The sequence below is a fragment of the Chelonia mydas genome, chromosome 1 (genome assembly GCF_015237465.2).
Source record: "Chelonia mydas isolate rCheMyd1 chromosome 1, rCheMyd1.pri.v2, whole genome shotgun sequence".
NCBI lineage: Eukaryota > Metazoa > Chordata > Testudines > Cheloniidae > Chelonia > Chelonia mydas.
Window position 1 is genome coordinate 6,004 of NC_057849.1, and position 143,403 is coordinate 149,406.

The 143,403-nt window shown below is 49.4% G+C and overlaps 2 protein-coding genes across 7 annotated transcripts in view; one reads left to right on the top strand and one right to left on the bottom strand.

The window, feature by feature from the left end:
- Positions 1-5,838: 5,838 nt before the first annotated feature.
- On the bottom strand, positions 5,839-75,033 carry LCMT2 (leucine carboxyl methyltransferase 2). 6 transcript variants are annotated; one of them, XM_037904412.1, is made up of 15 exons: positions 74,707-74,841; positions 69,951-70,075; positions 68,533-68,586; positions 66,886-66,967; positions 66,345-66,525; positions 65,153-65,309; positions 64,496-64,685; positions 63,810-63,917; positions 63,077-63,167; positions 49,787-50,044; positions 49,368-49,598; positions 35,421-35,518; positions 7,331-7,518; positions 7,106-7,241; positions 5,839-6,384 (listed from the first exon to the last, which is right to left on the bottom strand). In XM_037904412.1, exons 5-15 carry the CDS (start codon positions 66,376-66,378, stop codon positions 6,217-6,219), a joined length of 1,659 nt encoding a protein of 552 aa, XP_037760340.1. In that variant the 5' UTR covers positions 66,379-66,525; positions 66,886-66,967; positions 68,533-68,586; positions 69,951-70,075; positions 74,707-74,841; the 3' UTR covers positions 5,839-6,216. The 6 variants fall into 6 exon arrangements, with proteins under 6 accessions (XP_037760340.1, XP_037760006.1, XP_037760079.1 ...); XM_037904078.2 differs by lacking the exon at positions 68,533-68,586 and having other exon boundaries at positions 74,711-74,939; XM_037904151.2 differs by lacking the exon at positions 68,533-68,586 and having other exon boundaries at positions 66,396-66,525; positions 74,711-74,867.
- Positions 75,034-107,164: 32,131 nt separating this feature from the next.
- The window catches only part of DCHS1 (dachsous cadherin-related 1), a 132,374-nt gene continuing 96,135 nt past the window's right edge, over positions 107,165-143,403 (top strand). The window contains exons 1-2 of the mRNA XM_037904622.2: positions 107,165-107,402; positions 113,710-115,538. Coding sequence (XP_037760550.1) covers positions 113,787-115,538 — 1,752 coding nt within the window. The 5' untranslated portion in view covers positions 107,165-107,402; positions 113,710-113,786. The remainder of the gene's footprint in view (positions 107,403-113,709; positions 115,539-143,403) is intronic.

Genomic DNA, 143,403 nt, shown 5'->3' on the forward strand with positions numbered 1-143,403 from the left:
TAACCCTAACCCTAACCCTAACCCTAACCCTAACCCTAACCCTAACCCTAACCCTAACCCTAACCCTAACCCTAACCCTAACCCTAACCCTAACCCTAACCCTAACCCTACCCTAACCCTAACCCTAACCCTAACCCTAACCCTAACCCTAACCTAACCCTAACCCTAACCCTAACCCTAACCCTAACCCTAACCCTAACCCTAACCCTAACCCTAACCCTAACCCTAACCCTAACCCTAACCCTAACCCTAACCCTAACCCTAACCCTAACCCTAACCCTAAACCCTAACCCTAACCCTAACCCTAACCCTAACCCTAACCCCTAACCCTAACCCTAACCCTAACCCTAACCCTAACCCTAACCCTAACCCTAACCCTAACCCTAACCCTAACCCTAACCCTAACCCTAACCCTAACCCTAACCCTAACCCTAACCCTAACCCTAACCCTAACCCTAACCCTAACCCTAACCCTAACCCTAACCCTAACCCTAACCCTAACCCTAACCCTAACCCTAACCCTAACCCTAACCCTAACCCTAACCCTAACCCTAACCCTAACCCTAACCCTAACCCTAACCCTAACCCTAACCCTAACCCTAACCCTAACCCTAACCCTAACCCTAACCCTAACCCTAACCCTAACCCTAACCCTAACCCTAACCCTAACCCTAACCCTAACCCTAACCCTAACCCTAACCCTAACCCTAACCCTAACCCTAACCCTAACCCTAACCCTAACCCTAACCCTAACCCTAACCCTAACCCTAACCCTAACCCTAACCCTAACCCTAACCCTAACCCTAACCCTAACCCTAACCCTAACCCTAACCCTAACCCTAACCCTAACCCTAACCCTAACCCTAACCCTAACCCTAACCCTAACCCTAACCCTAACCCTAACCCTAACCCTAACCCTAACCCTAACCCTAACCCTAACCCTAACCCTAACCCTAACCCTAACCCTAACCCTAACCCTAACCCTAACCCTAACCCTAACCCTAACCCTAACCCTAACCCTAACCCTAACCCTAACCCTAACCCTAACCCTAACCCTAACCCTAACCCTAACCCTAACCCTAACCCTAACCCTAACCCTAACCCTAACCCTAACCCTAACCCTAACCCTAACCCTAACCCTAACCCTAACCCTAACCCTAACCCTAACCCTAACCCTAACCCTAACCCTAACCCTAACCCTAACCCTAACCCTAACCCTAACCCTAACCCTAACCCTAACCCTAACCCTAACCCTAACCCTAACCCTAACCCTAACCCTAACCCTAACCCTAACCCTAACCCTAACCCTAACCCTAACCCTAACCCTAACCCTAACCCTAACCCTAACCCTAACCCTAACCCTAACCCTAACCCTAACCCTAACCCTAACCCTAACCCTAACCCTAACCCTAACCCTAACCCTAACCCTAACCCTAACCCTAACCCTAACCCTAACCCTAACCCTAACCCTAACCCTAACCCTAACCCTAACCCTAACCCTAACCCTAACCCTAACCCTAACCCTAACCCTAACCCTAACCCTAACCCTAACCCTAACCCCTAACCCTAACCCTAACCCTAACCCTAACCCTAACCCTAACCCTAACCCTAACCCTAACCCTAACCCTAACCCTAACCCTAACCCTAACCCTAACCCTAACCCTAACCCTAACCCTAACCCTAACCCTAACCCTAACCCTAACCCTAACCCTAACCCTAACCCTAACCCTAACCCTAACCCTAACCCTAACCCTAACCCTAACCCTAACCCTAACCCTAACCCTAACCCTAACCCTAACCCTAACCCTAACCCTAACCCTAACCCTAACCCCTAACCGTAACCCTAACCCCTAACCCCAACCCTAACCCCTAAACCCTAACCCTAAGCGTAACCCCTAACCCTCACCCTAACCCCTAACCCTAAACCCTCACCCTAACCCAACCCTAAGCCCTAACCCTAAACCCAACCCTAAATCAAACCCTAACCCTAACCCAACCCTAAAACCCAACCCTAACCCTCACCCCCTAACCCCAACCCCAACTCTAACCCCTAACACGACCCTTACCCTCACCCCTGACCTCTAAACCCTAACCACTAACCCTAAACTCAAACCCTTGACCCTAACCCGAGCCGGACCCTAACCCAAACCCCTTACTCTCACCCTCACCCAAAAACCTAACCCGCACTCTACCCCTAACCCTAACCCCTCAACCTCACCCCTAACCCTAAAGCCTAACCCTCTAACCCTAACCCTAACTCCTAATGCTATACCCTAACCCTAAACCCAAATCCCTAACACAACCCTAAGCCCTTAACCCTTAACCTGACCCGTAACCATAACCTTAACCCCTGACCCTAGCCCTAACCTTAAACCCAAACCCTACCCTAACCTTTAACCCTCACCCTGACCCTACCCCTACTCTCACCCTAAATCCTGACCCTACCCCTAACCCCTAAACCGTAACCTAACCCTAACCCTAACCTAACCATAACCCCAAATGCTAACCCTAACCCTCACCCTAACCCCTAACCCTTAACCATAACCCCTAACCCTAATCCCTGTCCCTGACCCCTACCCCAAACCTAAACCCTAACCCCAAAACCCTCACCCTAACCCTTAAACCTAACCCTAAACCCTAACCGGAAACCCTAAACCCTAACCCCAAAACCCTAACCCCTCACCCTCATCCCTAACCCCAACCCCTCACCCTAACCAACAACCGTAACCCTAACCCCTCACCCTAAACCCTAACCTTTACCCTTATCCCTAAACACTAACCGTAAACTCTCACCCTCACCCTAACCAATAACCCTAAGAACCCTATCCCTCACCCTAATCGAAATCGAACTCAACATGGATGCTGCTGCACAATGGATTAATGACCCTAGCCTCATACTTCCAACATGGCTTCATGAGGATGACTCAGAAGTCCAACTGATAAGGTTTGATAATCACACTCTTCAGTTAGCAATCTGGGATGGACTGAACAAAGAACATGCGAAGAAATTTCTGGCAAAAATTAGACAAGTCATTGTCAAACTATGAACCCCAAGTATTTGAAGTGTTCCTTTAAAAAGCAGAAGTTAAATCCTAGTGAGGAAAATAGAAAGGAGCATAAACTCTGGCAAGTGAAGTATAAAAATATAATAAGCAAGGCCAAAAAAGAATTTGAAGAACAGTTAGCCAAAGACTCAAAAAGTAATAGCGAATTTTTTTTTTTTTGAGAACATCAGAAGCAGGAAGCTTGCTAAACAACCAGTGGGGCCACTTGACAATCAAGATGGTAAACGAGCACTCAAGGGCAATAAGGCCATTGCAGAGGAAGTAAATGAATTCTTTGCATCAGTCTTCATGGCTGAGGATGTGAGGGAGATTGCAAAACCTGAGCTTTTCTTTTTAGGTGACAAATCTGAGGAACTGTCCCAGATTGAGGTGTCATTAGAGGAGGTTTTGGAATAAATTGATAAATTAAACAGTAATAAGTCACCAGGACCAGATGGTATTCACCCAAGAGTTCTGAAGGAACTCAAATGCGAAATCGCAGAACTAACCAGGGGTCAACAAGAATGTGGACAAAGGGGATTCAGTGGTGTAGTAAGAAGAGGGCCTGAAACATAAGCCCATGTATCAGAGACCTGGTATGAGGCCTGAGCTAAAGTAGTCAAACCTTTGCTGATACAATATAAAGCAAAGTTAAGTTGTGAGCAAGAGGCAGGCTCTGCTCACAGAATCTGGCAAGAACAGGGCTGATTCTGCAGAAACACATATTCCTAAGAGATGCAAGGCACAAAGTACTCATGCAAGCACATTCCAGAAGGGTGATACCAGAAGACCTCAATACCAGTACATTTCCCAAAGATAACAGGAACCCACTGACCCATCTTAAGGATAAGATCAGGATGGCAGCATGATGAATAGAGATGTTTTAATCAAACCAACAGGTACAAGGCCATGATACGTCACGGGCAATATGTAATTTGTTTGTATCTGTGTATAAAGATATATCTCAGACGGAGTGTCTTTGGAGAGCCTAAGGAGCAGTGGAAAGTCCCACCACTGACTGAGCTGCATTCATTGTCATGGGCATACATGTCTTAGTATCCTCATAGAGTCTTCCAGGTGCTATTACCGTGCTTCATCGACAATAAACCTGCCGCGCGCCTTCGCACCTTAACGGATTTTGTGGTCATTGGGCGGCTCACTCGAGGTCTCCTGTGCCAGTTATCTGAGCAGAGCTGGAACAGCACACAAGGAGAACACACACGCACAGCCGAACATCTGACAACAAGTGGATATAGTGTACTTAGATTTTCAAAAAGCCTTTGACAAGGTCTCTCACCAAAGGCTCTTAAGCAAAGTAAGATGTCATGGGATAAGAGAGAAGGTCCTCTCATAGATCAGTAATTGGTTAAAAGATAGGAAACAAAGGGTAGGAATAAATGGTCAGTTTTCAGCATGGAGAGAGGTAAATAGGGGTATCCCCTAGAGGTCTGTACCGGGACCAATACTATTTAACGTATTAACAAATGATCTGAAAAAAGGGGTAAACAGGTGGCAAAATTTGCAGACAGAAAACTACTCAAGATAGTTAAGTCCCAGGCAGACTGTAAAGAGCTACAAAAGGATCTCACAAAACTGGGTGACTGGGCAACAAAATGGCAGATGACATTCAATGTTGATAAATGCAAAGTAATGCAAATTGGAAAACATAATCCTAACTATACATATAAAATGATGGGGTCTAAATTAGCTGTTACCTCTCAAGAACGAGGTCTTGGAATCATTGTGGATAATTCTCTGAAAACATCCACTCAATGTGCAGCGGCAGTCAAAAAATCGAACAGAATGTTGGGAATTATTAAGAAAGGGATAGATAATAAGATGGAAAATAGCATATTGCCTCTACATAAATCCATGGTACACCCACACCTTGAATACTGCATGCAGATGTGGTTTCCCCATCTCAAAAAAGATATATTGGAATTGGAAAAGGTTCAGAAAAGGGCAACAAAAATGATTAGAGGTATGGAACTGCTTCTGTATGAGCAGAAATTAATAAGATTTGGATTCTTCAATTTGGAAAAGAAACAACTAAGTGGGGATATGATAGGGATCTATAAAATCATGACTGGTGTGGAGTGAGTAAATAAGGAACTATTATTTACTTGTTCTCAGAACAGAAGAACTAGGGGTCACCAAATGAAATTAATAGGGAGCAGATTTAAAACAAACAAAAGGAAGTATTTCTTCACATAAAGCACCGTCAACCTGTGGAACTCTTTGCTAGAAGATGTTGTGAAGCCCAAGACTATAACAGGGTTCAAAAAAGAACTAGATAAGCTCATGGCTATTAACCAGGATGGACAAGGATGGCGTCCCCTAGCCTCTGTTTTCCAGAAGCTGGGAATGGGCAACGGGATGGATCATTTAATGATTCCCTGTTCTGTTCATTCCCTCTGGAGCACCTGGCATTGGCCACTGTCGGAAGACAGGATACTGGGCTAGTCTGACCCAGTGTGGCTGTTTTTATGTTCTCTTCTAGATCTCCAGGGATTCTGGCATCACCCTACCCAACAGCTGTGGAGGTGACTGATTGCTTTGATGGAACAGGGAAACTGCCTATAATGGGATGGGAGTGCATCAGGATACGTGAGGCATGAGCTGCAGGGCTGAGTCTGCCTAGTGTCTTCCCTACACTAAACAAATGTTTTGCCCCCAGCCCCCCTAAAACCCCCCCCACAATCTTTGGCTAATTGTGGTTCTACTGCATACCCTGGGAAGTAGGTCGGCTCCCTCATTTCATCCAGAGGGGTTGTAGCACCATCACAAAAAGCAGTTTTCAGATCATTATTTATTTTACTATATAAAACAATGAGAGAACAATAGAAAAAAAGTAGGATACATACATGTATGCAATGCCGGCCACTTTTCCCACCGCTCAGACCACCATGCTGTCACATCACCTCTCTGGGTCTTCAGCTACTTTTCATCTTCCCCACTGCCCCAGGGTCATGTTGCTGTTCTGTGTCCTTGGACCTCCCCATTGCCATCAGGCCAGATTACTGCTCTGGGTGGCAATCCCTTGTGGGACCACATCACCAGCTTGGGCCGCAGTACAGCCACTTCTGCCACAGGGCCACCTGGCCTCTGTGGTATGCAAGTGCACCATCTTCCCAAGCTGCAGCTCTGTGGTTCTATCCTGGTTTATCTCCCATCACTGACTGGTCAGGATGTTGCTGAGGCATACGCAGACGGGGCGCAGGTTGAGATGGGTCCCGAAGGAGAAGCAGTTCCCACCACCACCAATGAGCAGCAGCTCTCTTTTGTCTGGCAAGAAGATGCTGCTGTGATTGTGCAGCATTAACGGCCACTTCAGGGACACCTGGAAAAGAACAAGAGTCCTGTGTGGGAAACGTACACTGTCTGTTCCAGGCGAGCTGGCCAGACAGGCACCGGAGAGATGCATGGAGGCCAAGAGGGAGCACAGGAAGTGGTGGTGGTGGGGTGCATGGACAAAGTGCTCAAAGCCTGGGAGCTGGAGGGAGACCGGGTGCTCAGAGACCCAGAGTGTGTGGATCAGCCCAAGAACTCAGAATTCTTTGCTAGGAGAAAGAGTAGTGGGCAGAGCTGGGGCGCGGGCCAGGCTACTGAAAGACGTTTATTTATGGAAGCGAGTGACCTTTCTGAGGAAAGAGGAGCCTCCTCTAGCCCAGCCCAGCTGTAGCCCTCTGTCTCCTCCCTTCATTCAGCTTCCCAAAGGCAGTATCCTTGACCCTGATCTCTCCTCCTCCCACAGACTCTCTGTGACTCCTATGGCCTGGCCCATCTTGGCCTCTCCCTCCTCTAGTCTTGGCTAAGGCAGCTCCCCACCTTTTGGCCTTGCTGAGCCCCAGATTCCCATCTCTGCTGAGATCTCCATCCCCTCTGGCCAGGTTGAGTCTAGCTGGCAGATGCAGGGGCATCCTATTCGGGTCCCAGTTTATCCCCTTCTGTATTCTCTATTCCAGGGGCCTGGTCAGTGGCAATCAACAGAGCCCAGGAGACTTCTCCTCCCTTTGTGGAACACAGATTCCTCCTGGAAAGGGGGTTGTTTCAGTACTTACTGTGTCAATCTGATAATCCAAGCTGAAACCTGTCATCAGGTCAATCACAGTCACACCAGGTACTGATGCAGAGTGAAGCCATACTCCCCCCACAAGCAGGAGTTTCCCATCATGTACATGGGCAGTGTGTGAATATCTGTGGAGAGTTCAGAGAGACACAACTCCAATGATGATGAGAGCGAGACATAGAGCACGTGCTTATTGTCCCATGGGATCGCCACTGACCTGGGGATGAAAGGAGGGTGAGTCTCTACACCCTGCCACTGAAAGCCACTCCCAGTCGGTCTCAGAAAGAGCACTGAGTTCAATGGTTGCTCAGCTGCTCCCAGGCCCCCTGCAATGAGCGCTCCCCCGTTCCAGCTGCAGGCACTGTGAGAGTGACGGCCTTCAGGGACTGGCCCCCCGACAGGAATCTAGACAAGCAGAACACAATGAGCTGTAGGTTCAGGGGATCAGGAGCCCAGAGCTGAACTGGACAAGGAGAATGTTTGCACGATTGATCTTTCCTTTTCTCACCCCCAGGGATCTGACATTCTCCCCTCAAGGAGAGAACTGGAGGTAGATTGGGTTTGGCTGAAGGTGAAGTGAACCTGGGAAAGGACATGTCCAACTCTCCAGTGGAGGGAGGATTCTCTCTAATCTATCTACAGCATTTATAAGGCCCCCGTTACCAGAGTATCTGAGCAACTCGCAATTTTTAGCATATTTCGTCTCATAACCCTGAGAGGTAACGTAGCTCTTTGTAACACCTCTTCATCAGCCTCTCAACTAAGGCTTTTGATATGGTCTTGCATGACCACCTCATAAACAAACTAGGGAAATACAACCTAGAGGAATCTGTTATAAGGTAGGTGCATAACTGGTTGGAAAACCGTTCCCAGATAACAGTTATCAATGGTTCACAGTCATACTTGAAGGGCATAATGAGTGGGCTCCTGCAGGGATCAATTCTGGGTCTGGTTCTGTTCAATATCTTCATCAATGACTTAAATAATGGCATAGAGAGTACACTTATAAAGTTTGCAGATGATACCAAGCTGGGAGGGGTTGCAAGTGCTTTGGAGGATAGCATTAGAATTCAAAATGATCTGGACAAACTGGAGAAATGGTCTGAAGTAAACAGGATGAAATTCAATAAGGACAAATGCAAAGTACTCCACTTAGGAAGGAACAATCAGTTGCATATTTACAAAATGGGAAATCACTGCCTAGGAAGGAGTACTGCAGAAAGGGATCTGGGGATCATAGTGGATAACAAGCTAAATATGAGTCTACAGTGTAACGCTGTTACAAAAAAAGTGAACGTCATCCTGCGATGTATTAGCAGGAGTGTTGTAAGCAAGACACAAGAAGTAATTCTTCTGCTGTACTCCGCTCTGATTTGGCCTCAATTGGACTAGTGTGTCCAGTTCTGGGCACCACGTTTCAGGAAGGATGTGGACAAATTTGAGAGAGTCCAGAGAAGAACAACAAAAATGATGAAAAGTCTAGAAAACATGACCTGTGAGGGAAGATTGAAAAAACTGGGTTTGTTTAGTCTGGAAAAGAGAAGACTGAGAGAGGACATAACGGTTTTCAAGTATGTAAAAAGTTGTTACAAGGAGAAGGAAGAAAAATTGTTCTTGTTAACCTCTTAGGATAGGACAAGAAGCAATGGGCTTACATTGCAGCAAGGGTGGTTTAGGTTGGACATTAGGAAAAACTTCCTGTCAGGGTGGTTAAGTTCTGGAATAAATTGTCTAGGGAGGTTGTGAAATCTCCATTATTGGAGGTTTTTAAGAGCAGGTTAGACAACACCTGTGTGATGCTCTGTACCTTGGGGGAGCACCCTACACCTCTATGTTCATCTTTATAATATGATTGTGTGGTATCCAATGCAAAGTTTGTCATGGGTGTCTTCAGAAGGCTCATGATGCACTAAGCATTGTAGTAATGTTATAGGTTGTATATAGTTATGTGGCTGAAAATGTATCCTCATCGCTTAAAAGAAGCCCAGGCAAAACTCTCCAAGAGCAGAGGGGCAGTTCATACCTCATCAGGGCATGTATTGGACAAACCCTGCCCAGCCCCACAGGAACAAAGGACACTGACCTAGGCAGCAACACAGGATCTGTTGGACTCTCGAGTGAGTCACCCCCCTTTTCCTTGGTCAGTGTGGGGTTGCGATGAGGTAATGCTCACCTGACCCTGAAGGGGAGGGGGGCAAATCCAAGAGGGAAGAAAGAATATGATAAAAGGGAATGATGTTTGCCCGGCTCTTCCTCTCTCTTCCACCTCCATCTGCAGACATCACCAGCAAGCGACTGAAGCACTGATCAAAGTGGAGAGCTGACTAAGGGCAACCAGCCATCCTGTGGTAAGAAGCATCTAAGTTTGTCAGGGCACTGAAGGTGTTAAGATCAGTTTAGAATGCTTTTTGCTTTTATTTCATTTGACCAAATCTGATTTGTTGTGCTTTGACTTATAATCACTTAAAATCTATCTTTGTAGTTAATAAATGTGTTTGTTTATTCTACCTGAAGCAGTGCGTTTGGTTTGAAGGGTGTCGATAACAAGCTTGGTGCATATCAATTTATTTGTTAAACGGACGAACTCATATAAGCTTGCAGCATCCAGCGGGTATAACTGGACACTGCAAGACAGACGTTCCTAGGATCGTGTCTGGGACCGGAGATATTGGCTAGTGTCATTCAGTTGCACAATCCAAGAAACAGCTTACATGCCAGAGGCTGTGTGTGAACAGCCCAGGAGTGGGGGTACTTACAGCAGAGCAGGGTAATGGTCGCTCCGAGTCAAGGATTAGAGTGACCTAGCAGAACATAGGTCCAGATAACACCAGGGGAACATCGCCTCTGCCATTTTCTCATTTTCTGTTATTATTTCCCCCCCAAGCAGTAAAGGGCCTGCTCTGTCCTTGGTCTTCCTCTTGCTTCTAATGCGTTTGTAGAATGTTTTCTTGTTACCCTTTATGTCTCCAGCTAGTTTGATCTCATTTTGTGCCTTGGCCTTTCTAATTTTGTCCCTACGTACTTGTTTTATTTATTTATATTCATCCTTTCTACTTTTTCCTCATTTCCACTTTTTATAGGACTCTTTTGATTTTTAGATCATTGAAGATCTCCTGATTAAGCCAGAGTGGTCTCGTGCCATCCTTCCTATCTTTCCTACACAGTGGGCTAGTTTCCTTTTGTGCCCTTAATAATGTTTCTTTGAAAAACTGCCAACTGTCTCTATTGTTTTTCCCCTTAGACTTGCTTCCCTTGGGATCTTACCTACCAACTCCCTGAGTTTGCTAAAGTCTGCCTTCTTAAAATCCATTGTCTTTATTTTGCTGTTCTCCCTCCAACCATTTGCTAGAATCATGAACTCTATAATTTCATGATCATTTTCACTCAAGCTGCCTTCCACTTTCAAATTCTCAACCAGTTCATCCCTAATTGTCAAAATCAATTCTAGAACAGCCTCTCCCCGAGTACCTGTCTCCACCTTCTGAAATAAAAAATTGTCTCCAATACAGTCCAAGAATTTATTGGATAATCTGTGTCCTGCTATATTATTTTCCCAACAGATGTCTGGATAGTTGAAGTCCCCCATCACCACCAAGTCCTGTGCTTTGGATGATTTTGTTCACTGTTTAAGCCTCATCCACCTCTTCTTTCTGGTTAGATGGTCTGTCGGAGACCCCTACCTTAACATCACCCTTGTTTTAATGTTGGCATTTAAGTTCCTGTGGCACAGACTCCTATTTCTAAAACCATAGACAGAGGTCAGTGAATTCCCTGATCAGCCCATTCCCTGATCAGCCCACTTTTGAAGATCTCCACAGAAATATCATCTGCTTTGCCATTTCCATTTGCTTGACAGCTTTCCACTCTTCAGACATGTTCAGCAGAATTGAGAGGTGGTCTTGAAGTGGAAGTTGTTCAAGATCATCAAGAGCTGATGCTGACATGGTGGATGGGCAGTTAAGCACCTCTTTGAAGTGTTCAGCCAATGTTTTCTGAATTTGTCCACGATCGACCAGCAGCAGTGACTCATCTGCATTCCAGACAGGAGTGGTACCATTAGAGTGTATGTCGTACATGATTTTAGCTCATCAAAAAAACTATTTGGAGTCTTTTGGTCTGCCACTGATTGAAGCTGCTCAGCTTTCATGTTTTCAACAGCTATCTTTTGTGGCAAAACTTAGTTTGCAAATTACACTTTATACATGAATAAGCCATCTTTTTAATAGATGAGTTTTTATTATTTATCCATAACTGATGAAGAGCATGCATGCATGGATGTCAGGAGTTGCTTTATCTCAGTGTCATTTTTGTCAAACCAGTCCTGATGCTCAGTTTACGAAGCTGAGAACTTCTTTAGATACATCAAATACTGTTTCCTTAAAAGATGACCAGGCAAAGCGAGTGTTCATTATGTCTGACTGAGAAAGTGTGAGAACTTCACATTTTTTAACAAGTCTGGAGCACGTGAGCTCAGATTTCATTATGTGCACACTGAGCTTGGGTACTGGAGTGACGACATCTGCGCTGGTTTAATTGGAGGAGCACTGTCATTTTACATCTCACAAGCCAATGATCAGACCACATGCATGCTCCCCACATTGTACAGGTGATTTTTACATACTGATGGTCTTGTTGGTGTACAATGACAGAGTCAATTAAATACCAATGACAAGAGTGGGGATGCATCCATGTTGTTCTGTGCTTCGTTGTTTGCTGAAATATGTTTGTGATAACTAGCTGGTTCTCTGTGCACTTTGTGATGAGTAGTGTGATATTTGAGTTCTCTTTCCCCACACCATGTTTACCAGTCACCATACACAAGAATATAAAAATGGCCATACTGGGTCAGACCAGTGGCCCATCTAGCCCAGTATCCTTCCTTCTGATAGTGGCCAGCGCCAGATGCTTCAGAGGGAATGAACAGAACAGGACAATTATCGAGTGATCCATCCCCTGTATTCCAGTCCCAGCTTCTGGCAGTTAGAGGTTAGGGGGAACCTGGAGCATGGGATTGCACTTCTGGCCCTCTTGGCGAATAGCCACTGATGGTCCTATCCACTATCAATTTATCTAATTCTTTTTTTAAACCCATTTATACTTTTGGCCTTCACAACATCCCCTGGCAACAAGCTCCACAGATTGACTGCGTGTTGTGTGAGAAGTACTTCCTTTTGTTTGTTTTAAACCTGCTGGCTATTATTTTCATTGGGTGACTCCTGGTTCTTCTGTTATGTTAAGGGGTAAATAATACTTCCCTATTCACTTTTTCCACACTAGTCATGATGTTATACACCTTTGTCATATCCTCCCTTAATTGTCTCTTTCCTAAACGGAAAAGTCCCAGTCTTTTTACTCTCTCCTCGTATGAAAGCTATTCCATACCCTTACTCATTTCTGTTGCCCTTCTACGTACCTCTTTCAATTCCAATATATCTTTTTTGAGATGGCGAGACCAGAACTGCACTCAGTATTCAAGATGTGGGTGTAGCATGGATTTGTATAGTGGCAGTATGATATTTTCTGTCTTATCCTCTATCCCTTTCCTAATGGTTCCTAACACAGTTAGCTTTTTTCACTGTTGCTGCACACTAAGCTGATGTTTTCAGAGTACTATTCATGATACCACTAAAGAATGAAATTTTGGCAACAGCTCATTTAGACCCCATCATTTTGTATATTTAGTTGGAATTATGTTTTCCCATGTGCATTACTTTGCACTTATCAATACTGATTTTCATCTGCAATTTTCTTGCCCAGTCACCCAGGTTTTGTGAGATCCCTTTGTAACTCTTTGCAGTCAGCTTTGGACTTAACTATCTTAAGTAATTTAGCATCATTTGACAACTTTGCCGCCTCACTGTTTACCCCCTTTTCCAGATCATTTATGAATATGTTGAGGTCCCACTATTTACCATTTTCCACCACGAAAACTGATCATTTATTCCTTCCCTGTCTTTCAACCCATTACTGATACATGAGAGGACCTTCCCTCTTATCCCATGACAGCTTACTTTGCTGAAGAGCCTTCGATGTGGGATCTTGTCAAAGGCTTTCCGAAAATCAAGATACGATATTCCAACTGAATCACCATCACATGCTGGTTGACACCTTCAAAGAATTCTAATAGATTAGTGAGACGTGATTCGCCTTTAAAAAAGCCATGTTGACTTTTCCCCAACATATCATGTTCATCTATGTGTCTGATAATTCTGTTCTTCACTATAGTTTCAACTAATTTGCCTTGTACTGAAGTAGGGTTTACCAGCTTGTAACTGCCAGGAAAGGCCCTGCCTAGACCCTTTTTTAAAAAAATTGCTGTTAGATTGGCTATCCTCAGGTCATCTGGTAGAGGCTGATTTAAGTTATAGGTTACATATTAAATGCTGTGGAATACAGGAGATCAGCCTATATGATCTAATGTCCCTTCTGGCCTTAACCGATATAAAATGTAGAGAAATACTACTATCCCTATTGTTCAGACGGGAACTCAAATACAGAGAGACTAAAGGAGTTGTCCAAGGTCACACACACAGTCTGTGGCAGAGCAGGGGATTGAATCTTGGTCTTCTGAATCCCAGGTTTGTACCCTAACTGGACAATTCCCCCCAGCCACTAGCAGGACCCATTTCTGTTTCCATGTACAGGATGGCTGCTTCACAGGGTGGAGAGAAGCCTATGGGGGTTTTGTTTTTTTAAATAAAAAATTTGGATTTTTAAAATTTATATTAACTATTTTTCTTTTAAAAAAATACTTATTTAAAATTAAATCTGAAATTATTACAACCTATGTTAAAGTCTAAATTTAAGGTAATCTATTACAACAACTCAAATTAAATAAAAATAATAATCAAGTAGTATGTGTTTGCTGCTGAAGTTTTAAAGAAAGTCAAATGGTGGAAGTCACTGGCTAAGCACCTGGAGCACCAGAGTTTGCTGAAGTGCCAAACCAGCTTTTAACAGCAGTATCCTCTTCTGTAGGTGCACAGAAAATATTTTCTCCATTTCAGTTTATTCAACTAGTTCACTTTAATAAACAGTTCATTCAAAGTTGAGAACAGCTAGGAAGCTGAAAAAGCAGGAAAGCTTGTTTTCTGCTTCCAATCTATGAATAAAAGTAAGGTGAGGATGAAAAACTCCTGGTTCCAAAATCTTGAAGGACCTGGAGACTAGAAGACTTGTTGTTAGTGCTGTGGAATGTTGTTGCTGGTGCAGTCATAGAATCATAGAATATCAGGGTTGGAAGGGACCTCAGGAGGTCATCTAGTCCAACCCCCTGCTCAAAGCAGGACCAATCCCCAATTAAATCATCCCAGCCAGGGCTTTGTCAAGCCTGACCTTAAAAACCTCTAAGGAAGGAGATTCCACCACCTCCCTAGGTAACGCATTCCAGTGTTTCACCACCCTCCTAGTGAAAAAGGTTTTCCTAATATCCAACCTAAACCTCCCCCACTGCAACTTGAGACCATCACTCCTTGTCCTGTCCTCTTCTACCACTCAGAATAGTGTAGAACCATCCTCTCTGGAACCACCTCTCAGATAGTTGAAAGCAGCTATCAAATCCCCCCTCATTCTTCTCTTCTGTAGACTAAACAATCCCAGTTCCCTCAGCCTCTCCTCATAACTCATGTGTTCCAGACCCCTAACCATTTTTGTTGCCCTTCGCTGGACTCTCTCCAATTTATCCACGTCCTTCTTGTAGTGTGGGGCCCAAAACTGGACACAGTACTCCAGATGAGGCCTCACCAATGTTGAATAGAGGGGAATGATCACGTCCCTCGATCTGCTCGCTATGCCCCTACTTATACATCCCAAAATGCCATTGGCCTTCTTGGCAACAAGGGCACACTGTTGACTCATATCCAGCTTCTCATCCATTGTAACCCCTAGGTCCTTTTCCGCAGAACTGCTGCCTAGCCATTCGGTCCCTAGTCTGTAGCTGTGCACTGGGTTCTTCCGTCCTAAGTGCAGGACCCTGCACTTATCCTTGTTGAACCTCATCAGATTCCTTTTGGCCCAATCCTCCAATTTGTCTAGGGCCCTCTGTATCCTATCCATGCCCTCCAGCATATCTACCACTCCTCCTAGTTTAGTATCATCCGCAAATTTGCTGAGAGTGCAATCCACACCATCCTCCAGATCATTTATGAAGATACTGAACAAAATCGGCCCCAGGACCGACCCTTGGGGCACTCCACTTGATACCGGCTGCCAACTAGACATGGAGCCATTGATCACTACCCGTTGAGCCCGACAATCTAGCCAACTTTCTACCCACCTTATAGTGCATTCATCCAGCCCATACTTCTTTAACTTGCTGACAAGAATACTATGGGAGACCGTGTCAAAAGCTTTGCTAAACTCAAGAAATAATACATCCACTGCTTTCCCTTCATCCACAGAATCAGTAATCTCATCAGAGAAGGCGATTAGATTAGTCAGGCATGACCTACCCTTGGTGAATCCATGCTGACTGTTCCTGATCACTTTCCTCTCCTCTAAGTGCTTCAGGATTGATTCCTTGAGGACCTGCTCCACGATTTTTCTGGGGACTGAGGTGAGGCTGACTGGCCTGTAGTTCCCAGGATCCTCCTTCTTCCCTTTTTTAAAGATTGGCACTACATTAGCCTTTTTCCAGTCATCTGGGACTTCCCCCGTTCGCCAACAGTTTTCAAAGATAATGGCCAATGGCTCTGCAATCACAGCCGCCAATTCCTTTAGCACTCTCGGATGCAACTCGTCCGGCCCCATGGACTTGTGCACGTCCAGCTTTTCTAAATAGTCCCTAACCACCTCTTTCTCCACAGAGGGCTGGCCATCTACTCCCCATGTTGTGATGCCCAGTGCAGCAGTCTGGGAGCTGTCCTTGTTAGTGAAGACAGAGGCAAAAAAAGCATTGAGCACATTAGCTTTTTCCACATCCTCTGTCACTAGGTTGCCTCCCTCGTTCAGTAAGGGGCCCACACTTTCCTTGGCTTTCTTCTTGTTGCCAACATACCTGAAGAAACCCTTCTTGTTACTCTTGACATCTCTTGCTAGCTGCAGCTCCAGGTGCGATTTGGCCCTCCTGATTTCATTCCTACATGCCCGAGCAATATTTTTATACTCTTCCCTGGTCATATGTCCAACCTTCCACTTCTTATAAGCTTCTTTTTTATGTTTAAGATCCCCTAGGATTTCACCGTTAAGCCAAGCTGGTCGCATGCCATATTTACTATTCTTTCGACTCATCGGGATGGTTTGTCCCTGTAACCTCAACAGGGATTCCTTGAAATACAGCCAGCTCTCCTGGACTCCTTTCCCCTTCATGTTAGTCCCCAGGGGATCCTACCCATCCGCTCCCTGAGGGAGTCGAAGTCTGCTTTCCTGAAGTCCAGGGTCCGTATCCTGCTGCTTACTTTTCTTCCCTGCGTCAGGAAGTAGTGTTACTGCTGCCAGTATTGCTGTTCTTGAAGCTTCAGCGTCAGCTGCACTAGCAGACAGTGGCATGTTCAATCAGCAGACCTCAATGTTACTCATAAGATCGACCACAGGCTCGGTTCAGTGGCGAAGGTGCTCGGCCAGGTTTATTGTCGATAAAGCACAGTACTAGAGCCCCACAGGAGCTACAGGTACACTAACTAAGGATTACTATGCTGGGATGGGCTCCATCTATCAAATACTGGGAAGGAGAGCTTTAAACTAGGTCCTATGGGAGATAGTGACAAAAACCTGGCCAATGCACACCCAGGCTTAAGTAATGACAACAAGGGGAATGGACTATTTCTGGAGAAGAGACTAGAAATCACAACTGCATTAAAAAGGTAAGGGGAAAAGCAAGAAGGCAGTCTGCAAAATATCTTCAATGGCTGTATACAAATGCAAGGAGAATGGGAACAAGCAGGATGAACTAGAAGTCATGGTATATAAAGAAAATTATGACTTCGCTAGCATTACAGAGACTTGGTGGGACAACTCTCATAAATGGAGTACCAGTATTGATGGATATAGTTGTGCTGTACATCAAAAATATATACATTTGCTCCGACTTCCAAGAGTAAGTAAGCGACAGATCTACTGAGAGTCTCTGGGTGAGGATAAAAAGGGAAAAGAACAGTAGTCATATTATGGTGGTGGTCTATTATAGACCACCAAATCAGGAAGTGGAAGTAGATGAGTAATTCTACAAGCTGGTAACCAGATTAGCTAACACACATGAACTTTTATTAATGGGGGATTTTAACTTCCCTGAGATCTGTTGGAAGACTACTATAGCACACGGAAAATTTACAAGCTAGAACAAAAGACAATCTAACGCATTTCCTTCCTATTTCTTACAGTTTGTAATCTTAGATGTTTAGTTCAGGTATGGCTTTAGGAGATGTATTTTCCCTGCCCTGCTTCCTCGCTGACCCAGAGAGAACACCAAAGAAACACAAAACAAAACCTTCCCCCACTGATTTGAAAGTATCTTCTCCCCTTATTGGTCCTTTTGGTCAGGTGCCAACCAGGTTATCTGAGCTTCTTAACCCTTTACAGGTAAAGGACAGATTTTATGCTACCCTTAGCTGTATGTTTATGACACGCCCCACAAATCATAGACAGTGCTGGACATCCTGCTCCACACTGGCTGTGAATTCTTCCTAGAGCTCTAGGAGAAAACAGAATTAGTAAGACACATGCACCTCTAGAGACACTACTGATTATATAAAAACTAACAATATTTTCCACATTTCAAGGACAATTTTAACCAGTTGATTCTGGGAAACTTTCATGGGAGAGTGCATCAGCCACTTTGTTAGAAGCTCCTAAAATGTGTTGAATTTCAAAATCAAAATCTTGGAGAGCTAAACTCCACCGAATAAGTTTTTTGTTATTTCCCTTGGCGGTATGAAGCCACTGTAGCGCAGCATAGTTGGTTTGCAGGTGGAAATGCCGTCCCCAAACATATGGGCGTAGCTTTTCCAGAGCGTAGACAATGGTGTAACATTCCTTTTCGCTGATTGACCAGTGGCTTTCCCTCTCAGACAGTTTTTTGCTGAGAAACACGACAGGATGGAATTCTTGATCTGGTCCTTCCTGCATTAAAACTGCCCCCACACCACGCTTGGATGCTTCTGTGGTTAGTAGGAAAGGTTTGTCAAAGTCTGGGGCCCTTAGCACAGGGTCAGACATGAGTGTCACTTTAAGTTGGTTAAACGTTCAGTCTACTGTACTGCATTTGGCTTTCTTTTTGGTTAGGTCTGTCAGTGGGGCGGCAATTTGGCTGTAGTGTGGTACAAATCGCATGTAATACCCGGCCAAGCCTAAGAAGAATTGGACATGTTTCTTTGACTTTGGGACAGGCCACTTTTGGATAGCATTCACTTTGGCCTGCTGGGGGTTGATACTTCCTTGACCCACCTGGTGTCCAAGGTAAGTCACTCTGTTTAGGCCTATTTGACACTTTTTAGCCTTAACAGTTGGTCATGCCTCCCTTATGTGCTCGAAGACTTTTTTCAGATGCTCCAGGTGTTCTGCCCAGGAATCAGAAAAGATGGCCACATCATCAAGGTAGGCAAATGCAGATTTTCTCAATCCCGCTAGGAGACCATCTACCAGTGTTTGGAAAGTGGAGGGTATATTTCGCACCGAAAGGAAGCACATTAAATTCATACAGCCCTACATGAGTGATGAAGGCTCGCTTTTCCTTGGTGGATTCATCCAGCTGTACTTGCCAGTACCCCTTGGTTAAGTCTAAGATAGAGATGAACTGAGCACATCCCAGTTTCTCCAATAGCTCATCTGTGCGTGGCATTGGATAGTCGTCTGGGCAAGTTACAGCATTTAGCTTATGGTAGTTCACGCAAGAGTGTATCTCTCCATCTTGTTTGGGAATTAGAACCACTGGAGATGCCCATGCACTGTTAGAGGGGCGGATTACACCCACCTGTAGCATGTCCTGGATCTCACCCGGTAAGGTTGGGCTCTAATTGGGCGAGCATTACCTGTGTCAATGGAGTGGTATGCCCATTCAGTCAGTCCTGGGGTGGGTGAGAACATCGGCGTGAAGCTAGTGCACAGCTTCTTGATCTGCTGTTGCTGCATACGCCCAAGGGTCATGGAGAGGTTCACCTCTTCCACGCCACCGTCACTTTTTCCTTCGTAGCAGACACCTTCAGGCCACTCAGCAGCATCTCCTCCCTGGGCTGTAATCTGACAAACCTTTAATTCTCTGGAACAAAAAGGCTTTAGAAAATTAACATGGTATGCTTTAGATTTGAGGTGGGGGATGCTATGAAATAATTAACAGCTCCCAGGCACTCTTGGACCGTGAATGGCCCTTCCCACGATGCTTCCATCTTATGGGCCTGAAGTGCCTTCCAGACCATGACCGGGTCCCCTACCAACTGTAATGGCTCCTTAACCTCGTGGCCATATACAAGTTCAAATGGTGAAAACCCTAAACAGGCAAGTGGTACAGCTTTGTACGCAAAAAGCAACTGCTGCAAGACTAGGTCCCAATCATTGGAGAGCTCATTTACAAATCATGGCCCCCAAAGTTCCATTAAACTTCTCCTCCAGGCCATTTGTTTGTTGGTGGTAAGGAGTGGCAACCAAGTGGTTCACCCCATAAGCTTCCCACAGGCTTTTCATGGCCCCTGCCAGAAAATTAGCTCCCGAATCTATAAGGATGTCAGAGGGCCAACCTATCCTGACAAAAATGTCTGTTAATGCCTGGCACACACTTTTAGCTCTGGTGTTGCTTAGAGCTACTGCTTTCGGCCATCGGGTGGCAAAATCCATGAAAGTCAGGATGTACTGCTTTCCTCTGGGTGTCTTTTTCGGAAAAGGACCCAGAATATCCACAGCTACTCACTGAAAGGGAACCTCAGTGATGGGGAGTGGCTGGAGAGGGGCTTTGACCTGGTCTTGGGGTTTTCCCCACTCCTTGGCACACCTCACAAGACCGGACATAGGTAGAAATGTCCTTGCCCATTCCCTCCCAGTGGAATACCTCCCCAATTAGTCTTTGGTCCTGTTCACCCCAGCATGGCCATTAGGATGATTCTGGACTAAGCTCAAGAGTTTTACCCTGTACTTAGTTGGAACTACCAACTGTCTTTGAGGATGCCAGTCTTCCTGGTGTCCACCAGCAAGAGTTTCCTGGTATAAAAGTCCTCTTTCTACCACAAACTGGGATGGATTAGAAGAGCTGAGAGGCGGTGGGTTGCTCCGTGTTGCGGTCCAAGCTCCCTGGAGGATTTCATCTGCTTCCTGCTCGGCCTGGAACTGTTCCCTTGATGCTGGAGACCTCAGTTCCTCGCTGGATGGTGGACCTGGGCTTGGTCCCTTGGGAAGGGATGCAGGGGATGGGGCTGGTTCGGGGGATGGTGACCTGCTCTCCACGGGTGCGCTAGGTTGGGGTTCAGGCTCCGGCTGAGCCTCTTAGAATCATAGAATATCAGGGTTGGAAGGGACCTCAGGAGGTCATCTAGTCCAACCCCCTGCTCAAAGCAGGACCAATCCCCAATTAAATCATCCCAGCCAGGGCTTTGTCAAGCCTGACCTTAAAAACTTCTAAGGAAGGAGATTCCACCACCTCCCTAAGTAACGCATTCCAGTGTTTCACCACCCTCCTAGTGAAAAAGTTTTTCCTAATATCCAACCTAAACCTCCCTCATTGCAACTTGAGACCATTACTCCTTTTCATGTCCTCTTCTACCACTGAGAATAGTGTAGAACCATCCTCTTTGGAACCACCTCTCAGGTAGCTGAAAGCAGCTATCAAATCCCCCCTCATTCCTCTCTTCTGCAGACTAAACAATCCCAGTTCCCTCAGCCTCTCCTCATAAGTCATTTGTTCCAGACCCCTAATCATTTTTGTTGCCCTTCGCTGGACTCTCTCCAATTTTTCCACAGCCTTCTTGTAGTGTGGGGCCCAAAACTGGACACAGTACTCCAGATAAGGCCTCACCAATGTTGAATAGAGGGGAACGATCACGTCCCTCAATCTGCTGGCTATGCTCCTACTTATACATCCCAAAATGCCATTGGCCTTCTTGGCAACAAGGGCACACTGTTGACTCATATCCAGCTTCTTGTTCACTGTCACCCCTAGGTCCTTTTCTGCAGAACTGCTGCCTAGCCATTCAGTCGCTAGTCTGTAGCGGTGCATTGGATTCTTCCGTCCTAAGTGCAGGACTCTGCACTTGTCGTTGTTGAACCTCATCAGATTTCTTTTGGCCCAATCCTCCAATTTGTCTAGGGCCCTCTGTATCCTATCCATGCCCTCCAGCATATCTACCACTCCTCCTAGTTTAGTATCATCCGCAAATTTGCTGAGAGTGCAATCCACACCATCCTCCAGATCATTTATGAAGATATTGAACAAAATCGGCCCCAGGACCGACCCTTGGGGCACTCCACTTGATACCGGCTGCCAACTAGACATGGAGCCATTGATCACTACCCGTTGAGCCCGACAATCTAGCCAACTTTCTACCCACCTTATAGTGCATTCATCCAGCCCATACTTCTTTAACTTGCTGACAAGAATACTGTGGGAGACCGTGTCAAAAGCTTTGCTAAAGTCAAGAAATAATACATCCACTGCTTTCCCTTCATCCACAGAACTAGTAATCTCATCATAGAAGGTGATTAGATTAGTCAGGCATGACCTTCCCTTGGTGAATCCATGCTGACTGTTCCTGATCACCTTCCTCTCCTCTAAGTGCTTCAGAATTGATTCCTTGAGGACCTGCTCCATGATTTTTCCAGGGACTGAGGTGAGGCTGACTGGCCTGTAGTTCCCAGGATCCTCCTTCTTCCCTTTTTTAAAGATGGGGACTACATTAGCCTTTTTCCAGTCGTCCAGGACTTCCCCTGATCGTCATGAGTTTTCAAAGATAATGGCTAATGGCTCTGCAATCACAGCCGCCAACTCCTTTAGCACTCTCGGATGCAACTCGTCCGGCCCCATGGACTTGAGCATGTTCAGCTTTTCTAAATAGTCCAGAACCACTTCTTTCTCCACAGAGGGCTGGCCACCTACTCCCCATGTTGTGATGCCCAGCGCAGCAGTCTGGGAGCTGACCTTGTTAGTGAAGACAGAGGCAAAAAAAGCATTGAGTACATTAGCTTTTTCCACATCCTCTGTCACTAGGTTGCCTCCCTCATTCAGTAAGGGGCCCACACTTTCCTTGGCTTTATTCTTGTTGTCAACATACCTGAAGTAACCCTTCTTGTTACTCTTAACATCTCTTGCTAGCTGCAGCTCCAGGTGTGATTTGGCCCTCCTGATTTCATTCCTACATGCCCGAGCAATATTTTTATACTCTTCCCTGGTCATTTGTCCAATCTTCCACTTCTTGTAAGTTTCTTTTTTATGTTTAAGATCCGCAAGGATTTCACTGTTAAGCCAAGCTGGTCGCCTACCATATTTACTATTCTTTCGACACATCGGGATGGTTTGTCCCTGTAACCTCAATAGGGATTCTTTGAAATACAGCCAGCTCTCCTGGACTTCTTTCCCCCTCATGTTATTCCCCCAGGGGATCCTACCCATCAGTTCCCTGAGGGAGTTGAAGTCTGCTTTCCTGAAGTCCAGGGTCCATATTCTGCTTGTGTAGGTTTAGCTGCTGCTGCTGCCTGGGCGCCCTTGGTGGTGCCCTCTGGTGTTGGGGTTGCAGACAGGGTTGCAAGCGCTGGACTCAGTGCTGGCAACGGTTCTGGTGCTGCTTGCTCTGCCAGTTCCGGTTCTGGGCCTGACTCTGGCTGGGTCTCTGCAACTGGATCCACTACTGCTGTTGCAGACATTGGCATGGAGTCTGGTTCCATCACCTCAGTCTGGGTCTCTGGTAACACAGACGGGGCCCTTGTAGAAGGCTCAGGGACAGAGCTAGGTGTGAAGGTTTGCTTCGCCTGGCTGCGGGTGACCATTCCCACCCTCTGGGCTAGCTTCACATGGTTGGCCAGGTCTTCCCCCAGCAGCATGGGAATGGGATAATAATATTTTTATTCCATAAACACTGTTTTATATCATCATTGGTCACAGTCAGGAACTGCTCCTGTATAACTAAATCACACATCCCTTCAAAGCTAGTTACACCACTTCCTTTGACCCATTTATCTAACAGATCCTTCATCTGGTTTACATAAGCCACATTACTTTGTCCAGTCCCTCTGTTAAGGGCTGTAAATTTTACTCTGTAAGTTTCAGGTGTAATTTGAAATTGTTTCAAAATCAAATCCTTAAATTTACCATATGTAGGGGCAAGGTTGCCGAAGATTGGCGAGGAGCTAAGTGGTGGACTAAGGATGTGACTGGATGTAAGTGGAGGATGCAAGCAGTTTCAATGAACTTTGTCCGACAGAACCTGCCAAAAGATATTGTAGCATAGCTTAGCATATTTTTGCCTGTAAACGAGTCAGTTTATGTAATAAGTATAAATTATATATATAAGAATGTAACCAACTGTTGACCCCATGTAACCCCGAGATAAGCGCGGAGAATATAGCTCCGCAGAGGACTCCCCCCAGGTGGAGTCCTGCCTGGTCAGCTGTCCCGAATGGCCAGAGTCCCCTGCAGCCCCTCCGCGCGTCCTAGGGGCTCCCCACGCAGATTGGAGCGTAAGTTCTTCCTTCCTTCAATAAAGCATAGTTTACTATTCTTAGGCCTGAGTGTCCTCCTTTCGCTGGTATCTCCCCCCACAGCCCTTGCAGGCCCAGCATAGTCAGAAGCATCCTCAATAGGCATTTTGTTGAATATGTCCAGAGCTCTGTCAGTCAATTTTGCTACCAATGTGGTCATCTTGTGATCGTCAGGTATTGCACGGAGTTTGCACAGTCTCTCAAAGGTGATGAAATATTCAGCAATATCACTGGATTCATCATACTGTGGACATAGTCGCTCCCATTTGTGGATTTTTGGGGAAGGATTGTTAGGGTTATCCGGTAGATCCATCTTAGCCCTTTCCAGATCTAAGCGCTTCAGCTCTAACTCCGTATCGAAGCGTTTTGCCTCCATTTCCATTTCCAAGCATTTTGCCTCTGCCTCCGCTTCCAAGCGTTTTGCCTTTGCCTCCGCTTCCAAGCGCTTTAAGGCCATCTGCCTTTCATGTTCTTTCTGTCTCTCTTCAGCTTCAAAACTGGCTAATTCTAGTTTTCTCTGGACATCACTTTCTGTAATCCTAGCCTTCCTGCGCTTAGCCCAGCCTTACCCAAGAGCTAGAAAGAAAAAAAAAAAAAACAGCTTGTGAATTCCCTTGCTATAACTTAACTCCTCTGCCTTCAGGCACAGTAAAAAAAAAAAAATTCCAGCTGCTCTCAGCTTTAAAAAAAGAAAGGGCAAAAATAAAAAGTGTCCTTTAAAAAAAACAAACCTCCCTGCTTTCCAAGCAACCAAAAGAAGCAAAAAAAGTCCTTTTATTATCCTGAGGTTTGTGCTTCTGGTTCAAAATGATCCCACCGTGCTGCCACCATGTCAGGGTTCTCTCCCCACTCTGAACCCTGGGGTACAGATGTGGGGACCCGCATGAAAGACCCCCTAAGTTTATTTCTACCAGCTGTGAAAGTAGAATGAATTATATTGAAATTATAATTCATTAAAGAAATAGTGCTTGAAGAGTTTGTTGAAATATAGTTGTCAGGAAGAGAAACATTAAGGAGTGTGAGACAATGGGTCCTCAAACTAATTAACTTAGAGCTCCTACTGAGCTAGGAGATTGGTAAACGTTAGTATGCAAATAAGATATGTATGTATATTTGTCAGTTTATGCTTCCTTTTGCATCGTATGTTAAATTGGTTTTGGCTTATCTGTATAAATAAGTTAGCTTGAGCTTTTGCAAGAGGCTCACAATCACATGGGTGCATTGGCAAAGCGCTTTGCTAATAAACAGAGTGGTCTGACAAATTCAGTGAGTCTTGAATCTGCCTTTGACACAGCTTAGCTTGAAAACTTCCTCAAGGCACAAATCCTTCCCTTGTCCTTGGATGAGTACTGCTGCCACTACCAAGTGAGTTAGACAAAGATTCAGGAAAAGGACCACTTGGAGTTCCTGTTTCCCCAAAATATTCCTCCAAGCCCCTTCACCCCCTTTCCTGGGGAGGTTTAAGAATAATCTACCAACCAGATAGGTAAACAAGGTGAGCACAGACCAGACCCCTGGGTTTTTAGGACACTAAAAACTAATCAGATTCTTAAAAAACAGAACTTTATTATAAAGAAAAAAAAGTAAAAGAAACACCTCTGTAAAATCAAGATGGAAGGTAATTTTACAGGGTAGTAAGATTTAAAACATAGAGGATTCCCCTCTAGGCAAAAAGTTCAAAGCTACAAAAAACAGGAATAAACCTCCCTCTTAGCACAGGGAAAATTGACAAGCTAGAACAAAAGATAATCTAATGCATTTCCTTCCTATTATTTACAATTTGTAATCTTAGATGCTTAGTTCAGGTATGGCTTTAGGAGATGGATTTTCCCTGCCCTGCTTCCTCGCTGACCCAGAGAAAACACAAAGAAAAACAAAACAAAAACCTTCCCCCACAGATTTGAAAGTATCTTTTCCCCTTATTAGTCCTTTTGGTCAGGTGCCAACCAGGTTATCTGAGCTTCTTAACCCTTTACAGGTAAAGGAGGGATTTTATGCTACCCTTAGCTGTATGTTTATGACACATTCCTTAGAAGTTTTTAAGGTCGGGCTTGACAAAGCCCTAGCTGGGATGATTTAGTTGGGGATTGGTCCTGCTTTGAGCAGGAGGTTGAACTAGATGACCTCCTGAGGTCCCTTCCAACCCTGATATTCTATTCTATGATTCTATGATTTCAATTGACTCAAATAGGAAAGACCAATTAGGAATAAATATCAAGCTATTCCAAAGCAGAGCAAAGATAAGAAGAGCCACAGGAGGCCAATGTGGCTGCACAAGGAGCTTTTTAGCTCTCTAAAACCCAAGAGGGACCCATACAGGACATGGAAGGATGGCACGTCACCAAGGAAGTGTACGCGGGAAGAGTGTGAGCGTGTAGGGACAAAATCAGGAAAGCGAAGGCAAAGAATGAGTTACAGCTGGCAAGGAACGTTAGAGACAACAAGAAGGGGTTCTTCAAATATGTCAGACAAAAAAGAAAGATCAGGGATGATGTGGGTCCGCTGCTCAATGGAGAAGGTGAGCTGGTCACGGAAGATGATAGGAAGGCAGAGCTGCTTAATGCCTACTTTGCTTCAGTCTTCTCACAAAAAATAAGATGTGACCGGATGACTAGTGAAGTTACCACAGACAATAAAGGGGAAGGGATGCAGATTGGGGTAATTAAAAAACCAAAACGCCAGAGATCTACTGACCAATCTGAATTAATTCAGATCAGTGGGGAGACACACCGTTCAACATATTTATGAACAATCTGAAAAAAGGGGTAAACAGTGAAGTGGCAAAATTTGCAGATGAAACAAAACTACTCAGGATAGATAAGTCCAAAGCAGACTGCAAAGAGTTAAAAAAGGCTCTCTCAAAACTGGGTGACTGGGCAACAAAATGGTGGATGAAATTCAATGTTGATAAATGCAAAGTAATGCACATTGGAAAACATAATCCCAACTATACATATACAATGATGGGGTCTAAATTAGCTGTTGTCCGTCAAGAAAGAGATCTTAGAGTCATTGTGGATAGTTCTCTGAAAACATCCACTCAATGCTCAGTGACAGTCAAAAAAGCTAACAATGTTGGGAATCATTAGGAAAGGGATAGATAAGACAGAAAATATCATATTGCTTCTATATAAATCCATGATACACCCACATCTTGAATACTGCGTGCAGATGTGGTCACCCCATCTCTAAAAAGATATACTGGAATTGGAAAAGGGCAACAAAAATGATTAGGGGTATGGAATAGCTTCTGTATGAGGAGACATTAATAAGATTGGGATATTTCAGCTTGGAAAAGGAGAATATTAAAGGGGAATATGACAAAGGTCTATAAAATCATGATTGGTGTGAAGACAGTAAATAAGGAAGTGTTATTTTCTCTCTCTCATAACCAAGAACTAGGGGTCACCAAATAAAATTAATAGGCAGCAGGTTTAAAAGAAACAAAAGGATGTATTTCATCACACAACGCACAGTCACCATGTGGAACTCTTTGCCAGAGGAGGTTGTGAAGGCCAAGATTATAACAGGGTTCAAAAAAAAAAACTAGATAAATTCATGGAGGATAGGTCCATCAATGGCTATTAGCCAGGATGGGCAGGTATGGTGTCCCTAGCCTCTGTTTGCCAAAAGCTGGGAATGGGTGACAGAGATTGGATCACTTGATGATGACCTGTTCTGTTCATTCCCATTGGGGCACCTGGCATTGGCCACTGTCAGCAGACAGGATGCTGGGCTAGATGGACCATTAGTATGACCCCGTATGGCCGTTCTTATGTTCTTCTACTATTCACCCGAGGATACTGAATTAGCTGAAGAAATCTCAGAGCCAATGAAAATAATATTTGCAAACTCATGGATGACAGAAGAGGTCCAGGAAGACTGGAGAAGGGCTAAGGTAGTGCCTATATTTACAAAGGGGGGAAAGGAGGAGGCAGGGAACTATAGACCAGTCAGCCTGACCTCCATACCTGGGAATTTACTAGAGCAATGTATAAAACATTCAATTTGTGTATACCTGGAGAATCAAGAGGTAATCACTAGCAGCCAGCATTGATTTACTAAGAACAAATCATGTCAAACCAGCTTGATTTCCTTCTTTGACAGTGTAACTGCTTTGGTGGATAGGTGGAATGCGGTGGATATAATATAACTGGACTTCAGCAAGACTTTTGAGACAGTCCCACATTACATTTTGATAGGTAAACTGGAGAAATGTGGGCTAGGCGGAACTACCATTAAATGGACAAATAATTGGTTAAACGAACGCAAACAACAGGTAACTATTAATGGAATAAAGTCAGAATGGAAGGAGGTCTCAAGTGGGGTTCCACAGGAATCTATTCTGGGTCCAGTGTTATTTTACATCTGTATTAATGAGCTGGATGTAGGAATAGAGAACGTACTGATCAAATATGCAGATGACACAAAGCTGGGCGGTGGCAGGAGGGCCACCGATACTTTGGAGGATAGAACTAAAATTCAGAGAGATCTTGATAAATTGGAGAACTGGGCTATAGACAACAAAATAAAATTCGACAAAGACAAATGTATGGTGTTACACTTAGGAAAGAAAAAACAAATGCACAAATACAGAATGGGGGATAACTGGGCTTGGCAGCAGCAGTGCTGAGAAGGATCTGGGAGCTGTGGTGGATCATAAGAATGGACATACTGGGTAAGACCAAAGACCCATCTAACCCAGCAACCTAATCATTTTTTGCCCTTTTCTGAAAGATTTCCAATTCCCATGTGCCTTTTTTGAGATGGGGCGACCACATGTGCATGCAGTATTCAAGACGTGGGCATACCATGGATTTATATAGAGGCAATATGATATTTTCTGTCTTATTATCTATCTCTTTCTTAAGGATTCCCAACATTCTGTTTGCTTTTTTGACTGCCACTGCACATTGAGTGGATATTATGTTTTCCAATGTGCATTACTTTGCATTTATCAACACTGAATTTCATCTGCCATTTTGTTGCCCAGTCACCCTATTTTGAGAGATCCTTTTGTAGTTCTTCGCAGTCTGCCTGGGACTTAACTATCTTGAGTAGTTTTGTATCATCTGCAAATTTTGCCACCTCACAGTTTACTCCTTTTTCAAGATCATTTATGAATACGGTAAATAGGACTGGGCCCAGTATGGCCCCCTGGGGGACACCACTATTTATCTCTCTCCATTCTGAAAACTGACCATTTATTTCCACCCTTTGTTCCCTCTTTTAACCAATTACCAAGCCATGAGAGCATCTTCGCTCTTATCCCATGACATCTTTGCTTAAGTGCCTTTGGTGAGGGACCTTGTCAAAGGCTTTCTGAAAATCTAAGTACACTATATCCACTGGATCCCCCTTGTCCACATGCTTGTTGACCCCCTCAAAGAATTCTGGTAGATTAGTGAGGCATGTTTCCCATTACTAAAACCATGTTGACTCTTCCCCAACAAATTATGTTCATCTATGTATCTGACAATTTTGTTCTTTCCTATAGTTTCAACTAGTTTGTCCAGTACTGAAGTCAGGCTTACTGGCCTGTAATTGCCGGGATCACCCTTGGAGCCCTTTTTAAAAATTGGTGTCACATTACCGATCCTCCAGTCATTTGGTACAGAAGCTGATTTAAATGATAGGTTATAGTCTACAGTTAGTAGTTCTGCAATTTCATATTTGAGTTCCTTCAGAACTCTTGGGTGAATACCATCTGGTCCTGATGATTTATTACTGTTTAGTTTATCAATTTGTTCCAAAACCTCCTCTAATGACACCTCAATCTGGGATAGTTCCTCAGATTTGTCACCTAAAAAGAATAGCTCAGGTTTGGGAATCTCCCTCACATGCTCAGCCATGAAGATCAATGCAAAGAAAATTCATTTAGTTTCTCCGCAATGGCCTTATTGTTCTTGAATGCTCCTTTACCATTGTCACGGAGTCCCCGGGCGATTCTCTGGAACTGCTCCTTACGAAGCCAGGCAGGACTCTGGGGAAGTCTCCTCTTTGTGAGCAGACTGTCTGCAGGGCAAAAAGCTCACACACAGCTTCCACCTTCCTGGGTCTGACCTTGGAGCATTTAGCTTCCTCTGCCTCTCCATGCACTTCCCACAGCCCTCTGGGCTTTGTCCCTTTCCCGGGTCAGGAGGTCACCTGATTCCTTTGTTCTCCAACCCCTTTAGCTATCACCTTGCAGGGGGGAATAGCCCAGACCATCAATTGCCAGGAGACAGCATGTCGGCCATTTATGTTCACTGGCCCTTTGCTCTGCAACAATGACGCCCCCTTATCCCACCACCTAGAGGCTTAAGAAATGCATAGGAGAAACTGAGGCACCCCTACAGTATTCAGAGGAAACATTAAGAACAGTCCCACTTCGTCACAACCATCTCGATCATCAAGTGGCGCCGTGGGTTGTTTAGCAGGCTTCCTGCTTCTGATGTACTTAAAAAAAATTTTTTCTATTACTTTTTGAGTCTTTGGCTAGCTGTTCTTCAAATTCTTTTTTTGGCCTTCTTAATTATATTTTTACACTTCATTTGCCAGAGTTTATGTTCCTTTTTATTTTCCTCACTAGGATTTAACTTCCACTTTTTAAAGGATGCCTTTTTGCCTCTCTCTGCTTATTTTACTTTGTTGTTTAGCTAGAGTGGCACTTTTTTAGTTCTCTTACTATGTTTTTTAATTTGGGGTAAACATTTAAGTTAAGCCTCTATTATGGTGTCTTTAAAAAGTTTCCATGCAGCTTGCAGGGATTTCACTTTTGGTGCTGTACCTTTTAATTTCTGTTTAACTAACCTCATTTTTGTGTATCATAGAATCATAGACTATCAGGGTTGGAAGGGACCTCAGGAGGTCATCTAGTCCAACCCCCTGCTCAAAGCAGGACCAATCCCCAATTAAATCATCCCAGCCAAGGCTTTGTCAAGCCTGACCTTAAAAACTTCTAAGGAAGGAGATTCCACCACCTCCCTAGGTAACGCATTCCAGTGTTTCACCACCCTCCTAGTGAAAAAGCTTTTCCTAATATCCTACCTAAATCTCCCCCACTGCAACTTGAGATCATTACTCCTTGTACTGTCATCTGCTACCACTGAGAACAGTCTAGAGCCATCCTCTTTGGAACCCCCTTTCAGGTAGTTGAAAGCAGCTATCAAATCCCCCCTCATTCTTCTCTTCCGCAGACTAAACAATCCCAGTTCCCTCAGCCTCTCCTCATAACTCATGTGTTCCAAACCCCTAATCATTTTTGTTGCCCTTCGCTGGACTCTCTCCAATTTATCCACGTCCTTCTTGTAGTGTGGGGCCCAAAACTGGACACAGTACTCCAGATGAGGCCTCACCAATGTCGAATAGAGGGGAATGATCACGTCCCTCGATCTGCTGGCAGTGCCCCTACTTATACATCCCAAAATGCCATTGGCCTTCTTGGCAACAAGGGCACACTGTTGACTCATATCCAGCTTCTTGTCCACTGTAACCCCTAGGACCTTTTCTGCAGAACTGCTGCCAAGCCATTTGATCCCTAGTCAGTAGCGGTGCATGGGATTCTTCCGTCCTAAGTGCACTTGTCCTTGTTGAACCTCATCAGATTTCTTTTGGCCCAATCCTCCAATTTGTCTAGGTCCTTCTGTATCCTATCCCTCCCCTCCAGCGAATCTACCACTCCTCCCAGTTTAGTATCATCCGCAAATTTGCTGAGAGTGCAATCCACACCATCCTCCAGATCATTTATGAAGATACTGAACAAAATCGGCCCCAGGACCGACCCTTGGGGCACTTCCCTTGATACCAGCTGCCAACTAGACATGGAGCCATTGATCACTACCCGTTGAGCCTGACAATCTAGCCAACTTTCTATCCACCTTATAGTCCATTCATCCAGCCCATACTTCTTTAACTTGCTGGCAAGAATATTGAGGGAGACCGTGTCAAAAGCTTTGCTAAAGTCAAGGAACAACACGTCCATTTGTAGTTCCCCTTTCTGAAATTAATGCTACATTGTTGGGCTGCTGTGGTGTTTTCCCCGCCACAGGGATGTTAAATTTAATTATATTATGGCCACTATTGCCAAGCAGTCCAGCTATATTCACCTCTTGGACCAGATCCTGTGCTCCACTTAGGACTAAATCAAGAATTGCCTCTCCTCTTGTTGGTTCCAAGACTAGCTGCTCCAAGAAGCAGTCATTTAAGGTGTCAAGAAACTTCATCTCTGCACCCCATTCCGAGGTGACATGTAGCCAGTCAATATGGGGACAGTTCAAATCCCCCATTATTATTGCGTTTTTTATTTTAGGAGTCTCTCTAATCTCTCTGAGCATTTCACAATCACTATCACCATCCTGGTTGGGTGGTCAGTAATATATCCCTACTGCTATATTCTTATTATTCAAGCATGGAATCACTATCCATAGAGATTCTCTAGTACAGTTTGGTTCATTTAAGATTTTTACTTCATTTGCTTCTATGCTTTCTTTCACATATAGTGCCACTCCCCCACCAGCACGACCTGTTCTGTCCTTCCGATATATTTTGTACCCTGGTATTACTGTGTCCCATTGATTATCCTCATTCCACCAAGTTTCTGTGATGCCTATTGTATCAATATCCTCCTTTAATACAAGGCACTCTAATTCACCCATCTTATTAGTTAGACTTCTAGCATTGGTATATAAACAATTTAAAAACTTGGCAGAGAGCTAAAAAGTGATATTACATGATGTAATTGAATGGGACTTTTTTTCATTTGACTGTTTCTCATCAGATCCTAGCTTTACTTTATTACCTTCCATCCTCTCCTCCTTTCTAGGACATAGAGAATCTCCATTAATAGATCCTCCCCTAACGGATGTCTCTGTGGGAACCACATGCTCCTCTGCACCTGTCAGCTTTTCCCCAACCTCAACACGAGTCAGCAATGCGATGCTGTTGAAAGCAAATGCAATTTTAGGTTGCATTAAAAGAGGCATAGCATGGAAGTCATGGGAGGTGATAGCACCGCTCTACTCAGCGCTGATTAGGCCTCAGCTGGAGTAGTCCATCCAGTTTTGGGCACCAATATATAGAAAGGAGGTAGCAAAACTAGAAAGGATCCAGAGGAGAGAGGCAAAGATGATTAAAGAGATGGAATGCAAGCTATATGAGCAAAGGCTGAAGGAATTGGGTATGTGTGACACTATACCTCGGGGGAGCGCCCTGTAACCCCCATATTCATCATTTGTATATAACTGTGATATTTCACATAAAGAATGCCACATAAAGTATCATGGGAAAGGTTATGAACTGCTGAAACCCATTGTTCTACCTAAATGTGTGTATCATTAACACATATAAAGTTATGAGATTGTGCTGTATAGTTGTCACTAAAATATGCTGTGAGTTGGGGAATCGCCCAGATATTAGCTCCCCAGAGACAACAAGGGAGGTAACCAATGCCTGGACGGGTGTCGAACAACCACCAACAGCCATTGTCCAGTAAGGGAGCTACAATTCAATGACTCACTTGCACAAGACCATACCGGGGGAATTGGTAAACCTTGCCTGGTGACTCAGCAATGCCCACCAGACATGCCTGGACTTGTGTTCTCCAAGCACATGGACTGAGGATATAAAATAGGGGACAGAGGTCATGTGATTTCTCCTTTCTCCAATCCCTCCCATGCTGAAGGCAATGAGAATGCTGGAGCTGAGGAGATTGGTCCTGAGACTAAAAGGGAAAGCCTGCATATGAAAGACTGTAACCAACCTGCAATATCCAGTCGTGTGAGAAAAACTGCTTAGTCCAGACATTGTCTAGTCTAATCAGATTGAGAATTTAGACCACGTTTGTCTTTTACTTTCTTTTGGTAACCACTCTGACTTTTGCTTATCACTTATAATCATTTAAAATCCATCTTTTGTAACCAATAAATTTATTCTAATGTTTATCATTATCAGTGAGTTTGACTGAAGTGCTTGGTAAATTAGTAAACTTGCATTGCTCAAGAAAGTGTCTTGAGCAGTACAAGACAGCATATTCCAGTGGTACAAGGCTCACTAATCACACAGAGAAAGGCACCAGCCAAATCCCCACAGCTCCCAGTGGCTCTGGAAGCATTCATGCAATCTGGCTGGGTGTGGGGCTCCACATGCGGCTGTACTCAGTGGTAACAGCACTTGGAGGGGTTTGCTGCTTACTACCAGTAAGGCATTGTGAGAGACAACGCAGATTAGAGAGTTAAGGGGTCACAGTGGTCCCACAGTCCCAGATTTCACCCTGGGGATCACATCACAATATGTTTAGTTGGAAAAGAGGAGATTAAGGAAAGACATGACAGTGGTCTTCAAATACTTGACAGGCTCCCATAAAAAAGATGGAGAAAGGTTGTTCTCTCTTGCCACAGAGGACAGGACAAGAGGCAATGGGATCAAACTACAGCATCGCAGATTTAGATTAAATCTCAGGAAAAACTTCCTAACTGTAAGAAAAGTAGGACAATGGAACAGACTGCCTGGGGAGGTTATGGAAGCTCCTTCACAAGGTTTGCAAAAGGAGGCTGGATCGGTCTTGGATGGTTTAGGCACAACAAATCCTGCATGTGGGCAGGGGGTTAAACTAGATGACCCTTGCAGTCCCTTCTAACGCTACGATTCTAACACATGTATGCTTGCAACAAGGAATCTGCTCAGTCAGCACATCAGGATGCTGTCCCCTCAGCAAATACAAAGTTGTCCCTCCTATGACTTCTCCTTCTATACTCGGATAAAAACACATTACATATCACACTCCAGATGTCGTTAGTTACCTGCTAGTTTGAACAAAACATCCTTATCCATGATCCTGTCATCCAGTCCTTATCTTATAGGGGGTTGGGTGTGTTCCTGTGCCATCTCTTAAAAATGTGTTTATGAAGTTACTTGAGACATCTGTGTGTTTTTGTACCACCCTCTCTAGTAAGGAATTTGTTTACTTGGTGTTAGCTGTTACCTAGTGTGGTGTTATTTTGCCAAGGCCTGGCTTACTCTGGTTCACAGCCTTTGGTTCATACTGTTATATATGCCTAAGTCTCCAGCAAGGCCTACAAAATGCACTAACTACAGATAATATTTCCCTTATTTAATATATCAGTTAGTTTTAAATGCAAGACGTTTTGATAAACCCACTTTTTTCCCTTATGGATCCAGCATATTCAACTAATAAAAAAAAAAAAAATTACAAAATCTCTTTTTGTGCATTTTTAATTGAATTCCAATTGCAGCTTGACCGAAATCATATAGTAAATAAGAAATGTGTCATTCACTATTTTCTAACATAAAATAATGTCAAAAAGAAGAGCCTGAATACGTGTAAAGTTATATAATTGCTTAAATAAATATGTACAGATGTAGTGTATCCTCCTGGTTAGCAGAGAAGTACTGACTTTTAAGGTAAATGCTACGTTCAGTTGCAAATAACAAGGTTTAATGCTTACCAACAATGAGAATCAACTTTTCTATAGGAAAATAACTAAAAAACACAAATGTAAAATAAGATTAAAATTGATTATTTAAATCAAAGTATCTTCTTTGCCGTTTAAAATCATGATTAAAATCTGTGATTTAAATCAATCTACTCTGCTGCCTCAACTCACAGCAACACTGGAATATTAAATGGGCTCACAGTACTGGAGTGCCCAGTCACAGAACTAGGGCAGACATTATTCCTCAAGGTCTTGTGGGGTACTTACCCTTCTGCAGGAGAACTCTTCCAAATGCAGGAAATACCAGTCTCCTAGGACAGGCTGCACAGCAGAGCGGCCCCCATAGATAAACAAGTACTTCTGGCCTAGAAAGAAGACACAGTCAGCTGAACAGAAAAGCTGGATCATGAAAGGTCACATAGGCAACAGATGCATCTTCTGCCTGGATCACTGCAAGGCAGTTGTCATGGGGGACCTAAATGATATCCACAAGACTGAATGCTTTGTACTCCAGACTTCTAAGGGAGCTTGCAACTGTCTAGCAATTCCACTAGTGTCTGTTCAATCTGTCCCTGCTAGCTGGTGTAGAACTAGACAGCTGGAGAGAGATTCTAGGCATATGCCAGCAATTCCAGGATAGTCAGCCTAACCCACGCCTCTTGTCTGAGCCAATCAGAAGATATTCTTTTCAGGGGTGGCCAACCTGCAGCTCTTCAGAAGACAATATGCAGCTCCTGCTAGGAGCCAACTCTGGGGAAAGAATGGCGAGTGCTCAGCACCCACCTGCAGTCCTATCAGCTCCCCCTCCCTCCCCCAGTGCCTCTCACGTGCCGACGGCCCCCCGATCAGTCCCTCCTCCTCCCTCCCCCATGCCTCCTGCCCACTGCGATCAGCTGTTTCACGGCATTCAGGAGGCTCTGGGTGGGAGGGAAGAGGAGCAAGGATGCAGTGTGCAGCCTCACCCCTCCCTCCCTGTCTCCCCCGCCCACCGCGATCAGCTGTTTTGCAATGCGCAGGAGGCTCAGGGGGGTGGGGGAGCAGCGAGGACACGGCTCACTTGGGGGAGGGTTGGGAAGAGGCGGGGTGGAGGTGGGGATGGGGACTTGGAACAGAGCCAGGGTCCAGCACCCCCTGGCTGGCACCAGTGTCTTCTTGAATAAAGCACAAGGTGACTAGCTGGTCTGGAAATTTTTAAACAAAATTTTTCTTACACCATCTAACACTGGAAAGCAAGTGCAAACAGAAAATAAAATACACAGATGAAAAATCAAGGCTTCCAACAGGAATGGGAGAATAAGTACTTTTTCGTTGAACGTAATGGTAAGGCCATGTGTCTTCTTTGCCAGACATATCTCTCAGTTCAAATCTTCAGACTTGCAGCATCATTTCACTTCTAGCCATGCACATATGGATCAAGAATTCCCACAAGGTTCTGAACTCCGCACTTTAAAACTGAAAACTTTGAAAAAACAAACAGATGTAGGAGACCAGTTGTTAACCAGATTTGCCAACCGATCGCAAACTGTAACGTTAGCCCCCTATTATGTGGCTTGGCACATAGCCCGTGCGAAAAAGCTCTACTCTGAAGGAGAGCTTATAAAAATGTGCCTCACTGATGTGATTTCAATCTTGTCACCAGAGAACAAGAATCAACAGAAGAAAATGTCTAGCCTGCAGCTCTCACGCCACACAACAGAAAGCAGAATCTCCGACCTGAACAGTGACATCACATCGCAACTGCATTCGCAACTTCAGCAGTGTGAGTATTTGAGCATCGCTTTGGATAAGTTGTACCATGCACCAGATTAACCTTATTATTGGTATTTGTCTGCACTGTCTCTGACGTTTGTGTTGTGAGGGAACAACTCCTCAATATTGTGTCACTAAAGGACAGAACTCATGGACGAGATCTAAGCCCTAGTCGACACTAGGAGTTAAGGTCGAATTTAGCAGCGTTAAATCGATTTAACTCTGCACCCATCCACACGACAAAGCCCTTTTTTTTGACTTAATGGGCTCTTAAAATCGATTTCTTTACTCCACCCCTGACAAGGGGATAAGCGCTGAAATCGGCCTTGTCGGGTCGAATTTGGGGTAGCGTGGACGCAATTTGACGGTATTGGCCTCCGGGAGCTATCCCAGAGTCCTCCATTGTGACCGCTCTGGACAGCACTCTCAACTCAGTTGCACTGGCCAGGTAGACAGGAAAAGACCCGTGAACTTTTGAATCTCATTTCCTGTTTGGCCAGTGTGGCAAGCTGCAGTGAGTGGAGAGCTCATCAGCAGAGGTGACCATGATGGAGTCCCAGAATCGCAGAAGAGCTCCAGCATGGACCGAACGGGAGGTACAGGATCTTATCGCTGTATGGGGAGAGGAATCCGTGCTATCAGAACTCCATTCCCGTTTTTGAAATGCCAAAACATTTGTCAAAATCTCCCAGGGCACGAAGGACAGAAGCCATAACAGAGACCCGAAACAGTGACGAGTGAAACTTAAGGAGCTGAAGCAAGCCTACCAGAAAACCAGAGAGGCAAACGGCCGCTCCGGGTCAGAGCCCCAAACATGCCACTTCTATGATGAGCTGCATGCCATTTTAGGGGGTTCAGCCACCACTACCCCAACCGTGTGCTTTGACTCCGTCAATGGAGAGGGAGGCAACATGGAAGCAGGTTCTGGGGACGAGGAAGATGATGATGATGAGGTTGTAGATAGATCACAGCAAGCAAGCGGAGAAACTGGTTTTCCCGACAGCCAGGAACTGTTTCTCACCCTGGACCTGGAGCCAGTACCCCCCAAACCCACGCAAGCCTGCCTCCCGGACCCGCCAGGCTGAGAAGGGACCTCTGGTGAGTGTACCTTTTTAAATAGTATACATGACTTAAAAGCAAACATGTTTAATGATTAATTTGCCCTGGCATTCGCGGCCAGTACAGCTACTGGAAAAGTCTGTTAACGTGTCTGGGGATGGAGCGGAAATCCTCCAGGGACATCTCCATAAAGCTCTCCTGGATGTATTCCCAAAGCCTTTGCAAAAGATTTCTGGGGAGGCCAGCATTATTCCGTCCACCATGGTAGGACACTTTAGCAGGCCAGGCCAGTAGCACGTAGTCGGGAATCATTGCAGAACAAAGCACTCCAGCGTATGTTTGCTGGCGTTCAAACAACATCCATTCTTTACCTCTCTGTGTTATCCTCAGGAGAGTGATATCATTCATGGTCACCTGCTTGAAACAGGGTGCTTTTCTTAAGGGGACATTCAGAGGTGCCAGTTCCTGCTGGGCTATTTGCCTGTGGCTGAACAGAAATGTTCCCCGCTGTTAGCCATGGGGAGGAGGGAGGGGTTAGCCACGCTGTGGGGGGAGGCAAAATGCAACCTTGTAACAAAAGCACATGTAATGTTAACAGCAAAGTTTACCGTGAAAGAGTGTACCCATGGTTCTATAAAATGTGTCTTTTTAAATACCGCTGTCCTTTTTTCTTCTCCACCAGCTGCATGTGTTTCAAGGATCACAGGATCTTCTCCTTCCTCGAGGCTAGCGAAGATTAGAAGGCGAAAAAAAAGCACTCGCAATGAAATGTTCTCTGACCTCATGCTCTCCTCCCACACTGACAGAGTACAGACGAACGTGTGGAGGCAGACAATGTCAGAGTGCAGGAAAGCACAAAATGATCAGGAGGAGAGGTGGCGGGCTGAAGAGAGTAAGTGGCGGGCTGAAGAGAGGACTGAAGCTGATAGGTGGCAGCAGCGTGATGAGAGGAGGCAGGATTCAATGCTGAGGCTGCTGGAGGATCAAACTAACATGCTCCAGTGTATGGCTGAGCTGCAGGAAAGGCAACTGGAGCACAGACCACCGCTACAGACCCTGTGTAACCACCTGCCCTCCTCCCCAGGTTCCATAGCCTCCTCACCCAGATGCCCAAGAACGCGGTGAGGGGGGGCCTCCGGCCACCCAGCCACTCCACCCCAGAGGATTACCCAAGCAACAGAAGGCTGGCATTCAATAAGTTTTAAAGTTTTGAAGTGCTGTGTGGCCTTGTCCTTGCCTCCTCCACCACCCCACCCGGTGCTTCCCTCCTCCACCACCCCTCCCGGGCTACCTTGGCAGTTATCCCCCTATTTGTGTGATGAATTAATAAAGAATGCATGAATGTGAAGCAACAATGACTTTATTGCCCCTGCAAGCAGTGATTGAAGGGGGGAGGGTGGGGGAGGGTGGTTAGCTTACAGGGAAGTAGAGTGAACCAAGGGGAGGTGGGGGTTTCATCAAGGAGAAAAACAGAACTGTCACACCGTAGCCTGGCCAGTCATGAAACTGGTTTTCAAAGCTTCTTTGATGCACACTGCGCCCTCCTGTGCTCTTCTAACCGCCCTGGTGTCTGGCTGCGCGTAACCAGCAGCTAGGCTATTTGCCTCAACCTCCCACGCCGCCATAAACGTCTTCCTCTTACTGAGCGCACCACAAGCGGTAATAACAATGGGAATATTGGTTTTGCTGAGGTCTAAGCGAGTCAGTAAACTGCACCAGCGTGCTTTTAAACGTCCAAATGCACATTCTACCACCATTCTGCACTTGCTCAGCCTGTAGTTGAACAGCTCCTGACTACCGTCCAGGCTACCTGTGTATGGCTTCATGAGACATGGCATTAAGGGGTAGGCTGGGTCCCCAAGAATAAAGCTGTAGCTCACAAAAGCTTATGCGCAAATAAATTTGTTAGTCTCTAAGGTGCCACAAGTACTCCTTTTCTTATAGGCATTTCAACATCCCCAACGGTTATTTTCTGGTCTGGGAAGAAAGTTCCTTCCTGCAGCTTTTGAAACAGACCAGAGTTCCTGAAGATGCGAGCATCATGTACCTTTCCTGGCCATCCCACGCTGATGTTGGTGAAATGTCCCTTGTGATCCACCAGTGCTTGCAGCACTATTGAAAAGTACCCCTTGCGGTTTATGTACTCGCCGGCTTGGTGCTTCGGTGCCAAGATAGGGATATGGGTTCCGTCTATGGCCCCACCACAGTTAAGGAATCCCACTGCAGCTAAGTCATCCACTATGACCTGCTCATTTCCCAGACTCACTACCCTCGATATCAGCAGATGTTTGATTGCGTTGGCTACTTGCATCACAGCAGCCCCCACAGTAGATTTGTCCACTCCAAATTTCAAGGTGCCCCTGACAGACCTCACCAAAACTATTGTGGGCCGTTGATTTCACAGAGGGAGGGAGGGAGACTATAAGGTGGATAGAAAGTTGGCTAGATTGTCGGGCTCAACGGGTTGTGATCAATGGCTCCATGTCTAGTTGGCAGCTGGTATCAAGCGAAGTGCCCCAAGGGTCGGTCCTGGGGCCAATTTTGTTCAATATCTTCATAAATGATCTGGAGAATGGTGTGGATTGCACCCTCAGCAAGTTTGCAGATGACACTAAACTCGGAGGACAGGTAGATACGCTGGAGGGTAGGGATAGGATACAGAGGGACCTACACAAATTAGAGGATTGGGCCAAAAGAAATCTGATGAGGTTCAACAAGGACAAGTGCAGAGTCCTGCACTCAGGACGGAAGAATCCCATGCACCGCTACAAACTAGGGACCGAATGGCTCAGCAGCAGTTCTGCAGAAAAGGACCTAGGGGTTACAGTGGACGAGAAGCTGGATATGAGTCAACAGTGTGCCCTTGTTGCCAAGAAGGCCAATGGCATTTTGGGATGTATAAGTAGGGGCACTGCCAGCAGATCGAGGGACGTGATCGTTCCCCTCTATTCGACATTGGTGAGGCCTCATCTGGAGTACTGTGTCCACTTTTGGGCCGCACACTACAAGAAGGAGGTGGAAAAATTGGAAAATGTCCAGCGGAGGGCAACAAAAATGATTAGGGGACTGGAACACATGACTTATGAGGAGAGGCTGAGGGAACTGGGATTGTTTAGTCTGCGGAAGAGAAGAATGAGGGGGATTTGATAGCTGCTTTCAACTACCTGAAAGGGGGTTCCAAAGAGGATGGCTCTAGACTGTTGTCAGTGGTAGCAGATGACAGAACAAGGAGTAATGGTCTCAAGTTGCAGTGGGGGAGGTTTAGGTTGGATATTAGGAAAAACTTTTTCACTAGGAGGGTGGTGAAACACTGGAATGTGTTACCTAGGGAGGTGGTGGAATCTCCTTCCTTAGAAGTTTTTAAGGTCAGGCTTGACAAAGCCCTGGCTGGAATGATTTAGTTGGGGACTGGTCCTGCTTTGAGCAGGGGGTTGGACTAGATGACCTCCTGAGGTCCCTTCCAACCCTGATATTCTATGATTCTATGAGAGAGGGGGGAGCAAATGAATACAAAACAAATCTGGTCTATTTCTTTGGCTGGCAGCAAACGGTGCAGTAGGACTGCTAGCCATCCTCATCTCCTGGCTGCTCGCCAGAAGATGGTGCAATATGACTGCCGGCAGGACTCAAGAGAATGTCCTGATCGAGTCACTCCTATTTTAGTCCCTGCGCCCATGTCTGCCCAGGCGCTCCTGACCAACCTTACCGAGGTGGCCAAGAGCACCTCGGACATGATGACGATGGTTATCAGGCTTATTGCACTGTCTGCTGCCACAAGGTAATGAGCTGCTGCTTCTTCTAGCAATGCAGTACCACGTCTGCCAGCACCCAGGAGACATATGGTGACAGTGAGCTGAGTGGGCTCCATGCTTGCCGTGATATGGCGTCTGCACAGGTAACTCAGGAAAAAAGGCGCGAAACGATTGTCTGCCGTTGCTTTCACGGAGGGAGGGAGGGAGGGAGGGCCTGACGACATGTACCCAGAACCATCCGCGATAATGTTTTTGCCCCATTAGGCATTGGGATCTCAACCCAGAATTCCAGTGGACGGCGAAGACTGCAGGAACTGTGGGATAGCTACCCACAGTGCAACGCTCTGAAAGTCGACGCTAGCCTCGGTACTGTGGAAGCACTCCGCCGAGTTAATGCACTTAAGAGCATTTTGTGTGGGGACACACACAATCGACTATATAAAAACGATTTCTAAAAATGCGACTTCTATAAAATTGACCTAATTTCATAGCGTGGACATACCCTAAGGGAGGCGCTGATGTTGTTAGTTGCGAACAGCCACTTGTCTTTACAGAAACTCACTGCCATTGCAACGGACAGGGCTCTGTCCATATGGGGATCTGTGAATGGATTAGTAGGGCTTTGTAAGTCAGACAAGAGCTTTCCCGAATTTTGGACATTTCACTGTATTATACATCGGGAGCAACTGGTATCTAAAAATCTCAAATTTGATCACATCATGAAACCTGTCTTGCACATTGTGAAATTCATTCTCTCAAATGCACTCAATCACAGACCATTTCAAAATCTAATTGAAAAACTGGATGAAGACAACTCCCCTGCCCATTTGCCATTTCACTGTGCAGTTCGATGGCTCTCGAGAGGTAAAGTTATTTCCCGTTTTTTCAAGCTCCTGGAACCAGTAAAATTGTTTATGGAGGAGAAGCACAGAATACAACCCGAGTTTACAAATCCAAGGGGGGTTCTAGACTTCGCATTTGGTGCATTTGGATAAACTAAACGTGGACTTACAAGGAAAAATTCCGATTGCTGTCTGATCTAGTGCAAGGCGTATTTGCGTTCATGAACAAACTGCAGTTGTTTCACAGACAAATGCTTGAGGGAGAGCTGACACACTTTCCCTCAATGTCACAACTTCAAGCCAGATCAAAAGATGCAGGAGAATGCCTAAAACTGAGCACAACTAGGTATGCGAGCATGATTAAAGATCTTAAGGACAGTTTTGAGGAAAGATTCCCAGATTTGCAGCGGAAAAGACCGCAAATCAGATTTCTGATTGATCCTTTTAACACTGAAGCCGATTGTCTGAAGCCCCCTTTCGTCACTGATGAAGCAACATCCCAGATTAAAATAATAGAACTTTTGGAAGATGACAGATTGAAATCTGTCCAGAAGACAGAGGGGACCCTTACATTCTGGAAATCTGTTCCAAAGGATAAATACCCCAACATCAGAGGTGCAGCCCTGAAATTAATTTCGATGTTTGCCTCGACCTGTCTTTGTGAGTCTGCTTTCTCGACACTCAAACATGTGAAATCCAAGCACCGACCCATTTTGACAGACAGCCACTTAAGAGAACTGCTGCGTATTAGCACAACTGAACACAAACCAAACTTCAAGGGAATTATCTAAAGCAAAGATTGCCAGAAATCCCACTAAGTAAGAGGTTAAGTTGTTGTTATTATCATTAACTATACATTATAAATGTATAATAAATATACATTATCAACTTATATAATGATTATGTGTGTACATATATACACACACACACACACATATATAATCATTACATATTACTGGTTTCAGAGTAGCAGCCGTGTTAGTCTGTATTTGCAAAAAGAAAAGGAGTACTTGTGTACACAAGTACTCCTTTTCTTTTTACATATTACTGTGGCTCTTTGGAAATGTACATTGATAAATTCTGGCTCCTCGTCAGGCTCAGGTTGGCCACCCCTCCTTTAGATGCATCATGATATGTTAAAATGAATGCATTTTCCTGAACCAATGACAGTTTTTCTAATGCCAGCGCCTTTATGGACTTGGGCCAGGAACCTTTTTTATTCTAAGTCACTGTGAGGCACAGCAATCTTTTGAGAAAGGACTGGTCATAGCTGAAGCAATATGCCCCTGCCTGCAATAACAGAATTAGAACTGGCACTGCATATCCCCCAGACCTCATTCCTTAAACAAAGGAATGAAATGAAGATACTGTAACAAGTTTTTGTAGAAAAACCCCAGCCTTTTAAAAACCTCTTGGTGCTTTTTAAAGTTTTTCCCTGTGTGCAAAAGCAACCCCAAACTGCTCTAAAGACTTTCATTGATTAAAAGGCTAAAAGGGACCATTGTGATCTAGTCTGGTGACCTGGATAGCACAAGCCAGAGAACTTTCCCCCAAATAATTCCTAGAGTAGATCTTTTAGAAAAACAGCCAAGCTTGATTTAAAAATTGTCAGTGATGGAGAATCCACCATGACCCTGGTAAATTGTTCCAACGATTAACAACTTGCACCGTTAAAAATGTATGCCTTCTTAACTGTCTGAATTTGTCAAGTTTCAACTTCCAGCCATTGAATCATATTGCATCTTTCTTTGCTAGATTGAAGAGCCCATTATTAAATATTTGTTTCCCGTGTAGGTACTCATAAACTGTAATCAAGTCACCTCTTAACCTTCTTTTTGGTAGACTCTAGCTCAGGGGTCTCAAATACACGACCCTCGGAGTTATTTGCTGTGGCCCGCCAAGCTCCCTGCGTCTCTGGAGTTATTTCCTGCAGCCGCCAAGCTCCCCTCCCCCACCGCCCCCCTTTCCCTCCCCCAGTGTGCCACATCCCCACTCCTCTGCCTACCTCCAGGCACCTCCTGCCGCCAAACAGCTGTTTGGTGGCACTTAGCGCTTTCCAGGGGGGAGGAGGGAGCCGCGCGCTCAGGTGTTAAGGAAAAGTTAGCACGTGACTCCATTTTGGTTTGGGGCCCACTATTGTCTAAAACCAAGCACACCATGCACCAGGAGGAGTGTTCCTTAGACACTGCATCCCTGTGAAAATCCTCCTCCTTGTCTCCAGCCTGCCTTGACTCCCGGTATCTGTTTTTTTGTCAGTCTCTAACTCCCTATCTCCTGGCCTTTGATGTGAGGCTTCCCATCCTGATAATAAAAGTTACTGATGCATGGCTTTAGGACCATGCTGTGTAATTAACATACTGGTATAGCACGAGGAATGCACCAAGCAGGGATAGGTGGTAGATAAGAAAAGGGTTTGTTTATTGGCTAAGGTTTCCGATGCACGAGGGCAACATGCTTTGCTAAAAAGTATATAACCTTTGTATAATCTGTATTCGGGGTCCCCTCCTGGCTAGTAGGGGGGCACCACGCTTGAGCGTAATAAACTTGGTGTTTTTTGGAAACTCTGCAGTTGTGGACTTTGTTTATGTGCCTCAGCCTAGATTCGAACTGTGCGTGTCCTACCAGGTGTAATTCGTAGCATTTGTGTGCGTGTCCTACCAGGTGTAATTCGTAGCATTTGTGTGCGTGTCCTACCAGGTATAATTCGCAGCAGTTGTGTGCGTGTCCTATCAAGTATAATTCGTAACACAGGGGAGGAGGCAGAAAAGAGGTGGGACAGGGGTGGGGATTTGGGGAAGGGGTTGGAATGGGGGCAGGGAAGAGGTGGGAAGAAGCAGGGCCTCATGGTAGGGGTGGAGTCAGGGCGGTGGGGGGGGGGGGCTTTTGTACCTTTATATGAAAAGGTGTCAGTGATGCGGCTCTAGGGCCAATGTACTAGTCCTCATGTGGCCCTCATAGTTATTTGAGTTTGAGATCCCTGGTCTAGCTCAATCTGTTTAGCTTAACACTGTAAGGAATGCTTTCCAATGTGCACTACTTTGCATTTATGAACATTGAATTACATCTGCCATTTTGTTGCCCAGTCACCTAGTTTCGAGAGATCCTTTTGTAGCTCTTCGCAGTCTTCCTGGGACTTAACTATTGTGGCAGAGCTCCTACCTTGTCCCCATGGGTCCCATGCTTCCAGGCGGTTTATGCTAGCCTCAGAGGCTCACTGCAACCCTCCACGGAGCCCTTCTCTCTCTAGGGCTGGGGTTACAGTCTACTGAGCCCTTTTCATCATAAGCCAGCAAGGAGGTTGGTGAGAGAATTCCCCTAGGCTCTGTTGTCCCTCTCAAAGGCTAGGAGGTATGCCTCTACATTATCCTCCTGCATCATTTTCTACAGCCAATTGATGGCCCATATGATCTGCATCCCATCATGGACGCGGTTCAGCTCTGTAAGGACCTTTACCTGGTTTACCAGTTTCTGCAACATAGCCCGGTCTTGAGCAGCCTGGTCCATCAGCAGGCAATTAGTCTCTTGCTGCAGCCGTACTGCCTCCTGTTGGGTGGCTGCCTAGACACGGGTAGCCTCCTGCTGGGCCACCGTGGCTTGTATCAGTGCCCGCACTAGCTCATCTATTGTGGTGGTGGTGGGGGGGAACCCTCTTTTTTTTTTTTTTTTTTAAAACCACCCTTCTTCCACCATGCTGTGCACCTAATCCCACTCTTGACGCCAGTTGTGGCAAAGCTCCTACCTTGTCTCAGTGGTTCCCGCGCTTCCAGGCGGTTTATGATAGCCTCAGAGGCTCACTGCAACCCTCCACAAAGCCCTTTTCTCTCTAGGGGATTGGGCCAAAAAGAAATCTGATGAAGTTCAATAAGGACAAGTGCAGAGTCCTGCACTTATGATGGAAGAATCCCATGTACCGCTACAGACTAGGGATCGAATGGATAGGCAGCAGTTCTGCAGAAAAGGACCTAGGGGTGACAGTGAACGAAAAGCTGGATATGAGTCAACAGTGTGCCCTTGTTGCCAAGAAGGCCAATGGCATTTTGGGATGTATAAGTAGGGGCATAGCGAGCAGATCGAGGGACGTGATCGTTCCCCTCTATTCAACATTGGTGAGGCCTCATCTGGAGTACTGTGTCCAGTTTTGGGCCCCACACTACAAGAAGGAGATGGAAAAAAACGTCCAGCGGAGGGCAACAAAAATGATTAGGGGACTGGAACACATGACTTATGAGGAGAGGCTGAGGGAACTGGGATTGTTTAATCCGTGGAAGAGAAGAATGAGGGGGGATTTGATAGCTGCTTTCAACTACCTGAAAAGGGGTTCCAAAGAGGATGGATCTAGACTGTTCTCAGTGGTAGCAGATGACAGAACGAGGAGTAATGGTCTCAAGTTGCAGTGGGGGAGGTTTAGGTTTTTCACTAGGAGGGTGGTGAAACACTGGAATGCGTTACCTAGGGAGGTGGTGGAATCTCCTTCCTTAGAAGTTTTTAAGGTCAGGCTTGACAAAGCCCTGGCTGGGATGATTTAGTTGGGGATTGGTCCTGCTTTGAGAAGGGGGTTGGACTAGATGACCTCCTGAGGTCCCTTCCAACCCTGATATTTTATGATTCTAGGGCCAGGGTTACAGTCTACTGAGCCCTTTTCATCATAAGCCAGCAAGGAGGTTAGTTAGAGAACTCCCTCAGTCTCTGTTGTCCCTATGGGCTTATTCAAGAACAGTTTAGCCTCCTGTCCTGACAGGGGCCTGTCTTCCCCTCCCAAGAGGTGTTTCTGTAGTGGCGGGTTGGGGGGAACCCGGGCCCGCCCTCTACTCTGGGTTCCAGCCCAGGGACCCTAGTGGCAGCAACGGTTGGCAGCCGACCTTTCACCGCCAGAGCTGCTACACTTCCCTGGGCCACTTCCCCCCAGCTCTACCACTTCTCTTTCTTAACGCCTTCTTCACCCTTACCTTAGGGCTCCCTTTTCCTTCCAGTGGTTTGAGGGTGTCTTCATTACTCAGCCCTTCAGCCGCACTTCCTTTCCTCTGGCTCCCTTTTCCTTCCCCCGGCCAGACCGGAGTGAGCTCTTTTACAGTATCAGAGGGGCCTTAGAGTCAGGTGTTCACATTAAAGACCTCACCTAACTCTTTGCAGGTTAGAGTCAGGTGTTCACATTAGCCTAACGGCCTCACCTGTTAGAATGTCATAGCAAACATTTATATTGTATACACCAGTGTAATTAAATAACCCATCAAACGAGTAAGAAGCCTTGAGTAATACAAATGAAGAACTTTAATGGGAAAATGCTAATTTTTCTGCATTTGAAGGCAAGTAGTGATTGTGTGGGATGATGAAAGACTCTCAATGCATTGCTCTCTCTCAACCCTCAAAGAAAGAGCCCAGGTGGGTAGTGATCTAGTCAACTTGTTTTCTGAAAGAAGAAGCTATAAGTATGGATACAAAGGAAAAAATTTCACCCTCTGAACAGTTTGGAGTCTAACAGGGCAGAATAACTGAAGGAGAAGACTGAGATTCCCCCTAGTTATTCTGGATACCCCTGAGAGACTGTTGGGAAACTGGCAGATACTACGTTTCTGCTACCATTTGGAGTTATAGACTATGACTCACCTGTACATACTTTTTACCTACTTTAACCTCTCAATAACGCTCATTCCTTTTTCTTAGCTAATAAACCTTTAGTTAGTTTACTATAGAATTGGCTGCCAGCGTTGTCTTTGGTGTGAGATCTAGGATGCAAAATTGACCTGGGTGAGTGACTGGTGTCTTAGGACTGGGTGTAACCTGGAATATTGTGTGATTTTTGGTGTAAGTGACCATTTATCACACAGCCCAGCTTGCCTCTGTGGCAAGACAGACTGTCCCTGCCAGTCTAAGGGGACTTTCTGTGACTCCATTATAAGACTATTATAGTACTTTAGGAGTTCACATTTGGTAACGGGTTGGTGAAATCTAATTATATAACATACCCCTAGTTTGGAGTGTCTGCTCTGCTTTTGATAGTCTGCCCTGAAGAAGCGGCGAAGAGTCCTGTGGCACCTTATAGACTAACAGATGTATTGGAGCATAAGCTTTCGTGGGTGAATACCCACTTCATCAGCTGCATGAAGAAGGCACTCACGGTTGTGAGCTACTCAAGGCAGCATGACACTGGTGTCCACATTTCAAAAAAGATGTTGAAAAACTGGAGCAGGTGCAGAGAAGAATCACAAAAATTATTCATAGGGCTGCACAAGTGCCTTACAATGAGAGACTTAAGATAAACATACTGAGCTCTTTATCAAAAACAAGTTTGAGAGGTTACTTGATTACACTGTATAGATACCTTCATGGGGAGAAAATAATGGGTGTTGAATGGCTTGTCAGTCTAGCAGAGAAAGGCAGAACAAGAACCAATCACTGGAAGTTGAAGCCAGACAGATTTAAATAGAATTAAGACACAAACTTCTAACAGTGAAGGTGATTGGAACAAACTACCAAGGAAAGTGATGGATTCTCCAACACTTGGACTCTCTATATCAAGACTGTCTCTCTCTTTCTGAAATATATGCTCTAGTTCAACTGATAGTTATTGTGGGAGATGGAGGAATCTGCATCTTGGTAACATTCACTAGATAAAATTATATGGCCTGCATTATACAGGTCAGACAAAATTACCATAATTATTCCTTCTGGCCTCAAAATCTATGAACAGGACAAGGCTAGCCCATGTGTCTGGGGATTTCTATATCCTCAGGTACTTGTACAGCCCATCTCCCTGTCATAACTAAGCATTCTTCCCCCACTGACTGAGGAAATTCTCTTTTTGGCCCTTTTACCTTGGCACGTCACTTCGGTTGTAGTATGTCTCCAGCGCGATGAGGCTAGGTCCTCAGCAGACTGTGGGCTCACAAGTTCCACCACTACACAATCTGGGTCTGAGGCAGTCATGGATTCAGGAAACCTTAGCCAAAGGATCCCCAAATCTGCATTCGTTGGGGACATTCGCCCTCCCACTGCCAGGGCCTGGCTTCCAGAAACACACGTCACAGTATGGAACAACCGTCCACCTGCAGAGAGAGAACACCAAGATTCAGATTGATACCTCTCAGGAAGACTGAGGGTTACCAGACCAAAGGCTTCAATCCCCTCTACCCTTCACTGCTGAGCACAGTACAAATCTCCCCCTCCCCCTCTGGGGTTACCCCATTAATATTAGAGATCTCTGCATGTGCTCCACCCTAGGTGGAGAACGCACCCCAGGTGTTACCAGGCTTTTCCATTCTCACGCTTCCAACTCGCCAGTTGTCTTCGTGTCTGATTAGGACATGGAAATCTCTTAGGCGGCAGTGTCGTCCATCCTGCTCCCCGAAGCCTCCAGTAGTGAGGACCACATGTGGTTTGATAAGTACAGAGCGGTGGCCATACCGCCTCAGGCCAGCAATTTCAGAATCTATTGTGCACACAGATGCAGAGATGCTACCAGCAACTCTGAGAGGGTCATCAGCAGAGAAAGCTGCAATCCAAAGAGAATCAGACTGAGGTATAGGGGTTTGTTTGCAGCAGTGCCCCATACATGACACATACAAGAACAGAGATTACCCTCTAACCAGAAAAAAGTGAGAGCTCAAATTCTTCCACTTATCAAAGAGAATGAGAGGTGACTTGATTATAGTATGTAAGTACCTTCACGAGGGGAAAATAGAACAAGAACCAATTACTGCAAGCTGTTATGAAGCAAATTCAAATAGAAATATGACACATCATTTTTAATGGTGAGGGTCATCAGCCATTGGAACAAACTATCAAGGGGGTGGTGGATTCTGCATCTCTTGTGATCTTCAAACTCAGATTAATCCCTTTCTGGATGTTGCTTTAGTCAAACAAAAGATTTTTGTGCTTGATACTGGAGTAACTTGCTGAAATTTTCTGGCCTGTGTTATACAGGAGGTCAGATCAGATGATCTAATGCTCCCTTCTGCCTTCTAAATTTATGAATTATCAAAAGTTTGGGAACAAAACTGATGCTGTACACACAGCAATGCCATACTGTATGTGTCAGGACGACACCCCATCATAGGCAGAGGAGGGTAAATTAGTTCAATTAACCTTATATGCTGCACCTGGAGCCAGGGATCAATTAAATATTAATAGATGATGAAAATCAGCTCGGAAGGAGCAGGTTGGGCCTGTATAAAGGGATGAAACTGAGAAAAGAAAGGGGCCACAGGGGAAATAGCTTGCAGTCACTCCCTGGAAAAAGGGAGATTTGTTTGGGGCTACAGGGTCTGGCAAGAAATCAAAGAGGGGAAGTTTGGGATGATAAACTGGGGGGGGCTAGGGCGGAAATAGAGAAGGGAAGTAGGAAGGAGTCCAAGGAAATAACAGGGTCAGGTAGCCAACAGACCATAGTTATAGGATATAAGGTCTCTGGGCTGGAAGTCAGAGTAATCGGTGGGCCCAGGTTCCCCTCCCAGCCACTGGGAAAAGGCAAAGGACCTGTCACTGGATCAGAAGACTGCCTGGGACAGCATGCGGACAGCTGATCCAGTGGGATCTATAAAGCGGGAGGACTATGAGCTACCTGGCTGGACACCTGAGTCATGAAGAGGGAGTTCCACGAGTCCTGGAGAGCGAGGGGGGATGCAGTGTGAGGAGGGCATCTGACCTAAAAGCCAATAATCCCCAGGGGCAGCCAAAAGGAGGTGCCCCAACAGTGAATGACCCACATAACATTGTGCAAGAACTGTGGTCCATCTAGCCCAGTATCCAGTCTCTTTCTGAATGCTGCTAAGTCCTTGGTCTCAATGAGATCCTACGGCCAGAGCCGTCCCTAGGGTACAGAGAATAGGGGAGACCTCTCCGGGCCGGTGTGATTGGCTGGCACAATCGGTCCCGGAAGTGATGGATTCGTCACTTCCGCCCCGGGCCCCGAACTCCCCTAGGGACGGCCCTGCCTATGGCAATGAGCTTGACTGTTCTAATTGCTTTAGAATCTTTATGGTTAATCAGATTGAAATTTGATATACCTCATGAAAGTGGAGGGTAGAGTCAGTGATTCAAATTTGGGGCCATTTGACCAAGGGGTTTCTGAGATTCAAGCCCTAGTAAAAACCCTGCTTTTCTTAAAGTTGACATGTTCTGGCAATGTTTTTTGTTCACAGATCATCACACCAGGGGTCTCAAATATTCAAGGGCTCCCCAACAAAGTGCATAACATGCACCAGCCCCTTGGGGGAAATCAAATTAAAATTTATTTGAAAGTTTGCTTCTTCCATCAGGCAAGATAAAGCTCATGCACCTATTCACATGCCTAATGGATTACACGGAGCATGCACAGACAGAGAAATTAACAAGATGTTTAGCCTTTAAAGTTTCATACCAGCTGGATAGCTCACGGGTATAAGCAATAGTCCTTTGAACCTGACCCAGCCAGTGTCAGTTTGAGTTCCACCTTGTGCAAAAATTTAGAAAAGGTTGAAAGGTATATTGCTAAAATCTTTTTCGGTCATGGTTGGGGGTTTTTTGTGTTGTATTTTTAATTTTGGGACTAGTAATTAAAGGGTGTCTGTAAAAAAAAATTAGATATGCAAATGCTTGCTGGCAGGAAAGGGCATTTTAGGGGGTGGAAGAGCAGGGGAAATAGAGTGACAGGGGTTTGGGAGCAGCATCGAGGGGAAAGGGATAAACGGAGGTGGATGGTAGTGGGAGTGGGGGAAAACGGGGTGGGGGAGAACAGGGGCAGAGGTGCCTGTCAGCCCTACACTCCTTCTGTGTGTGTGGGTGGGTGTCACGATCAGAGAATCTGTGCCCCTCTCCCTATCCCTTGCCATTAGCTGAGATCTGGGGGTTCCTGCTCCCTGGGGGTGACTGAGCCCTGCCGCTGTGTGCGCGCGCCATGATTTGAGATATCTGGGGGGGATCCTGCCAATCCAGGAGGATCTGACTCCCCTTCATGTCCCCCCTCATGGGAGCTAGGTTCTGGGGTTCTGAGCCCCACTCCCCAACCTCACTTCATGGGAGCTGGAATCTGGGGTACTTTGTCCTTTATAGAAGATACAAAAATTTTGCAGACAATACAAAATTACTCAAAATAGTTAAGTTCAAAGCAGACTGTGGTTAGGGTTTCCTCCCCACTCTGAACTCTAGGGTACAGATGTGGGGACCCGCATGAAAGACCCCCTAAGCTTATTTCTACCAGCTTAGCTTAAAAACTTCCCCAAGGCACAAATCCTTCCTTCTCCTTGGATGAGTACTGCTGCCACCACCAAGTGAGTTAGACAAAGATTCAGGAAAAGGACCACTTGGAGATCCTGTTTCCCTAAAATGTCCCCCCAAGTCCCTTCACCCCCTTTCCTGGGGAGGCTTGAGAATAATATACCAATCAAATAGGTAAACCAGATGAGCACAGACCAGACCCCTGGGTTTTTAGGACACTAAAAACCCCTATCAGATTTTTAAAAACAAAACTTTATTATAAAGAAAAAAAGTAAAAGAAGCACCTCTGTAAAATCAGGTTGTAAGGTAATTTTACAGGGTAATCAGATTCAAAACACAGAGGATTCCCCTCTAGGCAAAACTTCAAAGCTACAAAAAACAGGGATAAACCTCCCTCTTAGCACAGGGAAAATTCACAAGCTAAAACAAAAGATACTCTAATGCACTTCCTTGCTATTACTTACTGTTTCTGTAAGTTTAGATGTATCATTCAGTAGGAGATAGATTACTTGCTTGGTCTCTCTCTTTGTCTCCAGAGAGAACACCCAAGCCCAAAACAAAAACCTTCCCCCACAGATTTGAAAGTATCGTCTCCACTTATTGGTCCTTTTGGTCAGGTACCAACCAGTTTATTTGAGCTTCTTAACCCTTTACAGGTAAAGGAGGGATTTTATGCTACCCTTAGCTGTATGTTTATGACAACTGTGAAGAGTTACAAAAGGATCTCAAAAAGAACATGAGTACTTGTGGCACCTTAGAGACTAACAAATTTATTTGAGCATAAGCTTTCGTGAGCTTCAGCTCACTTCATCGGCTGTATTCAGTGGACTCTCACAAAAGGATCTCACAAAACTGAGTGACTAGGCAAGAAAGTGGCAGATGAAATTCAGTGTTGATAAATGCAAAGTAATGCATATTAGAAAACAGAACGATGGGTCTAAATTAGCTCAAGAAAGATGTTGGAGTCATCGTGGACAGTTATCTGAAAATATCCGCTCAGTGTGCAGCAGCAGGCAAAAAAGCTAACTGTGTGAGGACTCATTCGGAAAGGGATAGATAATAAGACAGGAAATATCATAATGGCACTATACAAATCCATGTTTAAAACAAACAAAAGGAAGTACTACTTAACAAAACACACAGTCAATCTGTGGAACATGTTGCCAGGGGATGTTGTGAAGGCCAAAAGTGTAACTGAGTTTAAAACAGAATTAGATACATTCATGGAGGATAAGGCCATCAATGGATATTAGCCAAGATGGTCAGGAACCCAACCCAATGCTCTGGTGTCCCTAAACCTCTGACTGTAGGAAGCTGTGAATGGACAACAGGGACGGATCACTTGATCTCTTGCAAACCAGCTGAGCAGCGAACAGCAGAGCAGCTAACAAAAGGAGTTTGCCTGGGATCTGCCTGAGAGGAGGTACGCTAAGGGCTGCATTAAGGAGACTGTGTTGGTGAGTATCTGAGTGTTTGTTGTGAGGACATTGTGACTGTGTGCTGTGTGCTTTATTGGTTGTTTGAAAAGGGCGGGAACTGGGTGTGCTTTGTTCCAGGTGAGCCTTAAGTGGGCCTGACTGCATAAAAAGCCAGTCAGTTGCGAACCAGCTGAGCAGCTAACAAAAGGAGTTTGCCTGGGAGTTCGCCTGGGGAGAGCCCACTGAGGCTTACATCTTGCCGGATTCTCTGAGTAATTACTACAACTCCTGAGGAAGCTCGTAGAAGGAAGGTAATATGGATGGAGGGTGTTCAGCTGTTGTGACCTGTACTGGATGTGCTATGTTTGTCTTTCTTCCACAGGACAGATGCGACTTTGTTTGTACGAAGTGCAAGCTGGTCTCCATACTGGAAGAGAAGGTTCAAGGTCTGGAGCAACAGGTATCGACCCTGCGTTGCATAAGAGAAACTGAAGATTTCCTGGACGGATGTCAGGATAGGCTTCTACAGGCACAAGGTTCTGAAGATTCAGAGCAGGCTGCACATCGGGGACAGAAGGATGGTGAAGAAATTTGGCATCATGTGACCTCCAGAAGAAAAAGGGGAACGTCCATGTACCAGCAGGGCAGAAACAGGTAAGTAACCGTTTTCATGTTCTCTCCACAGGTACTAATGCGGAGAGTGGACCAGATGATACGTCTGAGGGAAGGGAGCAGAAGGAGACTCCGCCGATTGGAAGGCATGGGATGCACTGTCCTAGGGTTGGGGTTCCACGACCACCGCTCCCAAGAGGAGGCGGGTGGTGGTGGTCGGGGACTCTCTCCTCAGGGGGACTGAGTCATCTATCTGCCGCCCCAACCGGTAAAACCGAGAAGTCTGCTGCTTGCCAGGAGCTAAGATTCGCGATGTGACGGAGAGACTGCTGAGACTCATCAAGCCCTCAGATCGTTACCCCTTCCTGCTTCTTAACGTGGGCACCAATTATACTGCCAAGAATGACCTTGAGCGGATCACTGCGGACTACGTGGCTCTGGGAAGAAGGATAAAGGAGTTTGAGGTGCAAGTGGTGTTCTCGTCCATCCTCCCCGTGTAAGGAAAAGGCCTGGGTAGAGACCGTCGAATCGTGGAAGTCAACGAATGGCTACGCAGGTGGTGTCGGAGAGAAGGCTTTGGATTCTTTGACCATGGGATGGTGTTCCAAGAAGGAGGAGTGCTAGGCAGAGATAGGCTCCACCTAACGAAGAGAGGAAGAGCATCTTTGCGAGCAGGCTGGCTAACCTAGTGAGGAGGGCTTTAAACTAGGTTCACCAGGGGAAGAAGACCAAAGCCCTGAGGTAAGTGGGATACCGGGAGGAAGCACGAGCAAGAGCGTGTGAGAGGGGAGGGCTCCTGCCTCATAGTGAGAAAGAGGGGCGATCAGCAGGTTACCTCAAGTGCCTATATACAAATGCACGAAGCCTGGGAAACAAGCAGGGAGAACTGGAAATCCTGGCACAGACAAGGAATTATGATGTGATTGGAATAACGGAGACTTGTTGGGATAACTCACATGACTGGAGTACTGTCATGGATGGATATAAGCTGTTCAGGAAGGACAGGAAGGGCAGAAAAGGTGGGGGAATTGCACTGTATGTAAGAGAGCAGTATGACTGCTCAGAGCCCAAGTATGAAACTGCAGAAAAACCTGAGAGTCTCTGGATTAAGTTTAGAAGTGTGAGCGACAAGGGTGATGTCATGCTGGGAGTCTACTATAGACCACCAGACCAGGGGGATGAGGTGGACGAGACTTTCTTCCGACAACTCGCAGAAGTTACTAGATCGCAGGCCGTGGTTCTCATGGGAGACTTCAATCACCCTGATATCTGCTGGGAGAGCAATACAGCGGTGCACAGGCAATCCAGGAAGTTTTTGGAAAATGTAGGGGACAATTTCCTGGTGCAAGTGCTGGAGGAACCAACTAGGGGCAGAGCTCTTCTTGACCTGCTGCTCACAAACCGGGAAGAATTAGTAGGGGAAGCAAAAGTGGATGGGAACCTGGGAGGCAGTGACCATGAAATGGTCGAGTTCAGGATCCTAACACAAGGAAGAAAGGAGAGCAGCAGAATACAGACCCTGGACTTCAGAAAAGCAGACTTTGACTCCCTCAGGGAACTGATGGGCAAGATCCCCTGGGAGAATAACATGAGGGGGAAAGGAGTCCAGGAGAGCTGGCTGTATTTTAAAGAATCCTTATTGAGGTTACAGGGACAAACCATCCCGATGTGTAGAAAGAATAGTAAATATGGCAGGCGACCAGCTTGGTTTAACAGTGAAATCCTTGCTGATCTTAAATACAAAAAAGAAGCTTACAAGAACTGGAAGATTGGACAAATGACCAGGGATGAGTACAAAAATATTGCTCGGGCATGCAGGAGTGAAATCAGGAAGGCCAAATCACATCTGGAGTTGCAGCTAGCAGGAGATGTTAAGAGTAACAAGAAGGGTTTCTTCAGGTATGTTGGCAACAAGAAGAAAGTCAAGGAAAGTGTGGGCCCCTTACTGAATGAGGGAGGCAACCGAGTGACAGATGATGTGGAAAAAGCTAATGTACTCAATGCTTTTTTTGCCTCTGTCTTCACGAACAAGGTCAGCTCCCAGACTACTGCACTGGGCAGCACAGCATGGGGAGGAGGTGACCAGCCCTCTGTGGAGAAAGAAGTGGTTCTGGACTATTTAGAAAAGCTGGACGTGCACAAGTCCATGGGGCCGGATGCGTTGCATTCGAGAGTGCTAAAGGAGTTGGCGGATGTGATTGCAGAGCCATTGGCCATTATCTTTGAAAACTCATGGCGATCCGGGGAAGTCTCGGATGACTGGAAAAAGGCTAATGTAGTGCCCATCTTTAAAAAAGGGAAGGAGGAGGATCCTGGGAACTACAGGCCAGTCAGCCTCACCTCAGTCCCTGGAAAACTCATGGAGCAGGTCCTCAAGGAAACAATTCTGAAGCACTTAGAGGAGAGGAAAGTGATCAGGAACAGTCAGCATGGATTCACCAAGGGCAAGTCATGCCTGACTAATCTAATTGCCTTCTATGACAAGATAACTGGCTCTGTGGTTGAAGGGAAAGTAGTGGACGTGTTGTTCCTTGACTTTAGCAAAGCTTTTGACACGGTCTCCCACAGTATTCTTGCCAGCAAGTTAAAGAAGTATGGGCTGGATGAATAGACTATAAGGTGGATAGAAAGCTGGCTAGATTGTCAGGCTCAATGGGTAGTGATCAATGGCTCCATGTCTAGTTGGCAGCCGGTATCAAGTGGAGTGCCCCAAGGGTCGGTTTTGTTCAATATCTTCATAAATGATCTGGAGGATGGTGTGGATTGCTCCCTCAGCAAGTTTGCAGATGACACTAAACTCGGAGGACAGGTAGATACGCTGGAGGGTAAGGGATAGGATACAGAGGGACCTAGACAAATTGGAGGATTGGGCCAAAAGAAATCTGATGAGGTTCAACAAGGACAAGTGCAGACTCCTGCACTCAGGACGGAAGAATCCCATGCACCGCTACAGACTAGGGACCAAATGGCTCGGCAGCAGTTCTGCAGAAAAGGACCTAGGGGTTACAGTGGACGAGAAGCTGGCTATGAGTCAACAGTGTGCCCTTGTTGCCAAGAAGGCCAATGGCATTTTGGGATGTATAAGTAGAGGCATTGCCAGCAGATCGAGGGACGTGATCGTTCCCCTCTATTCGACACTGGTGAGGCCTCATCTGGAGTACTGTGTCCACTTTTGGGTCCTACACTACAAGAAGGAGATGGAAAAATTGGAAAACGTCCAGCGGAGGGCAACAAAAATGATTAGGGGACTGGAACACATGACTTATGAGGAGAGGCTGAGGGAACTGGGGATGTTTAGTCTACGGAAGAGAAAAATGAGGGGGGATTTGATAGCTGCTTTCAACTACCTGAAAGGGGGTTCCAAAGAGGATGGATCTAGACTGTTGTCAGTGGTAGCAGATGACAGAACAAGGAGTAATGGTCTCAAGTTGCAGTGGGGGAGATTTAGGTTGGATATTAGGAAAAACTTTTTCACTAGGAGGGTGGTGAAACACTGGAATGCGTTACCTAGGGAGGTAGTGGAATCTCCTTCCTTAGAAGTTTTTAAGATCAAGCTTGAGAAAGCGCTGGCTGGGATGATTTAATTGGGGATCGGTCCTACTTTGAGCAGGGGGTTGGACTAGATGACCTCCCGAGGTCCCTTCCAACCCTCATATTCTATGATTCTATGAAAACATGCACGACCTTTATACATGCACTTAAAATATTAACATCCTACTTACTGAATCACAGCGAATTACGGCTTGACCTAGAGGCCTTGTGGGTCTCCATCCTGGTCGTAAGTCTTTGGAAATCTGGTTGATATGTTGTCAAGGTGGTGTGGAGGAGCTCGGTCAGAGGTTTCGATTTTACAAACTTCATCATGGAGTACAGCGATTCACAGCAGTATGTTGTGCTGAAAACTAAAATGAGTCGCACACTCGTCTTCTTGAGTTAGTCTACTTCCTTTTGGGCACTTGCTTCTAGAACATGATTGCAGACTGTGACTTACACATTACCTTTAGAGCCTGATCCTCCTGGAGTTCCAATAGTTCCATTTCTACAGTAGATCTTTCTGTAACCATGGTTTTGGGGAATCGGACAGCCATTGTTGTTCACATCAAGCATGAATGGGTTTATAAGAAAGGCGAAGCAGGATCTCAACTTCTGCAAGTTTTCAAACTTGCCCCCAAAATCATCAAGCAGACCTTGTAATTTACCTCTGTATTCCTCATGTTTATGATCTTCTACTTCAAATTCAGGTAATGTGTTTACCCTACTCTTGAGATGGGGAAAGTGGTTGAACTGTCTTGACACTATGTCTCTCTGCAGAAGCTTTAACTTATTCTAGAAGCTGAAGACTGTTTGAGTAAGGTCAGAAATAATCTTATCCTACCCTTGGAATGCCAAGTTGAGTTTGCGCAGATGTTGCATAATATCAGTGAAAAACATCAGATCCTACATCCATTGCTCATCTTTCAGATGTGGATAGGACTTTTCCTTTTCTTCAAGGGAAGCATTAATAGGTTCCAACATTCCACAAGCCTATATAAGACATTGCTGGTTGATAACCACCCCACAATACAGTAGAAAGAGACGTTGTTAGGTACTCTTCAAGATCCAGCTCTTTGATTAAATTTTTGAACTGCTGATGAGTCTTCCCATTCACGTGGATGAAACTGACAATTTCTATGACCATTTTCATACTTGAAATATCTGCCTGTGAGATGTTCATGATGGATGATGCAAGAAACAGGGAAAAACTCCAGAAATTTGGGATTGCTTTTCAAGAATATGATAAGGCCTACTTTTTTTCCCCACCATTACAGGTGCTCCATCCATTGCAACGCTGACGAGTTTATCCAGCGGTATATCAGCATGTGTAAATGCTTTGTCAAGTGCATTCTTTACGTCAATACTGCAGGTTGTTTCTTTTAGCGCCATTGAGTTCAACATTTCTTCTTTCGCAATTACATCCACGGAAACATAGCGAACAAATATCGTTAGTTGTGGTTTATCTTGTATATCTGTGGATTTTTCAACAACTAGACTGAATGCTAGAGAATTCTTTAGATTGTTTTGCAGCTTGCTTGCAACATCAGCACTGATCTGGGAAATATGGCTCTCCATAGTGTGGTGCAAAATTTAAATTTGCGTTATTAGTTGAAGTTTTTTGTTAGTTGCATCCAAAATTGCAACCACTTCTGCAATATTCTTCTTAAATTCCCCATCACAATATGGATGTTTAGCACGAGCGATATTCCATGACATAACAAAATTAACTTCAGTCATTGTGTCAGCTTCCTTACTGAATGCCAAAACTAGTGTCTGTTGACTGTTTAGGCGTAATTTTAATGTGGTTAGCTTGTTTTTCCTTAATTCTGATTCAGGAAGGTATTTAGATGAAAAGTTATTGTGATTCATTTCGTAGTGACATTTCAAGTTGCTTGCTTTGTAGTGAGTGAGCAATGCATTGCAGATAAGGCACAGGGGTTTGCCATCTTTAACAGTGAATGCAAAATCTTCCTCCAATACTGGCTTAAAACTTTGGTTTTCTTCTTCATACTTGCATTTCTTACCATTTTGAAGATGTCGTTAGAAAATAGATATTCAGGCCTGCCTGTAAAGGCCTATACTTTAAGAACTTAGGTGTATTTTTAGCACTTAGCTAGTTATAGAGGTATAAGAAACAAAATCACAAATCCGCCTGTGTATGGGCCTTCTCTCACCAAGATAGTCTGAGGCCTTGTGCAGGGGTAGCCATAAGCTCGGAAGCGTATAGTCACATCCTCACATTCCAAACCAGTCACATTGAAATAAGGTGGTATTGGGCTGTTAGGAAGATGATCCTTTCCTGATAGTGCCCACCACCACCAGATAAAGAAACAGATCTTAAGATGGTTAAAGAAAACTTAGTTTGATAGCATCTTTTCTGGCAAGAAATCACTTATCAATGGTTGTGAAACTCTCATTTCTGTATTGTTTTATCTTTATGGCCCCCACTTTTCTATTGTGAATCTGTCTGGTTCTCTAATTGTTTCTGTCTGCTGTATAATTAATTTTGCTAGGTGTAAGTTAATTGAGGTAGTGAGATATAATTGCAAAAAGAAAAGGAGTACTGGTGGCACCTTAGAGACTAACAAATTTATTTGAGCATAAGCTTTCGTGAGCTACAGGTCACTTCATCAGATGCATGAAGTGAGCTGTAGCTCATGAAAGCTTATGCTCAAATAAATTTGTTAGTCTCTAAGGTGCCACAAGTACTCCTTTTCTTTTTGCAGATACAGACTAACACGGCTGCTACTCTGAAACCTGAGATATAATTGGTTAGAGAATTATGTTACAATATGTTAGGATTGGTTAGTTAAATTTCAGTAAAATGATCGATTAAGGTATAGCTGAGAATATTACTATATAAACTGGGGTCAAACAGGAAGCGGGTGGGAAATTGGAATCATGCTTGCTGGAAATTAACCCCAATAAACATTGCATTGTCTGTACTTCGGACTTCTGGTCTTTTGCTGCTTGCTGTCTGCGTGACAAGAACCAGGGAAGTGGCAGGGTGAAGGGAAAGCCCTCTAACAATTGTCATCCACAAAATTAACACAGGGTTAACACTTAAATCTAAAACTATTCAAATGTGACTTACGAACAGTAAACACAGTCTGTATTCTGCAGATGCAGGGAGATCATTTGCATACAAGGTCCACACAGCGCAACATCTGAATACAGAATGATGCTATTTCCTTGTACAATGCGCATGTGCAAATTTCTCTATCAGCCTCACTCTCATGCTATTGGGTTCACCAGGGTTTAAATTCTCTTGAATTATTTCCTGGAGGCCCGAGCACCATTCCTCTGCCTACCAGATTCGGGAGGTGGGGGAAGCGCGGACCTTCAGCCCCGCAGGAGGCCCCGGGCCTTCAACCCCATGGGGCAGAAGCCTCTCCCCAACGTGGGGTTAAAGCCCTGAGCCCCACCACATGGCAGAAGCCCGAGCTCCCAACCCCTAGTCTAGTAAGCAGAAAATGGTCTGGGGGCTGCACAAGCCGCACTTTAACAGTAAAAAAGCCGCATGCAGCTCATGAGCCGCGGTTTGGCCAAGCCTGCTATATATAATAGAGAGAACAGGATGGCCTACAGGGCCTTGTGGGGAGGCAGAAGAGAGAAAATCAGAGACACGGAGTCTAAAGAATGCCACAAATGAGCAGTGGGTGGGAGGGGGGAGTTGCAGCCATCATCCAGAATAACTCAAAACTAGGAGAGTGTAACAACCTGAAGGAATGAAAAGCTCTCACCGCTCAGTCCCACTGAGCCAGGACACCAACATCGCAGGGTGCAAATATGACCTCAGTGCTACTGTCAGTGCTACTGCCACTCTGAACTCTGGGGTACAGATGTGGGGACCCGCATGAAAGACCCCCTAAGCTTATAGTCTACCAGCTTAGGTTAAAAACTTCCCCAAGGCACAAATTCCTTTCCTTGTCCTTGGACAGTATTGCTGCCACCTCCAAGTGAATTACACAAAAATTCAGGGAAGGGTCACTTGGAATCCCTATCCCCACAAGCCCCTTCACCCCCTTTCCTGGGGAGGCTTGAGAATAATATATCAACTAATTGCCTTAACAATTTGAGTACAGACCAGACCCTCTATCTTCAGGACACTAAAATCAATCAGGTTCTTAAAAGAAGAACTTTATTATAAAGCAAAAAGTAAAAGAATCACACCTGCAAAATCAGGATGGAAGGTAACTTTACAGGATAATAAAAAGATTTAAAACACAGAGGACTCCCCTCTGGACTCAGCTTCACAATTACAAAAACAGGAATAAAACTACCTTTGTAGCATAGGAAAATTCACAAGCTAAAACAAAAGATAACCTAATGCATTTCCTTGCCTACTTACAATTTCTGCGATTTTAGATGGATCATTCCAGGTATATTTTCAGGAGATGATGTACCTGCTTGGTCTCTCCCTCCATCCAGAGAGGGAACAAACAAAGAGAGCCACAAACAAACTCTCCCTACCCAGATTTGAAAGTATCTTCTTTTCTCATTGGTCCTTCTGGTCAGGAGCCAACTAGGTTATTTGAGCTTCTTAACCCCTTACTGGTAAAGCGATTTAGTACAGCTGCCAAGGAGGGATTTTATGCTACCCTTCTCTCTATATTTATGACAGCTACAGATTGCAAAGTCATCATTAGCAGGAAGGCTGGAGAGGTCTACTCAGATGGCAGAATCTCATGTGCTCTTTCTGGAGAAAGGCTATACCCCTGGATCTTTTCAGAGGCCTGTGCCAGTGAGAGTCAGTTCATATTTACCTGGCATCTTGGAGAACAGAGGAGTCCAGGCAAGCTCTTTCCCCTTCGATGCAGCCAGGATAAAGTAATGTGAACATTTCAGGTGCCATTCCTGCAGCAAGCCAGAAGAGAGAAACTCAGATCTTTGCAGCAGTGATGGTGGGGAGTGGGGCACTGAGGGATGTAGGGGAAGGGATGCAGGCCCACAGCAGATGGAGACAAGGTTAACCTGTTAGATTCCCAACCCTATTAAAAATGATGCCAAAGTCTCCAACAAAGCACCAGGAAAGCTCTCCTTTTTCCTGTCTCTGGTGCAGAGACCGCACTGTTGTAATCCGGGCACTTTACCTTAGGTCTGGTCTTGAGCCCACTTGAAGACTGAAGCTAGGGCAGAGGCCCACTCAGGAAGTAAGCTGCAGCACTGGGGCCTGCACTGACTTCTGGGAAGTTTAGGGAACTGGGTCTGACTCTGCCCATGGGATGGGGCCTGTGCAGCCAGCTGTGGGACAGGAGGCAGGCAGTCACTGAAACATATATTAAAAGGCCAGAACATCTGCTGCCTGCCCCAGCTTCATGGGCAGCTTCCCTGCAGGCTCAGTGTTAACTGGGTCTCAGATTCCCAGGGCCTCTTCTGTTTACCCAGTAACACCTATATCCCCAGCAGCACCTGTGCAGCCAGCCCCATGACCACCAGGGAAGCTACAGCCCCTTAAAGCCAGGCCCCTGGTGTAAGAAAGAAAAGGGGTAAAGTTACCTCATATTCATCAAAGGGCTCCAGAGCCTTCACTCTCCGTCGCTCATCTTCGGGGATAAAGCTGGCATAGAACTCATTCATATCAATGATACTGCACTCGGCCCATCCCTAAAACAGAGACCCACATTCCCTCAGGGAGAAAGCCACAACCCGCTCCACTCCCTCACAGCAGGGGCTTCACTCCCCCAGTGACAGACACAACCTGCTCCCAATTCTAAAACATATTCAAACTGGCAGTGCTGGCCAGATTCCCACACAATTGGCTGGCCTGAACATGGACAGCTCAATCCCCATGGTGGGGGCATACCTCCTGTCTCCAGGATTCACACTGCAGCAAATGCCCCATCCTGAGCATGTTGCTGTGACTAGCTCAGAGTCGACACTCATTGTACCCCAGCTAATAGGCCCTAAACTTGTGGGATCCTCCGAGGGATGCAGCTTCACCACAATAAGCAGTGTACTAGCTCCTGCATGGAGAGAGCTGTCAGACAAGAGAAGGTGCTCTAAGAGACTGGGCATGGGGAGAGGAGGCCATGTGGCTGCTGGAGTGGATAGTGCCTCTTATCCCTGGCCTGGTTCTGACCAACCCACACCAAAGCCCAGTGGGATCATCCCTGCCTTCTGAAGTTATGTTCTGTCCCAGATGGCTCAGAACCCACACCTGCTCCAGGACCATAACCACCTACCCGCTGGAGAAAGCGTCTCCTCTGCGCCTCACAATTGGGATACTGGGCTAGGGTGTGCAGCACAGAGTTCAGCCGGCTGAAGTGCTGCTGCATGATGCGACCAAAGGGGTCCTCAGGGTGCATCTGCTCATAGACCACAAACTGTGCACAGGGGAAATGCTGAGCTGCCCACTGGATCAAAGCATCCGACCTATCAAAGCCACAGGCAGAGGAGAGAAATTGAGAAGGCTGTGGCCCCAGCAGAGATGGGAACAGGCACCAGGAACCTTTCTACAGATCCACAGACGGTGCCAATGGAGATGATTCTTCTGTTTGGAGGGAAGTGTGCTGAGCAGAGAAGCATCTGGTGCTGGGAAGCTGCAAGAGCCCTCCCCCAGCTGCCCAGAGGGCTCTAGGAGCTGCCAGAATCCAAAGCCATTCCCATTTGAGATGTAGTTCTGCAGATTACCTACTTAATGAAGGGATTTACCCCATGGCAGCTCTAACTAAGTAGCTGCCAGTGGCTTCCACAGTTCACCCAGGGAACAGCCAAAAGGCACCAGATATAGGTCTCCAGGACCAGACTTTCCACTCTCAGACCTTCTCCACATACTAATACTGTCCTCACTGCACCCACTTAGGCACCTAGCTAACAGGGAAGAGAGTGAGCCAACCAACCTGCTGATCTCCATGTAAGCGAGCACCACTTCTGCTAAAAGCATGGTGGGAACCTCAGGGTCCAGGCCTGCCTCCTTTAGGGCTTGCTCCAGCTTAGACAGCTCAGATAAATCCACTCCCAGCAATTTATAATCCTCCACAGAAAAGCTCATGGCTCCTGGGGGAAAACAATCAAGACACCCTCATTACAACACTGACCCCTTGCTAATATGCTGGCAGCAGCAGGAGTGACAGGAACACCCACATGAGAGACAACCCACTCTCAACAGTGTCCCCACCCCCACTGACAGCATGTGGGGGCAGAAGCTTAGTTCCCTCTAAGCTGCGCAACAGCCTATTAAGCGCCACACAGGCGCTCAGGGATGTGGCAGAGAGAGGCGCCCAGCCCCGGACGTGCTGCAGCAGGAAGAGGCGCCCCGTTCCCAGCCCCGGACCTGCTGCAGCGGGGAGAGGCACCCCTCCCCCAGCTCTGGACCTGCTGCAGTGGGGAGAAGCGCCCCTCCCCCAGCCCCGGACCTGCCCTGGCCTGGACCTGCTGTGGCCGGGGGAGAGACACCTCTCCTGCCCCAGCCCAGGTGCTGCTGTGAGAAGAGAGAGCTGGGGGGAGTCCTCTCTCCCCACTGTAGCCCCAGGGCAGCCTGCATCCCAAACCCCTCATCCCTGGCCCCATCCCAGAGCCCGCACCCCCAGCTGGAGACCATACCCCCCACTCCGACCCTCTGCCCCAGCCCTGAGCCCCTCATCCTTGCCCCACCTCAGAGCCTGTACCCACAGCCAGGGTCCTCATCCCCCCACACCCCAAACCTCTGCCCCAGCCCTGAGCCCCCTCCCACACTCCAAACCCCTCGACCCAACCCCCGCCACATGAATTTTGTTATGTGCACCAATATGGAGGTGATGTGTCACACATCACCTCCATATTGCTGTACATAACAAAATTCATTTCACACATGTGTGGGAAAAATTAGAGGAAACACTGGGCAGGAGACTGGGAAAACCCATGCCACAGACTCCCATCACTAATAGGCCACAGAGGGACAATGTCAAGAATGATCTGCAAAAGGCCAAGGAAACTTACAACCAGTGTATTCCCAGTATCCCTTGTGGAAACTCCACCTACATACTCTGCCTCTGCATCAGATGACAGGTAAGTTGCATTCTGGCTAGCCTGCTGCAGCCAGAAATGTCATACCTGATTCTCTCCCTCCAACTCCTCCCACGACCATGGCCAGGTTCTCCGTACCCTTGATCAGAGCAGCTTTCCGGCTTGCCACACTTGGGAAATCTACCTCATACACCACAGTGCAACTCAGAAGACCCACAGCCTTTAGGCGGAAATACAGGGAGTCAAAGCCAGCACCAAAAGAAAGGATCTGCGGGGAGGGGGAGAGAATGTTATTTAACTCCAGCAGCAGCCTGGCTATTTGCAGGGCACAAAGCACTAGAGTATGTAGGTGCCAACATCCATGGGGCATTAGCCTAGCGTGGCAAACCCCCAGTAGTAGGAACATGTACACAGACAGTGCCCCCCTCCCAAGGATTTTGTCTCCTCTGCCCAGGCTCCAAGAACAAAAGTGGGCACTAATGGTGCCAGTCTTATATACCCATCTGTGCCTTCCTGGGAAGGGATGACAGGAGATATGCCACACTAATGCAGACCACAGACCCCAAGGAGGTCTCCCCAGACCCACAATGGGAGCTCAGGCCCTGCACTCCTCCCCCAGAGAATTCACCTGTCTCCTGGGGTGGCCTTGACTCTGGAGCAGAAACTCTCGCACACAATGATCCACAGCTCGGGCCCGGACATAGTAACCCCTAGGAAATAAAATCCAACTGTTGTATCCAGATTTCCCCTTTCACTCAAAAACGCCACACTCCCCTTCTCGTGGGAACTTCACTCCCTTCTTTCAGAACCCATTCCTTTCCCAAAAGGCCTCATTCCCTCCTCCTCTACTTCACACCTCTGTGATTCCCCTGTGCTGCAGAACAGCATGCGTAGCCCATTCCTGCTACTCTAGTCCCTGAAGTGGAGTAGGCAGTCCGGAGCTTGATTCCTCTAATAGAATCATAGGATATCAGGGTTGGAAGGGACCTCGGGAGGTCATCTAGTCCAACCCCCTGCTCAAAGCAGGACTGATCCCCAACTAAATCATCCCAGCCAGGGCTTTCTCAAGCCTGACCTTAAAAACCTCAAAGGAAGGAGATTCTACCACCTCCCTAGGTAACGCATTCCAGTGTTTCACCACCCTCCTAGTGAAAAAGTTTTTCCTAATATCCAACCTAAGTCTCCCACACTGCAACTTGAGACCATTACTGCTTGTTCTGTCCTCTGCAACCACTGAAAACAGTCTAGATCCATCCTCTTTGGAACCACCTTTCAGGTAGTTGAAAGCAGGTATCAAATCCCCCCTCATTCTTCTCTTCTGCAGACTAAATAATTCCAGTTCCCTCAGCCTCTCTTCATAAGTAATGTATTACAGTCCCCTAATAATTTTTGTTGCCCTCCGCTGGATGCGTTCCAATTTTTCCATATCCTTCTTGTAGTGTGGGGCCCAAAAGTGGACACAGTACACCAGATGAGGCCTCACCAATGTTGAACAGAGGGGAATGATCGTGTCCCTCGATCTGCGGCAACGCCCCTACTTACACAGCCCAAAATGCAGTTAGCCTTCTTGGCAACAAGGGCACACTGTTGACTCATACCCAGCTTCTCGTCCACTGTAATCCCTAGGATTTCACTTCTCGTCCACTGTAATCCTTTTCCGCAGAACTGCTGCCGAGCCATTCAGTCCCTAGTCTGTAGCAGTGCATGGGATTCTTCCACCTTAAGTGCAGGACTCTGCACTTGTCCTTATTGAACCTCATCAGATTTATTTTGGCCCAATCCTCTAATTTGTTTAATTTGTCTTTCCCCTTTGCTGTCTCCAGTTGGTAAACGTGCTTCTCACAGTCCGGCAGCTACCACTGTCCTTTCTTCCCAAGGCCACTCCAGGCCTACTGAGGACATGGAGGGTCCAGGAGGAGGGCAGAGCTAGTAGCTGAGCAGTTGGGAAGTATGTCCAGGATGTCCTCTGAAGTGAAATGGCCCATTCATTACCACTGGTGTTCTCCTCCCCCATCTCCTAGACTCAGCATTACGGGCCTGTGGCCTGCACCAAGCATTCCTATTCCCAGCTCCCAGCACAGATCCAGTCAATTGTGCCTAATGCTGGAAATCAGTGGGCCTCTTCTGGCATAGAACTGATTCATCCTGACCAGGACTCCCATCCCATCCTCTCTGGTGTCATTTTCACCACGACAGCTAGACCCTCCCACATAAGCCTCTACTATACCAGGCAAAAGAAAGACTGAGAGCAACATGCATAGCACACAAAACTCACTAGAGGAGGATTTGAACTCTTCATCCTTTGATTTAAGGAGCAGTGTCTGTTCCCCTAAGGATTCAAATGAGTAAATCACAAAAGAGCTGCTAAGGAAACTACCTGTAAGCAGTGGTGCTAAAGTTTTATAGAGCTGTAAGTTTTGAAATATTTCTAAACTCGGACAATCCAGTGATATAAATTTTATGAAAGTTAATAGCCTTCTTCCCTAGACCTTTGGAAAAAAAGTTTAACTGTGATGGGGTGTCCACACCACATGAGCCCTGAGCATGGTAATGTGTGCCAGAAAGGACCAATTAACCTTCTATGCTGCAGGGGAACCAGACACTGATAAGGTCTAGTGGCAGATGAAGCACAGCTGAGGGAAGGAGCAGGGATAGGAGCATAAAGCCAGGAAGTGAGAGAAGGAGGGGGTGACAGGGATGACTTCTGCAGTCACTCACTAGAGGAAAAGAGAGTTGGCCAAGGTCAAGGAGTAAATCCAGAGACAGGATAAGCCTTGGATCCTGCCCTGGACTAGGAAATTTGACAAGTGGTTAAGAAGGTGAAGTAGCCACAGAGAGGGGCAGAAGCTCCAGTTGTAAACCCATAGATATGCCAAGGAGATAAAGAGATGGAGCAGGAAAGAGCCCAGAGAAACAGCAACAGGGTCTGAGACTTAGCAGACCTAGGTTGCTAGTTTCAGGGTCCCTGGGCTAGAACCACAGTAGCAGATGGGTCCAGGTTCCCCTACCAGCCACTGCAAAAATGGCAAACAAACTGGAGCTGGAACAGAAGATTGCCTGAAACAGCATAAGGACAACTTGTCCGGTGGGACTTTGTTACCTCAGAACTGGAGGACTATACAGTGACTTGGCTAAAGGGACGAGTCATGAAGAAGGAGCACCCTGAGTCCCGGAGAGAGAGAGAGGCCACAGCACAAGCAACCAAAAGAAAGGGGTGTGAAATGGGTGCAAGGGCTAATTCCCAAACCTAGCCATAAGAAGGTGCACCTGCAGTGAGTGGAACCCTGTTACACCATCTGAAAATTTTAAAACCCATCTTTGGCGGGAGCCTATATTTCAGGAACTCCATTTCCAAATGGCACTAAAATTGCACCCTAATGTATACTTGTGCCCCTGTTATTGCACAGTAATGTTTAGGACAATCTCACTGCACACATGGATCTTAGAACACTCAGAAATGTTACCTCTTAACATTGAGCATAGCTTTCTGCTCAATCATGACAGTGCATTTCCCTTATTAAAAAAAAGAATGACCAAGACTGAAGGCCAGGCTATGATTTACTGACAATAGAGACCAATGGAAGTTCTACCCACAAAATAAAACCAATCACAGCAATCCCCCCTGCCACTAAGTATCAGTAGCCCCTCCCAAAGGATAGCAAGAACCAAATCAAACCAAAGCCCATTCCTCACCAATGAATCAGCGGCGCTCGTCTGCATCTCTTGGTAACGAAGTACTGTAGGAAGCCATCCTGGATGTAGCCAAGAGCAGCGGTGGAGCATTTACTGACAATACTGCTGTCGTTAGTGCCCTGAATCTGAACAGGGAACAAGAAGGACTGCTCACTCACAGTCTGCTGATGTCTACCTAGGAGTAGCCACAAAGAAACAGCTGGATCTAAACAGGGCAGCTCAGGCCCTTTCCTTTTTTAGAAAGCAAGTTAGTCCATCCCTTGGAAAGTCACAGGCCCAGTGCGTTTCCTCAATGCCCAATTTTCAGAGTAACAGCCATGTTAGTCTGTATTCGCAAAAAGAAAAGGAGTACTTGTGGCATCTTAGAGACTAGTCTCTAAGGTGCCACAAGTACTCCTTTTCTCAATGCCCAAGTGAAACATGCTGCCTGGCAGCAGGGCTAGGGCACTGACAGACTACACACTTCTGCTGTACCCACAGATGCACTATCCCCTCCCACCATACCAGTCATGGGGACTCACCAACAGCTTATGTGAGGTCAGGAGACTGGAGCATCAGTGGCCCAATATGCAGTCCAAATCTGATGCATGAACTCTTTGTGCCACAACGTAACCCTATGCCATAGGCATCAGAGGCAGAGAGAGTTCCTCTCTTCTTCTGTAAAAACTGTACTAGAAAGGGAGTCAAGACCTTGCTCAGGATCCTGCATCTACTGCTCTTGCCCCACCCCATGATGGCTAATTCATTGAGATAGCTGCCTAATTTTACAACAGGCTACATAAAAAACACTAGCAAATTCAGTACAAACTACAATTTCATACAGTGACTTGTTTATGAAGCTCTATATACCATACATTGAAACGTAACAATATTTATATTCCAATTGATTTATTTTCTAATTATATGGTAAAACTTCGAAATTAAGTAATTTTTCAGTAATAGTGTGCTGTGACATTTTTGTATTATTATGTCCGATTTTGTAAGCAAGCAGTTTTTAAGTGAGGTGAAACTTTGGGGTATGCAAGACAAATCAGACTCCTGGAAGGGGTACAGTAATCTGGAAAAGTTGAGAGCCACTGGCCTAAAAACTGCCAAGGGTAGGAATTGAATTCACAGAATGTGTGTATAGTTCATAACCACAGAATGTAACCTTGAGCCCACCCAATTACTGTGACAACAGACTTCCTGTAAACCCTCTAGCTTGCACCAGAACCCCAGTCACTACTCCTGAGGGAATTCTGAGCCAAAAAATTAAAAATTCTGCAAAATCCTGCATATTTTGTCAAAATAACACAATATAATCATGCCATTTTCAATTATTTTGGTAATTTATTTCAAAATACCTGTCAGCAAGCATGTCTGTAACAGTACAGACAACAAAAGATTCAGGAAATGTTTTTTGACAAACAGATTCCTTACAAGCACATCTATATTGCTCCACAGAACAGATTGCAATACTAATATTTCCACGTATGTCAAGCACAGAAGACTTTAAGAGTATGGCTACAAAGCAAAGAAAAGCCTGTGGCTGGCCCATGCCAGCCAACTCGGGCTCACAGGGCTCAGGCTGCAGGGCTGTTCAGGCTGCTGTGCAGACTTCTGGGCTTGGACTAAAGTTGGAACTCTGGTACCCTCCCACCCTGCAGAGTCCTAGAGCCCGGGCTCCATCAATGAAACAGGAAAAACCTCAGGGCCCCGTCTTTCTGTGCCAGGGGCATCACAAGAGTGAGCAAGAGGGCCAGAGTCTCAAAGGCACACCCAGCCTTGCCCTCCGATCCATGTGTGAGGCAAGCAGAGTCAGCCCAGCAGTAGCTAAGTGTGGAGGGGCTTAATGTGAGGTCCGTGTGCAGGAGGAACTGGATGCACAGGGGCTTGTTGGGGGGTTCTGGGTGCAGGGGGAATGAGAGACTGCGGGGGTCCAGGTGAAGATAGCTAGGTCTCTGCACAGGGAGTCCAGATGCATGGAGGGACAGCTCTGCATACCGTGACCCCTCCCCTGTGGCTGGGGAGCAATGAGGGCAGGAAGCAGAGGGGGTGTGGAGCTTCCTGCAGCCAGGGGAGATTTCTGGGATCAGCTCTGACCTGGCCACAGGAGCAGCCCATGGTAGTCCTGTCCTCCCCCAACCAGGACTAGCAGCTGGACCTGCCAGGCCCTCCCCAGCCCAGCCCAGCCCCTCCTCAGCTCCAGGCACACTGTGATAGTGAGCGAGAGGGACATCTCTCGCTCACTTCCAGGCACAGCCCTGCTGTGATTTACATCTCCAAGGCACCAGCGCTGCTGGGGAGGGGCATGTGACCACTCTTGTGGCTTCTCTTTGCTTTCCTGTCAGAAGTCTTTTTTCTGTGGAGAAGCAAAGAAATATGCCAGGGACATGAATTCTGCAGATGCGCAGTGGCACAAAATTTCTCTAGAAGTCAGTCATGCTGCACATGCACTTTTCACTCTCTTTGGAGCAACAGTTTACTTCCAAGCTGAGACAGAGTTCTTAACTTAACCCTCAATATCTGAAATACTGCTTTCCCAAATGGCCATGGGTGCTATACACTAGCTCACCATTTCTCAAATGCAGCCACCAGGAGATTTTCTTGCACCCACAGGCTCCCAGGCAGTGGATCCTCCCCCAGGGCCACCTCCCTCCTCCCCGTCTGGAGCCAAAATGTCAGAGAAGCAAGCAGCCAGTGAATTCCCCATCTTCCCTGGGATAGTGAAGCCTGGGCTTCAGCCCTGGGGTGGCACGCAGCAGGCTCTGGTCGTGGAGCTTTGGGTTCTGGCCCTGAGCTCACCACACACACACACACTCCAGTGCCCCTGATCCCTGCTGTCTCTCCCGGCCCCGGAACTCTGGCCACCACCAGTGGGACTGTGGTCTCGGGGCCCTGGCCGCACAGGCACCAGCTACAGCCCTGGGCTCACCCCCACACACATTGCCCCTGGTCCCCACTGCCGCCCCAGACTCCCATGCAGCCTCCCATTACCCCTGGCCCCCGCTGTCTCCATGCTCACTTCCCCATCCAGGGTTTAATTTGTCCCCTGGCTTGCAAAGCTGAGTAAGTCCGCTGTGAAAATTTATATTTGTTAATATCAGTTTTCACAGCCTCCAAGCTAGCTAGTAAGTCTGCTGTGAAAAAAGCAACCAAAAAGCAAAAGAAATAACAAAAAACAAGAATGTGCAAAATATCTTATTTGTGTGTCTATTTTGTATATGGCCACTAAAGAAGAGACACAATTGTACATTATTTTTATTATTGAGTCTGCAAAAAAAACCCTTCATAAATAAATTAGAATATTTGGACACGTATATGCATATTTGTTTTTCCTAAAGTTAATTAAGAATTTTAGGAAAAATTGTCTGAGTGGCCACCAGCAAGAGTTGGTGGCCTCGCTCTGAGGCCCCCAGAACTTTGTTGTGAGAACCCCTGCACTAACTGATAGCCCTGAAGGGGTGAAACAGTCTGATCCCCATGTGTGCACAAAGCCCAGGGCCGGTGTACCACTAGGTGAAGTAGGAGACTGCCTAGGGCGCCAAAAAGGGCTCCGGTGGGATGAGCAGCAACGAGCTTGCAGGTGAGAGGCGGCCGGGTGGAGGGGGGCTTTCCCCCTGCAGGTGCCAGCCCCAGCTCCCCCGGACCCAAGGAGGTGAGGCGGGCGGCGGCGAGGGAGCGCTGGGTGCCTGGGCTGTGGGGGCGGGGCGAGGGGGAAGGCTCGGGCTGCCCGGGGAGCTCTGCCCGTGGGGGGGAGGGGGGGACAGGCAGGGGCCTGCTGGTGCTGGAGGCTCGGGGGGAGCCTGTGTGCCAGGCTCTGGGGGGAGCGGCGGTGTAGCGTGGCTGGCCGGGCTGGGGGGGAGGCTGTATGCCAAGCTCTGGAGCCGGGGGCAGGGTCCCGTGGGCCAGCCAGGCTGAGGCGCGGGCGAGCTGGGCTGGAGGGGGCTGCGTGCCACGCTTCGGAGATGGGAGCAGGACTCAGCCGTGTGCCAGGCAGGGCTGGGGGCGGGCGTGCTGTGTGCCGGGGGGGAGCGGCGCTGTGTGCCGAGCAGGGCTGGGGGGAGGAGAAGGCGGAGGAGGGGTTAAGGGGGCTGCGTGTCTGGCTGGGCGCTGTGGGCCTGGCTGGGGGGGGCTCTGTGTGCTGGGCTAGGCTTTGGGGAGCAGGTGGGGGACCAGCAGGCCAAGCCGGCCGCGGAGGGGGCTGTGGAGTGGAGCGGGGCGGGGTGCGCTGGGCCGGGGCGCGCTGGGCCGGGGCGGGGGGCGGCCGCTGTGGGCCTTGCCAGGTCCGGGGGGAGGCAGGGGTTGTGTGCCGGCGGCCGGGGGAGCCGTTGCCGGTTCTGACAGGCTGTTTGTAGCGCCAAGGTCGCTAGCTTGGGGAGGCTGTCGGCCGAGGCCACTTCCCTTGCGCTGGGTCAGGTCTAAGACTCCGGCAATGGCTGCGGCACCGTTTCGCTGACACTTCGCGCCCGTTGGGCGTGTCCCCGGCCCGGGGGGCCGCGCCGCGGCCGGCGCCAGGAGCCCGCTGGCCGGTCAGGAAACGGCCGGGGTCGCTCAGCCGCGCGCCCCAGCGAGCTCCAGGCCGCACCGCGGCGAGGCCGAGAAGGTCGAGGCCAGCCCTGGGTGCCAGGCCCTGGGTGCCAGGCCCTGGGCCCACGCGGCCACGGAGCAGGGCGGGAGGCGCGGGCCGGCGGGCGGGAGCGGGCTCGGCAGAGCCCCGGGCCCGGCGGGCTCCGGCCCCGGGTCCGCCCGGGCGCAGCCGAGGCCACGCGCTCACCTACCGCCTGGTCCCGCGCTGCGCGCCGCGCGCTCCGGCTCCGCCCCATCCCGCGGCCACGGAGCAACCGGCGCCCGCACAACAGCGCCGGCCGGACAGAGTCTGAGCAGTGAGAAACCTCCCGCTGGGCAGAGTGGCCCGCCTGAGACCATAGAGAGCGGCTTCCGGCGGCGCCCAGGGTGACGATAGAGCTCAGCCTCCGGGGCGGATAGAGCAGCCCTCCTGGGGCCGGCCGCCACAGGATGAGGGTATTGGTCCGCCTCTCTGGTCGCGGGTGGAGGAAAGGGCGGGGCTAAAGGCTGCTCCATGAAGGGGGATGGGGGGGAATCGGGCCGTGCCCCCCATTAGCCGAGTCTCGCGGTGGTCCGGTCACGCCCACAAACCGGGCTCCTCTGCCGCGCTGCGCCCCGAGTGCTGAGGGGTGGCCGGGGGCAGGGCTGCGAGCGTGACCCCCCTGGGGCGTCCTGGGCCAAGCCCTTAAAGGGTCTGTGCACAATATTTTAAAAGTTTGCAAAATTCTGCAAGTTTTAATTGTCAAGTAAATGTGGAGGCTGCAGCGTGGCCTCGGGGAGCCCAGGCCCCGGCTGGACCGAGATGGGAGATCGCCCTGCAGCTGCCCCCAGGACGCGACTCAGATGAGGCTGCACCCAGCCCTGACACTGCGCAAGGACCGGGCCTGCCCAGAGACACCCAGAGCCCTGCCCTCCATGCCACGTGCACCAGGTGCTAGCGGGCAGGCTCAGCAAGGCGGGATCTTAGTGTGGGGGAATCCAGGTGTGGGTTGAGAGGGTTCTGTGTGGGGCACTCTGGGGTGGGTGGCTCAGTGGGGGATCTGGATGTGGGGGGGATTTGGATGCACAGGGGCTTATTGGGGGATTCTGGGTGCAATGGCAATGGGACTCTGCAGGGCAGTCTAGCTGAAGGTGGTTGGGGTGCAGTGGACAGGGCTTGGGGGAAGAATAGAGCTCAGCAGGGGGGTCTGTGTGTGTGGAGGTCCAGATGTTGGGGGAGTGGGGCTCAGTGGTGGGGGGGATCCAAGAGCGTGTGGCTCATCAGGGTGATGCAGGTGGAGTGGGGTTCATTGGGGGGGTTCTCAGTCAGGGGGATGAGGCTTGGCGGGAGGGTCTGGATGACAACTGGTCTGGATGCATGGGGGTTGGGCAGATGGGGGAGCAGCTTCCTATACAGTGATTCCCTCCCCCTGCAGCTGAGGAGCAATGGTGTGGGAGTGGGGGAGTTTGCAGAGCTTCCTGCAGCTGGGGGAGAAATCTGGGGGTGGGTCTGACCTGGACCCAGATGCCATGCAGGGGAAGAGGAAGACCCATCCTCCCCAACCCAGCTGGGACTAGCTGCTGAGCCCAGTGCAGGGTAGGAACTACCAGCCGGGTCTGCCCCAGCCCCACCCCCTGCCTCACAGTGATTTACCTCTCTACCAGCTGCCCTGGGCACCCAAAACATACTGTTAGGGAGGGTCATATGACCATTCTTGTGGCTTCCCTTTGCTTCTGTGATGTTCCCCGCTAGTATTGGTGTATAATACAAATGGTTTATCAAAGTCATGTTTAATAACATGATTGAATCTCTTTACAAACTCAAAGTAAAACCTGATTAGAACAATAGTGGCTTGGATCTGCTCTTGCAGCGTGGTTCCTGTATACCTCATGTGATCTTGCCAAGAGCTAAAGAAAATAGCTACTTTATTTATACAAACTCTGGAAGATGTTTGGAACCCAATTAATATTGAGTCAATGTAGATATTAATGTTGTCCATAGTATAAGAGTCTTGGCATTTAGCCGTGAAAGCAATATGGTAGTGTGCCTCAGTTTCCCTTTTCATACAGCACATCAGGTCTGGAATGTCTTTTCTCCTGTGAAAAGTTCCAAGACTGTTTACAGGCATTAACAGTGCAGCCTTAGCATTAAAAGGCCTTTTAACATAAAGTGTGTTCTTATGTATCACTCCCAACATGTTCAAGGGATTTTCCAAAAGATGGGGCACATTGTACATTTTTACAGTTCTTGGTAAGAGCAACACATTAGTTACAAAGTATGTCAGCTTAACCAGATTTTTCACACACACTGCCCCCCGCCCCCCCCCCCCCCCCGAGCGTTGTAGCTGGGTCAACCTAAATTTTTAGTGTAGACATGGCATAAGGTTAGACATTTGTAATTCAACAGGTCCAGATAAGTTGCATTCAACAATTTTAAAAGGCTTGGCTGAGAAGCTCACTGGATCATTTATGACAGGTTTCAGAGCAACAGCCGTGTTAGTCTGTATTCACAAAAAGAAAAGGAGTACTTGTGGCACCTTAGAGACTAAGCAATTTATTTGAGCATAAGCTTTCGTGTGAGGTGTAGCTCACGAAAGCTTATGCTCAAATAAATTGCTTAGTCTCTAAGGTGCCACAAGTACTCCTTTTCTTTTTGGATCATTTATGTTGATATTCAATAAGTCTTGGAATTCTAGGGAAATTCCAGAAAACTGGAAGACATCTAATGTTGTGCCATTATTTAAAAAAGATAAATGGGATGACCTGGGTAATTATAGGCATGTCAGCCTGACATTGATAGTAGAGCAGCCAATATGGTACTTGACTAATCAAAAGCTAAAAGACAGTAATGTAATTAATGCTAGGTTTCAGAGTAGCAGCCATGTTAGTCTGTATTCGCAAAAAGAAAAGGAGTACTTGTGGCACCTTAGAGCCTAACAAATTTATTTGAGCATAAGCTTTCATGAACTACGGCTCACTTCATCGGATATCAACATGGGTTTATGGAAAATAGATTCTGTCAAACTAGTAATCTCATCAAAAAAAGATATCAAATAGGGATGTATGTTACCAGATTTGCTGTTACTTTGGGGTACACTCATTTATTAGGGTTACTCTTCTGGGTGGTAGGGTTCTGTAATTCTAATAATGTACTGCTTCTGTCACTTGTGTTTTCATAGAATCATAGAATATCAGGATTGGAAGGGACCTCAGGAGGTCATCTAGTCCAACCCCCTGCTCAAAGCAGGACCGATCCCCAATTAAATCATCCCAGCCAGGGCTTTGTCAAGCCTGACCTTAAAAACTTCTAAGGAAGGAGATTCCACCACCTCCCTAGGTAACCCATTCCAGTGCTTCACCACTATCCTAGTGAAAAAGTTTTTCCTAATATCCAACCTAAATCTCCCCCACTGCAACTTGAGACCATTACTCCTTGTTCTGTCATCTGCTACCACTGAGAACAGTCTAGAGCTATCCTCTTTGGAACCCCCTTTCAGGTAGTTGAAAGCAGCTATCAAACCCCCCTCATTCTTCTCTTCCGTAGACTAGGGATGTATAAGTAGGGGCATTGCCAGCAGATCGAGGGACGTGATCATACCCCTCTATTCGACATTGGTGAGGCCTCATCTGGAGTACTGTGTCCAGTTTGGGCCCCACACTACAAGAAGGATGTGGAAAAATTGGAGAGAGTCCAGCGGAGGGCAACAAAAATGATTGGGGGACTGGAACACATGAGTTATGAGGAGAGGCTGAGGGAACCTGCAGATAGCCCCAGAGTCAGATGAACACACACACAGACACACACACACACACACACACACACACACACAAAATTAACAGAGGAAGTCTGAGTGGACCGGATCAAGCAGCACTTTCAAGCAGACCCCTTATATGTCCCTGGACTCAGTGGGCTGGGCCAAGCAGCACTTTCAAGCTGCCATCCTCATATGTCACAGGTACTGCACTGGAATAGAGCACGCCTGAGCAGGCTGGTCGAACAGCACTTCCAGGCTGCCACCCTCATATGTCACTGGGTAAAAGACAGGAAACAAAGGGTAGGAATAAATGGTCAGTTTTCAGAATGGAGAGAGGTAAAATAATGGTGTCCCCAGGGGTCTGTACTGTGCTCAGTCCTATTCAATATATTCATAAGTGATCTGAAAAAAGGGGTAAACAGTGAGGTGGCAAAATCTGCAGATGATACAAAATTGCTCAAGATAGGTAAGTCCCAGGCAGGCTGCAAAGAGCTACAAAGGGTCTCTCAAAACTGGGTGACTGGACAACAAAATGGAAGATGAAATTCAATGTTGATAAATGCAAAGTAATGCACATTGGAAAACATAATCCCAATATACATTCAAAATGATGGGGTCTAAATTGGCTGTTACCACTCAAGAAAGAGATCTTGGAGTCATTGTGGATAATTCTCTGAAAACATCCACTCGATGTGCAGCGTCAGTCAAAAAAGCTAACACAATGTTAGGAATCATTAAGAAAGGGATAGATAATAAGACAGAAAATATCATATTGCCTCTCTATAAATCCATGGCATGCCAACATCTTGAATACTGCATACAGATGTGATCACTCCATCTCAAAAAAGATATTGGAATTAGAAAAGAAAGGGCAACAAAAATGATTAGGGTATGGAACACCTTCTGTATGAGAAGAGATTAATAAGATTTGGACTTTTCAGCTTGGAAAAGAGATGACTAAGGGAGGATATGATAGAGGTCTATAAAATCATAACTGGTGTCAAGAAAGTAAATAAGGAAGTGTTATTTACTCCTTCTCATAACACAAGAACTAGGGGGTCACCAAATGAAATTAATAGGCATCAGGTTTAAAATAAACAAAAGGAAGTTGTTTTTTTTTTTACACAACGCACAATCAATCTGTGGAACTCCTTACCATAGAATATCATAGAATATCAGGGTTGGAAGGGACCTCAGAAGGTCATCTAGTCCAACCCCCTGCTCGAAGCAGGACCAAGTCCCAGTTAAATCATCCCAGCCAGGGCTTTGTCAAGCCTGACCTTAAAAACCTCTAAGGAAGGAGATTCTACCACCTCCCTAGGTAACGCATTCCAGTGTTTCACCACCCTCTTAGTGAAAAAGTTTTTCCTAATATCCAATCTAAACCTCCCCCACTGCAACTTGAGACCATTACTCCTCGTTCTGTCATCTGCTACCATTGAGAACAGTCTAGAGCCATCCTCTTTGGAACCCCCTTTCAGGTAGTTGAAAGCAGCTATCAAATCCCCCCTCATTCTTCTCTTCTGTAGACTAAACAATCCCAGCTCCCTCAGCCTCTCCTCATAAGTCATGTGTTCTAGACCCCTAATCATTTTTGTTGCCCTTCGCTGGACTCTCTCCAATTTATCCACATCCTTCTTGTAGTGTGGGGCCCAAAACTGGACACAGTACTCCAGATGAGGCCTCACCAATGTCGAATAGAGGGGAACGATCACGTCCCTCGATCTGCTCGCTATGCCCCTACTTATACATCCCAAAATGCCATTGGCCTTTTTGGCAACAAGGGCACACTGCTGACTCATATCCAGCTTGTCGTCCACTGTCACCCCTAGGTCCTTTTCCACAGAACTGCTGCCTAGCCATTCGGTCCCTAGTCTGTAGCGGTGCATTGGATTCTTCTGTCTTAAGTGCAGGACCCTGCACTTATCCTTATTGAACCTCATCAGATTTCTTTTGGCCCAATCCTCCAATTTGTCTAGGTCCTTCTGTATCCTATCCCTCCCCTCCAGCGAATCTACCACTCCTCCCAGTTTAGTATCATCCGCAAATTTGCTGAGAGTGCAATCCACACCATCCTCCAGATCATTTATGAAGATATTGAACAAAACCGGCCCCAGGACCGACCCCTGGGGCACTCCACTTGACACCGGCTGCCAACTAGACATGGAGCCATTGATCACTACCCGTTGAGCCCGACAATCTAGCCAACTTTCTACCCACCTTATAGTGCATTCATCCAGCCCATACTTCCTTAACTTGCTGACAAGAATACTGTGGGAGACCGTGTCAAAAGCTTTCCTAAAGTCAAGAAACAATACATCCACTGCTTTCCCTTCATCCACAGAACCAGTAATCTCATCATAGAAGGCGATTAGATTAGTCAGGCATGACCTTCCCTTGGTGAATCCATGCTGGCTGTTCCTGATCACTTTCCTCTCATGTAAGTGCTTCAGGATTGATTCTTTGAGGACCTGCTCCATGATTTTTCCAGGGACTGAGGTGAGGCTGACTGGCCTGTAGTTCCCAGGATCCTCCTTCTTCCCTTTTTTAAAGATTGGCACTACATTAGCCTTTTTCCAGTCATCTGGGACTTCCCCCGTTCGCCACGAGTTTTCAAAGATAATGGCCAATGGCTCTGCAATCACAGCTGCCAATTCCTTCAGCACTCTCGGATGCAACTCGTCCGGCCCCATGTACTTGTGTACGTCCAGCTTTTCTAAATAGTCCCTAACCACCTCTATCTCCACAGAGGGCTGGCCATCTCTTCCCCATTTTGTGATGCGCAGCGCAGCAGTCTGGGAGCTGACCTTGTTAGTGAAGACAGAGGCAAAAAAAGCATTGAGTACATTAGCTTTTTCCACATCCTCTGTCACTAGGTTGCCTCCCTCATTCATTAAGGGGCCCACACTTTCCTTGGCTTTCTTCTTGTTGCCAACATACCTGAAGAAACCCTTCTTGTTACTCTTGACATCTCTTGCTAGCTGCAGCTCCAGGTGCGATTTGGCCCTCCTGATATCATTCCTACATGCCCGAGCAATATTTTTATACTCTTCCCTGGTCATATGTCCAACCTTCCACTTCTTGTAAGCTTCTTTTTTATGTTTAAGATCCGCTAGGATTTCATCGTTAAGCCAAGCTGGTCGCCTGCCATATTTACTATTCTTTCGACTCATCGGGATGGTTTGTCCCTGTAACCTCAACAGGGATTCCTTGAAATACAGCCAGCTCTCCTGGACTCCTTTCCCCTTCATGTTAGTCCCCCAGGGGATCCTACCCATCCGTTCCCTGAGGGAGTTGAAGTCTGCTTTCCTGAAGTCCAGGGTCCGTATCCTGCTGCTTACCTTTCTTCCCTGCGTCAGGATCCTGAACTCAACCAACTCGTGGTCACTGCCTCCCAGATTCCCATCCACTTTTGCTTCCCCCACTAATTCTACCTGGTTTGTGAGCAGCAGGTCAAGAAAAGCGCCCCCCCTGGTTGGCTCCTCTAGCACTTGCGCCAGGAAATTGTCCCCTACGCTTTCCAAAAACTTCCTGGATTGTCTATGCACCGCTATATTGCTCTCCCAGCAGATATCAGGAAAATTAAAGTCACCCATGAGAATCAGGGCGTGCGATCTAGTCGCTTCCGTGAGCTGCCGGAAGAAAGCCTCATCTACCTCATCCCCCTGGTCCAGTGGTCTATAGCAGACTCCCACCACTACATCACTCTTGTTGCACACACTTCTAAACTTAATCCAGAGACACTCAGGTTTTTCTACAGTTTCGTACCGGAGCTCTGAGCAGTCATACTGCTCCCTTACATACAGTGCTACTCCCCCACCTTTTCTGCCCTGCCTGTCCTTCCTGAACAGTTTATAACCATCCATGACATTACTCCAGTCATGTGAGTTATCCCACCAAGTCTCTGTTATTCCGATCACGTCATAGTTCCTTGACATCACCAGGACCTCCAGTTCTCCCTGCTTGTTTCCAAGGCTTTGTGCATTCGTATATAAGCACTTGAGATAACCTGTTGATCGCCCCTCATTCCCAGTATGAGGCAGGAGCCCTCCCCTCACAGACATTCCTGCCTGTGCTTCCTCCCGGTATCCCGCTTTCCCACTTACCTCAGGGCTTTGGTCTCCTTCCCCCGGTGAACCTAGTTTAAAGCCCTCCTCACTAGGTTAGCCAGCCTGCTGGCAAAGATGCTCTTCCCTCTCTTCGTAAGATGGAGCCCGTCTCTTCCCAGCACTCCTCCTTCATGGAACACCATCCCATGGTCAAAGAATCCAAAGCCTTCTCTCCGACACCACCTGCGTAGCCATTCGTTGACTTCCACGATTCGACGGTCCCTACCCAGGCCTTTTCCTTCCACGGGGAGGATGGACGAGAACACCACTTGCGCCTCAAACTCCTTTATCCTTCTTCCCAGAGCCACGTAGTCCTCAGTGATCCGCTCAAGGTCATTCTTGGCAGTATCATTGGTGCCCACGTGGAGAAGCAGGAAGGGGTAGCGATCCGAGGGCTTGATGAGTCTCGGCAGTCTCTCCGTCACATCGCGAATCTTAGCCCCTGGCAAGCAGCAGACTTCTCGGTTTTCCCGGTCAGGGCGGCAGATAGATGACTCAGTCCCCCGGAGGAGAGAGTCCCCGACCACCACCACCCGCCTCCTCCTCTTGGGAGTGGTGGTCGTGGAACCCCCAACCTCAGGACATCGCATCTCATGCCTTCCAACCAGCGGAGTCTCCTTCTGCTCCCTTCCCCCAGGTGTATCATCTGGTCCACTCTCCGCAATGGTACCTGTGGAGAGAACATGAAAGCGGTTAGTTACCTGTGTCTGTGTTACTGGAACCTGGACATTCCGCTTTCTTCCTCTGGAGGTCACATGTTGCCAAGCTTCTTCACTGGCCTCTTGGCTCCTCTGTGCAACCTGCTCTATATCTTTAGAGCTTTGTGCCCCTAGAAGCATATCCTGAGTTTTGTCCAGAAAATCCTCAGTTTCTCGTATGCAACGCAGGGTCGTTATCTGTTGCTCCAGACCTTCAATCTTCTCTTCCAATATGGAGACCAGCTTGCACTTTGTACAGACAAAGTCGCTTCTGTCCTGTGGAAGAAAGACAAACATGGCACATCCAGTGCAGGTCACAACAGCTGAACCCCCCCCTTCCATATCACCTTCCTACTATGAGCTTCCTCAGAGCAGTTTGCAAGATGTAAGCCTCACTGGGCTCACTCCAGGCTAACTCCCAGGCAAACTCCTGCTGTGAGCTGCTCTGCTGTCCCCGCTGCTCAGCTGGTTCACGAAGCTCTAGCTATTTTTAAACAGCCAGGCTTCCCTGACACAAACAAACAGACAGCCCTAATGCCCGCCCCCTGCAGGCTAGCAGCCAATTAGGCACTCACTCAGGCTCTCACACTTGCCCTCCCAGCAAACACACGCTCGGATACTTACTCAGCAAACAAACAAACACCAGAGGATGTTGTGAAGGCCAAGACTAAAACGGGGTTCAAAAAAGAATTAGATAAGTTAATGAAGGATAGGTCCATCAATGGCTATTAGCCAGGATAGACAGGGATGGTGTCCCTAGCCTCTGTTTGCCAGAAGCTGGGAAAGGGTGACAGGGAATGGATCACTTGGTGATTACTTGTTCTATTCATTTCCACTGGGGCACCTGGCATTGGCCAGTGTCAGTAGACAGGATACTGGGCTAGATGGACCTTTGGTCTGACCCAGTGTGGCCATTCTTATGTCCACATTTTCCTGAAATGTGGCACCCAGCACTGGATACACTACTCCAGTTGAGGCCTTATCAGTGCAGAGTGGAAGAATTACTTCTTGTGTCTTGCTTGCAACAGTCATGCTAATACATCCCAGAATGTCTTTTTTTTTTTTTTGCAATAGTGTTCTACTGTTGACTCATGTTTAGCTTGTGATCCACCATGACCCACAGATCCCTTTCCACACTACTCCTTCCTAGGTAGCCATTTCCTATTTCGTATGTGTGCAACTGATTGTTCCTTCCTAAATGGAGTACTTTGCATTTGTCCTTACTGAATTTCATCTTATTTATTTCAGACCATTTCTCCAGTTTGTCAGATCATTTTGAATTTTAATCCCATCCTCCAAAGCACTTGCAACCCCTCCCAGCTTGGTATCATCCGAAAGCTTTATAAGTGTACTCTCTATGCCATTATCTAATCATTGATGAAGATATTGAACAGAACCAGACCCAGGACCAATCCCAAAGAACCCATTCAATATGCCCTTCCCAGCATGATTGTGAACCACTGATAACTACTTTTTCCAACCAGTTACGCACCCACTTTATAGTAGCTCCCTCTAGACTATATTTCCCTAGTTTGTTTATGAGACACACTGCTAGAATGTGATCAGATACTATGGTGATGAGGGAAGTATAAAAATCAGTATAAAAACAGAATGTTACGATATCATCATAGTGGTCACCTCTGGCCTTAAAAATCTATGTAATATCCATAGCCCCCATCCTCTGCTGCAGTGACCAAGTACACAGGACAGCTCAGGTGGTAGGATGCCTTAAACCACCTTTGTGTTCCCTAATCCTGATCTGTTCTGGGGTCTCCCCTGGTTTAATTTAGAGCAGCCAGGGATTGTCCTGGTACAGGGAATCCTTGGCCAGCAGCTGGGAGATGGTATCTGGGAGATGTCACAACTGGGTGATTTTTTGCCCCTGTAAGCAGAGTTTGAATGAGTTCTCTCCTGACAGCTAGTGGTGAGATGAAGGAAAAGGCTTCAGGAACAGACCATATTTGCATAGACACAGAGACATTGCTCAACATCCTTTTCCAGGGTGAGAGGTGAACTCCTGTGAACGCACCTCTGAACTCTGGGTCTTCTCTAACCATGACAGCCATCTGTGAGTGGGTACAGACATGGGTGAAAGTAAGTTAGAGGATTTACCGGTACGCCGGAGTCCTGAGCAGGGGGCGTGGCCTCAACTGGAAGAGGCGTGGCCTCAACCAGAAGAGGCAGGGCCTTAAATCCCCGAGCCCTTTAAATCTTGATTTAAAGGGCCAGGGCTCCAGCTGCGGTAGTGGTGGCTGGGAGCCCAGGGCCCTTTAAATCACCCCCAAGCTATCACCTGCAGAGGCAGCTGGGAGCCCCGGGGCTCAGAGGCGATTTAAAGGGCCCAGGGCTCCAGCTGCTGCTACCGCAGTGGAGCCCTGGGCCCTTTAAATCACTGAGGGGCCCTGGGGGCTCCCGGCTGCCACTGCTACCCCGGGGCTCGGGGCTCTGGCAGAGCTTTAAAGGGCCTGGGGCTTCGCTGTGGTAGCAGCTGCCGGAGCCCCGAGCCCATTAAATCCCTGCCTGAGCCCTGCTGCCTGAGCCCTGGGGTAGTGGTGGCCGGGCTCCATCGGGGATTTAAAGGGTCGGGGCAGTAGCTGCGGCTGAAGCTCCAGGGCCCTTTAAATCCCCGCCAGAGCCCCGCCGCCGCTACCCCAGGGCTCAGGCAGCAGGGCTCAGGTGGGGATTTAAAGGGCTTGGGGCTCCAGCTGCTGCTACCGCCCTGGCCCTGGTCCTTTAAATCCCCTCCGGAGCCCCGCCGCCGCTACCCCGGGCCTGGGGCAGCCGGGCTCAGGCCGAGATTTAAAGGGCCCCGGGAGGGGGCGGGTAGCGGCGGCTGGAGCTCCGGGGCCCTTTAAATCCCCGCCAGAGCCCTGCCGCCGCTACCCCAGGGCTCGGGCAGCAGGGCTCAGGCCTGGATTTAAAGGGCCCCGGGAGGGGGCGGGTAGCGGCGGCTGGAGCTCCAGGGCCCTTTAAATCCCCGCCGCAGCCCCGCTGCCACTACCCCAGGGCTTTAAATTGCCCTCTCTGAAAGCCGGTCCTGGTACTGCACACCGGCTCTTACTGGTACGCTGTACCAGGGCGTACCAACTTACTTTCACCTCTGGGTGCAGAGGAGGGAGAGGGGAGCTGTGTGTTAAAGGGACAGACATTCGTCGGACTTTCCCACCACTGAGACAAAGGACACAGCCTAATGCATTGTGGGAACAGGTTTGTTTATGGTCACATGCTTTTGAATGTCTTTTCCTAAACTAATGCTTTGTTCCCTTTCCCTTTTAATAAAAGTTTTCTTTTGTTGTACACAGACTCAGTACTTGCGAGTGAGGAAATACTGCCTTTTAGAGGTGCCCAGGCATGGTGTTAAGTTTCCCCAGATTACTGGGCTGGGGATTCAAGCCAATTCTGTTTTGGATTGTGAAGAGGACCCTTTAGATATTGAACCTGGCCCTTGTTGCTCCTGACTCCATCTGGCAGAAAGGTTACCCAACCACTACCCCGCTTGTCCGGTCCACTGACTTTAAGGCTGTTTTGTGGTGATGGAAACCCATAAAGGGGCCATTTTGGAGCTGACCTAAATGAATTCCTTGCATCAGTCTTCACTGTAGTGAATGTGAGGAAGATCCCCAAACCTGAGCCATTTTTTCAAGGTAACAAATCTGAGGAATTGTCCCAGATTGAGGTGTCAGTAGGGGAGGTTTGGGAACAAATTGATAAATTAAACGCTGTTCACCCAGGAGTTCTGAAGGAACTCAAATGTGAACTTGCAAAACTACTAACTGTGATATGTACCCTGTTTCCTAGATGAGCCTCTGTACCAGCCAATTTTTTTAAAAAGGCTCCTGAGGCTCTCCTGGCAATTACAGGCCGGTAAGCCTAACTTCAATACCAGGCACGTTGGTTGACAGTATAGTAAAGAACAGAATTATCAGACACATAGATGAACACAGTATGTTGGGAAAGAGTCAACATGGCTTTTCTAAAGGGAAAATCAATTAGAATTATTTGAGGGTGTCAACAAGCATGTGGAAAAGGGTGATCTGGTGGATATAAAAAGAAAAGGAGTACTTGTGGCACCTTAGAGACTAACCAATTTGTTAGTCTCTAAGGTGCCACAAGTACTCCTTTTCTTTTTGCGAATACAGACTAACACGGCTGCTACTCTGAAACTAGTGGATATAGTGTACTTGGACTTTCAGAAACCATTTGACAAGATCCCTCACCAGAGGCTAAACAAAGTAAACAGTTATGGGATAAAGGGGAAGGTTCTCTCATGGATCAGTACATTTGTTAAAAGATAGGTAACAAAGAGAAGTAATAAATGAGCAGTTTTCACAATGGAGAGGGGTAAATAGAGGGGATCCCCCAAGGATCTGTACTGGGACCTGTGCTGTTCAACATATTCATAAATGATCTAGAAAAGGGGATGAACAGTGACTTAGCAAACCTTACAGATAATACAAAATTACTCAAGTCCACAGCTGACTGTGAAATGTTACAAAGATCACAATACTGAATGACTGGGCAACAAAATGGCTGATGAAATTCAGCATTGATAAGTGCAAAATAATGCATATTGGAAAACATAATCATAGAATCATAGACTATCAGGGTTGGACGGGACCTCAGGAGGTCATCTAGTCCAACCCCCTGCTCAAAGCAGGACCAATCCTCAACTAAATCATCCCAGCCAGGGCTTTGTCAAGCCTGACCTTAAAAACCTCTAAGGAAGGAGATTCCACCACCTCCCTAGGTAACACATTCCAGTGCTTCACCACCCTCCTAGTGAAAAAGTTTTTCCTAATATCCAACCTAAATCTCCCCCATGGAACTTGAGACCATTACTTCTTTTTCTATCATCTGCTACCACGGAGAACAGTCTAGATCCATCCTCTTTGGAACCCCCTTTCAGGTAGTTGAAAGCAGCTATCAAATCCCCCCTCATTCTTCTCTTCCACAGACTAAACAATCCCAGTTCCCTCAGCCTCTCCTCATAAGTCATGTGTTCCAGTCCCCTAATCATTTTTGTTGCCCTCCACTGGACGTTTTCCAATTTTTCCACCTCCTTCTTGTAGTGTGGGGCCCAAAACTGGACACAGTACTCCAGATGAGGCCTCACCAATGTCGAATAGAGGGGAACGATCACGTCCCTTGATCTGCTGGCAGTGCTCCTACTTATACAGCCCAAAATGCCGTTAGCCTTCTTGGCAACAAGGGCACACTGTTGACTCATATCCAGCTTCTCGTCCACTGTAACCTCTAGGTCCTTTTCCGCAGAACTGCTGCCTAGCCACTCAGTACCTAGTTTGTAGCAGTGCATGGGATTCTTCTGTCCTAAGTGCAGGACTCTGCTTATCCTTGTTGAACTTCATCAGATTTCTTTTGGCCCAATCCTCTAATTTGTCTAGGTCCCTCTGTATCCTACCCCTACCTTCCAGCATATCTACTACTCCTCCCAGTTTAGTGTCATCTGCAAACTTGCTCAGGGTCCAACCCACGCCATCCTCCAGCTCATTAATGAAGATATTGAGCAAAACTGGCCCCAGGACTGACCCTTGGGGCATTCTGCTTGATACCGACTGCCAACTAGACATGGAGCCATTGATCACTACCTGTTATATATATATACACACACATACACACAAATATATATACAATCCCAAATATATATATACAAAAATGATGGGATCTAAATTAGCTATTACCATGCAGGAAAGAGATCTTGGTGTCATCTTGGATAGTTCTCTGAAAACGTCTGCTCAGTGTGCCGTGGCAGTGAAAAAAGCAAACAGAATGTTAGGAACAATTATAAACATGATAGATAAGACAGAAAATATAATGCCACTCTTTAAATCCATGGTACATCACACGTTGAATGCTGCGTGAAGTTCTAGTCACCCAATTTGAAAAAAGATATATTAGAATTGGAAAAGATGCAGGGAAAGGCAACAAAATAATTAGGGGTATGGAACAGCTTCCATATGAGGACAGATTTAAAAGACTGGGACTATTCAGTTTAGAAAAGAGACAACTAAGCGGGGATCTGCTATAGGTCCACTAAATCCTGCACGGGAATGGGGAGTGATTTTTACCCCTTCACATAATACAGGAACCAGAGGACACCTGATTAAATTAATAGGCAGCGGGTTTAAAACTAAGCATTTCTTCAACCAACACACCATCAACCTGTGGAACTCATTGCCAGGAGATGTTGTGAAGGCCAAAAGTGTAACTGGGTTCAAGAAAAAATTAGGTAAGTTCATGGAGGCTAGGGCTATAAATGGCTATTACCCAAAATGGTCAGGGACACAACCTCATGCTCTGGGTTTCCCTAAACCTCTAACTGCCAGGAATGGATCACTGAAAATTGTTCTGTGTTGTTTATTCCCTCTGTCAAAGTTCCTTCCCCACTCTGAACTCTAGGGTACAGATGTGGGGACCTGCATGAAAAACCCCCTAAGCTTATTTTTACCAGCTTAGGGTAAAACTTCCCCAAGGTACAAACTATTTTACCTTTTGCCCCTGGACTTTTTTTGCTGCCACCACCAAGTGTCTAACAAATATATAACAGGGAAAGAGCACGCTTGGAAACATCTTTCCCCCCAAAATCCTCCCAAACCCTACACTCCCTTTCCTGGGGAAGGCTTGATAAAAATCCTCACCAGTTTGCATAGGTGAACACAGACCCAAACCCTTCGATCTTAAGAACAATGAAAAAGCAATCATGTTCTTAAAAGAAGAATTTTAATTGAAGAAAAAGTAAAAGAATCACCTCTGTAAAATCAGGATGGTAAATACCTTACAGGGTAATCAGATTCAAAACATAGAGAATCCCTCTAGGCAAAACCTTAAGTTACAAAAAGACAAAAACCGGAATATACATTCCATTCAGCACAACTTATTTTATCAGCCATTTAAACAAAACAGAATCTAACGCATATCTAACTAGATTGCTTATTAACCCTTTACAGGAGTTCTGACCTGCATTCCTGCTCTGGTCCCTGCAAAAGACAACACACAGACAGAGAGAACCTTTGTTTCTCCCCCCCTCCAGCTTTTAAAGTATCTTGTCTCCTCATTGGAGATTTTGATCAGGTGCCAGCGAGGTTATCCTAGCTTCTTAACCCTTTACAGATGAAAGGGTTTTTCCTCTGGCCAGGAGGGATTTAAAGGTGTTTACCCTTCCCTTTATATTTATGACACGCCCCCCCAAATCACAGATAGGGTGAAACGCTGGCTGTGATTTCTTCCTGGAGCTCTAGGAGAAAACAGAGTTAATAAGACACATGCACCTATAAATATACTACCAAGTATATAAAGACTAACAATATTTTCCACATCTCAAGGATGATTTTAACCAGTTGATTCTGGGAAACTTTCACGGGAGAGTGCATCAGCCACTTTGTTAGAAGCTCCTGAGATGTGTTGGATGTCGAAATCAAAATCTTGGAGAGCTAAACTCCACTGAATAAGTTTTTTGTTATTTCCCGTGGCGGTATGAAGCCACTGTAGCGCAGCATGGTCGGTTTGCAGGTGGAAACGCCGTCCCCAAACATATGGGCGTAGCTTTTCCACAGCGTAGACAATGGCGTAACATTCTTTTTCACTGACTGACCAGTTGCTTTCCCTCTCAGACAGCTTCTTGCTGAGAAACACTACAGGGTGGAATTCTTGATCCGATCCTTCCTGCATTAAAACTGCTCCCACACCATGCTCGGACGCATCTGTGATTACAAGGAATGGTTTGTCAAAGTCTGGGGCCCTTAGCACAGGGTCAGACATGAGTGTCACTTTAAGCTGGTTAAAGGCCTTCTGACACTCTTCAGTCCACTGAATGGCATTTGGCTGTTTCTTTTTGGTTAGGTCTGTCAGTGGGGTGGTGATTTGGCTGTATTGCGGTACAAATCGCCTGTACTACACGGCCAAGCTTAAGAAGGATTGAACCTGTTTCTTTGACTTTGGGACAGGCCACTTTTGGATAGCATTCACTTATGCCTGTAGGGGGTTGATAGTTCCTTAACCCACCTGGTGTCCAAGGTAAGTCACTCTGTTTAGACCTATTTGACTCTTCTTAGCCTTAACAGTTAGTCCTGCCTCCCTTATGCGCAGGAAGACTTTTTGTAGATGTTCTGTTGTTCTGCCCAGGAATCCGAAAATATGGTCACATCGTCAAGGTAGGCAACTGCAGATTCTCCTAATCCCACCAGGAGACCATCTACAAGTCTTTGGAAGGTGGCGGGTGCATTTCGCAGCCGAAAGGGAGTACATTAAATTCATACAGCCTGACATGTGTGGTGCAGGCTGACCTTTCCTTGGCGGATTCATCTAGCGGTACCTGCCAGTACCCCTTGGTCCAAGGTAGAGATGAACTGGGCCCGTCCCAGTTTCTCTAATAGTTCATCTGTGCGTGGCATTGGATCGTTGTCTGGGCAAGTTACAGCATTTAGCTTACGGTAGTCCACGCAAAAACGTATCTCCCCATCTGGTTTGGGAAATAGAACCACTGGAGATGCCCATGCACTGCCAGAGGGGCAGATTACACCCATCTGTAGCATATCCTGGATCTCCCATTCTCTAGCAGTTTTAGCTTGAGGAGACACCCGGTAAGGTTGGATTTTAATTGGGTGAGCATTACCTGTGTCAATGGAGTGGTATGCCCGTTCAGTCAGTCGCGTAGCTAGTGCACATCTCCTTGATCTGCTGTCGCTGCATACGCCCAAGGGTCATGGAGAGGTTCACCTCTTCCATGCCACCAGCACTTTTCCCTTTGTAGTAGACACCTTCAGGCCACTCAGCATCATCTTCTCCCTGGGCTGTAAACTGACAAACCTTTAATTCTCTGGAATAAAAGGGCTTTACAGAATTAATCTGGTACACCTTAGGCTTTCAGTTGGAGGTGGGGAAGGCTATGAGATAATTAACAGCTCCCAGGCACTTCTGGACCGTGAATGGCCTTTCCCATGACTCTTCCCTTTTATGAGCCTGGAGCACCTTTAAGACCATGACTTGGTCCCCTATTTTGAAGGAACGCTCTCTGGCATGTTTATCATACTAGGCTTTTTGCTCTTTTTGAGCATCCTGTAGGTTTTCTTTAGCAAGGGCTAAAGAGGTTCAGAGGGTGTTTTGTAGGTTGGTTACAAAGTCCAGAATGTTAGTTCCTGGAGAAGGTGTAAACCCCTCCCATTGTTGCTTCACCAACTGTAATGGCCCCTTAACCTCACGGCCATATACAAGTTCAAATGGTGAAAACCCTAAACTGGCATGTGGTACAGCTCTGTAGGCAAAGAGCAACTGCTGCAACACTAGGTCCCAATCATTGGAGTGCTCATTTATGAATTTATGTATCATGGCCCCCAAAGTTCCATTAAACTTCTCCACCATGCCATTTGTTTGATGATGGTAAGGGGTGGCAACCAACTGATTCACCCCATGAACTTCCCAAAGGCTTTCTATAGTTCCTGCCAGGAAATTAGTTCCTGCATCTGTGAGGATGTCGGAGGGCCAACCTACCCTAGCAAAAATGTCTGCTAGTGCCTGGCACACACTTTTAGCCCTGGTGTTGCTTAGAGCTACTGCTTCCGGCCATCGGGTGGCAAAGTCCATGAAAGTCAGTATGTACTGCTTTCCTCTGGGTGTCTTTTTCGGGAAAAGACCCAGAATATCCACAGCTACTCGCTGAAATGGAACTTCAATGATGGGGAGTGGCTAGAGAGGGGCTTTGACCTGGTCTGGGGGTTTTCCCACTCTTTGGCATACCTCACAAGACCGGACATAGGTAGAAACATCCTTGGCCATTCCCTCCCAGTGGAATGACTTCCCCAAATGGTCTTTGGTCCTATTCACCCCAGCATGGCCACTAGGATGATCGTGGGCCAAGCTCAAGAGCTTGACCCGGTACTTAGTTGGAACTACCAACTGTCTCTGAGGATGCCAGTCTTCCTGGTGTCCACCAGAAAGAGTTTCCTTGTATAAAAGTCCCCTTTATGCAACAAACCTGGATCGATTAGAAGAGCTGAGAGGCAGTGGGTTGCTCCGTGCCACCATCCAAGCTCTCTGGAGGCTTTCATCTGCTTCCTGTTCGGTCTGGAACTGTTCCCTTGATGCTGGAGACATCAGTTCCTCATTGGATTGTGGACCTAGGCTTGGTCCCTCTGGAAGCGATGTAGAGGATGGGGCTGTTTCCATTGACTGTGAACCGCTCTCCGCTGGTGCACTATGTTGGGGTTCAGGCTCCGGCTGAGCCTCTTGTGTAGGGTTATCGGCTGCTGCCGGTTCAGGTTCGGTGGGGCCCTCTGGTGTTGGGGTTGCAAGCACTGGATTCAGTGTTGGCAATGGGTCTGGTGCTAGTTGTTCTGCCGGTTCCGGTTCTGGGACTGGCTCTGTCTGGGTCTCTGGGACTGGATCCACTACTGCTGTTACAGACGCTGGTGTGGGGTCTGGTTCTATCACCTCTGACCGGGTCCTGGTAGAAGTTTCCGGAACAGAGGTAGGCATGACGGCTTGCTTAGCCGGGCTGCAGGTGACCATTCCCACCCTCTTGGCTAGCTTCACATGATTGGCCAAGTCCTCCCGCAACAGCATGGGGATAGGATAATCATCATAGACTGCAAAAGTCCATGTTCCTGACCAGCCCTTGTACTGGACAGGCAACTTGGCTGTAGGCAAATTGAAAGAGTTAGACTTGAAGAATTGAATTGTCACTTGGATCTCTGGGTCGATTAAATTGGGGTCCACTAAGGAAGCATGTATAGCTGACACTTGTACTCCGGTGTCCCTCCACGCGGTGACCTTCTTCCCGCCCACACTCACAGTTTCCCTCCGCTCCAAGGGTATCTGGGAGGTGTCTGGGTCTGAGGACCTCTGGTGTGATTCTGGTGCAATGTACTGTAATCTATTGGGGTTCTTGGGGCAGTTGGCCTTCACATGCCCGAGTTCGTTACATTTAAAACATCGTCCAGCTGACGGGTCACTGGGGCGAGGTGGGTTGCTGGAGAACAGTGTGGAAGGACAATAAAGTGTCTGGAGTATTCCTTGGTGTGTAGTTGGGGCCTTGGGCTGCCCCCGGTAGTAGGGTGTGGTCTGAGGGTGTCCCTTTTGGTATCCACTCCAACTGCGACCAGGGTTGTTCCTCTCTCCTCCCTCCACCCATTTTGTTCCAGCTTGCCCTGCCTCTCTGGCGGTCTGGGATTGCTCGTATCGATCAGCATAAGAAGCAAGATTTTCTGCTGAGTCCATTTCCTTATCCCATAAACACTGTTTTATTTCCTCCTTGGACATATTCAGGAATTGCTCCTGAGCTATCAAATTACGCATTCCATTAAAGCTAGTGACACCCCTTCCTTGGACCCATTTATTTAACAGATCCTTCATCTGGTTTAGATAAGCCACATTACTTAGTCCAGGCCCTCTCCTGAGGGTTTGAAATTTTACTCTGTATGTTTCAGATGTAATTTGAAATTGCTTTAAAACCAAATCCTTGAACTTATTATAGTCAGAAGCCTCATCAATAAGCATCTTATTGAATATGTCCAGAGCTCTTCCAGACAATTTTGCGAGCAATGTGGTCATCTTGTGAGCTTCAGGAATTTTATGGAGAGTGCACAGTCTCTCAAAGGTGAGAAAATATTCAGCAATATCACTGGATTCATTATACTGTGGACATAGTCGCTCCCATTTGTGGATTGTTGGGAAGGATTGTTAGGGTTATCCAGTAGATTCTGCTCAGCCCTTACCTTCTCCATCTCCAGTGTATGCTTCCTCTTTTTCCTTCTCCTCCAGTTCTTTTCCCCTTGCCTCCATAGCTCTCCTGTGGGCAGCCTCTAGGGCTTTTTCTGCCTCTTTTGCTGCCTCCAGTCTGGTTAACTCCAATTTGTGTTGTGCCTGGGTTTCTGTCATGTTTGCCTCTCTGTTTTTAACTAACTTTACACTCGAGAGTTAGAAATAAAACAAACAAAACAAACCAACAAAAAAAACTTGGCTTGTCAAAAAAATTATATATATATATATATATATATATATATATATATATAGGTTGTGCTGTAATCAGATCCCGATGTTCTCTGACAGTGTTGTCAGCCTACAGAAAAATCCGTAAAAAAACCCAAAAACTAACACCTTTGTCTCCAGGCAAATAGAGAGAAAACCCCTCTAGTTGCTCTTAGCTAAAAAACAACTTCAGGTCTGTGAAGACTTGTGAATTTCCCTGCAGCAGGTTAACTACCCTGCCTTTAGGTAGAGAAAACTCCAGCTCACAAAAGACAATTCCCTTTTGTCTCTGCTGTGGCCCCCAAGCAGAGACAAAAAAACTCTAACTGCTTTCAGCTTAAAACCTGATTTCTAGCAGCCCAAAGGGAAAAAAAATGTCCTTTTTTAAAATCTGTGCTTCTGGTTCAAAAAAAATCTCAAATTGATCTCAAAATGATTTCAAGTTAATCCCACCACTCTGCCACCATGTCAAGGTTCCTTCCCCACTCTGAACTCTAGGGTACAGATGTGGGGACCTGCATGAAAACCCTCCTAAGCTTATTTTTACCAGCTTAGGGTAAAACTTCCCCAAGGTACAAACTATTTTACCTTTTGCCCCTGGACTTTATTGCTGCCACCACCAAGCATCTAGCAAATATATAACAGGGAAAGAGCATGCTTGCAAACGTCTTTCCCCCCAAAATCCTCCCAAACCCTACACCCCCTTTCCTGGGGAAGGCTTGATAAAAATCCTCACCAGTTTGCATAGGTGAACACAGACCCAAACCCTTCGATCTTAAGAACAATGAAAAAGCAATCATGTTCTTAAAAGAAGAATTTTAATTGAAGAAAAAGTAAAAGAATCACCTCTGTAAAATCAGGATGATAAATACCTTACAGGGTAATCAGATTCAAAACATAGAGAATCCCTCTAGGCAAAACCTTAAGTTACAAAAAGACACAAAAACCAGAATATACATTCCATCCAGCACAACTTATTTTATCAGCCATTTAAACAAAGCAGAATCTAACACATATCTAACTAGATTGCTTATTAACCCTTTACAGGAGTTCTGACCTGCATTCCTGCTCTGGTCCCGGCAAAAGACAACAGACAGACAGAGAGAACCTTTGTTTCTCCCCCCCTCCAGCTTTTAAAGTATCTTGTCTCCTCATTGGAGATTTTGATCAGGTGCCAGCGAGGTTATCCTAGCTTCTTAAAAAGTGAAAGCGTTTTTCCTCTGGCCAGGAGGGATTTAAAGGTGTATAATCTTCCGTTTATATTTATGACACCCTCCAAAGCATGTGGCACTGGCCACTGTCAGAAGGCAGGATACTGGGCTAGCTGGACCATTGGTCTGACTCAGTATGGCTGTTCTTATCAGGTTCACGGCTCAGACCTCTAGAAATCACTGATGTGACTCTTCTGCAGATAAACTGCCCTTCTCCAATGTCAGTAATAGCCCAGAGAAACTGGCTTGAAACTGTCTGGAATGGGATGTATCTGGCAAGGCAGCTTCCAGGCATGGCAGTTGGGACAGGTACCTGAGGGCCGCGTCTGGAAGGCAGGGAGGGGCGAAGTGAGGAGCAGTATCAGGGGGCTGTATCTGACCTTGCAGGTGGGAAGGGGGCTGTGATTCAGCATGCGAGGTTCTGAGAAATGCAATGGAGTGGCTTACGTGTGCATCTTTGCGGGCTTTGGGCGACTGTGAGTTTGGATATTTACCCATAGTTCAGCAGCACAGTGCTGAGGTCGCTAAACTGCACGTTACAGGCAACACAGCAACTTCGACTACATATTAACAAGTGGTTTTGCCTGTTGTAATTAATGAAAATGTAACAATAAGTTTAGCCCAATGGGGTCCTGGTGTGTGACTAGGGCTCCTGGTGATACAGATAATGCACAATACAGATAATAAATAATCATACTAATTACTTTGTAAACTGTTTCAGAGTAGCAGCTGTGTTAGTCTGTATCCGTAAAAAGAAAAGGAGGACTTGTGGCACCTTAGAGACTAACAAATTTATTTGAGCATAAGTTTTCGTAAGCTACAGTAAGTGAGCTGTAGCTCTTGAAAGCTTATGCTCAAATACATTTTTTAGTCTCTAAAGTGCCACAAGTACTCCTTTTTTTTTTTTTGTAAACTTTGTAAATAAAAATTACCACTAGATGGAGCGATTTCATACCAGGTTATCTGTTTGTGTGTGTGTGTGTGTGTGTGTCTCTCTCTCTCTTTTGCTGCAGTATAGCTAGAGAGTACTGTGTTTGTGGCAGTGTGTATGTGCATTATTACTATGTTGACTGATGCCATTTGTTCACCTGGGTGTGTGTAGGGGTGGGGGTGCTTGCTGGGGATATTCGGCATGATCTAGTACTCAGCATGTGTGAAGCGTGGTAGATAGAACCCAGTTGTCTGTGATTTAAAACCAAGAGGAACCTTATGATTCAGGGTTTGGGTTGTTTTTTTTCTTCTTCCTTCTCTCCCAGGAGGACTCACCAGGCCCCACATGTGTCTCTGCTTCAGAAACCTGTCCCTAAATGGCACCTTAGAGACTAACAAATTTATTTGAGCATAAGCTTTCGTAGGCTAAAACTCACTTCATCGGATGCATGCAGTGGAAAATACAGTCGGAAGATATATATACACCTCTACCCCGATATAATGCGGTCCTCGGGAGACAAAAAAATCTCACCACATTATAGGTGAGACCGCATTATATCAAACTTGCTTTGACCCCCCCCGGTTCCTTGTTCCCTGACTGCCCCCTAAACGTTTCCTGACCTGCTCCCTGTCCCCTGACTGCTCCAACCCCTATCCACACACCCCGCTCCCTGACAGGCACTCACCGGCAGTGGCAGGAAGCGGAGCAACGTGGCCCCAGCCCGCTTCATTCCGCCACGTCCCAGCCGCGGCGCTCCGCTTCCCGCCGCCGGTGAGTGCAGGGGTTGGGGAAAGGACACCCCCCGCACTCACCGGTGGTGGTAAGTGGCCCCAGCCCTCTCCGCTTTCCTTGCCGCGACCCCAGCCGTGTCGCTGGAGGGTTGGGGAAAGATCCTGCACACACCGGCAGCGGGAAGCGGAGCGCCGAGGCTGGGAGCTGGTGGAGTAGAGCGGGCTGGGGCCGGGCTGCTCAGCTTCTGCCGCTGCCAGTGAGTGCTGGGGGATCTCTTCCCCCAAACTCCCTCCACCGAGCGACACGTCCAGGGCCGGGGCAAGGGAAGTGGAGCGGGCTGTTCCCTGCCCCCTGCTAATGCCCCGGGCCACTCTGGAACTGCGGGGCCCCCAAAAGTGCCCCCCCCGCAGCTCGTGCCTCCCAGACTCTGTGGGGGAGGGAGCCCCTGACTGCCCCCGAGACCCTCTGCCCCTTATCCAAATTCTCAGCCCCAGCCCGGCCCGGCACCCTTAACATTCTGCTCAGAGCAGCATGTCAGAGCTTTACCACGTTGTATGCGAACCTGCGTTATATCGGCGTAGAGGTATATATACACAGAAAACATGAAAAGATGTTCTCATAGCGGCACTGCAATGGGTACCCGCATGGCCCCACAGTATGCCAATATTTTTATGGCTGACTTAGAACAACGTTTCCTCAGCTCTCGTCCCCTAACGCCCCTACTCTACTTGCGCTACATTGATGACATCTTCATCATCGGGACCCATGGAAAAGAAGCCCTTGAGGAATTCCACCAGGATTTCAACAATTTCCATCACACCATCAACCTCAGCTGGACCAGTCCACGCAAGAGATCCACTTCCTGAACACTATGGTGCTAATAAGCGACGATCACATAAACACCACTCTATACCAGAAACCTAATGACTGCTATTCCTACCTACATGCCTCCAGCTTTCACCCTGACCACACCACATGATCCATTCTCTACAGTCAAGCTCTATGATAGAATCGCATTTGCTCCAACCCCTCAGACAGAGACAAACACCTACAAGATCTCTATCAAGCGTTCTTACAACTACAATACCCACCTGCTGAAGTGAAGAAACAGATTGATAGAGCCAGAAGAGTACCCGGAAGTCACCTACTACAGGAGAGGCCCAACAAAGAAAGTAATGGAACGCCACTAGCTGTCACCTTCAGCCCTCAACTAAAACCTCTCCAACACATCATCCAGGATCTACAACCTATCCTGAAGGATGACCCGTCACTCTCACTTGGGACACAGGCCAGTCCTTGCTTACAGACAGGCCCCCAACCTGAAGCAAATACTCACCAGCAACCACACAACAAAAACACTAACCCAGGAACCTATCCTTCCAACAAAACCTGTTGCCAACTCTGTCCACATATCTTCTCAGGGGACACCATCATAGGATCTAATCACATCAGCCACACTATTAGAGGCTCGTTCATCTGCACATCTACCAATGTGATATATGCCATCATGTGCCAGCAATGCCCCTATGACATGTACATTGGCCAAATCAGACAGTCTCTGTGTAAAAGAATAAATGGACACAAATCAGATGTCAAGAATTATAACATTCAAAAACCAGTTGGAGAACACTTCAATCTCCCTGGTCACTAAAATACAGACCTAAAAGTCGCAATATTACAACAGAAAAACTTCAGAAACAAACTCCAACGAGAGACTGCTGAATTGGAATTAATTTGCAAACTGGACACCATTAAATTAGGCTTGAATAAAGACTGGGAGTGGATGGGTCATTACACAAAATAAAACTACTTCCCCATGCTTATTTCCCACCCTGCCACTGTTACTCACACTTTCTTGTCAACTGTTGGAAATGGGCCATCCTGATTATCACTACAAAAGGTTTTTTCTCCTGCTGATAATAACTCACCTTAATTGATCACTCTCGTTATAGTGTGTATGGCAACACCCATTTTTTCATGTTCTCTGTGTATATATATATGTATATTTCTTTCTACTGTATTTTCCACTGCCTGCATCCGATGAAGTGGGTTTTAGCCCACGAAAGCTTATGCTCAAATAAATTTGTTAGTCTCTAAGGTGCCACAAGTACTCCTCGTTCTTTTTGCTGGTACAGACTAACACATCTACCACTCTGAAACCTGTCCCTAAATGCTAGCCCAGAGCTGAGAGAAGGCTACTGCATGAGAACAAATTCAGGCACTGATGGGTAATGCCTGGAGATTTTCCTCCTCCCCGCAGTCTCCACACCCCGGCTCCCTGCTCCCAAGCTGGAGAGGTCTGTTGGAGTCAACAGCATGTGGGTGAGTTTCAAGTCGGCTGATCTCAGAGCCTTTCCTTCCTGAACAAACATTTTCCATTCTGAAATAATCCCCTCTCTATATTTAGAAAGCTCCGGATCCTCCAAAGCAACCAGCTTGTTCCTTGAGAAGAGACATTCCCCGAATTGTTTGCTTCCCTTTACAAAACGCCAACAAGCCCCTCGCCACCAGGTTTGCATCTGTCCGTGAGCAGTGTTGATCAAAGGCACATGTTCAACTTGCACCAAAATAACTCAAGTCCCCCAGGCAGCCATTCCTGCTCTCCCCACCCCCAATGGAGTTTGAGATGAAGTCTGTAATCACAATCCACAGCATTTCGGAAACCACCTCCCCATCTTGCTTCCTCCCAGCTGATTTCCAGGGGAACAGAAGGAGACTGTTCGCTACAAGGGAGGAAGTCCAGGCCTAAGTGAGCAGCTTTCTAAGAGGCATCTACCAGAACGAGGCATGTACTGCCGGGTAATCCCTGCCAAGTGAGGTCGCTGTGCTGCAGAAGCATGGAGGAAGAGACTCCGGAGGAGGAGGTTAGAAGAGGCGGCCAGGACAAGAACTAAGAAGAGATGGGGGTTAAGGGCCGTTCTTAAAGTGGGCTGGAAAAAAAGGGTGTGTCTTTGGCACGGGGGGTGTCTATTATCACTCACACATTAGCCCATCTCCCCTGCCCAGCAACTGGTTCACCCCACAACCCCCAAATCAATTCTGCCCCCCCCCATCACTCTGCCCTCACATCAGTTCTTGCCCCTGCCTCCAGCCTCCCCTATGTTCCTCCTGCAGCTAAGGAGACCTCCATCCCCCTCTCCCCTTCCCAGGCTTAGTGTGCAAGGAGGAACCGGGGGGTGGAGGGGCACAGAGCAGAGGAGCAGCAGGGGAGTGGGGAGAGAGGGGAGCAGCTGTGAGCACTTTGAGAATGTTGAACTCATCCTCGGAGAATGGTGAGGGCTCCTGAGGGATGGGGGAAGAGCTCTGCCTGCTGCCCCCAGCAGCAGCCCTGATGGGTGATTGGCTGCTCTTCCCCAGGAAGAGGGTAACATGGGGAAAGCAGCCAATCAGGATGTTTTCCCCTGGGGTACTAAAAATGTGCACCTCCTAAGTAATCTTCCCCATTTTTAAAAAAAATATGTCTGTGACCCAGTGCACTTTTGTGTGTGTGTGTGTGTGTGCGCGCGCGCGCGCGTCTACAGAGACCGATTTGGGACCCATCTATTGACTATTAACCAAGATGGTCAGGGACACAACCCCATACCCTGAGTGTCCCTAGGCCTCTGACTGCCAGATGCTGGGGCTGGATGATGGCATAGATCACTCACTGATTGGCCTGTTCTTTTCATTCCCTCTAAAGCACCTAGCACTGGCCACTGTCGGGAGACAGGACACTGGGCTAGATGGACCATTGGTCTGACCCCTTATGGCCATTCTTGTGTTCTTAGGTTATGTTCTTATGGTCTGAAAATTGTGGTAGGAGGGCTATTATAATCTGGGAGCAGCAGCTTTGGTAAAATAGCGCTTAAAGAGCACCCCTCAGCAACTTGGCTCGACTGAATTTTTTTCCGTGCTTCTGCTCCCTTGTCCCCCCTTCCCCCCTGCCCAGCACACACACACTTTAATCACTGCTAGAAATGTAGGTTTCAATCCTGTCTTGGCTACCAGATTAGAAGGTGTTTGTTGGTTTCCCCCTTATTCACCTCACAGTTTGACACAGTTCTTCAGTCTAATTGGGAGAATCCCCAAATAACAGCAGGTCCTTCACACTGGGATTCCCAGATAAAGAGATTAGTTGATGTTAAGGCCAGAAGGGCCCATTATGAGCTAGTCTGACCATCTGAATAACACAGGCCAGAGCAGGTCACCCTGTGACTACTGCATCCAGCCCAACAACTTCTCCCTGAGCTAGTGCAAATCTTCACAACCAGATGCCCAGTCTCTATTTGCAGCCGCCCAGTGATAGCAAATACACCACACCCCTGCGTGAGTTTTTTTAATAGTTCATTCCCTTCCCTGCTATACAGTTGCCTCTTATTTCCTGTTGGAATTTTTCTGCCTAAGTCTGTGAAAGTAAAGAACTATCTACGATCAGAAATCTTCTCCCCATGTAGGTATTTGCAGACCATGATCAATTCACTGCTTAACCTTTTCCTTGTTAAAATAAATAGATTGATCTCCTTTAGCTTCTCACTGTGAGGCAGGTTTGACCCTTTCCAATTTTTCAACATTCTTTGTAAAGCGTGGTCACCAAACCTGGACACTGTCCAGTGCCGGTTTCACCAAGAGCAGTATACAGAGGTAATATCACCTCCCCACTTCTGCTCAGGATTCCCTGTGTAATGATTTCATATTTGCTTTCTGATCAGTGAAAGCTACTGTAGAACAATTAACCAATTTTAAAGCCATTAAATATGGGCTACAAATATATTGTATAAAACTAATTTTTAATCAGAATGTTGTATGGGACTACATCTCATGCCTTACAGAAGTCTGTTATGTCAACTCAATTACCTTTACCAAACAAACTGTGATCTCCTCACAAAATGATATCAAGTGGATTGAGGTAATTTGTCAATTTTTCCAACTAGCAGCCTTGTGTATTTTCCCACACTACCTGTTATACGTGGAAGTAGCTCCGTGTAATAATCTACAAAGCCACTACATTATTCTCCTTTTAAATCTCCCCTTAAAACCCACTTATGCTGTGGTGTTTTGTAAACACTTGGCAATGGTCAGGCAGCTGCTGTGTTGTGAACACAAACCACTAGTGAACATCACAAACGGCTCACAGTTGCCTGGTGCTTCCCATCTGTTTCTTTTATCCACCTGCTGCCTCTTGTCTTGACCTTAGATCATAAACTCTGGGGCAGATACTGTCTTGTTGTGTTTGTACAGCGCCTGGCACACTGGCGCCTTGGCCTCTAGGTGGTCCTGTAACACCAAGTGAGCTGTGTTCGGCGCCCAGGACAGGGATACCAAGCGGGCTGCTAGTTGGAACTGAGGGGCCTTGGCAGAGTTGGCAGGTGGGAACCGAGGGCTGGGATAGGTGAATCAGAATGAACAGGGCCATCACGGACACCTCAGGCTGTGTAGATGCAGAGGCTGGTCACATTATTTGTTGAGTGAGATATTAGGCAGGGAATTGTCTTCCAGAGAATGGGGTGGAAGCTCCCCTGCTCAGAATGGTTAGGACTGGACAGGGCAGAGTCCTAGGAAATAGCCCATAGGGATCGATCCTGTCGTGGGCCCCAGGAGAAGGACTAGCTGAGAGTGGAAGGGAGGGGGCAGGCCAAAGAACCCTCTCTGCAGGGGATCTGCAGCATCAGTGTAATGCAGATGCTGTTGCTCAATCCAGCTGTCTCCAAAGGGGCTGTCAGAGCCATACAGAGTTTCCATGATTGTAAACATTCTTGTAAACAAATTAACAGAAACCATATCCTCCTCCATCTCTCCCCGCCCCTGCAGCAGACAATCTCACACAGCCCTACGATGGGCCTTGCACTCAGGGCTTCAGTTTGGGCCTGACCAAAACCTGAAGGATGGGAACATGCAGGAGGCACCCATCAGCAGGAACACTGTGTGGTCATTCATGAGGGCCAACAGAGGAGAGGCAGCCAGATGGTCGGCTCCATGCCTGCACTAACCTTTGGAGAGCCTTGTCCGAACCTGTCCTCGCAGCAATGTGCAAACATAGCTTCGATTCTACAAAGCCAAGGTACCAGTTCCCATCACCCAGGCAACATTGCAGGGACATGGGTAAATGGTGTGACCTTGGTGCTGAGGCAGTCTCACCAGGAGTGGAGTGCTGCTACCCAGACAGTTCATTCCCATTGAGGGGAATCCTGCCCCCTCTCCCTGGAGCTCCGGGACTCTCATAGGCCTAGCAGGTGCCTGATTTCTTCACTTATTTTTAACCTCCATCTGGATGCAGGAAGCTGCTGATGGCTGGGAACATCCGGAATCGGGGCCCAAGCACATCCTGGCAGGATTTCCTGTTTGTGACTTCACCACCAGAGATGCCAGCATAAGAGGTGAGGGTGGGCAGGAGCCTGACACCCAAGGGACTCGGCTGGGCCTCCTGACTGGTTACACCAAACCCTAATTCAAGTGCCAAATTCCATCTACCAGGAAATAGTAACAGGTCAGGCCCTACCCCCTAGGTCATGAAGGGCAGCGTGGCACCTGGCCACAGTGCCCCATTGGGGGCAGAACGTGAGGGGCAGGGCAGCCCCCACACCTCAGTGCCTTGCCAGGGGGCAGGATGTGAGGGGCAGCGCAGCCCCTCAACCCCATCCTTTCTGAAAGTCCAGTTACAAAAGGCAGGTCCCCTTTATCCACTGTGGTGTTAAGAGGCTCAAAGATTACTGACGAATGATGCTGAGAGGGAACCAGCTCAGTCCTGGCCTCGAGCTGGGAAAGTTGGGCAGGGTCCCTGGCTGTGGCTTGCTTTCTCTCAGGACTGTAGACACAACCTACGAGAAGGGCATCTGCCCAGCCAGGCCCGCTCCAGGCAGCCGCTATCCGCACTGCCCGCCTCACCTTGGGGCCATCGGGCCAGCAGCAGCACCCTGTGGCCAGGGATCACGGACCCAAGTTACTCCCACGCTGGGCCCAAGGGAGCAAGTAACTCCCAATCCCTCCCTCCCCCCACCCCCCACCCCCCACCCCAGTGGCCTTCACAGCTGTAGGGACGGGAACAGTTCACAAGAGCAGGGGCTGGAAACTCTGAGATTGGCCCCAGCATTTCTAGGCTGCAGGAGACTCAGACCCCCCAGGGCTCTGCTTAGAAAAAGGGCATTTTACTGGGGAGAGAGAAGGCACAACCCCACTCAGCACAGCCTGCTCACAATGCACATTCTCCCCTGTCCCTCCCCTCCCCATCCCGTCTCTGCTCCCCACTCCCTGCCCCATCCCCTCCCTATCCCATCTCTGCTCCCTCCTCCCTTCCCCATCCCCTCCCTATCCTGTCTCTGCTCCCCCCTCCCTGCCCTCTCTCGTCACTATCTGATCTCTGCTCCCCGCTCCCTGCCCCATCCCCTCAGTATCCCATCTCTGCTCCTCCTCCCTGCCCCCTCCCCTCACTATCCCGTCTCTGCTCCCCCCTCCCTGCCCCATCCCCTCAGTATCCCATCTCTGCTCCTCCTCCCTGCCCCATCCCCTCCCTATCCATCTCTGCTCCCTCCTCCCTTCCCCATCCCCTCAGTATCCCGTCTCTGCTCCCCCCCATGCCCCACCCCTCACTATCCCATTTCTGCCCCCCCCCTGCCCCCTCCCCTAACTATCCCGTCTCTGCTCCCCCTCCCTACCCTGCCACCTCCCATCACTATCCTGTCTCTGCCCCCCTCCCTGCCCCCTCCCCTCACTGTCCAGTCTCTGCTCCCGACTCCCTGCCCCATCCCCTCCCTATCCCGTCTCTGCTCCCCCGCCTCACCCCTCCTCTCACTATCCCATCTCTGCTCCCCCTTCCCGTCACTATCTGATCTTTGCTCCCCGCTCCATGCCGCATCCCCTCAGTATCCCATCTCTGCTCCTCCTCCCTGCCCCCTCCCCTCACTATCCCGTCTCTGCTCCCCCTCCTCAAGCTGCCCCCTCCCATCAATATCCTGGGTGTGCTCCCCCTCTGCCCCATCCCCTCACTGTCCCGTCTCTGCTCCCCCCTCCCTGCCCCATCCCCCTCCCCTCACTATCCCATCTCTGCTCCCCACTCCCCACCCCATCCCCTCACTATCCCGTCTCTGCCCCCCCTCCCTGCCCCCTCTTCCTCACCTCACTGTCCCATTTCTGCTCCCCCCTCCCTGTCCCCTTCCCTCACTATCCCGTCTCTGCTCCCCCTCCCTGCCCCATCCCCTCAGTATCCCATCTCTGCCCCCCCTCCCTGCGCCCTCCCTTCCCTCACTATCCCGTCTCTGCTCCCCCCTCCCTGCCCCATCCCCGCACTATCCCGTCTCTGCTCCCAACTCCCTGCCCCATCCCCTCCATAACCCGTCTCTGCTCCCCCCTCCCCTCACTATCCTGTCTTTGCTCCCCCCGCCCCCTCTCCTTACCCTCACTATCCCGTCTCTGCTCCCCCCTCCATGCCCCTCCCCTCACTATCCCATGTTTTCCCCCCCTCCCTACCCACTCCCCTCACTATCCCGTCTCTGCTCCCCCTCCCTGCCCCCTCCCCTCACTATCCCATCTCTGCTCCCCCCGCCTCACCCCTCCTCTCACTTTCCTGTCTCTGCCCCCCCCCGCCCCCTCCCCTCACTATCCCATCTCTGCCCCCTCCCCTAACTATCCCATCTCTGCTCCCCGTCCCTACCCTGCCCTCTCCCAACACTATCCTGTCTCTGCCCCCCCTGCCCACTCCCGTCACTATCCCATGTCTGCTCCCCCCAACCTGCCCCATCCCCCTCCCCTCACTATCCCGTCTCTGCTCCCCCCGCCTCACCCCTCCTCTCACTGACCCTTCTCCGCTCCCCCTCCCTGTCCTGCCCCCTCCCCTCACTATCCCGTCTCTGCTCCCCCCTCCCTGCCCCCTTCCCCTCCCGTCACTATCCCGTCTCTGCTCCGCCCTCCCTGCCCCGTCCCCTCACTATCCCTTCTCTGCTCCTCCTCCCTGCCCCCGCCCCTCACTATACAGTCTCTGCTCCCCCTCCCTGTCCAGCCCCCTCCCTTCACTATCCCGTCTCTGCTCCCCCCTCCCTGCCCCCTTCCCTCACTATCCCGTCTCTGCTCCCCCCTCCCCGCCCAGCCCCCTCCTCTCGCTGTCCTTTCTTGTCTCTTCCTCCCATCGCTCCCCTCACACTGTCCCTTCTCTGCTCCCCGACCCCTCCCTCCCCCCTCCGGCAGGCAGCCCCCAGCCCAGCTGTGCGCGGCTCCCTCTTTCCCCTGGCCCTGCTCCCGGTGGCGCGATGAATCGTGCAGCCTGGGGAGGGGGGATGGAGAGGAAGGAGGGAGCGGGGCGGTGAGGGGCGGGGAGGGGGCCGCCGGATCGGGTTGCAGCAGGAGCCTGCGCTCCCAGCCCAGTGCGGACCCTGCGTCCCCGGCTCCCGAGCAGCCAGCGGAGCTCGAGGACGGAGGCAGCGAAGATCCCTGCAGCGGGCACCGGCGCTCGGCAGCCGCGATGGGGAGTCGGTGCCCGGCTCCGCAGGGGCGCTGTGCGGGGCCGGCTGCGGGGCCGTGACTGCGCCGCGGAGCCCGACGGGTGTAAGTGCTGAGCGCTGGGGCCGGACCCCCTTTCCCCCGACCCTGCGCCTCCCCCCTCGGCTCCCCGCCCCCGCCCCCCCCGGCTCCCCCGACCCTGCGGCTCCCCGTCCCCCACCCCCCGCTCCGACTCACCGTCCCGCGCCCCCCTCCGCCCCTGCGCCTCCCCCCTCGGCTCCCCGCCCCCGCCCCCCCCGGCTCCCCCGACCCTGCGGCTCCCCGTCCCCCACCCCCCGCTCCGACTCACCGTCCCGCGCCCCCCTCCGCCCCTGCGCCTCCCCCCTCGCCCCCCCCCCGGTTCCCCCGACCCTGCGCCATCCCCAAGCTCCCCGCCCCCGGCTCCCCGCCCCGCACCCACCTCTCCGGCTCCCAGTCCCGCGCCCCCCTTCTTCCTCCCCCCGGCTTGGCGCCGCGCACGGGGCGGCGCCCAGACACAGCGGGGATGGCCGCTTTGTGCTCTCCTGGCACGGGGACTGGAGCAGGCTCCCGCGGGCCCCAGCCGCGTCCCCGCAGTCCCTTCCCCATTCTCGGCCTCTGCTCCGCATCCCTCTCATGGCCCAGGTACCCGCTCCGGAGCCCAGAGGCCGTTGGGCGCCGCTCCTTTCCGGGGTGGGGGGTAAGAACGGGGTTCCCGGCCCGCTCCGTTTACACGGTCACGGCCCCTCCGGTAAATTCTTGCTGGGGAAACCGAGCGCTTTGTTCTGCTCGGCAGTGCGAGACAATGGGGGTGCGGAGCCTGGAAGGGGGGTGCCCGGATGGGAGGAGGGGGGTTGCACATGCTGTGTCTGGAGGGGCAGCGGGTCCAGAGGGTCCCAGGGTCTGGCTTTGGCCACGCTCCGGGAACGTGTCAGGCCACTCGGGTGCTTTGGCTGCGCAGGCTGCCTGGGCAGAGAGGGTGTGGGAGAGACTGTGAGTGTGTGTTTGTGCACTAAACAGCTGTGAGGGTATAAAAGCTGGACGTGTGTGCTAGACACGGTGTTTGCCAGCTGTGAGTGCATTTTGTGTTTTTGAGTGCACACCCCCACTGAGTGTATTGTGTGTGTTACAGACGTGTGTGTGTGCCTGTGTGTGCGTGCCCACTGAGTGTATTGTATGTGTGAGAGACATTGTGTGTGTATGTCTGTGTGTGTGCGCACCCACTGAGTGTATTTTGTGTGTGAGAGAGAGACATTGTGTGTGTGTGAGACAGAGAGAAAGACACACAGTGTGTGTGTGTGAGCCAGGTGGGAGTGTATTGTGCGTGTGAGAGGGACATTGTATGTGTGTGTTTGAGAGAGAGAGGGCTGTGTGTGCGCGCCAGCTGGGAGTGTGTTGTGTGCATGACAAGGCTGTGGTACGCTGTCTGAGAGGGTCTGGAGTACGGGTAGATGTTGATCTGGCTGCTCCAGAGCCAGCCTTTGCTCAAGGCATTTGCAGACCCAGACTGCTGGCAAGGGAATGGGGGAGAAGGGCACCAATGTACATAGTAATGGTAGGGAGATGGGGTCATGCTGCAGGCCAGGAGGAGCCAGGGAGGGGCTGGAAGGGGGAGCGGTGGAGAAGGGTCGGGCTGCAGGCCATGGGGGAGCCACGTAGGGACTGGAAGGAGGAGTGTAAGAGAGGGTGTCAGGGTACAGGCCATGGTGGAGCTGGGTAGGGGTTGGAAAGGGGAGCAGTGGATATGGGGTCATGCTGCAGAGCAGGAGGAGATGGACAGGGGTTGGAAGGGGAAGTGGAGAATACGGGGCGGGGGGGCCAGCTGTGCACCAGCTGGGTAGGGGTTGGGAGGCAGAACCACTGCCAGTCATTGATGGGCTTTGTCTGGCTTTGAAGGCTAGTGGTTTGAAGTTGTGGGTACAGGGTAGTCTGCGTGAAGACTAGGGCTCAATAATATTTTTACACATATAGGGACCTCATAGACTTTAAGGCCAGGACTGACCATCATGATCATCTAGTCAGTGGGCAAGACCCACCAGGAGATACCTGGAAAAGAATTCTCTGTAGTCACTCAGAGTCCTCCCCCCCGCCCCCCCATCTAGTGTCCCGTCTCCAGCAGTTGGGGATTTTTGCTACCGGCAGTCACCGATCGGACACATGCCATTGTACGCAGTCCCATCATACCATCCCCTCTACAAATTTATCAGGCTCAGTCTTGAAGCCAGTTAGGTGTTTTTGCTCCCCTTGGGAGGCGGCTCCAGAACTTCATTCCTCTGATGGTTAGAAACCTTTGCCTAATTTTGAGCCTAAACTTGTTGATGGCCAGTTTATATCCATTTGTTCTTGTGTCCACATTGGCACTTAAATAACTCCTCTCCCTCCCTTGTATTTATCCCTCTGATGTGTATATATAGACAGCAATCGTATCTCCCCTCAGCCTTCTATTGGTTAGGCTAAACAGGCCAAGCTCTTTGAGTCTCCTCTCGTACGGTGGGTTTTCCATTCCTCGGATCATCCTAGTAGCCCTTTGCACCTGTTCCAATTTGAATTCATCTTTCTTAAACATGGGAGACCAGAACTGCACACAGTATTCCAGGGGAGGTCTCACCAGTGCCGTGTGTACTGTGAGCGTATTTCTATGGAGCCAGCATGCAGCATTAGCACTATTTGCATTGTCTTTGACTGTGCCTATGCTGCTTGGTCATACCCTCTGTGCCACTCCCTTCACTGTCCTTCCAGTAGGGGTCATTGGCACCTAATTCACCATGCCTAGTAGATGGCACTTTGGGTAAATCTACACTGGAGCTGGACAAATAATTTCCAGCATGGGTGGACACACTCACTCTAGTGCTAATCAAAATTCTAGCGTGCTAAGAATAGAAGTGGTGCACTGACGGCACAAGCAGCAGGACGGGCTAGTTATCTGAAGCAGGATCCTGTCTGAAATCCTGTGTACATCTTCATGGGGTTAGCCTGTCCTCCTGCAGCTACAGTTTTTAGCATGCTAGCTCAATCAGACCTAGTGCGGGTATGGCTACCTGGGCTGGAAATTACACTTCAGGTCCAGTGTAGACGTACCCCTAGACATGCCAGGAGACAGGAAATTCTGTCGCTGGATGGACAGTTGCATGTGCTCTCTGTTTTCCTGCTGTTTCCTTCCCCTGCTCATCAATAATCCGCCTCTCCTTCCCCTGGGCCTGGATCTCCCAGTACCTCTGATATGCCAGCCCTGTGCCGGGTATTGGAGGCCCAAGGACATGAGTGAAGCTGGAGGTGCTGTTGCTGGAGGGAACCCAGTGCATTTTAATCCAGAACACAAACCTTGCTAAAGCCCCATCATCTCCCCTGCCTCTTTCCCTCTGCACGCCCCCGCCCCCAGCCCCCAGCTCTGTGGTCTGGAATCCTGGTGTGGCATGGTGGGGGGTGCTGCTGGCTAATGGCTTTCTGCAGGGTGGCTGAGTCTGCCATTGGTTTTATAGGGAGCTCAGTGCCTCGGGAAGGGAGGGGAGTGAGCAAGCGAGCGAGGCAGCCTGGCTCACATTACACAGGCAGGGCTTGGACCAGCCGCGCCAGCCCCTTGCACTGAGCTATCTGCTAATTGGAAGCAGCTGTTGGGATTTGGTGACTCTGCATCCACTGAGGTCACCGCAGCCTTCCCCACTGGCCTGAGCCTGTGAGGCTCATCAGGATGCGGGTCTGCCCGCGCCTTGAACAGCCTGCTCCCAACCTCTGCCCAGGACAAGCAGGGAGATCCAACAGCCAGGCCTCCCGGTGTGGGGAGGGGGAACAAGCCTGAACCTCCCAGTCCCCAACCCTAGCAGGGCACACATGAGACGGGAGATACGAGTCTGCACACACTCCACACACACCCAGCTGCCCTCGATACCCCTCAGCTTCATTCCTTCCCCAGTCACCCTCCAAATTCACCCAGCGCCTTCCTAGGTTTGCTGCCCTCCTGGCACTAATGGGATTTGCTTTCCTGTGCAAACCCAGCCCTTTCAGCATGGTAGTTCAGAGCACACATGGATAACGAGTTTATCCATGTCTCCTTTGGGAAATATGGAGTTTAGTTTAGGTTAGTTTACCCACTTCTGTTTATATCACAACAGCATTGAGCCTTGGTCCCTCTGTCACGCTCCAGCTCCGTCTCTCTCCTTTGACTTCCGTGGGACAGACCCTCTGCTCCCCACCTGCCTAGCCTCAGCCAAAGGCCTAAACCTGAGATTCCCCACCTCCCATTGTTCTTAGCCTGACTCAGCATGGGCCCCAGCAAGCCAAGGTTGGGTCACTTGAGACTCATTACAGGCCAAGGGTCTAGCCTGTCTCAACTGCCAAAAATTGTTGCCCCATCCACACACAGAACCCACTGAACCACCCCCAATCTGGGTAAGTATCATTATCACTGCTTTAGCAGGGGGAAGTGAAGTGATTTTTCAAGGCCATTCAGTGACTCAGTGGCATAAGTCCAACTTGAAGCCGGTGCCAGGATATGAGTAAGTCCCACTGACTTCTTGTATCCTGTTGGGAGACGATCGAGCCCCAGGACCCGGGACCCTAGAGCAGCGGTTACTAAACCATGGTCCATAGAGAAGCATGGAGTCCTGGGGCACCGGCTGCTCCTCTATGGGTCCAAATGTTGGTCTGTGTTTAAAGAAACTACACGTATAGAAAATGTTTACCTAAGATCGCTTTCCATGTTAGCAATTGTTGCAGCTTACAGGGAAGCTATTTGTATTAGGGCAGATGCACTTCTGGAGCTGGGAATAGAACCCAGGAGTCCTGACTCTCTGTGCCCTTGGAAAGGTTTAATACTGCTATGGGGTGCTTCAGCCGGTCCAGTCACATCCATCTCCCCAGTCACACACTAGTTTATCGCCAGCTGGAAGCCAGCAGCCCCCACCCATCTCCATCCCTGAACGCAGTGAAGTTCCTGCCGCCCCATGTCTGACATGAGCAACTCCTGAGTGTGGTTATGGGACCCACAGCAAATGCTTTCAAGAGAGTCCAAGTATGAGCTCATGCTGACGCCATCCCTGCAGACCACTAAGCCCTGCTTCACCGGGGGCTAAGAGCGGCACTGGGGCTTGTGCGCCTTGATGAGCTTCCTGACTGTTAAGTTGCCCTGCCTGCTCCTGGGGCGTGTGAGCCATGCCCAGGGGGCCAGGCAGCCCTCAGGCTCTCGGTGTAGCAGCATCACAGCCACTCCTCCTCTGCCCATCCCTCGCCCACCGCTGCAGTGAGCTGAAGCTACAGTAGGGGGAGTGAAGGGGATGGAGCAAAGGAGCCAGAGAGCCAAGAAGCAGGGAGAAGGAGACAAAGGAGGAGTGCAAGCAGCAGAGGGTGTGTGGGACAGGGAGAAAATGCACGGAAAGCCAGGGCAGCTGTGGGGCTCACAGCCAGCTGCCACATTCCCACTCTGCTGTTACCATCCTGGCACAGTGTCCACTCAGGGGCATCCCAAATCTGTGCCAGGCTAAAATGATGGGCCACTTCTGCTCCAGAGGGACCAGGTTTTAAGCTGGGCAGTCTCTAAATGGTAGATGCCTGCTGGGTGGTAGAGCTCTGCTGATTTCTTGGCCACTGGGGCATGAGCCCCCATCCAGCTTGGCTGCACACTGGCACCTTCCAGTTGATATCAGGTTTGGATCCCCCATTTTTCGCACCTAACCTCTTTTTCCCCCAGGGGAGTGCCCTGAGAGGGCCTGTCAACATCTCTCGCAGGCTCATACCATGTGCTCCCCAGGTCATTGGCATGTGAGAGCCGAGGGACCAAACCTGTTAATGATGACATTGCTCAGTGCCCTGGCAACCTGCAGTCCTGGGCATCAGCCCCTCTGGAACCCTTCCAGAGCGTAGGGCAGACCCAGCCTGACAGAGCTGACCCATCTATATTCATTTACAGAGGGGGATGTTGGGACACAGACAAGGGAAAAGCCTGCTCAAGGTCAGGGTCAGCGCTGGGAATAGAACCCAGGAGTCCTGACCAGCACTCAGCTTCTTCGTGACCCTGCTGCAGAGCCGGGATGGCTCTTGGGAAGAGCACAAGCTGCAATGGGAATGGTCCGTTATAGTGTATAGTACAAGCCTGAACTTCTTGTTAGCTCTGTAGCCTGCCTGGAGCTGGACATGCAGCCCCAGAGGGAGCCCCAGGCCTTCTCCTCAGGCACCAGCAAATGCTTCTGCTCCTCTGTATTGCCCTGGTTTTACTCTTTCTCCTCTGGGTCTAATTTTGTGTAACGACCTCTTTGTCTCATAGGTTTCCTGCTAGAGGGAAAGGAATCAGAGGAAGGAGGCTGGGGGTACCTGGCAGGGCTCCCCTCCCCCTTATGCTTTTCCTGTCCTTTGCTTGCTGCTCCCCTCCTGACCAGCGTCCTCTGATCTGCATTCCTTGCAGGATTAAGGAGCGCACACTGAAAAGGAGACCGAGCCAACCTTCACCTCCGTCCCCAGGGCCTCAGGGAGTTGTTAGTGATGGGGTGCCTGAAAAGATCAGCCCAGTTGCTGCTGCAGCTGCTGCTACTTGGGGGCCTAAGGCCAGGGCAGGGCTCTACTGTGCTGGGCACCCTGGATTTACAGATAGATGAGGAGCAGCCAGCTGGCACCATCATCGGGGACATCAGTGCTGGACTGCCCCCCAGCACCACTGCCTACATGTACTTCATCTCTGCACAGGAAGGCAGCGGTGTCACCACGGACTTGGAGATAGATGAGAACACAGGCATCATCAAAACAGCCCGTGTGCTGGACCGAGAGAGCCGGGACCGTTACAGTTTCATTGCTGTCACCCCTGAGGGCATCACAGTGGAGGTGAATGTCCAGGTGAATGACATCAATGACCATGCACCAGTATTCCCCAAGCACCACCGCACCTTTCAAATCCCAGAGCACACCCACATTGGCAGCAGGTTCCCCCTGGACCCAGCCTTCGATGCTGACAGTGGCCTGCTGAACACCCAGGGTTATGTGCTCAAAGGGGAGAATGTGGGCCAAGCCTTCCGCCTGGAGACCCGCAGGGGCCCCAGTGGGGTCCTGTACTTGGACCTGGTGGTAAGCAACGTCCTGGACCGGGAGAACTGCTCGTCGTATTCCCTGCTGCTGGAGGCCTATGATGGCGGCTCCCCTCCCCGGAGCACTCAGATGAGTTTGGATGTGGCCATACAGGACATCAACGACAATGCACCTGCCTTCAACCAGAGCCGCTACCACACCCTCATCTCTGAGAACTTGAAGCCAGGCAGCAGCATCCTGCAGGTCTTTGCCTCTGATGCAGATGAGGGTGACAACGGGGCTGTGGTGTATGAGATCAACCGTCGGCAGAGTGACCCTGATCAGTACTTCACCATCGACTCCAGGACGGGTGTCATCAAGCTCAACAAGGGGCTGGACTATGAGATGAGGAAGGTGCATGAGCTGGTGGTGCAGGCACGGGACAAGGCCATGCACCCAGAAGTCACCACAGCCTTTGTCACCATCCACGTGCGCGACTACAATGACAACCAGCCCACCATGACCATCATCTTCCTGAGCGAGGACGGCTCACCACAGATCTCCGAGGGTGCCCAGCCCGGCCAGTACGTGGCACGCATCTCTGTCTCGGACCCCGACTATGGTGAGTATTCCAATGTCAATGTCTCCCTGGAGGGGGGAGATGGCAAATTTGCCCTCACCACCAAGGACAATATCATCTACTTGATCTGTGTGGACCAGCTGCTGGATCGGGAGGAGAGAGACTCCTATGACCTGCGGGTGACGGCCACTGACTCAGGGACCCCTCCGCTGCGGGCAGAGTCGGCCTTTGTGCTGCAGGTGATGGATGTCAATGACAACCCACCACTCTTTGACCAGCAGGAATACAAGCAGAGCATCCCCGAGGTGGTGTACCCAGGCAGCTTTGTCCTGCAGGTGACAGCCCGTGACAAGGACCAGGGTCCCAATGGGGAGGTACGGTACAGCATCCTACACAGTCAGGACACCCACTCCAACTGGTTTACCATCGACCCAGCCACAGGCATCATCACCACTGCTGCCTCCCTGGATTATGAGAAGGACCCTCAGCCCCAGCTGACGGTGCTGGCCACGGACAGAGGGACACCTGTCCTCTCCTCCACGGCCGTGGTGCACGTGGCCCTGCAGGACATCAACGATAATGAGCCTGTGTTCAGGAGCAACTTCTACAATATATCCCTGAAGGAGAACACACCCGCTGGGACCTGCTTCCTACAGGTGGGGGGACAGCCGGACAGATGGGGGACACCCTGGGGTGCAGGGTGGGGATGGCTGGGCTGGGGGGTGGCCAGGCAGGGGGAGAGGCTTGGAGTGGAGGTAGCCAGGCAGGCGGAGGGGCTGAGGGTAGCCAGGCATGGGGAGAGGCGTGGCGTGGCGGGCAGGAGGTGGCCAGGCAGCGGGAGAGGCCTGGGGTTCAGAGCAGTCGGATGGTCAGGCTGAAGAGTGATCAAGGCCAAGGGTGGGGCATATTGTATGTGGGCAGAAGGAGGGGCGTGGAGGGCAGAGGAGATGGGGGGCAATGGGAGAGGAATCAGGGCCTGGGATGGATGAGTTGTGGGGGTGGGGCACTGACGTGGAAGGGGAAGGGGTCAGGGACTAGTGGGTGTATGGGTCAGAATGGAGTCCCCCGCCTTGTGTGGGGTAGGCAGCAGGGTCTGGGGTGGGTAATATTATCAGTAACAGTATTACAGTGGCATTTAGAGCCTGTGACTGAGATCAGGGGCCCCCTTGCGGTGGGTGCCACACAGACCCCGACTGAGATCTGATTTCTGTGAAAGTGTGTGATTAAGTGGCTTTGAGATGCGTGGAGCTTCTTCAGTCTGTCAAAGTTGGTCTGTTCAGAGCTGGGAAAAGAACACAGGAATCCGGACTCTCAGTCCCCTGCCCTCATCACTGAACAGTGGTTCCTCCCTAACAATAGCCTAGGAGCCAGCGTCAGTGCTCAGTACCATCCAAATCCCGCACAAACCCCTGGGATGCTGCCAGAGACAGAGCATGCTGGAGATGGGATGCTGCTGCTTTGGGCGCCCGTAGCCAGCTGGGAGATAAAGGAGAGGCCCGGGGTGAAGGGAGGATGAGATCTGCAGGTGCAGTCAGGAGGATGAGAGATGCAGGGGGGCAGCTTCGGGGTCAGGAGCAGAGATGGGCAGAGGGAAGGGGTTTGCTCCATAAGATGGCAAGTCCATGCAGGGGGAAATGCCTGGGGAGCTAGTGTGGGGGGTGTCTGTCTGACATGAGCAAGGGATGAGGGGGGGCACGGTGGGGAAATTGAGTTATTCGGGGCAGGAGGTGGCTCTGAGGCAGTGGGGGGAAGGTGAGTGGTAGGGGGTGAGGGGTGGCGCTGAGGCAGTGGGGGGAAGGTGAGTGGTGGGGGGTGAGGGGTGGCTCTGAGGCAGTGGGGGGAAGGTGAGTGGTGTGGGGGAGGGGTGGCTCTGAGGCAGTGGGGGGAAGGTGAGTGGAGGGGGGTGAGGGGTGGCTTTGAGGCAGTGGGGGGAAGGTGAGTGGTGTGGGGGAGGGGTGGCTCTGAGGCAATGGGGGGAAGGTGAGTGGAGGGGGGTGAGGGGTCGCTCTAAGGCAGTGGGGGGGAACGTGAGCGGTGGGGGCTGAGGGGTGGCTCTGAGGCGGTGGGGGGAAGGTGAGTGGTGTGGGGGAGGGGTGGCTCTGAGGCAGTGGGGGGAAGGTGAGTGGAGAGGGGTTAGGGGTGGCTTTGAGGCACTGGGGGGAAGGTGAGTGGTGTGTGGGAGGGGTGGCTCTGAGGCGGTGGGGGAAGGTGAGTGGTGGGGGGTGAGGGGTCGCTCTGAGGCAGTGGGGAGAAGGTGAGTGGTGGGGGGTGAGGGGTCGCTCTGAGGCAGTGGGGGAAGGTGAGCAGTGGGGGCTGAGGGGTGGCTCTGAGGAAGTGGGGAGAAGGTGAGTGGTGGGGTTGCGGGGTGGCTCTGAGGCAGTGGGGGGAAGGTGAGCGGTGTGGGGGAGGGGTGGCTCTGAGGCAGTGGGGGGAAGGTGACTGGTGTGGGGGAGGGGTGGTTCTGAGGGAGTGGGGGGAAGGTGAGTGGAGGGGGCTGAGGGGTGGCTCTGAGGCAGTGGGGGGAAGGTGAGCGGTGGGGGGTTAGGGGTAGCTCTGAAGCAGTGGGGGGAAGGTGAGTGGAGGGGGGCGATGGGTGGCTCTGAGGCAGTGGGGTGCAGGTGAGTGGTGTGGGGGAGGGGTGGCTCTGAGGCAGTGGGGGAAAGGTGAGTGGAGGGGGCTGAGGGGTGGCTCTGAGGCAGTGGGGTGAAGGTGAGTGGAGGGGGATGAGGGGTGGCTCTGAGGCAGTGGGGTGAAGTTGAGCAGAGGGGGGAGGGGTGGCTCTGAGGCAGTGGGGGGAAGGTGACTGTTGTGGGGGAGGGGTGGCTCTGAGGCAGTGGGGGGAAGGTGACTGTTGTGGGGGCGGGGTGGCTCTGAGGCAGTGGGGGGAACGTGAGCGGTGGGGGCTGAGGGGTGGCTCTGAGGCAGTGGGGGGAAGGTGACTGTTGTGGGGGAGGGGTGGCTCTGAGGCAGTGGGGGGAAGGTGAGTGGAGGGGGGTGAGGGGTGGCTCTAAGGCAGTGGGGGGAAAGTGAGCGGTGGGGGCTGAGGGATGGCTCTGAGGCAGTGGGGGGAAGGTGAGCGGTGGGGGCTGAGGGGTGGCTCTGAGGCAGTGGGGGGAAGGTGAGTGGAGTGGGGTGAGGGGTGGCTCTGAAGCAGTGGGGGGAAGGTGAGTGGTGTGGGGGAGGGGTGGCTCTGAAGCAGTGGGGAGAAGGTGAGCGGTGTGGGGGAGGGGTGGCTCTGAAGCAGTGGCGGGAAGGTGAGCGGTGGGGGCTGAGGGGTGGCTCTGAGGCAGTGGGGGGAAGGTGACTGTTGTGGGGGAGGGGTGGCTCTGAGGCAGTGGGGGGAACGTGAGCGGTGGGGGCTGAGGGGTGGCTCTGAGGCAGTGGGGGGGAAGGTGACTGTTGTGGGGGAGGGGTGGCTCTGAGGCAGTGGGGGGAAGGTGAGTGGAGGGGGCTGAGGGGTGGCTCTAAGGCAGTGGGGGGAACGTGAGCGGTGGGGGCTGAGGGGTGGCTCTGAGGCAGTGGGGAGAAGGTAAGTGGTGGGGGGTGAGGGGTCGCTCTGAGGCAGTGGGGGAAGGTGAATGGAGGGGGGTGAGGGGTGGCTTTGAGGCAGTGGGGGGAAGGTGACTGGTGTGGGGGAGGGGTGGTTCTGAGGCAGTGGGGGGGAAGGTGAGCGGTGTGGGGGAGGGGTGGCTCTGAGGCAGTGGGGAGAAGGTGAGTGGTGGGGGGTGAGGGGTCGCTCTGAGGCAGTGGGGGAAGGTGAATGGAGGGGGGTGAGGGGTGGCTCTGAGGCAGTGGGGGGAAGGTGACTGTTGTGGGGGCGGGGTGGCTCTGAGGCAGTGGGGGGAACGTGAGCGGTGGGGGCTGAGGGGTGGCTCTGAGGCAGTGGGGGGAAGGTGACTGTTGTGGGGGAGGGGTGGCTCTGAGGCAGTGGGGGGAAGGTGAGTGGAGGGGGGTGAGGGGTGGCTCTAAGGCAGTGGGGGGAAAGTGAGCGGTGGGGGCTGAGGGATGGCTCTGAGGCAGTGGGGGGAAGGTGAGCGGTGGGGGCTGAGGGGTGGCTCTGAGGCAGTGGGGGGAAGGTGAGTGGAGTGGGGTGAGGGGTGGCTCTGAAGCAGTGGGGGGAAGGTGAGTGGTGTGGGGGAGGGGTGGCTCTGAAGCAGTGGGGAGAAGGTGAGCGGTGTGGGGGAGGGGTGGCTCTGAAGCAGTGGCGGGAAGGTGAGCGGTGGGGGCTGAGGGGTGGCTCTGAGGCAGTGGGGGGAAGGTGACTGTTGTGGGGGAGGGGTGGCTCTGAGGCAGTGGGGGGAACGTGAGCGGTGGGGGCTGAGGGGTGGCTCTGAGGCAGTGGGGGGGAAGGTGACTGTTGTGGGGGAGGGGTGGCTCTGAGGCAGTGGGGGGAAGGTGAGTGGAGGGGGCTGAGGGGTGGCTCTAAGGCAGTGGGGGGAACGTGAGCGGTGGGGGCTGAGGGGTGGCTCTGAGGCAGTGGGGAGAAGGTAAGTGGTGGGGGGTGAGGGGTCGCTCTGAGGCAGTGGGGGAAGGTGAATGGAGGGGGGTGAGGGGTGGCTTTGAGGCAGTGGGGGGAAGGTGACTGGTGTGGGGGAGGGGTGGTTCTGAGGCAGTGGGGGGGAAGGTGAGCGGTGTGGGGGAGGGGTGGCTCTGAGGCAGTGGGGAGAAGGTGAGTGGTGGGGGGTGAGGGGTCGCTCTGAGGCAGTGGGGGAAGGTGAATGGAGGGGGGTGAGGGGTGGCTTTGAGGCAGTGGGGGGAAGGTGACTGGTGTGGGGGAGGGGTGGTTCTGAGGCAGTGGGGGGGAAGGTGAGTGCTGCGAGGGAGGGGTGGCTCTGAGGCGGTGGGGGGAAGGTGAGCGGTGGTGGGTCAAGGGTGGCTCTGAAGCAGTGGGGGGAAGATGAGTGGTGTGGGGGAGGGGTGGCTCTGAGGCGGTAGGGGGAAGGTGAGTGATGTGGGGGAGGGGTGGCTCTGAAGCAGTGGGGGGAAGGTGAGTGGTGTGGGGGGGGGTGGCTCTGAAGCGGTGGGGGGAAGGTGAGTGGTGTGGGGGAGGGGTGGCTCTGAAGCAGTGGGGGGAAGGTGAGTGGTGTGGGGAAGGGGTGGCTCTGAAGCAGTGGGGGGAAGGTGAGTGGTGTGGGGGAGGGGTCCTCTGAGGCAGTGGGGAGAAGGTGAGTGGTGTGGGGGAGGGGTGGCTCTGAAGCAGTGGGGGGAAGGTGAGTGGTGTGGGGGAGGGGTGGTTCTGAGGTGGTGGGGGGAAGGTGAGTGGTGTGGGGGAGGGGTGGCTCTGAGGCGGTGGGGGGAAGGTGAGTGGTGGTGGGTCAAGGGTGGCTCTGATGCGGTGGGGGGAAGGTGAGTGGAGCGGGGTGAGGGGTGGCTCTGAGGTGGTGGGGGGAAGGTCAGTGGAGGGGGGTGAGGGGTGGCTCTGAGGCAGTGGGGAGAAGGTGAGCGGTGTGGGGGAGGGGTGGCTCTGAGGCAGTGGGGGGAAGGTGAGTGGTGGGGGGTGAGGGGTCGCTCTGAGGCAGTGGGGGAAGGTGAGTGGAGGGGGCTGTGGGGTGGCTCTGAGGCAGTGGGGGGAAGGTGAGCAGAGGGGGGTTAGGGGTGGCTCTGAGGCAGTGGGGGGAAGGTGACTGGTTTGGGGGAGGGGTGGCTCTGAGGCACAGTGGGGAAGGTGAGTGGAGGGGGGTGAGGGGTGGCTCTGAGGCAGTGGGGAGAAGGTGAGTGGTGGGGGGTGAGGGGTCGCTCTGAGGCAGTGGGGGAAGGTGAGTGGAGGGGGCTGTGGGGTGGCTCTGAGGCAGTGGGGGGGAACGTGAGCAGTGGGGGCGGAGGGGTGGCTCTGAGGCAGTGGGGGGAAGGTGAGCAGAGGGGGGGTTAGGGGTGGCTCTGAGGCAGTGGGGGGAAGGTGACTGGTTTGGGGGAGGGGTGGCTCTGAGGCACAGTGGGGAAGGTGAGTGGAGGGGGGTGAGGGGTGGCTCTGAGGCAGTGGGGAGAAGGTGAGTGGAGGGGGCTGAGGGGTGGCTCTAAGGCAGTGGGGGGGAACGTGAGCGGTGGGGGCTGAGGGCTGGCTCTGAGGCAGTGGGGAGAAGGTGCGTGGTGGGGGGTGAGGGGTCGCTCTGAGGCAGTGGGGAGAAGGTGAGTGGAGGGGGCTGAGGGGTGGCTCTAAGGCAGTGGGGGGGAACGTGAGCGGTGGGGGCTGAGGGGTGGCTCTGAGGCAGTGAGGAGAAGGTGAGTGGAGCGGGGTGAGGGGTGGCTCTGAGGCAATGGGGGGGAACGTGAGCGGTGGGGGCTGAGGGGTGGCTCTGAGGCAGTGGGCGGGAAGGTGAGTGGTGGGGGGTGAGGGGTCGCTCTGAAGCAGTGGGGTAAGGTGAGTGGAGGGGGGTGAGGGGTGGCTCTGAGGCAGTGGGGAGAAGGTGAGTGGAGGGGGCTGAGGGGTGGCTCTGAGGCAATGGGCGGGAAGGTGAGCAGAGGTGGCTGAGGGGTGGCTCTGAGGCAGTGGGGGGAAGGTGAGTGGAGGGGGGTGGGGGTGGCTCTGAGGCGGTGGGGGAAGGTGAGTGGTGGGGGGTGAGGGGTCGCTCTGAAGCAGTGGGGTAAGGTGAGTGGAGGGGGGTGAGGGGTGGCTCTGAGGCAGTGGGGAGAAGGTGAGTGGTGGGGGGTGAGGGGTCGCTCTGAGGCAGTGGGGGAAGGTGAGTGGAGGGGGCTGAGGGGTGGCTCTGAGGCAGTGGGGAGAAGGTGAGTGGTGGGGGGTGAGGGGTCGCTCTGAGGCGGTGGGGGGAAGGTGAGTGGTGTGGGGGAGGGGTGGCTCTGAGGCAGTGGGGGGAAGGTGAGTGGTGGGGGGTGAGGGGTGGCTCTGAGGCAGTGGGGGGGAACGTGAGCGGTGGGGGCTGAGGGGTGGCTCTGAGGCGGTGGGGGGAAGGTGAGTGGAGGGGGGTGAGGGGTGGCTCTGAGGCAGTGGGGAGAAGGTGAGTGGAGGGGGCTGAGGGGTGGCTCTAAGGCAGTGGGGGGGAACGTGAGCGGTGGGGGCTGAGGGGTGGCTCTGAGGCAGTGGGGGGAAGGTGAGTGGAGGGGGGTGAGGGGTGGCTCTGAGGCGGTGGGGGAAGGTGAGTGGTGGGGGGTGAGGGGTCGCTCTGAAGCAGTGGGGTAAGGTGAGTGGAGGGGGGTGAGGGGTGGCTCTGAGGCAGTGGGGAGAAGGTGAGTGGTGGGGGGTGAGGGGTCGCTCTGAGGCAGTGGGGGAAGGTGAGTGGAGGGGGCTGAGGGGTGGCTCTGGGGCAGTGGGGAGAAGGTGAGTGGTGGGGTGTGAGGGGTCGCTCTGAGGCGGTGGGGGGAAGGTGAGTGGTGTGGGGGAGGGGTGGCTCTGAGGCAGTGGGGGGAAGGTGAGTGGTGGGGGGTGAGGGGTGGCTCTGAGGCAGTGGGGGGGAACGTGAGCGGTGGGGGCTGAGGGGTGGCTCTGAGGCGGTGGGGGGAAGGTGAGTGGAGGGGGGTGAGGGGTGGCTCTGAGGCAGTGGGGAGAAGGTGAGTGGAGGGGGCTGAGGGGTGGCTCTAAGGCAGTGGGGGGGAACGTGAGCGGTGGGGGCTGAGGGGTGGCTCTGAGGCAGTGGGGGGAAGGTGAGTGGAGGGGGGTGAGGGGTGGCTCTGAGGCGGTGGGGGAAGGTGAGTGGTGGGGGGTGAGGGGTCGCTCTGAAGCAGTGGGGTAAGGTGAGTGGAGGGGGGTGAGGGGTGGCTCTGAGGCAGTGGGGAGAAGGTGAGTGGTGGGGGGTGAGGGGTCGCTCTGAGGCAGTGGGGGAAGGTGAGTGGAGGGGGCTGAGGGGTGGCTCTGAGGCAGTGGGGGGGAACGTGAGCGGTGGGGGCTGAGGGGTGGCTCTGAGGCGGTGGGGGGAAGGTGAGTGGAGGGGGGTGAGGGGTGGCTCTGAGGCAGTGGGGGGAAGGTGAGTGGAGGGGGCGAGCGGTGTGGGAAGGTGAGCATTGGGGCTGAGTCTGCAATGCTGTAGTAGGGTGAGCCATGGGGGCTGGTTTCACACAGCAGTCACCCCTCCCCGGCCCGTACCCCTGAAGGGATGCCTCTCTCAGCACTTTTCTGTTTGGTTCACGAGTTGTGGGGGAAAGGCGGAGCCGGGTTCTGGAAATGCAATTGTGGGAGAAGGGACTGGAGTTCTGTGCCTGTTGGGAGCAGCAAGGGGAAAAGGGGGAAGGGAGCAGGAGAGTCCCTGCCTCAGAGTGAGGGAGGAGGGGGAGCCTGGTTTGCTGGTGCGGGGCCTGGGAAGCAGGAACATTGCCTCTGAAGGCCCCTCTTGTCTCTGGCTGAACTTCCGCAGACTCCGCACCTGCCCTGGAGGGAGGGCAGCTGTGGCTGTTAGGGGCTGGAGCAGGCCCTGGGCAGCAGCCTCCACTCCCTGTGTAATGGGATTGCAGCTGGAGGCTCTTCTCCTGTGAATCATGCAAGTGGAGGGAGCTGTCCAAGCAGGCCAAAGTGGCTGAGGGTTTGGCTGGATTTCGGGCCTTTGGCTCAGTCCTCATGTTTCGTTTGGAAACAGCGGGTCTGGGCCGAGTGCAGGTAACTCCCACGTGGCCACAGCACAAAGCAAACAGCTCACACATCTGCTGCTGCTTCCTCTGAGCCGGGAAACGTGAGAGGATGGGAAAGGAGCCTGGCAGGCAACTAGGCTCGGCACTGGGCCCCAGCAAGGGGGAGCCAGGCCTGAAGAACCGAGCAGAGCCCAGGGGGCACAAATCCATAGCTTTTAGTGCCTCATGATCCAGTCAGACCTCCTGCAGAGTCCAGGCCAAAGAATCCCACTAAATAACTCCTGTGTCCAGCCCAGAACGTCTGGCTGAGCTAGAATGGGTCTTTCAGAAAGGCACCCTGTCTCCATTTACAGATTCTGAATGACGGAGAATCCGCCACATCCCTGGGTAAGTTGTTGCAGTGGTTCATTCCCTGCACTGTTAAAAATCTGCATCTTATTTCCAGTCTGAATTTATCTAGCTACAGCTCCCAGCCGTTGGATCTCATTTTGCCTTTGTGTGTGAGATAAAGAGTCATGTTCTCTCAGAAATCTCCTGGCCATGTAGATACTTCTAGGCCGTGATTGAGTCATCTTATTATTATTTATTATTTGTATTGCTGTATTGCCAGGGAGCCCCAGTGAAAACACAGAGCCAAAAGATAGCCCCTGCCCCAAAGAGCTCACAATCTAAGTATAAGACAAAAGGCGACTGGTGGATACAAACTGACGGGAGAAGAAGGAAACAATGAGACAGTTTTGGCCAACTTGACTGGTTTCAGCACACCGGCTTGGCCTTCACCTTCTGTTGGATAATCTATATAGATTGAGTTTCCTAAGTCTCTTGCTATATGTCAGGGGGTTCAGGCCTCAAACCATTCCAATAATGGTCTCACCAATGGTGTATACGGAGGTAACACCACCTCCCTACTCCTATTGTGTAGTCCCCTGCTCATACACCCAAGGATTCCATTAGCCTTCTTAGATACAATATCCTGCTGGGAACTCATGTTCAGCTGGTTTTCACCATGATCACTGAGTCATTTTTAATGTCGCTGCTTTCCAAAAATACAGTCTCCCTCCCTTTAACTGTGACCTATGTTCCACCTTGCATTTGGCTATATTAAAACACGTTTTGTTCAAATGAGCTGAATTTGCCAAGTGATATCCAGCAGTGATTTCATATTTTCTACCAAATCATTGATAAAAGATATTGAATAGCATTGGGCTGAGAACAGATCCATACCGTTACTTTTTGTGATCTGTTTGCCAGTTTTTAATCCATTTGTCAGTGAAGTGAATTAATATTTGGATCAGAAGATCACATGGTACTGAAGTGCCTTGCAGAAGTCTAAGTCTCTTGTGACAATACAGTTACCTTTATCAACCAAACTCGTGATTTCATCAAAAAATTATATTAAATATCTGAACCCTGGAGAGACCTGAAACCAGACCAAGGGATTATGGCAAATAGTTGAACTGCAGCAACGGCATCTGAGCCCAGCAGAGCCTGGGGGAGTGTATCTGAGACCCACTGAAGAGGAACTGAGTCTGAGAAGCTCAGGGAGTTGTCCAGGCCCTGGAGGGGCACAACGCAGATCGTTTGCACAGCCACTCAGCCGCTCTCAACCACTGCAGTTCACTCTTGGCTGAAGACATGTGAGCAGAGGCGAGTGAAGGCATTACCCACCGCCATTGCTACACAATGGGATGGTGGTGCCCCAAGAGCCAGGCCTGCCTTAGCAGCTCACAGTCAGACCCAGAGCTCCTTACGTACTATAGTACAGAGACTGTTCCATTGAAGAGAGTGATGGGGGGTGCTAAATAACGGTGCATGGACTGTTCCATTGAAGATAGTGATGGGGTGGATTCTATTCCATTCTATTCTATTCTGTGTAGGTTTTCGTACTGCACTCATGACGTAGTATTTGAGTGCCTTCCAGTAGTGCATTAAGCAACATGACCACACATCTGTCATGTGTTGTTTGTTCTCTCATCCTCTCACCAGCTGGAAAAGTGTGTGCAGTGAAGTGTCTTGTTTAGGTATGTTTTTTAAATTATTTTTTTAAATAAATATAGATGTTACTATGTGTTTGTATTAGAGAAGGTAGGATCAAAGACATGCTCTGCAGTTGGAGGGGAAAGTGGTGAGATTTGTGATGGTTCTTAGTTCCTGGGTGAGTTCGTTCCACAGTCTCATGCTGCGCCTGGAGAAGTTTCTGTCTCTTGCACAGGTAAGCTTCACTCTTATTGTTGAGAGTTCCGTTGTTCCAGAGGAGCAAACAGCCAACCACTGTCTTCATCCTAGAACTTTAGATGGTCTTTTAGGTATCCTGGGCCCAGGTCATAGAGCACTTTGAAGATAAGAACTGAGACCTTGAAATTGATTCAAAATGCCAGGAGGAGCCACTGTAGAGCGTAGGGACAGGTGTGATGTTTCTTACCATAGCTTGTGTTGTTGAAGAGCCATTCTGCAGCTTTCTGTACTAGCTGGAGTTTCCTAAGTGCTGACGGTTTCATGCAGGTATATAACATCGTTGTCGTCCAGCTGAGAGGTGATGAAGGCATGAATAACTGAGTCCAGGTCTTTGGCTGTCAGGATGGGATGGAGTCTCCTAGCAACCAGAGATGGTAGAAAGCATTATTCACTACCATTGCGATGCGAGAGCTCAGCGAGGAATCCAAGAGTTCTCCTAGACTACAGACTGAATTAGCCAATTGTGGATATGAACTTTCAATCAAAGGAGACTGCACCATAGCTGCAAATGCATCAGAATACTTTCCTTTTCCCACCAGTATCACCTTTATCATGCTTGGGTTCAGTTTCAGACAGTTATCTTTCATTCATGAGTTTATTTCATCCAACCTCTGGGTCACATTGGTGGTAGCATGTGGTGAAGGGTAGGTAAAGCTGTGTGTCACCTGCATATTGCTGATGCTTGAGTCCATGGTGTCTGACCACTTAGTGGTTGCATGTAGAGGATGAAAAGGATATCAGAGAAAATATCAGTTGATTCTTGTGGAGCCCTGCAGGTGAGAGGTGTAGTGGTGGAGGTGCAGTCTCCCATCACAACTCTTTGGGTGTATCCCTCCAGGGAGGACTCAAACCATTTTAGTGTATTCCTTTGGACGTCTTGATAGTGCTGAATTCTGCAAGGGGGCTGTTAGCTGGTGGGTGCAGGCAGGGCAGATCCGGACATTTTGAGAAGGCTTCCTGAATGTGTGCGGTAGTTCTTTGCGGCGCTTGGTGCTCAGCTCTGATGCAGACTCTAGGCACCAAAGATTGATGAAGCAGTTTACCACCCTAGATTGCTCCTTAGGGATGAATTTGGCAGTTTCAATGGAGGCTGATAGACAGGTTCTCTTGGCCTGTAATACAGCCTCAGCATAGACTTTGAGGAATTTATGTTTGATCCTTTGTTGGCCAATGGCCTTTGTTTTCTGCCTGTTGCTGCACCTCTGTCTTCATCCAGTGCAGGATGTCAGAAAACCAAGGAGATCTGTGTGAGCAATGGGGAGCAAGGGGCTGTTTGGGGACCAGCTTGTCAGCAGTCAAGGCCAGTGTAGAATAGGTTCACCAGGTGCTTGACTCCTTGTGTTGTGAGTGCATGCTGTTGTCCTTTAGCAAGCTTTGGAAATGGTTGAAATCCATGATTCTTTGTGGTTGAATATGAATTATTGGTCTTTTTTGTTGCTGGAAGGTCTCTGGCCACTGCCTTAATGGGTTGATTGTCCAAGACAGCAGCCAGGTTCTAATGTCCTCTGTCTTGATATATGTCCAAGATCAGGTACAGGCTATGACCAGATGTGTAGGGTGGACTAGAGATGACGTGTGAAAGTCCTAGGGAGGCACGTGAGGAGATGAGTTTTTTGGGTTTTGCATCTAATAATAATAATAGTGCACAGACTATTCCCTGGACAGTGGGAGGAGGGAGGGGATAATAATGGTGCGCAAACTGTTCTGTTGGAGATAGCAATGGGGGCAGGTGGGAGAAAATTATGGTGCACAAAGTTTTCCATGGGAGAAGGGGTTTGGAAGTGATCCTATTTTCAGAGCTCTGTGCTGCAGACTCCCTCTGAGGGACCTAGTGGGGCAATTCCTGGGAATGGATGGGGAGATGTGGAAGAGGGAGAGAAGACGGTGGTGATTAGAGGAGAGGCAGGTGGTGGGAGGGGGATGTGCTGGGAAAAAGGAAAGTAGGTGGAGGGATGTATGGGGGCCAGGAGGGTCCATGGGAGGAGGGGAAGGGGCTGTGATGGTACATGGGGGAGGAGAGTTGTGAGGGAGGTGAGTGTTGCTGTTACAGCCAGAAGAGCCACGTTTGTTCCAAATTCCTGTGAAAGTTATTTCCTCCCCTTGCCAGCAACCTCCTCCTGGGCTTGGCACGGCAGCCAGCGCCATGATTAATTCAAGTAGCATTTCCCCTGGAGCTGCAGCAGCTTTTCCACTGCAGCGGAGAGGCCCCAGCCCCCTCACACGCTCCTCTCCCCTCCCCCTACTATGCTCCCTCCCCCGCACCCCAATCCTCAGCCCCCTCACATGCTCCCCGCCCCATCCCTAGTCCCCTCACACGCTCCTCTTCCCTCCCCACGCCACCTCCACCCCATCCCCAGCTCTCTCACACCTCCCTTCCTGTCCTGTTCATACATTCCCCTCCTCCTCACACACTCCCCACCCCTCATATATTCCCTTCCCTCCCCCATCCCAACCCCTTTGACAAGCTCCCCATCCCCTCAGACACTCCCCTCCCCATGTCCCTCACACTCTTCTCCCCTCATAAATTACCCTCCTCCACCCCCTTACATGTTCTCCTCCTGTCTCCCTCATACAGCCCCCCACATACATTCCCCCATCCCAACCCCCATTGCCCTCCCACACTTCCCCATATGGTCCCTTCCCACATCCAACCCCCAGCCCTATCACACACTTCCCCCTCCAAATTCTCCCACCCCAGCCCCCTGACACACTCCCCTTCCCCTCAGACACTCCCCTCCCCAACCCCCACTGCCCTCCTGCCCTACCTCCTCCTCACACATTTCCTTCCCCCAACATAGCCCAGCCCTCTGCCCCATGTATTCCCACTGCTCCTCTTCCGTGCTCCCCCCAACACTCCCCTCACAGATCCTAACCTCCAGCTCCCTCACACACTCCCTGCACTCTCTCACCCAAGTCCTCAGCCCCCTCACATGCTCCCATACTTTCCTCCTCTACCTCCGCTATGCCCCCTTCTACGTTCCATGCCTCCTCATATATTCCCCTTTCCCACCCCAACTCCTGCTGCCCTCCCCATCCCCTTGTGCATTCCCCTCACCCCATGGAGTGTGTGGCTGCTTCCCCCTTGCTGGACCCTCCCCCTTCATTTCACCAGAGCGCTCTCACCAAGACCTCTCATGGCCTTTTCCTCTCTAAGTCTCTTCTCCCTCCTCTCAGGCTTCCTGCACCACCCCTTCTTGGCTCCCCTGTATCTCTCTGTCCCCCTTGTTGGTGGATCCTCCCTCTGTTCTCTGCCGGGGGTCCCACAGGACTCAACACTCATCCCCCCACAATGACTCCCATCTCTGTTCTGATGTGTCAGATTCTGCTTTGTGGCCTGCTGCTAATGTCTCCTGGGCATCTCATCCTCACCTCTGCATGGCAAAAGCCCAGCCCCAATCCCCTGAACAATTCTCAGTCATTTTCAGCAACACCTACCTGTTCCCACCCTCTCCATCATTCAGGCTCATAACCTAGACATCCTCTTTGAGTCCTCATCGCCTGGCCCCATGCATTCCTCACCACTTCCAGCTCAATCACTGTGCTCCTCCTCTCCAGCCCCATGACACCGCAATGCCCCTGCCCCACACAGCATCCCCACTGCTGTCCCCTCCCAACTCCCTCTTCAACCTGCTGCTCTGCCAGTGGTGCCAGCCTGAGCCACTTATGTCAGCTTCGCACTCGGTGGTCTCCACGGCTCCCCCACATTGCCCCTATTCATGGATTTCCATACCTGCCAGGCCCACTTCGCAGACACCCACCAGGCCCCAACCCCTGCCTGCCCATGAGAGACCACAACCTCTCAGTGCCCATCCTGAGTGGTGCCGCTCACCTCCACATTCATTCCACATTTGCTTCCCTCCTGAATCCCTACCCTTTTTGTAGTGTCCATAAAGAACTTGCTTCCACCCCTCCCCATTGTCTGTCTGGGGCTCCTGGGGCAGGGTCCATCCCTTCTTCACTTTGTGCTGAGCGTTCTGGTGCCCCATGGAGCTTGCAGTGCCAGACACTCTGCCCCTTAGCACTGCACCTGCGATCAGTTTCTTGGCCCTTCAGGCACTTTGCAACTCACTTGGCACTGGCTCAGCTCAGCTGCCAGGATACTGTACTCCTGTCTCTGTCCGTTGCCTGAGCTGTTTCTGCCTGGATCCAGCCCCTAGATGTCCCAAGCTGCCCACCATTCCTTGTCCCTCCCTATGAGAATGGGTAATGCTTAATGGACCCTTCTCCCTGCTGGCTCTGGATTAGCTGTGCCTGGGGGCCTAGAACCTGTCAGACTTGCCAGTTAGAAGTCCCTGTGTGTGTGCACTGCTGCTGCCTGGGGCTGTGGGGAATGAGAGCTGTGAGTCTGTGTAGTGGCAGTACGAGTGGCTGTGCAGATGGCCATGCTCTATGCTGCCTTGGGACCTGACCCCTCACCCCAGCCGCATGTGCAGGATGCTCCAGGGGCTGATCCCTGACCCTTCTCCCTCCCCCAAGGCTCAAGCACACTACAGCCCACTGTAGTAGCCGGGAGCTAGAAACAATCCACTCCTGAAATAGAAGCAGTGGCCACTCCCAGGCTGCATTTAGCTGGTCAGCAGCTGTGCCAGGGCTGGGGAGGGCAGAGTGCCTGGCATGCAATCAGGCAGAAGGAGCTGTGCGTGGGATCGCTGACCACACTGGCGCCAGCCTCCCCGCCTCTCCCACCAAGAGCCGTCACTCGGAGGGGCGGGAGCCGAGAGCCAGATGTTTGCCAAGCCACAGCATAACATGTGCACAGCAGAGACTCAGCTGGGGCACAGTTCCAGCTGGGCTCCCTGCCTGCAGGCTGGGCCTGCTGGTGACAGGGAGGACAGCCTCGAAAGGTGGAGCCAGCCTGAGAGGGGCACAGGGTGACACGCCCCCTCCCTGACATGTCCAGTCTCTGCCCCAATTCACCCCCTGCACCAGGGGTTGCAGGGAGGGAAGCACCAGTGCTAGCACTTGTTTTCTGTGGGTGGGAGTGGCACCAACACTGGGGTTTGGGGAGCTTGGTGTGGTGCTGATGTTTTGGGGCTCTCGTGCTCTCCAAATGGGTTTCTGGAAACAAGTAGGCTCCCTCACTGCATCTGAAACATTGACAAAGGGACCCCCGCATTCAGTGCCCTGCTCTCCCATCGTACCTTCCCAGTCCTGGGGGGGAAATGGGCACCCTCCTATCCCCATGAATCCCCCTCCCTGTCCCTGCTCAGCACTTTTGGGAGGATAGGGACCCCATGGTGCCCTGCACCCTCTCCCTCCCTGTATCTGCTCAGCGCTGGGTGCTTTCCCTGGATTTAGTACAGGTTTTCTTTGTTTCTAATCCTGAGAGGATGTAAAACCTGAGCCACATCTCCCCCTGCCTGGCCCCCGGCTCCACTTCCTGCTGCACAGCCAGGGCAGAGATGAACAGGACTGCTCCCCCTATCCTGACACAGAGCTAGGGGTCTCCAAGAATCTCACCCTCTTCCTCTCCCCAGCAGGCAGCTCCCTCACCAGCCTCTGGTTTGCTAGTCAGCTCTGTGCCCGGTGTTAGTCACAGCAGTTCATGATGAAAGACTCTCAAACCCCAGCTTCAGCAGAGTCAGGCTGGATAACAGCTTGAATGGGAAACTTCCAGAAATGACCCAGAAGCTGCATGGTGGGGGCTCTCTAGGGGGTGCTCTTCCCTGGCAGTCAGTGCCGGACCCTGTGCCCCAGCACAGCTTAGGGGGTTTGTGCTGCAGTGCGGGGGCTCAGTTGGAAGCACTCTCCCTTCACGGTCACTGCTGACCCCAGTGCCTCAGAGCATGGGGTTCGAGGGCTGAAACGTCGTGGGCCCCTGATGTGCGCCTCAGGCACAGATAGACCTATGCTGCCAGATCAGTGTCAGCACTTTGCTGTGAAATCTGAGTCCCAGGTGTGGGATGTTGGGCTCTGCAGAAGGGTCTATTCAGTGCCTGTCTTGGCTGCTCCATTATTCATGTGCTCAGCTCTCCATTGCGGAGGCCTGTGTGGGTGAAAGGGTGTCACCGTGACAGACTCAGTGCTGGCAACTTCAACTCTGCCCCCACCAGGACAGGGAGCTCAGTCACTTCAGAGGTGGAAGTAAACCAAGAAGTCACTCCCCTGTCCCAGAGTGGGGGCAGTTTGCTCCGCCCAGGCCACTTTCAGCTCCAAGGCCTCACCAGCTCTGCATACCTGCACAGAGCCACCCTTTCTGGGAGACACATGGTTAACTGTACAGCCGCACTGCTCTGCAGCTTGGGACTGGAAGGCAGGAATCATTTACAAAATGGAAACTACCAGGGGAACTTGAACTCTCTCTGTTTAGATTTGACCAGGACACCTGGATCCATATCTTGTCTTGGGAGCTGAAGGGTCAGTTTTATGTCTCATGTAAAAGATGGTAGGACTGCACTGCGGCATAAGGACCTGCATTTACTGAGAGGGGAGAATGACCCCTACTGAGCCCATCACCCCCACGCTGTGCAGTGCAGAGCCCCCTAGATAGGGTTGCCAATTTTGATTGGATGCATTCCTGCAGTTTTCATTTTATTACATAATCTTTAATTAAAAATTAATCTTTAATTCCTGGAGACTCCAGGATAATCCTGGAGAGTTGGCAACTTTACCACTAGCACTGCACACCAGTGCTTTCTGCCAGAAGAGAGTGCTCCCCTGCTTAGCCCCCACCCCACTGCCTGTACACATGAAATGGATTAAAAGCTGGTTAACTGATAGGTCACAACATGTCATTGTAAATGGAGAGTCAGCACTGGGCAGTGTGTTTCTCGTAGGGTCCCACAGGGATCGGTTCTTGGCCCTTCGCTATTTAACATTTTTATCAGTGACTCAGATTCATAGATTTCAGGGCCAGAAGAGACCATTGTGATCATCCAGTCTGTTTAACACAGGCTGTAGGACTTCCCCAAAATAATTCCTAAAGCAGATCTTGTAGAAAAACATCCAATCTTGATTTAAAAATTGTGAGAGATGGAGAATCCACCACAACCCTTGGCAAATTGTTCCAATGATTAATTACTTTCACCATTAAAAATTTATGCCTTATTTCCAGTCTGAATTTGTCTAGTTTCAACTAGCCATTGGATCTTGTTAGAGCTTTCTCTGCTAGACTGAAGAGCCCATTATTAAATATTTGTTTCTCATGTAGGTACTAATAGACTGTGATCTAGTCATAGAATCATAGAATATCGGTTGGAAGGGACCTCAGGAGGTCATCTAGTCCAACCCCCTGCTCAAAGCAGGACCAATCCCCAACTAAATCATCCCAGCCAGGGCTTTGTCAAGCCTGACCTTAAAAACCTCAAAGGAAGGAGATTCCACCACCTCCCTAGGTAACCCATTCCAGTGCTTCACCACCCTCCTAGTGAAAAAGTTTTTCCTAATATCCAACCTAAACCTCCCCCACTGCAACTTGAGACCATTACTCCAAATATAGAGGTATAATAACCTCTCTCCTCCTATTCAAGATTCCCCTGTTTATCCTAATCCTTAAATCATTATTGTGGCTCTTCTCTGAACCCTCTCCAACATCATTCTTGAATTGTGAGCACCAGAACTGAACACAGTATTCCAGCGGGGATCGCACCAGTGCCAAATATAGAGGTATAATAACCTCTCTCCTCCTATTCAAGATTCCCCTCTTTATGCATCACAGGATTGCATTAGCTCTTTTGGCTTTAGCATCGACACTGCTTCCCAGAATAGAATCCCGCATCCTGTAAGTATGATCTACAGTCTTTGTTCCTAAATATTTACATTTACATTTAGCCTTATTAAAATGCATATTGTTTTCTTGCACCCAAATTACCAAGCAATACATCGCTTTCTATCAGTGATCTCTTCATTATTTACACCTCCCCCAATTTTGGTGTCACCTGCAAACTTTATCATTGATGATTTTATGATTTCTTCCAGGTCATTGATAAAAATGTTAACTAGTGTAGGGCCAAGAACCAGTCCTTGTGGGACTTCACTGGAAATATAGCCGCTTGCTGACAAGTTTTATCGTTTGATATGACTATATCAGCTGTTTTTTCCCCAAATAGAGAACAGAAATATGTATTGAACACTTCTGCCTTTTCTGCATTATTACTGATAATTCTACCATTTTCATCTAATAATGGACCAATTCCATTGTTAGGATTTTTTTGTTCCTAATATATTTTTTTTAAAACCTCCTTCTTATTGTCCTTAACTCTGCTGGCCATAGCTTTCTCCTTGTGTCCTTTTGCTACCCTTATCAATTTTCTGCAATTTCTAACTTCTATTCTATATTCATTGTTGTCAGCTTCCCCTTTCTCCATTTGTTATGTGTGTGTGTGTGTGTGTAATATTTTATAGCTTCCTTCACGTCCCCATACTGCCTTCACATCCCAGTATGGCCTTCTTCCTTGATTGGACATATGGGTAGCTCGGAATGACAATGACCCAGCAGAGTCCCTGATATGGAAGATGTTGGACTATATGATGGTCCTGAAACATGTACAGTTGTCATTTAATACCCTTAAGGTCCACCTTGCTGAGATATCTGTGTGTCACACCCTGATACAGTCATACACAGTCTGCTCATACCCTGTGACATCAAAATTCCTCAAGGGCTTTCATCATGCCCTCCAGTCAGAGACCCAACTCCCACTTGGGACCACAATGTTGTCCTTCTAAAACAGAGTTGGCCAACCTGGGGCTCCAGAGCCACATGCGACTCTTCAGAAGTTAATGTGCAGCTCCTTGTATAGGCACCGACGCCGGGACTGGAGCTACAGGCGCCAACTTTCCAATGTGCCAGGGGGTGCTCACTGCTCAGCCCCTGGCTCTGCCACAGGCCCTGCCCCCACTCCACCCCTTCCCACACCCTCCCCTGAGCCTGCTGTGCCCTCGCTTCTCCCCCTCTCCCCCAGAGCCTCCTTCATGCCACGAAACAGCTGATTGGGAGGTGTGGGGAGGGAGGGGGAGGCGCTGATCAGCGGGGCTGCCAGTGGGTGGGAGGTGCTGGGAGCGAGTGGGCGGAGCTGATGTGAGGGGGTGCTGACGTATTACAGTGGCTCTTTGGCAAAGTACATTGGTAAATTCTGGCTCCTTCTCACGCTCAGGTTGGCCACCCTTGTTCTAAAACATACAGAACCACTGTCTGAGCACTCGGTACACCAACTTATTACATCAGCAAAGAGAGGCAGTAAGCTCCAAAGCTTTATTGCTCAGATTACCTTACACAGCTTTACACATGGACACCCTCTGGCTCTGCACTGTCCTGTGTGAGATGGGGAACTAATCCTGCACAGTGTCCAGATGGGGCTGCACCATTGATTGATACAGAGGGGCATTAGAATAATCTCTGTATTATTCTCATCCCATCCTTTATGCATTCATATACCTTGTTTTCTGTTTTGCCTGCAGCTGGGCATTGAGCAGAGGTCTCTGTTGCACTGCCTACAGTTGTACCCAGCTCCCTTCCCTGAACTCATAGTTAATTTAGGCCCCTATATGTGTATGAGGGGGTTGATATTGTTCTTCCAATGTTAATTGCTTTGCAATTCCCAACATTTAATTTCACTTGCCATGTGGATGGGTGGGTGGCTGTGGCTTCCACAAAGGCTAAAAAAGCCAGAAAGCAGATTGTTTTTAAATTACATTTTTTTAAAAGAACAGGCCAATCTCATACTATTTGAATGCTTCAGATTGGCAATACCACCTTCCTGTGGAGCATTTGGGTGTGGCTCCATCAGAGACTGGAGACAGACTAGTGTGGCTTCTTCTTCTTATGTCCTCAATCAGGTTTTTTCCAGTGTTGGGCACATCCTATGTCTGGTCTGGAGTTCTGGTGAGATCTTCTGTGTTGCATGGTTCCTCCAGGAGCTGGCAGACCAACAGATGTTCCATGGTTTGTGTTTTACCACAGTCACATGTGCTCAGGTCTTTGGAATAGCCCCACTTCCGCATATTGACTTTTGGCCTTCCAGCTCTTGTTCAGAGGTGATTTTAAACATCTCCAGGTTGACTAGTCGTTCTCTGTACCGGTGGAAGGCATTTGGCAATGTCAGTGTGCCATTTGACATCCTTGTTTTCAGACTGTGTGCACCACATTTCCAGTTATGTAGCCACTGATGATTCTGTAAGCAGTTCTGTTCCAGTTAGGATGCTTCTCTGTGATTTCAGGCGGCTAACTGCTGCTGTGTGGCCATAGAGTGGATGTCTGGTATCGCCAACCTGTTGTAATCATTCTATTTTGTTTGTGACCACTCTCCTAATATCCAGTGGAGCAATTCCAGCAGGCACATAAAAGCTGTTCACAGTTGTTGGTTTTAGAGATCCTGTGATGTAGTGGTAGCTGTCATTCAGGACAGGGGCCAAGGCTGCCGGGTGGGTTCTGCCTGACCCAAATGGTGCACATTTGTGACCTTTTTGACTAATCCAGATGTTACAGAATCTGAACTTTTATTTTAAGAGCTGTTCTCTCAGTCTCCTGGTTGGAAGGAACAGTTCTTTATCCTGCAGTAGCTGTGGTTCTTCGAGCTGTTGTAGTCAGTGTGGTTCCCAACGTCGGTGCATATGTGCATGGGGCTGAAGTGTTTTTCACTAGCAGAGTCTGTCAAAGCCATGTATGTGGCCTGTGCCTCCGTCCACTCCTGTAGGAGGACATAAAGAGATTAGTGGCCCTGCCCTGCCCCTACGTCCCAATGATTCTGAGATAAAAAGAAGCTCAAAATAATCCAAACCTCACAGGGTTTGTGATAAAATAGGAGTTGGCAGCACTCTGAAATTGCAAGACACTCCCCCTATGGGCAGTCAGGGCCAAATTCACCCTATGGAAATGAAATGGGGGGTCAATGCTTTCAGGGGTTACCCCAGGAAGATAACTTGCCCCAAATCCTCAGCTGGGGTGGGCTCTCTCCTGTGGCAGGAGGACTTAGGGACAAACTCTGAGATCTAGTGGTAGGGAACAGGGTCATTGGTTAACAAGTGCCCAGCACCTGACAGGCAGGCACTGCCATCAACTGTAACTGATACTGTGGCTCCATAATGTAATGCCAGGATGCGTTAGCCACTGAGATGCCAGGACATTCCTGGCTCCTGCTCAGCTCCTGGCCCAGGGGGACCTGGTGGCAGTGAGTTCCACAGGCCAGCTATGCACCGGGGTTAGAAACATTTCCTTTGCCCGAGCATAAATTTGGTCCCTGCCAGTGTCAGTGACCCCTCCACCCCCATTCCTGCGTGGCGGTTGGGGTGACATAGGACGTGCCCCAGTCAGACACTATTCTAGCCAGTATTTTCTCTCCCTCCATCCCATCCCCTCTGGCACTAACTCGCATGGCCCGGGCACTCGCTTCCTGGGCAGGAATCTCTCCAAACTCTGATCATTCCCATCTGTGCTGTCGCCTGTCCTAGATTGGGGGCCAGGGGAGAGGGCACAATACCAGCACAGTGCCAGAGGAGGGAAGGGGAGAGCAGACCCAAGGCAGTGTTAGGAGGAGGGGTAAGCAGACCCAGTGCTGTGCTGGAGGTGGGGAAGGTGGGGCAGAGCCAGCTAGGTGGTAGGGTGGAGAGAGGAGCAGACCCAGTGGGATGCCGGGGTGTGTGGGGGGAGCAGACTCAGCATGGTACCAGTGGCAGAGAGGGGAGCAGACCCACAGGGGTGCAGGGAAGGGTAACGGAAGCACACCCAGAACGGTGCAGGGGAGGGTAGTGGGAGCAGACCCAGAGCGGTGCAGGGAAGGGTAGAGGGAGCAGACCCAGAGGGGTGCTGGGGAGGGTAGAGAGAGCAGACCCAGAGCGGTGCAGGAAAGGGTAACGGGAGCAGACCCAGAGTGGTGCAGGGGAGGGTAACGGGAGCAGACTCAGAGGGGTGCTGGGGAGGGTAGAGGGAGCAGACCCAGAGCGGTGCAGGGAAGGGTAGAGGGAGCATACCCAGAGCGGTGCAGGGGAAGGTAACGGGAGCAGACCCAGAGTGGTGCAGAGGAGGGTAACGGGAGCAGACCCAGAGGGGTGCTTGGGGTGCTCCGTTGATTCTGGAGCATGAGGACAGTCTCCGACTTATTCTCCAATATATTTGATTTTGTAATGGGTGCACTGGAGGCAGGGGAGCACTCTGTACATATTGCACCAGAGGGAACCCCAAGGGGCTTGGGACCTTGGCCTGTGGGGACTCAGCTATGTCAGGGCACCTGCTGCATGGTGGGGTGGGAGTGGGGAAGGGTGAGCGCCATGTGAGCTGTCACCCTGATCCAGGGCCCTGCCTGCTGGAATGTGGGAATCTGAGGCTCGTCCAGCTAATCCCGGGTCCCTCTCCCTGTGCAGGATTAATGGGGATTAGAGGGCTCTGCTGCTGCAGCCCCTCCCAAATGCCTCACATTCCCCCAGCTTGGCCCCATGACCACCAGGAAGGATCCTGCTTTGTGCCGACTTTGCAGGGAGAGCTGAGAGGTTTGGGGGAAGTGCCCAAGGAAGAAGTGGGCAGGGGCTTGGAGAGTTCAGAGAAGCCTTTTCCCTAGAGATGCTGCTGCATTACCTCCCAGCCCTTAGCAGCTACTGTCAAGCCCTGAGCCACTTGTGAGCGCACAGCTAGCGTGAGCCCTGTTCAAGGGACCTTGGGCAGGAGAGTGGAGGAGGCTGGATGTGTTTGTCCCCACAGTCCTGCCCTGGCCCCCATGCCTCTCTCCTCCCCCTGCTCCAGTCTGTCTCCTTCCCTCACTCTTGACCCTGCTGGAGCTGCCCTCCTGCCCTCATCCTCCCATCCCTCCATTTAGGCTCTGCTGCACCAGGGTGGCCTCCCCCCGTGCCCTTAGTTAGAGGCCCCAGCATGTGGGGGGGCAGCATCTGCAGGAGGCTCTTGTTGTCCTGCCTGAAGGGGCAGAAATGGGGCCACTAGCTGGTGGAGACCCCAGCAGCCCACAGTTCCTGCCCTCCAAGATCCAGCAGCACCTGTGCAGCGATTTTACTATGCACCCCGCCACACTCCTGGTTAATTACCCTCACTGTTAAAAGTTTGTGCCTTATTTCCAATCTGTATTTGTTTAACTTCAAATTCTAGCCGTTGGATCGTGTTAGGCCTTTGACTGCTAGATTAGATTAGATGCTTTTGTGCCTTTTGACACACAAAGCAACCCATTGTTTCCACCTCTGTCTGGTTAATGCCACATTTCTTTCTCCATTATAGTTGGTTTCCAAGACAATGACATCTTTCCCAATGGTTTTTGTGACATTTTGGGGTCCTCTCAGACCAATAAGGGGTTCTGTCATTATCTGGCCTGTAACTTAGGGCCTTCGTGCTGTGCCACTATGTTTCAATTCCTTGACACCTGCAGCCTGCCCACAAACACAAGGTCTCACCCTCGCTCTTATTATTGTGATACCCACATTTTTCCCACCAGTGGACATGAAATATTCTCTGCGAGCATCTCTGATGAAATGTGTTAAATTTCCTGTTGCAGGCTTCTAACGTTTGCCAAGTTTCAGAAACATACTACAATGTGGGTATCACAATAACATTGTACAGGTATAACTTTCTTGGTTCATGTGTGAACCTCCTTATTTTTCCGAATATTTTCCAGTCTTGAAAAAGCTCCACTTGCCTTCCCAATTCTTGCTTTCATCTCCTTATGGAATTGTCCATCAGCACTGACAGTGCTTCCAAGCTATATTGTTATCCGGGGTTTCTGAACCCAAATCCCTTAGTAACTTTTACTCTTGGCGAGGTGGTGGCAGGAAATAAATCAATGGGGACACAGCTGTCTGACGAATAGATGGTTGACACAAGCAGTGTAATACAAGAGTGCTTTCACTTAACACTTTACTTTATTTAGTCTCAAGCATTTACATCTGCAACAGGTTAATTAAACACCCCAAATTACCCTCAGATTAATATTTACTCAGGGCCTTGAGGAGGTCTTGAGTGAATAACTGTAGACGCGTAGTGGCTAGCCTTCCATCTGCAGAGGAACCTGAGAGGTGTCAAAGCCTTCAAGTGTCCACCAGTCTCAGATTTCTTCCTCTTTTTATATCCAATTTGTTAGTATTACACAGCTTGTTCATCAAAAAACAATAACTGCTGAGCAGAAGCTAAGTTAAGTGTGGAGTTTTCCAACCTGTAGTTTTCCAGCCTATCAGGCAAGGAATTTTCTATCAGTTAACCAGCTGTATTTCACATAGCAATATTTAACTATTGCCAGACTTTCCATCTTGCAAAACCGCATGCTCCAGCAAAAGCTCAAGTCAGGAGGGCAGAGGGTCATGTTTACTCCTCATGGTCACTCACTTCCCCTCCCCTCCTGGTCTGTTAGTTGTGCTAAGGCTTCAGAAATGTTCATTCTAGCTCCTTCCAGTGACGAGCATATGTCACAGAGTGCACAGGCTGGGTGCTCTGGAACTGCTCTGAATGAAGTCAGACAGGACCCTCTGTAGTGTGACTCCCCCCCAGGGCACACTCTCACTAGGGCAAGACTCCTTGGCTTCAGTGCCTCCTTGGGTCTGACCTTGGACCGTTCAGCACCTCTGTTCCATACCAGGAGCTCCCCACAGTGAGTCAATCTGGATAGGACATCTGGTGAAGCCTTACGCACCCCCAATGGGGCCACGTACCCCAAACTTCATAATTAGCAGTGATGCTGAGCCAGCGAGGTAAAACAGAATGGTTGATTAGTTGTCTAGAACACAGCATAGAACAGATCTTGTTGGCACAGAAATCAGGAAGTTACAGCAAAGTCCATCTTGGGGGTGGGGGAGAGCTCTTCCCACAAGGCTCCCCCCGGGCTCTCCCCCCAGGTTCCAGCCAGGAGACTGACCAGCTTCCAGCAGCCAAGCTTCAGTCATGCATACCTGCTCTCCTCCTTCCTTTGTCTCTCCCGACCTCCATCTCTTTGTTTTCCAACACCTCCAGCTGATTCTTGCAGAGAATGGGCCCCAACCATCAGTTGCCAGGCTACAGACTGTCAGCAATTGTCTGTGCCCAGGCAGCCAGATGGCAGTCACAGGGGTCTCTGCAACGATCACACACCCTTGTCCCACCCCCTAGATACTTGAATAACACATAGGGGAAACACATGCAGTATTCAGACAAAACATTAAGAACATTCCCACTTTGTCCCAGCATAACAACTGTGGGCAGTGGTCCAGGCATGTTACTGGGCTCTGAGCTCCAAAAAATCTCCCCCTCCTACAATATGGCCTGATTAATGCGTTTGTAGTCTTCCCCATCAGTTACATATGTACCACCATTGCTGACTCCTCTTTCAATGATCATGACTTTCATTTTCTTTTGGCTGATTTTGAATCCTACTTTAGCATCCTCACATACTACATTGATAGTAGTCTTTTTCATGGCATTGTCATCTGCATCCAACAGAACAATGTCATCTGCAAAGTCAGATATTTCCTCTACTCCACAAACTCTTGTATCTTCCTTTGATGTTACTCTTCACATCATGTAATCTACCACAGTGCAAAAAAGAAGAAGCGATAAAATGCAACCCGGCTCTACTCCAGTGATGATATCAAACTAATCCATTCTCCACTTACTGTCCTTACACAGTATTTTGAAACTTTCTATAACATCTTGACCAGTGGCACTATCTTTCTAGGAAGCCCATATTATTGCAAGAACTTCCATAGTGATTCTATGAATGCAGTTGAAAGCTTGAAATCTATGAAGTTCAAGACTAATCTTCTCTGGTAGGTGAGCCATTTCTTAGTCAATCATCTCCAGGTAAAGATGTGATCTACACACAATCTTTTCAGTCCAAATCCTGCTTGCTTATTACGCTTTTTCACCTATAACCAGTTTGATTTGGTTCAATAATATACTAGAGAACACTTTCCCATGTGCTAGAATCTTTTGTTCCCTATGTAGGTAATGTGATAATCCCCTGTTTATACAGCCAAAGCTCATCTTAGCCCTTTCAGCCATAGCATTGCACTGGGAACTTGTTGTGGTCACTGATTATCCATCAGGACCCCCAAATGTTTTTCAGAGTCAGTGCTACCCAGCATAACATCCCCCATCCTGTAAGTATGGCCTGCATTCCTTATTGCTAGATGTATGACCTTACATTTGTCTGTATTAAAAAGCATATTGTTTGCCTGCACTCAGGTTACCAAGTAATCCAGATTGCTCTTTATTAGTGACCAGTCCTCTTCATTATTTACCACTCCCCCAATCTTTGTGTCATCTGCTGCAAATGTAACAACAATGACGACACTTTCTTCCATTTTTCTGAGAAAAATGTTAAATACCATAGGGCCAAGAACCAATTCCTTCAGGACCCCACTAGAAACCCACACACTCTATGAGGATGGGTATAAACTGGCATGAATACATTTAGGCTGGAAATTAGAAGGTTTCTAACCACCAGAGGACCACGGTTCTGGAACAACCTCCCAGTAGGAGTAGCAGGGGCAAACAACCTAACTAATTTTAAAATACAGCTTGATAAATTTATGAACAGGATTATATGATGGAGTTACCTGTAATAGCAGGACTCTGGACACAGCGATCCAGTCCTGTGTGCTATGATTGCTCATTTAGATAGCATTTAATCCACTGGATGTGTGCCAAGCTGTATTATGCTGGAAGGGCACGAGGCCCCACCAGTTACCCTTACTCTGTGTTAAGGGGCACCTGTGAAGTGTAGGAATGAGGGGACTTTGTGGGCATACTGGACCACCTCTTGGCTAGCAGCTCTGCCCTCCACCTGGTCATCCCTGGCCCCAGTAGGGCTGGAGTGGCTGTGCAGAGGGAAAGTGGTAACCAAGGGGCTGTGAGGGGTACATTTATCAGCTGGAGGCCCAAGAGGGAGGGGAGGCACACTGCAGATGCTCTACTCCCCTTTGGGGTCTAACGGGGAAGGGATTCTGCACAAACCTGAGACCATCCCATGGAAATGACACCTGAGCTCTGAGAGGTGTGAACTGACCCATTTTCTTCCTCACCCCCTCACAGTCTACCCCAGTTTCTGTTGTGGAATACCAACATCTCCCTATGCATGGTTTCAGAGTAACAGCCGTGTTCGTCTGTATTCGCAAAAAGAAAAGGAGTACTTGTGGCACCTTAGAGACTACCAATTTATTTGAGCATAAGCTTTCGTGAGCTACAGCTCACTTCATCGGATGAAGCTGTAGCTCACGAAAGCTTATGCTCAAATAAATTGGTTAGTCTCTAAGGTGCCACAAGTACTCCTTTTCTCCCTATGCATGTGGCTTTTAGAGCACTTTGAAACTTAAAAGAAGCTCATTTTGTTAGTGGCTGTTTCTTGGGAACCCTTGCTCAAATGACTCCACATTTGCACCACAAGCTCTACTCCAGCTCCTGATATGGCACCACAGTTTTAAGGCAATTTACATATGCATTTTGAAAATTATAAGTAGCTCATTTTGGGGGAGGGGCTGTATATCTGAAACTGTTGATGAAATGACCAGTTTGCACCACAAAATCTGCTTTCATGCTGCAACGTACCAGTTGTCAAGACAACCTCCCTGTGCAAGTGGGTTTTAAAGCATTTTAAATATTAACAATTAAAACCCTAACATATTGATATCACATGATTTTCTAAGAGCTGTTCTATGCCCCTTGGAACCCCTTGGTAAACAGCCCCAAATTCGGCTCACTGACACACCCCGGAACCCCACTGAGGCAGAGCACTTTACAAGCAGTCTGAGTCAGCATGTGGATTTTATAGCACTTAGAAAACTTGGCTGTTAACAGTAAGCAACTCTCAACATGTGCTGTTATGGTGCTACTCCCTCACTCTAACAAGCGGGTGAATATTGAGTAGGGGTAGGTAG

Coding starts and splice junctions, on each gene's coding strand:
- LCMT2 (XM_037904078.2), bottom strand. CDS start 74,755: ATGGGGCGGAGCCGGAGCGCGCGGCGCGCAGCGCGGGACCAGGCG. Junction 35,519..49,367: donor AACCGAAGTGACGTGCCAAG/GTAAAAGGGCCA, acceptor TCTTCTTTCTAG/GCCAGAAGTACTTGTTTATC. Junction 7,519..35,420: donor AAGAGTTCTCCTGCAGAAGG/GTAAGTACCCCA, acceptor CTGCTTGTCTAG/ATTCCTGTCGGGGGGCCAGT.